Source organism: Haliotis rufescens, unplaced genomic scaffold, assembly GCF_023055435.1.
Source record: "Haliotis rufescens isolate VD_foot unplaced genomic scaffold, xgHalRufe1.0.p SCAF_15, whole genome shotgun sequence".
Taxonomy (NCBI): Eukaryota; Metazoa; Mollusca; class Gastropoda; order Lepetellida; family Haliotidae; genus Haliotis; species Haliotis rufescens.
The window spans coordinates 4405001-4541799 of NW_025963835.1; the positions used below are offsets into that span (position 1 = coordinate 4405001).

General features: G+C 40.5%; 8 protein-coding genes across 12 annotated transcripts in view; 5 read left to right on the forward strand and 3 right to left on the reverse strand.

The window, feature by feature from the left end:
• Positions 1 to 2411: 2411 nt before the first annotated feature.
• On the reverse strand, positions 2412 to 33528 carry LOC124134963 (inactive peptidyl-prolyl cis-trans isomerase FKBP6-like). The gene is made up of 12 exons (XM_046500080.2): positions 33237 to 33528; positions 32397 to 32615; positions 31715 to 31804; positions 30995 to 31126; positions 28849 to 28919; positions 28341 to 28400; positions 27179 to 27436; positions 25338 to 25447; positions 24622 to 24698; positions 9624 to 9711; positions 6585 to 6711; positions 2412 to 5490 (listed from the first exon to the last, which is right to left on the reverse strand). The coding sequence occupies exons 1-12, from the start codon at positions 33325 to 33327 to the stop codon at positions 5449 to 5451; spliced, it is 1365 nt and encodes a 454-aa protein (XP_046356036.2). The 5' UTR covers positions 33328 to 33528; the 3' UTR covers positions 2412 to 5448.
• Positions 13068 to 19583, forward strand: LOC124121066. Of its 2 annotated transcripts, XM_048396056.1 has the most exons (9): positions 13068 to 13648; positions 14156 to 14336; positions 14635 to 14736; positions 15159 to 15287; positions 15909 to 16111; positions 16450 to 17255; positions 17612 to 17804; positions 17961 to 18089; positions 18269 to 19583. In XM_048396056.1, the coding sequence occupies exons 1-9, from the start codon at positions 13189 to 13191 to the stop codon at positions 19081 to 19083; spliced, it is 3018 nt and encodes a 1005-aa protein (XP_048252013.1). In that variant the 5' UTR covers positions 13068 to 13188; the 3' UTR covers positions 19084 to 19583. The 2 variants fall into 2 exon arrangements, with proteins under 2 accessions (XP_048252013.1, XP_048252014.1); XM_048396057.1 differs by lacking the exons at positions 17961 to 18089; positions 18269 to 19583 and adding an exon at positions 17402 to 17432 and having other exon boundaries at positions 17612 to 17792.
• A 5880-nt stretch (positions 33529 to 39408) lies between the features above and the next one.
• On the reverse strand, positions 39409 to 67242 carry LOC124134962 (inactive peptidyl-prolyl cis-trans isomerase FKBP6-like). Of its 3 annotated transcripts, none has more exons than XM_048396058.1 (14): positions 67110 to 67242; positions 64032 to 64049; positions 61142 to 61241; positions 59259 to 59477; positions 58577 to 58666; positions 57857 to 57988; positions 55715 to 55785; positions 55207 to 55266; positions 54045 to 54302; positions 52203 to 52312; positions 51483 to 51559; positions 43961 to 44048; positions 42431 to 42557; positions 39409 to 41327 (listed from the first exon to the last, which is right to left on the reverse strand). In XM_048396058.1, the coding sequence occupies exons 3-14, from the start codon at positions 61230 to 61232 to the stop codon at positions 41286 to 41288; spliced, it is 1365 nt and encodes a 454-aa protein (XP_048252015.1). In that variant the 5' UTR covers positions 61233 to 61241; positions 64032 to 64049; positions 67110 to 67242; the 3' UTR covers positions 39409 to 41285. The 3 variants fall into 3 exon arrangements, with proteins under 3 accessions (XP_048252015.1, XP_046356035.1, XP_048252016.1); XM_046500079.2 differs by lacking the exon at positions 67110 to 67242 and adding an exon at positions 65607 to 65675; XM_048396059.1 differs by lacking the exon at positions 67110 to 67242 and adding an exon at positions 65473 to 65533.
• A 13394-nt stretch (positions 67243 to 80636) lies between these two features.
• On the forward strand, positions 80637 to 84522 carry LOC124135032. The gene is made up of 4 exons (XM_048395910.1): positions 80637 to 81192; positions 81494 to 81562; positions 83155 to 83244; positions 83855 to 84522. Exons 1-4 carry the CDS (start codon positions 80713 to 80715, stop codon positions 83960 to 83962), a joined length of 747 nt encoding a protein of 248 aa, XP_048251867.1. The 5' UTR covers positions 80637 to 80712; the 3' UTR covers positions 83963 to 84522.
• A 3095-nt stretch (positions 84523 to 87617) lies between these two features.
• Positions 87618 to 92468, forward strand: LOC124134964. Its single transcript, XM_046500081.2, has 4 exons — positions 87618 to 89080; positions 89388 to 89456; positions 91077 to 91166; positions 91782 to 92468. The coding sequence occupies exons 1-4, from the start codon at positions 88106 to 88108 to the stop codon at positions 91887 to 91889; spliced, it is 1242 nt and encodes a 413-aa protein (XP_046356037.2). The 5' UTR covers positions 87618 to 88105; the 3' UTR covers positions 91890 to 92468.
• Positions 92469 to 95696: 3228 nt separating this feature from the next.
• On the forward strand, positions 95697 to 100712 carry LOC124135033. Of its 2 annotated transcripts, XM_046500185.2 has the most exons (4): positions 95697 to 97162; positions 97498 to 97566; positions 99443 to 99532; positions 100111 to 100712. In XM_046500185.2, the coding sequence occupies exons 1-4, from the start codon at positions 96335 to 96337 to the stop codon at positions 100207 to 100209; spliced, it is 1086 nt and encodes a 361-aa protein (XP_046356141.2). In that variant the 5' UTR covers positions 95697 to 96334; the 3' UTR covers positions 100210 to 100712. The 2 variants fall into 2 exon arrangements, with proteins under 2 accessions (XP_046356141.2, XP_048251868.1); XM_048395911.1 differs by lacking the exon at positions 95697 to 97162 and having other exon boundaries at positions 97196 to 97566.
• Positions 100713 to 120076: 19364 nt separating this feature from the next.
• Positions 120077 to 127739, forward strand: LOC125379978. Its single transcript, XM_048395912.1, has 4 exons — positions 120077 to 121663; positions 121966 to 122034; positions 126324 to 126413; positions 126788 to 127739. Exons 1-4 carry the CDS (start codon positions 120689 to 120691, stop codon positions 126896 to 126898), a joined length of 1245 nt encoding a protein of 414 aa, XP_048251869.1. The 5' UTR covers positions 120077 to 120688; the 3' UTR covers positions 126899 to 127739.
• A 5660-nt stretch (positions 127740 to 133399) lies between these two features.
• Positions 133400 to 136799, reverse strand: part of LOC124134965 (cartilage matrix protein-like) — a 15836-nt gene continuing 12436 nt past the window's right edge. Inside the window, exons 9-13 of the mRNA XM_046500083.2 lie at positions 136660 to 136799; positions 136164 to 136298; positions 135764 to 135790; positions 134813 to 135346; positions 133400 to 133946 (exon numbers count right to left, since the gene is read on the reverse strand). The exon at positions 136660 to 136799 is cut by the window's right edge and continues 292 nt beyond it. Coding sequence (XP_046356039.2) covers positions 133930 to 133946; positions 134813 to 135346; positions 135764 to 135790; positions 136164 to 136298; positions 136660 to 136799 — 853 coding nt within the window. The 3' untranslated portion in view covers positions 133400 to 133929. The remainder of the gene's footprint in view (positions 133947 to 134812; positions 135347 to 135763; positions 135791 to 136163; positions 136299 to 136659) is intronic.

The following is a 136799-nucleotide window of genomic DNA, read 5'->3' on the forward strand; positions in this document are numbered from 1 at the left end:
CCAAAAATTACTTCAAAGGGTTCTTACAGGAAATATGAGGGTCCTGAAAAGTAATGTGGTGTACTGCACAGTAAGATTTGATCATTACTTTTATGACATGACCTTTATATTTCTTGTCAAGAATTTGGTACAAGGCATGTTTTTGTGTCTCCCTTAGCATGCCTTATATTCTTTGTCTGCGTCCATTCTACACATTTGTTCATACTGGACGCACATTTCTGTATGGTGTAGAAACGCGTTCAACATCTACACTTTGGCGTTGAGATTTTCCTTGTGATGCGGAGACACAGGTAGGGATGTAATGATGGCTACAAACATCTTACATAATTTCAACCTAACTGAGACGATAAACTGAAATCTGAAGAGGTCAACAGCTTACAAACTGACAGCCCACATATGGAGGGCAACATCTGGCTACATTATGTACACTGGCCATCTTAACTTGACAGGTGAGGTACTTTATCATCAGAGCTTTGAGAGGGAGGAGACTTGGGGGGCATCTCAAAAGCCCAAATTGTTTATGGTGCATAAAAAAAAAGTGGAATCAGGCTTTGTACTTCACCTGAATATTTGGGTAAGACTTCCGCCAGTATCTCCCCCTAAACAAATTATGTAATTAAATGGATTGAGTGTGAATGCATAGGACATACATCTTCTGGAGGTGGAATACGGGGGATATGGGCAGAAGTCATTACATTATTTGTTTCAGGCAAAATTTTAAATAATTTAATTATTATTGAAGACAAAAACAATCTATCATTGATCACCAATTTCGGTTTTAGCACAATGTTCGCAGTGGTAACATTGATAACGACTTCATTTGTTGATTCAGTGATAAACAAGTGCAAAAGTGAGCATGGCTCACTAATACCCCCGACCCGCCTAGTGTGTCAGTAGTTTCAAATTAAATAGCTAGGATAGGGTTAGGGTTTGAAAAATTCATTAAAAAATGGAAAATTAATAAAAACAATTTTTTTCTTTTGACTGCACCCCTCCATATGTACTAAGTTTGAGATGAATCCACTGAATAGTTTAAGAGAAATCGTGCGGACAAAGTTTTCGGACGGATGGACGGACGGATGGATGGGGTATAATAATAGGTTTAAATTCAAGGTTATGACATGGGTACAAAGTTCATGTTGTAATACAAGTACTGTGTATCTAAAGACTCCAACTTCAAACACAAAACAAAAATGTTCATATCAAAACCTGATTTATTTCTGCATGCAAGTGTACATAACCCCACTGCATGGATCTGTTGTCCATCTTCAGGCCAGCAGTGTCAGACATGATGTAGATAAAGGACAACCTAGCTGACATAAGTCAGGCTTATACTGGATGCTAACTATTGCATCCTATACACAATGTATATATACAAAGGAACAAAACTAATTACCCGAGTCCTGGGAACACAAAATCGTTGGCTGCTTGAATCATTAAAACTAATTAAAATTGTACTTTATGACTGATAGTGCTATTCTAGTAAAACAACAACTAAAAGTTCAGATTATCAATGGTTAATTTTCTTCAACCTAACATTGAAATTATCCATAAAAGGCTAAAGGCTTCTGAGCATGCGCAATGACATAACAGCAAAATTCTTGGAAACTGATTCCCCACTCTCAGACCTTCATGACTTGGACCCACAAAGATTATTACCGGAGTCAGAACCTGGTTCCATGTTGAAATGGTATACACTAGGGCTGGTACGGGTAACTCGGGTACTCCGGTCGGTACTGAGAAGGACCTGGGTACGCACAGGACTACCTGGACCCGTGGTTAGTCACGTGATATATTGTGATCTACAACTGTATATGGCTACACTACAAGTCACTGATGTTCGCATTTCTTTCTGACCATGCACCATTCCTTCTGACTTCTATATGTTTGAATAAAGATAAAGCTTCAGTCAGTATGCATGACCAGATTGTTTTATACGTGTATCTTAATACATTTTGTCCAGGGCTACGGTCAAACTATTCCCAACAAGAGTTTGCCACTAACATGGCTATATCCCCCGCCCCTGTTTATTTATGACATAATTAAATCTAAACAAACCCTAACCTTTTTTAACCAAGTTGGAACTTGTCATGGAAATTGTAAAAAAAAGAAGAGTTTGGAACATAAGTCCATCTTGTTGCCATGGAAACATAAAAAATAAAAATGTATAAAATAGCAAAAGGCACCAGTTCAGCATGTACCTGACAGACCTGCAAAGTATGATGAAAAAAAATTGAACGGTTTATGAGTTATGCTCCGGAAATGAACCCTACCCTCACAGAACCTAAGTCCATCTTGTTGCCATGGAAATGTAAAAAATAAAAATTTCTAAAGTTTCTAAGTAGCAAAAGGCACCAGTTCAGCATGATCTTGACAGACCTGCAAAGATTCATGAAAAAATATTGAATGGTTTCTGAGTTATGCCTCGGAAACGAAACATGACGGACGGACGTACAGACGGACGGACGGGGGATAATCAAACATTTTGTATCTATCTCTTGAGACCTGCAGCGGGTACCCGGGTAGGGTCAGGTATTAGGGAAGTGAGTACCCGGGTACTAAATTTGGACTCATCCCAGCCCTAGTATACAAGATCCTCACATCAGCAACACGTTCAGCCATATCTTCAACTCCTACATGTGAATTTGTCTTCAGCTCATACTGACTCTACAACAGGATCTGAATTTGTCTGCAGCTCATACTGAATCTACAACAGGATCTGAATTTGTCTGCAGCTCATACTGAATCTACAACAGGACCTGAATTTGTCTGCAGCTCATACTGAATCTACAACAGGACCTGAATTTGTCTGCAACTCATACTGAATCTACAACAGGACCTGAATTTGTCTGCAGCTCATACTGAATCAACAACAGGACCTGAATTTGTCTGCAACTCATACTGAATCTACAACAGGATCTGAATTTGTCTGCAGCTCATACTGAATCTACAACAGGATCTGAATTTGTCTGCAGCTCATACTGAATCTACAACAGGATCTGAATTTGTCTGCAGCTCATACTGAATCTACAACAGGGCCTGAATTTGTCTGCAGCTCATACTGAATCTACAACAGGACCTGAATTTGTCTGCAGCTCATACTGAATCTACAACAGGATCTGAATTTGTCTGCAACTCATACTGAATCTACAACAGGACCTGAATTTGTCTGCAGCTCATACTGAATCAACAACAGGACCTGAATTTGTCTGCAGCTCATACTGAATCTACAACAGGACCTGAATTTGTCTGCAGCTCATACTGAATCTACAACAGGACCTGAATTTGTCTGCAGCTCATACTGAATCTACAACAGGACCTGAATTTGTCTGCAGCTCATACTGAATCTACAACAGGATCTGAATTTGTCTGCAACTCATACTGAATCTACAACAGGATCTGAATTTGTCTGCAACTCATACTGAATCTACAACAGGACCTGAATTTGTCTGCAGCTCATACTGAATCTACAACAGGACCTGAATTTGTTGATGTCCCCAGCATCATCACCATTATCACAGTGAAACAAAACGCGGAAATATATTGAAGACAGAAAATCAACCAACTATTAGTTATTGTAAAATTCAACAAAAAGTTTATCCATTTGTGCTGCTTTATCCCCACCATAATGTCCCCCTCTCGTGTTTACATCGTTATAATAATAATAATGCTTTAATCGCCTGTCTCCAGAACATCATTAGTGTACTAAATGTCACAGGAGATGCTTCTATTTTCCTTAGGGTGTTTGAATTGCATGAGGTTCAAATTAGAAAACTGCCCATGCATGAAATTCACGTTCAAAAACTTAAATTTGAAAACCCAGATGTTATCTCGGTATTGATGCAGGAACGAATGGCTGTTTTTAATGTTTACAGACCTCATTTTTACAACGGACATGTAAGAATGTAAAAGGTTATGACATACAGATTAGTGACATTGATATAAGCTTACCTGAACCTATAATGTTTCAGATGACCTTAAATTAATAACAATGACAAACTAAAAGCAACCAAGGACACAATGTTATAATGACAACGGTGATATATAGATTCGTAAGAGCAACAATACAATCATGAACACAACCAAAATGAAAGACTTACAGATAACTTATGTTAGGTCCAGTAACCTGAAAGGTTTTAATAAAAAGAAAAGTAATACTGGCATTGAAATAGTGACCAGCCATGACATATAACAGAAAATAACGAGCTGAGGTTACTTTAAACAAACAGCTTTAGAAACTAAGATTTATAATCCAGTAATCCTTATGAAGATAATATATAGCAAAATACTTAAAAATGGCAAATTTCTACTAGTCCTTAAAATACCTTAACTAGTTTGGCTAGAGGGCCATAGTGCCAATGTCTATCGCTGACAAAATGAATCCATCTCTCTGTGAATAAAATGTTTTTCCAAAAATTAAAAATATTAAAAAACAAACAAACACATTCTCAAGTGATAAACACATGATCTAAGGTAGGAGTTTTACACAATGCCCTGTTTACGAGGCAGCTCTAGGCCAGGTGGTCCTTGGCATTCAAGGTTGAGAAAGCGAGCTGGTAGGTCTGGGGCACTGTATGATTTATGTGTATATCGTGTAATGGCATATATTAAAAAAAGTGACTCTGCGGAAGATTTTCATCCCTGGGCCCAGTTTCAGAAAGCAATCTTGGCACTATCGTAAGTTTGTGTTTATGCATGGGCGTTACAACGGCTTTGTGTCTTAGTGCTAAGACTGCTTCGTGGGACAGGGCCCAGGACCCACTTGCGAAGTGTAATCTGTTACAGAATAGGAGTGGCATTAGTCTCAGCAGTAAGATCACTCTGTGCAAGTGGGCGCACTCTAAAGTATACAGCAGGGTCCTGTTCCACAAAGCGATCGTAGCCGTAAGACGATCGTAACTCCCATACTTTAACATAGACTTACGAGTCTTAGCGCTAAGATCGCATTGTGGAACGGGGCCCAGGAATGTAATAGCAGAACTGTTCAGGGCCCTGTTGCACAAAGCTGTCTTAGCTATGACTACGTTAAAGTATGGGTGTTATGAAAGTCGTAGTGCCATGACAGCCATGTGGAACATGGCCCTGTGCGCCTGGGAAAAAAATGACTAGAAAACACTTTTTATTATTGCTTGAATGTTACTGAGGTCATCAGTGGTGAAACTGAATCTTCAGTGCTGAGATTCAACCAAATGAAACATGATTTGATCTTCAAAGTGAAATCAGTGGGCCTTCTGTAGTCCCCTGGCTTAACTGTTTTCAACAAGCCCAAAGAGATATCCTCCTCTGGTGGACCTGATGGTAAACAAGTGTCACTTCTCCAGTTTAACCAGCAGAACCTTGACCAAAGTCGGCAGCATCTCCCTGACACTACAAGTCAACACAGTATCTTCAAATCACAAGCTCAACTGGTGTAGAATTTCTCTGGCAGATGCACACTTCCTCTTGCAATTATGACTTCTTCTTTTTCACCACCATATGTGCACTTTGTCCCTGAAAAATAAGTTGTTTTACAAGTATTTAGAAGTAAAAGATCAAAATACTATTCATTCTGCTTCAGGATTCCATTAGGGTGAGTGAGTAAGGGAGTGAGTGAGTTTTGTTGAAATCTGCATTAAACAGTATTTCAATTATTTCACAGCATGTCAGTACTGTCACCTAATGTAGGAGGAAGCCCAGGGTGATGCAGGTCTTAGATGTTTACCACTCTGGTAAAACCCACGAGCAGACGAAACATAAATTGGGATGAACTACGATTCCAACTCACAGTCATAGGTTTTCTGACACAAGGGAAGCAGCTATGCACAGAGGACACCTAAGACAAATGGGCCATCCATGCCCCGATTTCACAAGAAAGATCAGTACTTGGTACCCAATGTGTCCCCAAACACCCAGTGAAAAGGCAAATATTTCATACTGGGGACTTATCCTTCCTCAGAAACACGTGGTATCCAGTCTACCCCAGGACACACCTACCACCACGACCAGACACGTACCAGAGCTCCAGATAAGCTTTTGGTGTTGTGGGTATTTTACCCATGCATTTTAAAATCATTGGGTATCAGTAATTCTATCTGGGTATTCAAAATTCTGTTACCAACTAGTTATTACACATGTGGGTATCTAAGTTAAATATTTAAAAACACTATTCATCTAGTCCCTGCAAACTGGTGTCGTGTGGGTTCGAGAGCTTTATAGGACTCAAAATTAAGACGATACTTCCACAAGAAAGTGTGATGGCAAATGATCATGATGTAACTGTCATCGTGGAGTTTGGCAAGGTTGACGGAATGCCCGTTTATAATTTCAAAATAAGTTGCTGAGTTTCTAATCGAATACGCAGGATTACTTCACAATATTTTGATTGATATATCAAAATATTTTTGTAGCGTATCTGTAATGTTTGTTGCGTATTTGATACGCTTGGATTTTATTTTACTGCATATTTCTGCATTTCTGATGAGTATTTTACACAGATACGCAGTTTATCTGGAGCTCTGCATACACAGTGACGAGGACCCCTGCCTTTCTATATAGTATTGATACTAGCACTTCATGGTATTACCAGTCTACTAATTGTTACTCACAGTTCCACGGACAACAGGATCTAGATCCAGCTCCTCTGCTATTTCCAAGATACAGCTTATTTCGGGTTGAGACAGCTGGCAAGTTGTCATGGGCAACTCATCTATACTGGTGTCTTCTTTCAACTCCCTGAAACAAACAACGGTTAACTGTGTCAATGAGTGATGAGGAGTTAACTGATGGATGGAGGGTTACGTGTGTGATGGAGGTTAAGTGTATGATGGGGGGTTGATGGTGTGATGGGGGTTAAGTGTGTGATGGAGGTTAAGTGTGTGATGGGGTTAACTGTGTGATGGAGGATTAAGTGTGTGATGGGGTTAACTGTGTGATAGAGGATTAAGTGTGTGATGGGGTTAACTGTTTGATGGAGAATGAGATGTGTGATGGGGGGTTCATGGTGTGATGGGGGTTAAGTGTGTGATGGGGTTAACTGTGTGATGGAGGATTAAGTGTGTAATGGGGTTAACTGTGTGATGGAGGATTAAGTGTGTGATGGGGGGTTGATGGTGTAATGGGGGTTAAGTGTGTGATGGGGTTATCTGTGTGATGGGGGGTTGATGGTGTGATGGGGGTTAAGTGTGTGATGGCCGGGTTAATGGTGTGATGGGGGTTAACTGCGTGATGGGGGGGGTGTTAAGTGTGTGATGAGATGTTAAGTGTGTGATGGGGTTTACTGTGTGATGGAGGATTAAGTGTGATGGGGTTAACTGTTTGATGGAGAATGAGGTGTGTGATGGGGGGTTCATGGTGTGATGGGGGTTAAGTGTGTGATGGGGTTAACTGTGTGATGGAGGATTAAGTGTGTGATGGGGTTAACTGTGTGATGGAGGATTAAGTGTGTGATGGGGGGTTGATGGTGTGATGGGGGTTAAGTGTGTGATGGGGTTAACTGTGTGATGGGGGGTTGATGGTGTGATGGGGGTTAAGTGTGTGATGGTGGGGTTAATGGTGGGATGGGGGTTAACTGCGTGATGGGGGGGGGGGGGGGGGGGGGGGGGGGGGTGTTAAGTGTGTGATGAGATGTTAAGTGTGTGATGGGGTGTTAACTGTGTGATGGGGTTAAGTGTGTGATGGGGGTTAAGTATGTGTGATGGGGGTTAAAAGTGGTGTGTTATGGGGGTAAAGTGTGTGATGGGGTTAAATGTGTGTGATTGGGGTTAAGTATGTGTGATGGGGGTTAAAAGTGTGTGATGGGTGTTAAGTGTGTTATTGGGGTAAAGTGTGTGATGGGGTTGAATGTGTGTGATGGGTGTTAAGTATGTGTGATGGGGGTTAAAATTGTGTTATTGGGGTTAAGTGTGTGATGGGGGTAAAGTGTGTGATGGGATTAAGTGTGTGTGATGGGGGTTAAGTATGTGTGATGGGGGTTAAGTATGTGTGATGGGGGTTAAAAGTGTGTTATGGGGGTAAAGTGTGTGATGGGGTTAAATGTGTGTGATTGGGGTAAAGTATGTGTTGGGGGTTAAAAGTGTGTGATGGGGGTAAAGTGTGTGATGGGGTTAAATGAGTGTGATGGGGGTTAAGTATGTGTGATGGGGGTTAAAATTGTGTTATTGGGGTTAAGTGTGTGATGGGGGTAAAGTGTGTGATGGGATTAAGTGTGTGTGATGGGGATTAATTATGTGTGATGGGGGTTAAAAGTGTGTTATGGGGGTTAAGTGTGTGATGGGGGTAAAGTGTGTGATGGGGTTAAATGTGTGTGAAGGGGTTAAGTATGTGTGATGGGGGGTTAAAAGTGTGTTATGGGGGTTAAGTGTGTGATAGGGGTAAAGTGTGTGATGGGGTTAAGTGTGTGATGGGGGTTTAGTGTGTGATGGGGTTTAAATGTGTGATGGGGTTAAGTGTGTGATGGGGGTTAGGTGTGTGATGGGGGTTAAGTGTGTGATGGGGGATTAAGTGTGTGATGGGGGTAAAGTGTGTGATGGGGGTTAAGTGTGTGATGGAGGGTTAAGTGTGTGATGGGGGTTAAGTATGTGTGATGGGGGGTTAAGTGTGTGATGGGGTTTAAATGTGTGATGGGGGTTAGGTGTGTGATGGGGGTTAAGTGTGTGATGGAGGGTTAAGAGTGTGATGGGGGTTAAGTGTGTGATGTGATCACCCACGGCGAAATTTGCTAATATATTGGCCAGTGAACAATCCCAATTAGCAACCCTTCCGATTGATCAATGTTCTCAAGACTTATTTATTTGCGTATAATACACACTCATGTGTTATATGCACACTTAATTATGGGCAATTAAATTCTGGAAAAATATATCTGTCGTATATAAACATTTTTGGCTGTCAGCATAAACCATGAAATTTATCTTTCAACTCAGTTTTTTTTCATTAAAATAATATTCCAATAAGAGCCCCCGATTACTAATTTTGAGAGGGCCCTGGGCGCTTATTACGTCAAATATGGTAATGTCTGAAAGCGCAAGTTAAATCTTCAATAGTTAGTAAGTAAATCATTCTGCCGTGCTTGACAACGGTTTAAGGATCTATGCCAAAACGTCACCTTTACAGTAATTAAAGAAGTTGTCATTCATAAATTGTGTCTACTTTGTCATCTGCAACTTCCAGAAAGTAATGCCTATCAAACAATTTATATGATGGGGGGTTCTGCAAATAATCGAGTCTGTTTGTTTGTTGTTTAACGCCATACTCAGCAATATTCCAGCTATATGATGGCGGTCTGTAAATAATCGAATCTGGACCAGACAATCCAGTGATTGACATCATGAGCATCGATCCACGCAATTGGGATACGATGACATGCATCAACCAAGTCAGCGAGCTTGACCACCCTATCCCATTAGTTGCCTCTTACGACAAGCATAGTCCCCTTTTACAGCAAGCGCGGGTTGCTGAAGACCTATTCGTCCTCGGATCTTCACGGGTCTAACGAAGTCTGGACCAGACATTCCAGTGATGAGCATCGATCCACGCAATTGGGATACAATGACATGCACACTGTGATAACAAGCCATAACTATTCAACCTTATCCTTAATGTGCTCCAGCAATGAGTGCACAGACAGCTAACTTGAGTCAGCCCACCTGAGTTTTCCGTACACTGATTTCCTGAAGTCTGGGCTACATTCCTCCTTTTTTCTTGCCTTCCTTTTGGCCTCTTCCACAGCAGGATCTACAAGTTATGAAATCTCCATGTCAGAACCATCAAGTTACCTCTCTGTCAAATATTCCCGGGGGTCCTCCTAATGTCATAGTGAAAGGAGTGAATGTTGTTTTATACCCCACCTTTATAACAGCAGCAGGTAATTATCAAGTTGCGGCCAAGCCAACCAGTGGCCGAGTTTATGAGCAATGCTCCATGCCACAGATTCATCTGGACCCGCTGAATGTCTGCAGCAAATGTCAGCAAAAAGTCCCAAATTGGGATTAATGTTTTGCCAATTCAGATTCAGTTTCAGTTTATTCAGAATTCCAGGCCATCTAACCCATAGCACATTACATAAATCTGACATTTAAAGGTGCATCTTAATATCTCCTTTGATGCAAGAACTCTGTACAAATTTGACAATTTAAACAATTTTTGTGAATTTAAAGATGTCTACATCCAATATAGAATTAGAATGATCTGCATGTTCTTGCAAGTACAAATTACATTCTACTGCACAACACGGGCAATAAAATAATACAAGACTTTCATCATCTATTACAGAACAGGTTTTACACACGACTTCTGAATCATTTAATTCACATTTTCCTTTACAGAAGTTTTGTATACCAAGAGAATTCATCGTGTTCATACATGATTCAAATATTAACAAAGTTTTTTTTATAACATACAGAGATAATATCTGTTAAATACAGTTCACATTCAAATATAGATTTACACAAAGAGTAGAATTCAAGAGATTTACGAATCGAGGCATGCCAATTTCGTTCAGCAGAATCTACAACACGTTGCCAAACGACTCCACAAACATTTTACAATTTCCTACTTTTTGCCCCAACCAAATATAACCAAAACAACATCTGTATAGAAGATTTCTAACATGAGTGGCCCAATTCGGACGGCTTCTATCACATGTATTTTTTAACATCATGTAACACTGGAAAGTATATCTATCATTTGGACATAGAGATTATTCAGACCCAGAAGTCATGTTAATATATTAATGTTATGTATTGTAGAGGTGACTTGTGTTTCACCAATCAGGATGAAAAAAACCAAAGAGGCTTTTTGGCTTAGTTTTACAACATTGCAGGGCATGCTATGTCACAATGGCTGTGAATTAGAGAAAATTTAAATTTATGAGAAAAAAACAAATCCCAGAAAATTAAACAACACAATGATCTCTTTCCAAATTTGCCTGCCCAGGGTACCTAGATTGGAATCCTAGACAACTTGAGGGCAGGATGTGTAGTGAACCAAGTCACTGAGACTGCCAGACAAACATCAATGATCTAATGACAAACATTGGTCACTTAATTCTGCAGCAGGGTCCCGAACACTTGCAATGGAGAGACAGAAACGACTGGGATGTTATAATTTGTTTGTTTGTTGTTTAACGCCGGACTCAGCAATATTCCAGCTACATGACAACGGTCTGTAAATAATCAAGTCTGGACCAGACAATCCAGTGATTGATATCATGAGCATCGATCCACAATTGGGATATGACATCCACCAAGTCAGCGAGTCTGACCACCCGATCCCATTAGACACCTCTTACGACAAGCATAGTTGCCTTTTACAACAAAGCATGGGTTTGCTTTACGACCTATTCTACCCCGGATCTTCATGGGTCTGGCAAATACCAGTGCATCTCAGTCATTGTGATACATGTTTAGTCGTTTGAGTTAAAAAACAAAGAAATTTGCACTTAAATATTTGTAGAATTTTCCTATTCGGAATATTCTATAAGTAATACGTTACCACTGTTATACCGAGGCTGTTGTCTCCCACAACTGCTGCTATAGCGAAATCTACCACAGAGATCTCAATTACCTCATGCAGCACGTGCGTAGCCACCTAGCTGCCATGTGACACCCTTCACTCTTGTCTCTTGCGAGAGCAAGTGCTCGGGGGACGGACGGGCGGGCAGCAGCCCAGTGGTAACGTATTACTTATAGAATATTCCGAATAGGAAAATTCTACAAATTACATTAAGTAATACGTTACCACTGTTATACCGAGGCTGACTACCACAGTAGGCGGTGGGGAGCACCTACAACCCGAATCCTGACTGCTAGCGTTTCTTCCGACCAGCGGAAGTAAACACCAAGGCGGAAGCACTCGATGCGCATGCACCTAGCTAGGCGTTACCCTATAGGAATACCAAAGCACTGTCAAGCGCATACCGTAAGGCTCAATCGTCATTGCCAAAACGATTGGTGACTCCAAACGTCCCCACTGGATAGGTATTTCATCGCCGCAGCGGATCAGAACACTGTATCCGCGTGAGCTTAATCTTAGATCAGGTTAAACAGTTGAAAAGAGGGAAATTAATTTCATTCAGACCGTATATCCCAGAGCAAGCCTACTTAAAGTATGCATTAGGCGCGTGACCTAATTCCAGTATTTGTAAGCATGCATCACAAGGTTGGGATACACGACAGACAATTAAATACATAATTGTCAAAATACAAATAAGGACAAAGCACACAAAAAGCCGCCCTCACCTGTGGTGTGAGTGCGCTGGTTTGCGGGACCCCAACTCCTGTACCCACGGCAGTGGGAACATTGGAGTCGACCCAGATTGACCACCGTGCAAGGTCTGACACCTGAGGAGTTCGGAATTGCGCTGGGCACACCCCTTAGGTGCCCGCTTGCGCCGCGATCCGCGGGCCAAGACGGTGCACACTCTCCACGACGGCATCAGCGACCTGTTTGAGGTAATGATTGGCAAAAACCGAGTCAGAATGCCAGTAACAACCTCGTAATATTCTGCGAACAGAGATATTCGAGTGTAGGGCAAATGTTGCCGCTAGCGCCCTGATCTCGTGCGGGTTTGACCCCGCTACCGGTAACCCCCCGAGACCGGTACGCCAGATTGATGACAGAACGAAGCCACAACGCAATCGAGTTGCGAGTTATGTCAACCGTGCGATTAGGGTTACACGATATGAACAGACGGTCACGCCCTTGTCTACGTTCATTCGAAGCCTTAAGATAATACTTAAGGGCCCTAACCGGACACAGCGCTCTGTCCTCAGTATCAGCAGGATGTAAGATTTCTTTGAGTGATCTTACAGTGAATTCTCTCTCCGTTTGCCCGACTCTCTGATTCTTGGCGACGAAGCCCATGAGCAGGCTCAGGCGGACCGCTCCTTCGTCACCCCTATCGAATCGTACCTTGGCGACATCGAGTGCATGAATTTCGGATACACGTGGCAAAGGAGAGGAGAAATGCTGTTTTCCAAGTCACATGCCGGAACGAAGCAGTATGCAAGGGTTCATACGGAGCTTCCGTAAGTGATTGCAACACTAGGGAAAGATCCCAGGCCGGTGCCCGAAGGCGGCCCTTCTTAAGGTATTCCCTGTATAATGGGACACTTCCGGTGAAAACTACGACTTTTGCCGATGTTTCCAACATCGGCAATGTTCGGGTGATGTAATACCGAGTAAGAGTTATGCCCCTTATTGTAAACAATCATGGCGACTGACAGAGATAGCTGTGGTCGATTCAAAAAGAAAAAGACCGGTAATCACACCAAAATATTAAAATCGAACGTGCTCATCGACCACAACTACCCAGCTTGTCATGTTTGCTACGGTGATCCTTGCAAGGACGACGACTGTCCACTTTTTCGAAACATCAAACTCGGCAAATACGCAAGCAGAGATGGATGGAAAGAAGGGCGAAGGATCGTCGAGCTCGGGGAACTTCTCTCAAATCTCGTCGCTTGCAAGTACTGCAAATTGGGCCCTATTCCATTAACGTATGGGAATATTGTCGGTGAGATGAGGAAAGGACTTAGCGGCTATTTGTACGTGAAATGTCAGAACGTGGAATGTGGGCAAATAAACATGGTTCCATACGGGAAGACACACAGGGAGAAGAAGGGGAAGTCAGGGATGCCATGTTTTGTTATCAACACAAAGCTTGGAACAGGTAAATTTTATTTTTGTTTTACATTTAATGACCAATAAAATGCTATCATAAAGTTTTGGCATTCCGAGGATGTATAGCACAAATATCGTCCTGTTTTCGATCAGATATTTCAGCGTCATGCCTTTCTTATTGTTCATGTCACGATGATATCATATGTTTTATTAATGTCTTATGTTTGCAATGTTGTCTTATTTTATCAACGAAAGGTAAGTAAGTATAGTAAACTTTTTTCCAGTATGCTTCAACATGGGAAAAGGGTCAGACATTGCACGCTTGTGACAGTTGTCCTTGTGTCTTGGGGGTGGGGGGATGAAATTTAAGGCAGTATTGCTCCCAGACCCGGCGGGTAGCCGGGTGCGCGGTAGCTATGCCCGATTTATAAAATGTATTGATTTAACTTTGAATTTTTACTGACAACTATATGAACAGGCACACATCCCTCCCTCATTCCTAAAACAATAATATATACATTGATATAATTACATTGTGGCTAATATTTATTTACAGCTATGATCGATAGCGTTGGGGGACCAGACAGGATGAATAATCTCCTTTCGACATTAAATATCAAACCCATCAACCAGAGAAGCTTAAAAAGCATGGAACGGAGGGCTGGAGGCTATGTTGAAGCTGTTGCCAAAAAGTCGACTCAACAGGCTGCAAATGATTCATTTAGAATGGAGATGGAGTAAGTTCTATACAATGTCATAGCAATGTTTGTTTATGAAACTAGTCATTTGTGTTCAAACCAATTGTTAATAACACAAGGATACAATAAACATGGTGGATACTCTGAATCAAATGAATTCATTGTTTAATGACAACTGAGTGTGTAGATATTGTGGAAATCGTCGAATATAAACAAAGAATATCATCTCATATTGGTGTCGGATATTAAAAAAAAAACAATTTGAATTTGGAATTCCTTTTTCACTTTGTTGCTCTTGGTCTGCCTTTAACCCATCAGGTTTATTTCTTTGGTACAGAGACATTGCAGAAGAGGAGAGTCGACAAGCTGCAAAGATCATGGGGGAGGTGATCGAAGATTTAGGAGTTTGTCCTCTACCAGACGCACCTCCTGAAATTAGGTCTATTCTTTTCTATATATTTTTAGTATGTACATGTATAGCTTGTGTTGAATAGTGGGATATATGTTCAGATGGAAATAAGATTATTTTGAAAATATTCCATTGTACAATGTATATGCAACTATTGTATATCATTTAGAAACAACAAGACACTTTTCCATAGGTTCAGTATTTCTGTGGGACATGGAAGATCAATCCATCAGATGGGACTGTAGAGTAAGTGGTTACATGAGTGAAATTGTTTTAGCACATAAAAGAACCAATATTAATTCGGGTTGGTTCTTTGCATTTGTAAAATGTGTTTGCAGCTAAAAAGTTATACAGTTAAATTCCTCCACCACAGAAGTTAAACAATAACTGATCTCAAACAAACATTTTGACAATACATGAAAACAATTTATAATTCATTTTTAATATTTCAGATTATTGATGTCATCCTACTCCTCTACTGTACCAGTAGTTGAGGCTAGTTCTGGTGATGAAAGTGGACATTCTTACCAGACTCCTCAAGCATCGAATATTGAAAGTCCACCAGTCTCATGTTCAAACAGGTGAGAATTTTGAAAAAAATTCAGCACAAACAATAGTTTTATTTGATCATGTAGCCAAGTGCATGATTGAGAGTTTAACCAACTAGGCACACAATCAAAATGTTGCCGGTTCGAATCCTAGCAAACCCACTTGATGATACTTGTTGTGTCCTTAGACAAGTCACTTTATCTGCATTGTCTCAGCCCACCCAGCTGTTTTTTGCCATCGACTTCGACTGCAGGTTAACCTGCAATGGTTCACTGGTGTAACATCCAGGTGGGGGGACCTTATCCTAAGAGCACCAAGGAAACTGGGTATAATCACAGACCTTATTAGGGGCGGTCGGGTAGCCTAGGGGTTAAAGCGTTCGCTCATCATGCCGAAGACCCGGGTTCGATTTCCGACATAGGTACAATGTGTGAAGCCCATTTCTGGTGTCCCCCGCCGTGATATTGCTGGAATATTGCTAAAAGCAGCGTAAAACCATACTCACTCACTCACAGACCTTATTAGCTTTAGCTATGAAAGGATTTAACTTTTAAAATGTACATGCTGTATTTGATTCATATTTTTGTATTGGTATGCCAGACATGATGAACATTTATTGATGTGTATCAAAGTTTTCTTTTTATGTGTTTCAGTGTAAACACTCCATCAAATCTAGCCAGCCTTGTTGCCAAAATAAAAGAAATTCCTCAGGCCCCACACAAACAACCCGGCAAGAAGATCTTAACATCTAAGAAGCGTGTGAGACTTGCATCAAGATTTCCATGCAAGACCAGAAGTGGAATGTCTTGTGCAGTTGATACAGCCTGGCATAAAAGGGGATTTGACAGTCTTACATGTAAGTATATTAAGAAATTTGAGGCATTTTTTTGTTATTATTACTTTACACAACACTTTGGAATATTTCACCTATATGACAGTGGCCAGTGATGAGTGATTGAGAAACGGTAGAACCCATGTGACTTTCAGTAGGTACTGTGGCGGACCTTCCCATAAAGGTAGAAAAATGAGGAGAAAGACTATATGTTCCATTGTAGCACCTTAGTCCACTGGGCCAACGAGGCCCACCCTCACCTTTATTATGATGATTCTGTTTGCCTAAAAATATACTGACATATATGTGCCTCAGCAATTATATTTTAAACATGCAACCAAACTTTTTAACTTTATTTTTAGCACACACGTTCTTCATGAGCAAGGCCAAATATGGAAAGAAGGTAGTTAAAGCACTAGTGGGTCACCGAACATGCGGCACATGCAAGTGGTGGATGAGGAATAGACCTGGACTACCAATCCGAAAGCACAGATGTGTCCTAAATCACTTCGGTAGTGCTCGGTTAATGGAGTGTAAAAGTGGGGTTCAAGGCATCAAGGAGCTTTCTGAGGGTGGGACTCCTGTTGATTACCTGGAAGGAGACGGTGATAATACTATGATTGCTCATATCAAATCAGACTTGAACATTACCATGAAAAAACGGTTTGATAGAAATCACGTCGTGAAAAACATAGGGAAAAGCTTATATGCCTTGCAAGGAAAAAAGCTCAGTAGGAGTGTGATTATGCACATTCAGAAATGTCTGAAATATGCATTCGCCAAAAACCAAGGGAACAAGGAAGGACTGGAGAAAAATCTCAAAGCGTTGATTCCTCATCAATTTGGAGATCACAGTTTATGTTTTCCCAGATTCTGTGGCTTCAGACGTACATCATCAAATGAGAAGTATACTCATAAAAGTTTACCCTACAAAGCAGCTCTCAAAGATGATGAACTACAGTCAAAGCTGAAAAAACTGTTCAAGCCAGTTATTGCTAATGCTGAACAATATGCTGATTTAGGCTCTAGTCAACAGTGCGAACATGCAAATCGCGAAGTCACATTGAGGGCACCAAAATCTTTGCATTATGGAAATTCAGAGTCCCTGGACTTTCGTGTTGCAGCAACAACAGCCTTTATTAATGAAGGACGAAGCTATGTGTCTGAGGTATATATTCAACATATTTTATTGTTGTTTGTTTTGCAAAAATGTGATTCAACTTTGCTTTTGTTTTCTTTTGATGCATGCTTTTTCATGTTTATTTTAAATGTTTTTGAATTTATGTTGGTTTTTCTTGTTTTTTGTATTTGTAGACTTTCAAAGCAGGGTTACAGTTCCAGTGTTGTAAGTTTGTTTTGTATTTTTCAATGAAATACATGTTACAAAAATATTTTTTTATAAAGTATTCATTTAAATTGTAAAAATAAATTAATAAAAGGCTCCTAAGTAAAAGATTGTCAGAAACAGAACAACAGCATACTATTTTGTTCAGGCTGTGTCAGCAACTCATCCTTCTATTTCAGGTCAACATGGCAGCAGGAATTTCTCCCGGGACATTTTCTGTAAAATATGCTGCTAAGCAAATGAAGCGCAGAAAACGTGTACAACGAAAATCCCAATTACCCTCAACAAAAAGAAGACGTGTTACCCTGAAGCAGGAACGTGTAATCGCACAGGGAGCCAATGAAGTGTTAGAAGGGACCACTTATGAGTCAGGTAAGTTTCATTTTCATTAAACAAAGAAAACTAACAAAACGCTTGTTTAAACTTTATTTTTGCCGACTTCCTCTGACTGCAAATAAATATAAATAAAAAATAAGTACCATATGGAAAAGTTTTACGTTTTATTACAGTACTTATTTCATTTCACAGGTATTGGGCATACCACTAATGTAGATGTTGAGCAGTTACCTGAAGCAGTACCCCGTGGGAAATTCGCGACTGTATCAGCTGGCAAAGAAGCTACGGTTATTACATTTGACTTGGAGACAACAGACCTAAGTAAGTTTGAATTGATTATTCATCTTTGAATGAACTTTTTGAATGATTACACATTTTTTATTTGTTGTGCCAATAGGTCTGTGATTAGTAAAGCATCACCTAAATAAGCATCAAGTGATACATGTACTTATATATCATATTGTATGTACTTGGATTTTAAAGCTTGAACTTTTTTTCAGTACGTGGAGGAAAAATGCCACATATCACACAGATTGCAGCTTCAGATATGGAAACAGGAAAGGGATTCTCAACCTATGTACTTCCAAAAGTACCAATCTCAACTACAGCTCAACAGGTTACTGGTATCATAGTTAATAATAGTGGTACAATGACGGTCAATGGGAAACAAGTTCAGCCTGAAACTGTTCAGTTTGCAGTTGACAAGTTTTGTAAATGGCTCAGTGGGTTTCCCAATGTATTCCTTCTAGCGCATAATGGAAGAAGATTTGATTTTCCCGTATTTTCATCTGCATTGATCAACATCCAGTGTGAAGCACAATTTTTCAACTGTGTATCAGGTCTTATTGATAGCCTACCTGTCTTCAAGAAGGCCTTTCCTGGACAATCGTCATACAAGCAAGAAGAATTAGCCAAGACCTTTTTGCACTCATCATATGAAGCACACAATGCCATAGAAGATGTAAAGGTCCTTGGTAAGCTTGTATCTCACACAAAGATGAAAATTCAGGAACTTGCTAGGTACAGTTTCCCACCATCAGCAGTCCACAATCTACTTCTCTTCAACAAAGAAAAGGCCAAACATATCAAAACACTCCATTCTCTCTTAGCCCAAGGTGTCATGAAAATGTCAATTGCCGAGAAAATTGCCGGATCAGGACTGAATCTGGGTCACCTGCGCAAAATTTTTCAGCGTGATGGAGAAGATGGTCTTCGCAATACTTTTACATGTAAAAACTCTGAGGGACAGCCACGTGTGACAGATGTAAAGAAAACCCTTGACGATGTCATTCCGAAATTAGTGCTCTTTTTCTGAACAAGGACTAAACCAAGCAACAGATGGTTTGTTCTTTCAAATTTGTCATCTTCTGATGGTTATGTTAGTCAGAAATCGTTTCTGTTCAGGTCTGACTGATAAACTTGATGTTGATGTATATGTGAAAATAGAAATGCTTGACGACATGATTTTGTTGTCTCTGGGTGCAGATGTTCATGACTAAGTTGATTATGATACTTGGAATACATGATACTGTCTCTTTGAATTTTAGAGAAACACCTGATGTATATGTATGTACTAGACACATACGCTCTTCTGCTCCCAATTTGTACATTGTAAATTGTGTATTCGTGAGTACTGTATCGCATGCTTTCATTGTATATGGTCACGTAATATAAATAATGTATTGTAAATAGTGTATTTGCCTATCTATCATCTTTGCTTTCAAATCTGTAAGAAATACAGAAATGTATTTATTCATTCATATCTTTATTAGAAATGACTCATTGACATGTACATGGGTTTGACATTTCAATTGTGTAATTTTCCAAAAAATCCCAATAACTTCACATTCTTGAGTAGTATTGTCATGTAAAGGACAATTTCGCAAGTTGAGAATACAGGGGAAAAATCCAAGTGCTTTATGAGAGAGAGATTTTCTTTATTTGAAGTAAATATATGTAATTCTCACATGTATTACTCATTTGTTCTTAAGGCTCATTCCCTGCTACAATATAATAACAGTTCCATGGTGAAATGACGCACGTTGCTTGGTTGTTTTTATGTGAACTGCTGCAGGCAAGGCTAATGTCAGAGGTCAAGGTCATTGTCAAGGTAAAAAAAAAACACAGGGAAATATTCATTGTTTACACATGTTACCATCACTCATTATACTAAGTCACTATATTTAGTATTTTCGAGTTGTTGAGGCTTGGTTCTTTGTGGCATTATATTTGGTCAAACAGAAAAATAGCGGTGGGGGGTGGGGGGTGTTATTAGGATTGGGGTTATAATACTAATAAATAATGGTAAATTGTTGTTTTTTTGTCTTGTTTTTATTTTATAGTCACTTCAGATGTTTTTACAGAAGTGTTTTCATATCTATGTGTCTTGTTTGTACTTCCAGAGCAATAAATACAATGTCTCAATTGAAAAAAGACATGGAAAAAACAAGCATTTCAGAAGCCTAATTACAAGTTCACATGTTGAATGCCTCAATACACTACTTCTGCATTGAATTTACTGCTTATATTTATAAACTTACATGATTTCCCTGCCGATATATATCTATTATGAAATATTTAAGAAATAAATGCCAAGTTCATGATCATTTGAACATGCATACCCCTGTTCCATGATTTCGAATTTTGTAGAAAGGGGGGTGGGCGTATAAAAGTTAATGAAACAGATTAACTGAACGGTGAATATTGATAAAACTTTAAAAATAAATCCAGGGAATGGTGTATATGATAATAAAAGAAAGTGTTTTATGATTTTCAAAACTGCCCATTATACAGGGAATACCTTAAGATCGTGCTGTTTGAAACCCTTGATAATACCCCGTATCACCGGCTCTTTGGAGAGACTGGTACCCATAGCAACGTCCCGTACCGTAGCAACGGACGAGACATAGTTGGCAATGGAACCCCCGGAGAGTTTCCGGGTCTCTCGCAAGTGAGACATGAAACGAGCAATATCCTGCACAGATACCTTATCTGGCGATTGAATGTGATGTTTACAACACCACTTCGTGAAAATAACCCAACGTGCATTATACACCTTCTGGGTAGAATCACGATGCATACTAACGTATGCCCGAGACGCCCGGCGAGAAAAAACTTTACTCCTCAGACGCTCGGTGACAACATCCACGCGTGCAGATTGAACTGCCCTGCGTTTGGATGAAGCTGACGGGTGTGAGGGTGGATCAAGAGATCCGGTCTCACAGGCAGTGGGAGTGGCAACTGCGTGACCTGGGTCAGCAAGTCGGGGTACCACGATCTGTTCGGCCACATGGGCGCGATCAGTAACATTCGACAGCGAACTCCTCGGAGCCGGCTTAGAATGTGTGGTATCAACGCTGTCGGCGGGTAAGCATAAGCGTCCAAGCCCGTCCAGTCTAACGCGAGAGCATCGTGATTGATGGCCCTCGGGTCCGGGACTGGTGATACAAACAATGGGAGTTGATTGTTGAACCGTGTTGCGAACAGGTCGACCATCGGACGACCCAAACGTTCGCACAGCCACTGAAACACTACTGGGTTCAGCATCCACTCTGTGGGGCTCGGATCCTGAGGCCTCGATAGAGCATCGGCCAGTACGTTCCGCACACCTGGGATGTGATGGGCGCGTATCTGGCACGGGACACTGTCCACCAGAGCGTAAAACTCGAACGTGAGATCGAGTAGCGAGTGAATGTGGGTTCCCCCCAGTTTGTTCACATAGGACACTACCGTCGTGTTGTCGGTCGCCAGCATGAGCCGGGCGTTGACGAGACGATGCTTCCAGTGATTGACTGCGTTGATCACTGCCTTGAACTCGAGACAATTGATGTGAAGACCTAGTTCGTCTACGCACCACAGCCCCGAGCTCACCTCCCCCTCTAGATGGGCGCCCCAGCCCACTAGAGAGGCGTCTGTATACAGGTTCAACGTGGCCCGGTAGGGCCGCATAGAGACTCCTGATAAGACATTGTAAGGGACCGTCCACCACTCCAGATGCGGTCGGAGCCGATCCGGGAGGGCGACGGTTGCACTGTTCACCTCCGTTGCTAACAACTGGATTAAAAACCGTTGCAGCGGGCGGAGTTGGAGACGACCCCGTTCGGTGCAGTCCTGGGCTGATACAAGTAGCCCTAACAGCTGTTCCCAAAAGTGAACAGTCTGTTGCACCGCTAAGACTTTGGCAATCATCGCCTGAATCTTGTGCCACCGGTCTGGGGGGACAAAGAGGCGATGGGACACCGTGTTGAACCGACCTCCGATGAACAGCAAGTTCTGAGAAGGGGTTAACTCGCTCTTGGGGAGATTGATAATCCACCCCAATTGCTCCAAGAGCCGACGTGCGAAAACGAGATGGCGTGACAGGGTGTCCGTCATTCGATTTGCTACTAGCGAGTCGTCCAGTTACGCGAAGTACCGGACACCCCTCCTGTGGAGGAACCCCACTATGGGGGTGGTTAACCGGGTGAACAGCCAGGGAGCGGACGTGTGAATCATTCTGAGTTCGGCACTGTCCTACTTGGGAACGAGAAATATCCTGGAGTAAAACCCCGGTGTTATTTCTGGTAGAGCTAACTCCCGTACTGCCCCTTCTCCACCAACCTGCCGATGGCATCGGCGAGGATGGGAAGATCGGTTTCGGAATCGAAACCTGCCAACGGGGCAACGGTGAGCGGCGGATTCGCTTTGAGATCAAGCCGATAGCCGTACCGAATCGTGTTGACCACCCACGGGTCATCGAACACTTGTTCCCAATTCTCCCAGTAAGTCTGGAGTCTGGCTCCCACTGGGGAAGGAGAGGGGGCCCTGACAGGCTGCGGCAGGCGCAACTGTCCAGGGCCAAGTGACTCGGGTTCGCCTAAGGGCCAACCAATGAGAGTCACCTGGAGGGGCCCTTGCCGTCCGTCGACGACTTGGGCTTCCCCCAGTTCCCCGTCTTCCCGCGAAAAGGCAGCTGATGCCCATACCGGAGCCCTCAGGGCGGGGCTACTTCCCAGAGGAAGAAGAACCCGACCCCTTAGACCTACCGGCAGCAGAAGCCTGGAGCGCGCTCCGGTTAGGAGCGGCACCCAGGCGCCTATGCAGGGACCCAACAAGAGCAAGTGTGTGCCGAGAGTCCTCGGCAGCGTACTCCAGGGAAGCATTTAAACTGAGCAGGCAGTTGTAAATGCGCTGGTCACGGTCCGTGGGAGAACCTTCGACCAGACGGGCCGCTGCAGCCAAGTAAGTGTCTCCGTGAGACATGGAGTGCCGAGCGAGGGCGTCCAGCTGGTGCAAGGTAGCTTGCGTTACCGTAGCAGCCGGTGGGGCACGGACACCCAACCGCTCAACATGGGCCTCCGCGGTAGGACCAGCCTCGGGAAAGGCAAGGTCATGTACCGGGAATAAACCCTTTCTCCACGACGTCGGGGGCAACGGGAGACCCCGACCGGAGGCCGCCGGGAAGGCGTTCTCCAAGGAAGGCTTGATACCGCGCAGCAAGGTTGATGCGGGGAAAGCCGTGTCGGAAGACTCATCGTATACCTCGGAGGAACCCACAGTCGTGGATTCCCCGCGGTACCGGCCGGGGCATGTCCTCAAAGAGGTCATAAACCATGGCCACGCGGTCCTTAACCGATAGCGGGAGCAACGGTTCGGGGGAAGGACCGGTGACCACGGGAGCCGCCGCCGTACCCGTGGACCCCGCGTCCGACCCCACGGCCACCGAAGTGGCCGGGGACGGAACAGCCAGTGGCCTATCAGGAGATAAGGCCGCCAGCTTGGAGTCCACAAGTTATGCAAGTAATGCAGCGACGGAAACCCCGGACAGCCCACAGGCCGCCAAGGGATCCGCCGCAGCCGTGGTGGTGGTACCCGCAAGGGGACCCCGACCGGACGAGCCGGCCACCACAGGGGTGGAAATGGACTGCACATACAGCCGGTAGCGCTCGCTTGCGGCACACCCCGCAGCTCCTGGTTGCGGGGGTAGAGGGGGTGGAGGACGGCGAAACATCCATGTCAGACATTTTGTTTGTACTATGAACAAAGAGCAAAACATGGTTACAACACACGCACCACAAATAGTCACAAACGAGTATTTTCACAAGAAAATAAACGAGCAATGGGAATATAGAACATACACATATAACATATGGAGGAATAAGTGATGCAAAAACCCCAAGATATACTAGAACAGGGGAACGTAAGACGCAACGTGCATACGAGACACCCCGCAAGTATATAGAAAAAAAAGGGCGGGAAAAATATTTCCTTATGGCGGGAAAAATATTTCCAAGCGTAGTTACAGCAAACGCCCCGTAAAAGCACAGTTTATTAGAGAGAATAAACAGTAATAAAGGAGAAACAGGAACGCTTGAGCAGTTTATTGTACGTCTTGCTAGAGCAAGCAAAGAGACAAGAGTGAAGGGTGTCACATGGCAGCTAGGTGGCTACGCACGTGCTGCATGAGGTAATTGAGATCTCTGTGGTAGATTTCGCTATAGCAGCAGTTGTGGGAGACAACAGCCTCGGTATAACAGTGGTAACGTATTACTTAATGTAATATACAAGTACTTTGGGGAGTTGACTGAAAACTTTGAACCACTTCGAAAATATTTGTCTTAGCTTAATTTTTAGAATAACAACTTTGCAAATATGACAGGTGATGGCCCCGGCCATCGCAGCGACCACATTTTCGGAACACAGATGTTGATTTTGTAAAACATTAGACTATCGATATGGGCGATAGTCCTGTCATATTTTAGGACAGGAAAGTAGGCTTGAAATAGCAAGACCTTGATATAGGCTAGTGTATACGGTTGCCTTGTGAACATGGGTTAACAGCTAAAACTCCCCACAGCAAAGGGAGGCAAGTTACCTTCAGTCACACCAGTAGGCTGAGAAAACATCCTTCTGCACGTCTCCTTCTCTATTTCATTACACTGCCTCTCATACCTGCAACAAGTGAACAGGTGATTTGTATAGGATAAACAAACAAACAAACAACTGAAACCTATATACTTTCTTCATATTTTGTTTGTTTTGTCTTGTTTTAAGCCACAGTCTGCCATATTTCAGCAAAATCCCAGTAAGTGTTTCATATTTTATTCTGCAAACCACATGTCCAAGCCATAGGCAAAATGACGTTTTCAATATGGCTGCCATATGGCAGTTTCAGAGATGTGGAAAACTGGACAAGCATTCAGGGAAAATAGACAATATGATTACATCGATTTTGGGAAGAACACAGATTCCCCATGGAGAGACAAGCATCGGTACTGGCAACTGACCGTCACCATGGAGCCACAAGCATTGGGTTCTGGCACCTGGCCATGTCCCATTAAAGAGACAAGCATCGGTACTGGCAACTGACCGTCACCATGGAGCCACAAGCATGGGGTACTGGCACCTGGCCATGTCCCAAATCCCATTAAGGAGACAAACATTGGATACTGGAAACCTATTCTGCTTGTAAACACTTTTGCAATGATACTGGAAACCTATTTTGCTTGTAAACACTTTTGCAATGATACTGGAAACCTATTCTGCTTGTAAACACTTTTGCAATGACCTAGTCTCCACAACAGTACCCACTTGTTTAGTTCTTGAATCTCTTGGTTGAGTTTAGAATCATTTGGCTGCAGCCTCTGTGCTCTCTCCAGATAACTTCGTGCCATATTGAAATTCATGTCCATTCTATAGGACTGAAAAAGAGAAACAAATCAGTATTGACAATGGGATGAAAAATGAACAGCAACAAAACAAAAAGATTTGTGCTACCGGTAAACTTGGTATGTGGCTTCTGACGACATTGATACTTAATTTAAGTGACTATCAAGCTTCAACTGTGATTTGATACCTCTACCACCAGGCATTCATATGCGACATTTAATTTGTGGACCAATTCCGCTTGTAATGGCATGCATAGAACCTGCCTTACTTTGAAAGTTCATCGGTGAAATCTGATGTAACAACATTGATACATGTTGAATTTCCCTTATGGCAACAAGTCTCAAGCCAGCCTCAGTCATTATCATGTGACCACTGACCCTTGTTTACAAGGAATATCTTATATCCGCTGTCATGGTTATCAATGAAGAAAACAAAGACCAGTATCTGACAAGTCATCGTCATGTGACCTTGCCATCAACCGAGTTTCCTGGTTACTGAGTGACCTGGCTCAGAATTTGCAGATGACAACTCGTTCTCTAGAACCTTAAATAGCAATAAAAAAACACTCCCGAATAAAAATGTGCCAAGAATGGAGCCCTGATTGGAAGCAGGATCAGTTTGATTTACTGGAAATACTTTAAAAACAAATGATGTAGAAAATATTAACATGATGTTATGTGGAAGGAAATCCTAAATTGTCCGGGTATGTGTTGTATAAGAAACTACACGTCAGGTGAAATTGATGATAGAACAACAATCAGACAAGTTGATTCTTTGGTGTGTGGCTGCTTGTACTACGGTACTCCGGACTAATGCCAATTTTTTTAATAGTGCTAGCCCTCTGACACAGTTAAACATGAATACCCCACTCACACATAGTATACTGACTCCGAGCCGACCAGTCCTTGTTTTTGCCCTTTAATGATGAGCACAAGGCATGGTAACAATAAGTAACATCTTTTAACGCCTGTTGGTATGACGCGGCCAGGGATCGAACCCAGGACCTTCCGCTCCCTGGGCGGACGCTCTACCTCTAGACCAGGGAGGCGGTCTCCTATTGGTATGAAGTGGATGGGGAATGAAACCTGGACCTTCCGCTCTCCGGATAAACGCTCTACCTCTAGACCAGGGAGGCGGTCTCCTATTGGTATGAAGTGGATGGGGAATGAAACCCGGACCTTCCGCTCTCCGGGTTAACGATCTACCTCTAGACCAGGGAGGCAGTCTCCTATTGGTATGAAGTGGATGGGGAATGAAACCCAGACCTTCCGCTCTCCGGGAAGGCCCTGGCCGTGCCGACCTTCCACTCCGGGAAGGCCCTGGGCATGCCGACCTTCCACTCCGGGAAGGCCCTGGGCGTGCCGACCTTCCACTTCGGGAAGGCCCTGGCCGTGAATAGTTTTGCTCTTTCGATCACAGGAATCAACTAACTTCTCAATTTCTTAATTTCATTCTAATTGTCACTTATGTAAATGCAATATTTCAAAACGTTTTATGATACATATTCATTAGAATTTCAAATCGTGACATACCAGTATAACTCTACTCAATGACATTGTTTATTGTGAGCTGTGTTATATGTCATTGTTTCAACCTGACATGACAGAATATTCCAATATGTCCACATAAAAAAAGCATCACTTTATCACTGCAAGCAATGGACGCTCCCATTTTTGCATTAACATAAAGCTTGGATTAATTTGATGATCTACAGTTTAACAATCACAGATCAGTCCAAGCCTTACTGGCCATCAACACCTTACCTTTCCATAGTGGTAAAGCACCTTGGCATTTTTGGGTTCAATCCTGTAGGCGTTGGCACAGTTGTAGAGGGCATGTTTGACCTCCCCCAGCTTCTCACAGCACAGGGCCAGGTTGAGGTACAGCTTCAGCAACAGCTTGCGCTGCTCCTGCTGTTCCTTGTAGTCCTTCAGGTGTGCATCCTCGATGATCCGCACTGCCATCCGGTACTTCCCCACGGCTCGCCGGAAGTTGTTCACGCGGTAGTACTCATTTCCTTCCTAAAATATTGAAGAACTGAATAAGAGTGTGTGCTGCAGTCTAATGAGTTGCAAATGCTATATGGATTCCACGTTTTTTTCACTGTGTATGAATACTTCTCTTGACATGTCTCTTTGCTCAATCTAAAATTTGAAAAAAACAAACAACCTTGCCATTGGATACTACATTTCGGTCTTATAATTTCAAAAACACACACCCATTGCAATACAATTTTGAAACAGAAAGTCCTATGCCTCTCACTATCTGAATAACAAAGTCACAAGCCCTTTTGGTTGCATGACCTTGACCTTCAATCAAAACTATGTTCTGCCTTGAGTTCATGAAAATAAAATTTGGTCATATTCCAATCATAAATGCTCTAGATATCCTGTACACAAGCTTTCTTGGAGGTCTACTACACACCAAGTAACCTTATAACATTCAATCACACATAAGAGAACATTATGTGTTGCAAATTAAGGAGGTGTCCAAACAATACTTTTCATGAGAAAACGACCTTTAAAATGACCTTGACATTTGACACATTCCGACATATGATAGCTATTGAGTTCATTTTAACATGACAAACCGATTGAACATTTGATTTCTTCATGAATCCAAAATTTCATGAAATCTGAACCATGTTTCAGGATTTATAGGTTATTCAAAAGAGGATGTGATCGAAACCCCACTTAGAGATCATGTATACAAAGTCTTATCATATTCCAGTCATAAATATTCAAGTAGAGGTGCAAACAAAGTTTTGCAACACCAAGTTCACACTTAGTGACCTTGACCTTCTATGTCATCCAATCCGATAGGGGCCTGCTTTATGATACTCCACTGAAACACACATACCTGCATTATGATACTCCACTGAAACACACATACCTGCTTTATGATACTCCACTGAAACACACATACCTGCTTTTCTGAATTAGCAACTTGACGTAACTTGGGAAATGTCAGCATTCTTCTTTCTTCCTGAAAGTAAAGTAATGAAACATCCCATGCAATGTCAGTCACAGTTCATACACAATTTGCTCAGTTCAATACAGGCATTTCATGCTTTTTCAAGGCCACAAAAGGTCACTTTTAAGGACATATTTCAATTAGAGGACTAACACACCATGTTTTTGTGAGCCACTTGTGGTTTTGCCTACAATCATAATATTTGGTTCATTCCCACCTGAACGTTCATGGCAACCAACGCACTTTGTCACATGCCTGGTTGCTATGCAACTTAAGATCACCCTTGGGTTGACTTGTTGAGAGTGGATGATGCTCAAAGAACAAAGGAGGACATTTGAAAATATGTTCATGTCAGAACTATTTAGTCAATATTGTTTGTTGATATACTGCCAGGGCATAGCATGGATACTCGGGGATTGTTGAGAAAGACAAGTCTGTAAAATCTTAAAGTTCCTCTTACGTCTGTCATACTGTAATAGTCATCGACTCCTTCCTTCTCCACGAAACTCAGCAGTTGGATCTCATACATCACTGAAACACATAGTCATCATCATCATCATCATCATCATCCATTAGCAGTCCATGACCTGAATACATGGTATTAATCATTGTCTTCATCCATTAGCAGAGTCACACAGATTAGTGATTTATTTCTAATCACTCGGACCTGCCAACCCTAAAAATTCAGGAAAGTGTTGAAAGAAATCCAGCTAAAGCTCTTTTTATTACCATGTGAGCCTGATAATCACACTTATGAATAAAAAATTCACATATGCCTGCCTGAGATGTTCAATGACCGACTTTTAAAACTAAAGTAAATTAATTCACAGCCTTCAGAAATTTGAGAATAATAAGAGAACCTCAGGATTGAATAAGTTGTCCCTGGAGGCTGAACATAATCAAATCTTCGGAATAACATGAGCACTCATCCAGCTGTCAGAGGTGAGGTGAAATGGGGTTTACTGTCGCATCCAAGATTGTTATTGCACTTATATAACGGCATGCATGCATGCGTCTGATGGTACTAGTCCAGACCAATGCAAATTTAATCCTACTAGCCCACTGAGATACCATGCTGCAGTTTAACATGAATACCCCACTCACATACAGTATACTGACTCTGAGCCGACCAGTCCTTGTTATAGCCCCTTAATCATGTTAATGCTGGGCTCCAGGCAGGGTAACAAGTACCATCTTTTAATGTCTTTCAGGGACTGAACTTCCGTCCTTCCACTGTCCAGGCAGATGCTCTACCACTATTCACCATCGAGGTGGACTCAATCTGTCAGAGTACGGTGACACTCCACCAAACAGGTCACACGTTGTACCACATTGTGCAATTGCAAGAATGAATATTATCCTACCCTATTTTTTATCCCCGGGATGAAATTCTCTAGTGTCAGGATGATTCTCCCTGGTGAATGTGAACCCATTCCAGAGTGGCACTAAGGTAGGATACTATACTCTAGAATAAAACTTCCCCCAGGATAATATTTAGGTAGGATATAATGCTTGCTCACACAATCACCCTGAATCTAGTCATCTATGACAAGCATGAACTCTAATGGTGACAATAAATATACAGTGAAGCAAAGAATGTTGTAAAATGCAACTGTCAGCAATATTCCAGCCATATCATGGCAGCCAGTAACTAATTGAGTCTGATCCAGACAAAACCAGTCACTATACAACAACCATTGTTTGGTTGGTTTGTTGTTTAATACCGCACTCAGCAATATTCCAGCTATATGATGGTGGTCTGTAAATTATCGAGTCTGGACCAGACAATCCAGTGATTAATATCATGAGCATTGATCCACACAATTGGGATCGATGACATGCATCAACCAAGTCAGCAAGCCTGACCACCCGATCCTGTTAGTGGCCTTTTACGACAAGTATAGTCGCCTTTTACGGCAAGCTTGGGTTGCTGAAGACCTATTCTACCCTGGATCTTCACAGGTCTATATACAACAACCAATACTCCAGACCTTAGATATATGAGGACATGCAATGGTCTGACAGTCTGACGACCTGGTCCTATTAGTCGCCTCACCAGAGACATGTTCCAAAGGCAAGAGAGTTGCTGAACTAGGCTGGAATTATGGAGCTGTGTTTTTTGGCAGGACTAACAAGTCTATGCATAGTCAAATCAAAATTGTGTAACGATATTGACATCTGGTTCATAAACCACAGTGTAGATTTCAGTCGATTGCAGGATTTGCAAAGTATGTGTATCGTCAAAAGGGCGTTGACAGATATTTTCCAAATCTTTTCATGTTTTTAATCAAGGTGCTCAAGTAATTTGATGCACTTTGCAAGGTGAGACACTTCTTATTACGATCTAAGTCTTGATTTTATTTGAAGCAAGTGCAAGTAATATGATAGGTGGAATCTGATTGGTCAATAGGATCGACGTAGGAGGGACATAACTTGTAATAGCCACTGATGGCACTACGATCAAACCCCGTAATTCCAGCCTCGTTCGGCAAGGAAGGAAACCAGACTTTCATAGTAAGTTAACTCCTTGCCACAGGAAGATGGACACAGTTGGGGACCTATTCTAACCCGAGTCCCACATGTCCCAGTAAGGGTGAGTATCTTACAAGTGGCATCAGCAGGGATGCGAGGGGGGCAGCCCATGGCGCCGAAGGCATACTCAGGTTTTATCAGGAACCTGGATAATTCTCCTTTCTTCATGGAATTCACAGCTACGTCAAACCCTGTGAAAACCTCTCCTGCAAAGATAATTCAATGGTACTTTGTTAATCAGGAAGTATGTGTTAATTTTTTAAAGTAGTTTCATATCAATAAATATCAAACATAAAACAAAGTCTGCACACATTTATCTTAAATTGCAGACAAAATCTCAGCATGTTCAGATGGTGGTAAAAGGAACACAGGCTAGAAGTGTTGGTCTTTTATTCAAGTGAGTGAGTGAGTGACTTGGGTTTAATGCCGCTTTTAACAGTGTTTCAGTTATATCACGTCGTGTCAGCTTGATGTGGGAAGAAAGCCTGAAGTGATGCAGTTCTAAAAAGTTTACCACCTTTGTAAAACCCACGGACATGGGTATGATGCTGACAAACCTGGAAACACAATCAGGGAGAGCCCATGATCACAGGTTGCTGGTGTGCCCAAGGGAGGCAACTCTGCACAGCAAAATGCGGTGTCTTAGATGACTGGGCCACCTGTGCCCCTGATGTAATGAGACGTGCAGACAGTGTATTCATAACATATGGATTAACTTCCATAAACATCGCAATGAAATAGAAACATGTAAACCATCACACATTTCTCGTTTTGACATCTACATATTTCGTTACCTTTGTTGAGTCGAAATTTCTTTACAGTTTTCCGCAGTCGACTGGAGTCAAAAGGCTCAATTGCATCTTCTAAATAGCCATTATAGTGTACTGAAAACAAAATATATTGCATGCGTTTAGTAATATGTTATGAGCCTGAAAAAAACCCCAACTTACCCACACATTTTTGAAAACTTTGTAGTCGTCTGTCATTCTGTTGGATGTTGCAACATCCCAGTGCATGTTTCGTAGATACATATCATACAGGAAACTGGTCCTGAATCATGTGAATAGTTCTGCTATTTCGATGAAAACAGTAGCTAATTTCATAATTTCAATTCGACTTCGCACTTAGGTAAACTTTGCCAGCAAGAAAATATGCATGATTTTGAAAAAACGCACTACACCAGTATTACCCAAATGTATTGTGATACGTATTCATTAGTATTTCATATCATGGTATACTGTTGAACGATTTCACATATTCAGCCAATCAGATGGCCTGTTACTTGCATGTTTGAAAAACACTTGCCCAATGCCGTCAATAACAAAAGGACTCTTTCTTTATCATGGTCATGCCTTCACTAAATTAACAAAATCAATTGCAATTCTGTATGTTCTTGTGTGAGGATGTCCGAAAACACAAAAATACTCCATGTTTCTGTACAAGACGATGATTCAATGCTGTAACAAAGCACCTTACCCCGGACAAGAGCATCAGGGGCCAAGTCGGAGCCAACTCCTTGGGTGAGGATCTTCTTCATCACACCCCCATCTCCGGTCACGTCGTGCATGTTTCTGCCCATCCGGACAAACAATGATTCAGACTCATCCGAATCAAATTCCCCTTCAGGAAAGACATTTTGTAACACATCCTCAGGATCAAAGTAATCATTGTCTAATTGGAGGTCTTGATTTCTTTCTGAAAGAAAATAAGAGTGTGTAAACAAATACGTGATACTTAAAACAACACTGACTTTCAAATACTTTCACCATATATTGTATGAAAGACATGTAACTGAAAGCAAAAGTTAACAAGGCAATTATTTACCTAAATAAATGGTACCGTATTCAACGTAATAAGCGCCACACTCTAATAAGCGCCCATGGCGATATTTGCTAAGATATTGGCTAGTGAACAATCCCAATTAGCAACCCTTCCGATTGATCAATGTACACAAGACTTATTTGTTCGTGTATAATACACACTCATGTGTAATATGCACCCTTAATTACAGGCAATTAAATTCTGTAAAATACATCTGTCGTATATTAACATTTCAGGCGTGAGTCCCAAAATAATTTGGTTCATATAGTAGTCTGAGCTAATCATAGTATACACAAGAACACTACAATCTACTGGTGTGAGATGGGTGTAGTGCTGACAAACCACACATTATAACCTGGGCGAGTCTGGGATGCTAGCAGGCCTAAGGGACGCAACTCTGCACAGCGTAGTGCCTTAGATGACAAATATCAACCATGCCCCCACATTAGCATGATTAGCTATGAACTGCTGATAAACAACAAAGACGGTTCATACCTTGTTCCTGGTCCTCAGCCAAGGAAAGGATTACTTCTTTACTTTGTCGGAGGTCATTCAGGTCGATACCTTCTTCCAGACGAACCGCCATGTCGTCAGCCTGAACAAAACAATGACAACAACTAAACAGACTGACGTGCCATGATCATAGCTTATTTCTCCCTTGCATCAGTCGTGATGCAGATCATTCAGTCTGTCAAGAACTTAATTAACTGTACAATCCTATTAATATTTGAAACGGACACATCCCTTGAAAATATCATATGACATATCAGCTTTGTCTAATGCTGGATAACCCAATATCCAAAAATAGAACAGCTTTACTGGAAAGCTCTCAGCGGCAGCCAATCAGAATGCTTTTCCATGACATAATGACCAAATTTACATTGACCATGTTGAGAAAATCTAGCTATGATTTTAAATTTTAAAAGGAAACATCATCATGATCATAGATTTCACTAAAAACGATTCATAATACACCAAAGTGAGAGTCAACAGGCCGACCACCTACCCTCTGAATACATGTACATCGACATTTGCAAATCAATTAATTTGTTTATTGTTGTTGATTATGTTTTGTGGCTAAAATTAAAGACACAAGAAAAGACATGGTGATACTTTACTGTGTACAGTATCTAGTGAGGCAAGTCACATGTTTTTGGTTTTGGTTTGTTGTTTTTAACGCCGCACTCAGCAATATTCCAGCTATATGACGGTGGTCTGTAAATAATCGAGTCTGGACCTGACAATCCAGTGATTTACGACATGAGCATCGATACACGCAATTGGGACCGATGCCCTTCATCAACCAAGTCACCGAGCCTGACCACCCGATCCCGTTAGTCGCCTTTTACGACAAGCATAGTCGCCTTTTATGGCAGGTATGGGTTGCTGAAGACCTATTCTACCTCGGATCTTCACGGGTCTGATGAACGCCTCCTGGGTATTTATCAGACCGCCTCCATGGTCTAGTGGTAGAGTCTGCCCGGAGAGAGGAATGGTTGCATCACTTGCAAGATGAAGTTAGTTGATAAATGAGGGTCCTGATGGGAGGGTCCCATAAGCAGTAAGCAGTAAAATTTAGGGTACTTTTTCATTAAGCAGTCATTTTTCTTCTTTTTCAATAAAATCGTCGCGAAAATGTTTTGGGGTCGCATATTTGTTTCACAAAAATGCCAAATGAATTTTTCAACAAATATTATGATATTATCACCAGGTAAGTATATAGCTTAGGGCACAAATAACTGTATATTATAACAGGTTAACATACGAAACACTGTAAATGTCTAATTAGCCTTAGGGATCACTGAATTATCTATTGTTTTAATCAGAGACCATATTATATGGTCTCTGTTTTAATTCAGCAGGCATCCTTCATCGGGGCCAGTATTACAAAGGGTGTAACTAGTGTCATTGATATAGTCTAGGAAATATGTCAAATTTCTCTTTGTGTCCCTATTGTACCGTAGAATTTTTAATCCAAACTTTTTTGGCCCGATACAATCGCACATTTCCTGCAATCCGGTGAAGGATTGTACATGTTTCTTAAACTTATCAAAGAGTGCGTGTGCCTCAGGATCAAGAGGAAGCCTAGATATTGTGATATGTGACAAAGACAGGCCTGGCCCGAACACTATAAAATGATACCCAAACATTAGGGAGGAGAGCGCGGTTTGGTAATTGGTATTTCGATGTTGATGTGAGTGAGTATGATTTTACGCTGCGTTTGGCAATATTCCAGCAATATCACGGCGGGAGACACCAGAAATGGACTTCACACATTGTACCCATATCGGGAATCGAACCCGGGTCTTCGGCATGACGTGCGAACGCTTTAACCACTAGGCTACCCGACCGCCCTCGATGGTGATGTATTTGATACGGGTATCATATAGTTGTGTTTTGGACCTTAAGTTTGCAGTGTTTTCAGCCTAGTAACGCTTTGATAACGTTTGTAATTTTGTGTCAAATCCAGTTTCAAGAGTATACTTTCTTTTGCCCGGCAGTTTACATAGTCTTTAGAGAAAGTTAGGTTTTGACGCCGAGATTAGAGAGCATACCAATCACTCTTCTGATTATACATAACGATTGCTCAACGTGCGTGCGTGCGTGCGTGTGCTTGTACTAGTCTGCACTGATACCGCTTTAAAGAGCCAGCCTACCGAGATACCATGCCGAAGTTGAACATGAATACACCACTCAGACACAGTATACTGACTCCGAGCCGACCAGCCTTTTTTTAGCCCCTAAATGCCGAGCGCCAGACTGAACAAGTACCATATTTTAACGTATTTTGGTATGACGCTGCCAGGGACCGAACCCCCGACCTTCCGCTCTTCGGGCTGAAAGACATGGAATTCCTTGGTATAACGGTACACCCCTACCCTTTTAGGTCGCGAGTATTATAAAGTTAACAATTAGGGTTTTGCCATGACCTACAAAATTAGACGCCCCCCTGGATCCCAAAAATTACTTCAAAGGGTTCTTACAGGAAATATGAGGGTCCTGAAAAGTAATGAAATTATGTGGTGCTCTTTACAGTAAGATCTGATCATTACTTTTATGACATGACCTTTATATTTCTTGTCAAGAATTTGGTACAAGGCATGTTTTTGTGTATCCCTTAGCATGCCTTATATTCTTTGTCTGGTCCATTCTATACATTTGGGCATACTGGACACACATTTCTGTATGGTGTAGAAACGTGTTCAACATCTACTCTTTGGCGTTGAGATTTTCCTTGTGATGCTGAGACACAGGTAGGGATGTAATGATGGCTACAAACATCTTACATAATTTCAACCTAACTGAGACGATAAACTGAAATCCCAAGAGGTCAACAGCTTACAAACTGACAGCCCACATATGGAGGGCAACATCTGGCTACATTATGTAAACTGGCCTTCTTAACTTGACAGGTGAGGTACTTTATCATCAGAGCTTTGAGAGGGAGATTTGGGGGGCATCTCAAAAGCCCAAATTGTTCATGGTGCATAAAAAAATTTAGAGCAATCAGGCTTTGTACTTCACCTGAATATTTGGGTAAGACTTCCGCCAGTATCTCCCTCTAAACAAATTATGTAATTAAATGAACTGAGTGTGAATGCATAGGACATACATCTGCTGGAGGTGGAATACGGGGGATATGGGCATTACATTATTTGTTTCAGGCAAAATTTTAAATAATTTAATTATTATTGAAGACAAAAACAATCTATCATTGATAACCAATTTCGGTTTTAGCACAATGTTCGCAGTGGTAACATTGATAACGACTTCATTTGTTGATTCAGTGATAAACAAGTGCAAAAGTGAGAGTGGCCCACTAATACCCCCCACCCGCCTAGTGTGTCAGTAGTTTCAAATTAAATAGCTAGGATAGGGTTAGGGTTTGAAAAATTCATAAAAAAATGGAAAATTACTAAAAACAATTTTTTTCTTTTGACTGCACCCCTCCATATGACACAGATTATATGTACTAAGTTTGAGATGAATCCACTGAATAGTTTAAGAGAAATCGTGAGGACAAAGTTTTCGGATGGATGGACGGCGGGCAGGCGGACGGACGGAACCTTGGTATAACTATATTACCCCCGACCTTAAAGGTCGGGGGTATAATAATAGGTTTAAATTCAAGGTTATGACATGGGGACAAAGTTCATGTTGTAATACAAGTACTGTGTACCTAAAGACTCCAACTTCAAACACAAAACAAAAATGTTCATATCAAAACCTGATTTATTTCTGCATCCAAGTGTACATAACCCCACTGCATGGATCTGTTGTCTATCTTCAGGCCAGCAGTGTCAGACACGATGTAGATAAAGGACAACCTAGCTGACATAAGTCAGGCTTATACTGGATGCTAACTATTGCATCCTATACATATACAAAGGAACAAAACTAATTACCCGAGTCCTGGGAACACAAAATCATTGGCTGCTTGAATCATTAAAACTGATCAAAATTGTACTTTATGACTGATAGTGCTTTTCTAGTAATATAAAAACTAAAAGTTCAGATTATCAATGGTTAATTTTCTTCCACCTAACATTGAAGTTATCCATAAAAGGCTAAAGGCTTCTGAGCATGTGCAATGACATGACAGTAAAATTCTTGGAAACTGCGTCGCCACCCTCAGACCTTCATGACTTGGACCCACCAAGATTATTACCGGAGTAGGAACCTGGTTCCATGCTGTAATGGTATACACTAGGGCTGGTACGGGTAACTCGGGTACTCGGGTACTCGGGTCGGTCCTGAGAAGGACCTGGGTACCCACAGGACTACCTGGACCCGTGGTTAGTCACGTGATATATTGTGATCTACAACTGTATATGGCTACACTACAAGTCACTGATGTTCGCATTTCTTTCTGACCATGCACCCATTCCTTCTGAATTCTATATGTTTGAATAAAGATAAAGCTATAGTCAACTGCCGTGTATGCATGACCAGATTGTTTTAAACGTGTATCTTAATACATTTTGTCCAGGGCTACGGTCAAACTATTCCCAACAAGAGTTTGCCACTAACGTGGCTATATCCCCCGCCCCTGTTGCAGAATTTATGACATAATTAAATCTAAACAAACCCTACTTTTATTAACCGAAGTGGAACTTGTCATGGAAATTGTAAAAAAAAGAAGAGTTTGGAACCTAAGTCCATCTTGTTGCCATGGAAACGTAAAAAATAGATTTTTCTAAAATTTCTAAATAGGAAAAGGCACCAGTTCAGCATGTGTCTGACAGACCTGCAAAGTTGGATGAAAAAATATTGAACGGTTTATGAGTTATGCTCCGGAAACGAACCCTACCCTCACAGAACCTAAGTCCATCTTGTTGCCATGGAAACATAAAAAATAAAATTTCTAAAATTTCTAAATAGCAAGGTTCAGCATGATCTTAACAGACCTGCAAAGTTTCATGACAAAAATATTGAACAGTTTCTGAGTTATGCGCCGGAAACGAAACATGACAGATGGACGTACGGACGGACGGACGGGGGATGATCAAACATTTTGTATCTATCTCTTGAGACCTGCAGCGGGTACCCGGGTAGGGTCAGGTAATAGGGGGCTGAGTATCCAGGTAGTAAATTTGGACTCATCCCAGCCCTAGTATACACGATCCTCACATCAGCAACACGTTCAGCCATGATATCTTCAACTCCTACATGTGAATTTGTCTTCAGCTCATACTGACTCTACAACAGGATCTGAATTTGTCTGCAACTCATACTGAATCTACAACAGGATCTGAATTTGTCTGCAACTCATACTGAATCTACAACAGGATCTGAATTTGTCTGCAACTCATACTGAATCTACAACAGGATCTGAATTTGTCTTCAGCTCATACTGAATCTACAACAGGATCTGAATTTGTCTGCCGCTCATACTGAATCTACAACAGGATCTGAATTTGTCTTCAGCTCATACTGAATCTACAACAGGACCTGAATTTGTCTTCAGCTCATACTGAATCTACAACAGGATCTGAATTTGTCTGCAGCTCATACTGAATCTACAACAGGATCTGAATTTGTCTTCAGCTCATACTGACTCTACAACAGGACCTGAATTTGTCTGCAGCTCACACTGACTCTACAACAGGACCTGAATTTGTCTTCAGCTCATACTGACTCTACAACAGGACCTGAATTTGTCTTCAGCTCATACTGACTCTACAACAGGATCTGAATTTGTCTTCAGCTCATACTGACTCTACAACAGGATCTGAATTTGTCTTCAGCTCATACTGACTCTACAACAGGATCTGAATTTGTCTTCAGCTCATACTGACTCTACAACAGGACCTGAATTTGTTGATGTCCCCAGCATTATCACCATTATCACAGTGAAACAAAATATACACATTTGGAAGCTTTTCTACCCAAACCAGAACGGGCAATATCAAGTTTACTTACAAATTGTCATGAGTGAGTGAGTGAGTTGGGTTTAATGCCGCTTTAAACAGTATTCCAGTTATACCGCGGCGTGTCAGCTTAATGTGGGAGGAAAGCCCGAAGTGATGCAGGTCTCAGACGTTTACCACTTTGGTGAAACCCACGAGCATGGGTATGGTGCTGACAAACATAATCGGGGCGAACGGGGATTCGAACCCACAACCATAGGTTTCTGGTGTGCCCAAGGGACGCAACTCTGCACAGCGAATCGCGGCGCCTTAGACGACTGGGCCACCCTTGCCCCCCAAATTGTCATGAAATACTAGATGAAAGAAACTAGAAATATATTGAAGACAGAAAATCAACCAACTATTAGTTATTGTAAAATTCAACAAAAAGTTTATCCATTTGTGCTGCTTTATCCCCACCATAATGTCCCCCTCTCGTGTTTACATCGTTATAATAATAATGCTTTAACCGCCTGTCTCCAGAACATCATTCAACAAATGACTGTTTTTAATGTTTACAGACCTCAATTTTACAACGGACGTGTAAGAATGTAAAAGGTTATGACATACAGATTAGTGACATTGATATAAGCTCACCTGAACCTATAATGTTTCAGATGACCTTAAATTAATAACAATGACAAACTAAAAGCAACCAAGGGCACAATGTTATAATGACAACGGTGATATATAGATTCGTAAGAGCAACAATATAATCATGAACACAACCAAAATCAAAGATTTACAGATAACTTATGTTAGGTCCAGTAACCTGAAAGGTTTTAATAAAAAGAAAAGTAATACTGGCATTGAAATAGTGATCAGCCATGACATATAACAGAAAATAACAAGCTGAGGTTACTTTAAACAAACAGCGTTAGAAACTAAGATTTATAATCCAGCAATCCTTATGAAGATAATATATAGCAAAATTCTTAAAAATGGCAAATTTCTACTAGTCCTTAAAATACCTTAACTAGTTTGGCTAGAGGGCCATAGTGCCAATGTCTATCGCTGACAAAATGAATCCATCTCTCTGTGAATAAAATGTATTTCCAAAAATTAAAAATATTAAAAAACAAACAAACACATTCTCAAATGATAAACACATGATCTAAGGTAGGAGTTTTACACAATGCCCTGTTTACGAGGCAGCTCTAGGCCAGGTGGTCCTTGGCATTCATGGTTGAGAAAGCCAGCTGGTAGGTCTGGGGCACTGTATGATTTATGTGTATATCGTGTAATGGCATATATTAAAAAAAGTGACTCTGCGGAAGATTTTCATCCCTGGGCCCAGTTTCAGAAAAGCAATCTTGGCACTATCGTAAGTTTGTGTTTTATGCATGGGCGTTACAACGGCTTTGTGTCTTAGTGCTAAGACTGCTTCGTGGGAGAGGGCCTAGGACCCACTTGCGAAGTGTAATCTGAACCCTACTATTGTAACTCTATGTTACAGAATAGGAGTGGCATCAGTCTCAGCAGTAAGATCACTCTGTGCAAGTGGGCCCACTCTAAAGTATACAGCAGGGTCCTGTTCCACAAAGCGATCGTAGCCGTAAGACGATCGTAACTCCCATACTTTAACATAGACTTACGACAGTCTTAGCACTAAGATCGCATTGTGGAACGGGGCCCAGGAATGTAATAGCAGAACTGTTCAGGGCCCTGTTGCACAAAGAAGTCTTAGCGCTATGACTACGTTTAAGTATGGGAGTTATGAAAGTCGTAGTGCCATGACAGCCATGTGGAACATGGCCTTGTGCGTCTGGTAAAAGAATGACTAGAAAACACTTTTGATTATTGCTTGAATGTTACTTGAATGTTACTGAGGTCATCAGTGGTGAAACTGAATCTTCAGTGCTGAGATTCAACCAAATGAAACATGATTTGATCTTCAAAGTGAAATCAGTGGGCCTTCTGTAGTCCCCTGGCTTAACTGTTTTCAACAAGCCCAAAGAGATATCCTCCTCTGGTGGACCTGATGGTAAACAAGTGTCACGTCTCCAGTTTAACCAGCAGAACCTTGACCAAAGTCGGCAGCATCTCCCTGACACTACAAGTCAACACAGTATCTTCAAATCACAAGCTCAACTGGTGTAGAATTTCTCTGGCAGATGCACACTTCCTCTTGCAATTATGACTTCTTCTTTTTCACCACCATATGTGTACTTTGTCCCTGAAAAATAAGTTGTTTTACAAGTATTTAGAAGTAAAAGATCAAAATACTATTCATTCTGCTTCAGGATTCCATAAGGGTGAGTGAGTAAGGGAGTGAGTGAGTTTTGTTTAAATCTGCATTAAACAGTATTTCAATTATTTCACAGCGTGTCAGTACTGTCACCTTAATGTGGGAGGAAGCCCAGGATGATGCAGGTCTTAAATGTTTACAACTCTGTTAAAACCCACGAGCATGGCTATCGTGAAGACGAAACATAAATTGGGGTGAACTGCCATTCCAACTCACAGTCATAGGTTTTCTGGGAAGGGAAGCAGCTATGCACAGAGAACACCTAAGACAAATGGGCCATCCATGCCCCGATTTCACAAGAAAGATCAGTACTTGGTACCCAATGGGTCTCCAAACACCCAGTGAAAAGGCAAATATTTCATACTGGGGACTCCTTCTTCAGAAACAGGTCTTATCCAGTCTACCCCAGGACACACCTACCACCACGACCAGACACGTACCAGAGCTCCAGATGAGCTTTTGGTGTTGTGGGTTTTTTACCCATGCATTTTAAAATCATTGGGTATCAGTAATTCTATCTGTTTATTCAAATTTCTGTTACCCACTAGTTATTACACATGTGGGTATCTAAGTTAAATATTTAAAAACACTATTTATCTAGTCCCTGCAAACTGGTGTCGTGTGGGTTTCGAGAGCTTTATAGGACTCAAAAATAAGACGATACTTCCACAGGAAAGTGTGATGGCAAATAATCATGATGTAACTGTCATCGTGGAGTTTGGCAAGGTTGACGGAATGCCCGTTTATCATTTCAAAATAAGTTGCTGAGTTTCTAATCGAATACGAAGGGTTACTTCACAATATTTTGATTAATATATCAAAATATTTTTGTAGCGTATCTGTAATGTTCGTTGTGTATTTGATATGCTTGAATTTTATTTTACTGCATATTTCAGCATTTCTGATGAGTATTTTACGCAGATACGCAGTTTATCTGGAGCTCTGCATACACAGTGACAAGGACCCCTGCCTTTCTATATAGTATTGATACTAGCACTTCATGATATACCAGTCTACTAATTATTACTCACAGTTCCACGGACAACAGGATCTAGATCCAGCTCCTCTGCTATTTCCAAGATACAGCTTATTTCGGGTTGAGAGAGCTGGCAAGTTGTCATGGGCAACTCATCTATACTGGTGTCTTCTTTCAACTCCCTGAAACAAACAACGGTTAACTGTGTCAATGAGTGATGAGGAGTTAACTGATGGATGGAGAGTTAAGTGTGTGATGGGGTTAACTGTGTGATGGAGGATTAAGTGTGTGATGGGGGGTTGATGGTGTGATGGGGGGTTGATGGTGTGATGGGGGTTAAGTGTGTGATGGGGGTTAAGTGTGTGATGGAGTTAAGTGTGCAATTGGGGTTAAGTGTGTGATGAGGTTAACTGTGTGATGGGGTTAACTGTGTGATGGAGGATTAAGTGTGTGATGGGGGGTTGATGGTGTGATGGGGTTAACTGTGTGATGGAGGATTAACTGTGTGATGGGGGGTTGATGGTGTGATGGGGGTTAAGTGTGTGATGGAGTTAAGTGTGCAATTGGGGTTAAGTGTGTTTTTGGTTAAGTGTGTGATGGGGGTTAAGAGTGTGATGGGGGTTAAGTGTGTGATGTGATCGCCCACGGCGATATTTGCTAATATATTGGCCAGTGAACAATCCCAATTAGCAACCCTTCCGATTGATCAATGTACACAAGACTTATTTATTCGCGTATAATACACACTCATGTGTTATATGCACACTTAATTATGGGCAATTAAATTCTGGAAAAATATATCTGTCATACATAAACATTTTAGGCTGTCTTCATAAACCATGAAATTTATCTTTCAACTCAGTTTTTTTCCATTAAAATAATATTCCAATAAGAGCCCCCAATTTCTAATTTTGAGAGCGCCCTGGGCGCTTATTACGTCGAATATGTTAATGTTTGAAAGCGCAAGTTAAATCTTAAATAGTTAGTAAGTAAATCATTCTGCCGTGCTTGACAACGGTTTAAGGAGCTATGCCAAGACGTCGCCTTTACAGTAATTAAAGAAGTTGTCATTCATAAATTGTGTCTTCTTTGTCATCTGCAACTTCCAGAAAGTAATGCCTATCAAACAATTTATATGATGGGGGGGGCTGTAAATAATCGAATCTATTTGTTTGTTGTTTAACACTGTACTCAGCAATATTCCAGCTATATGATGGCGGTCTGTAAATAATCGAATCTGGACCAGACAATCCAGTGATTGACATCATGAGCATCGATCCACGCAATTGGGATACGATGACATGCATCAACCAAGTCAGCGAGCTTGACCACCCGATCCCATTAGTTGCCTCCTACGACAAGCATAGTCCCCTTTTAGGGCAAGCGCGGGTTGCTGAAGACCTATTCATACTCGGATCTTCACGGGTCTAACGAAGTCTGGACCAGACATTCCAGTGATGAGCATCGATCCACGCAATTGGGATACAATGACATGCACACTGTGATAACAAGCCATAACTATTCAACCTTATCCTTAATGTGCTCCAGCAATGAGTGCACAGACAGCTAACTTGAGTCAGCCCACCTGAGTTTTCCGTACACTGATTTCCTGAAGTCTGGGCTACATTCCTCCTTTTTTCTTGCCTTCCTTTTGGCCTCTTCCACAGCAGGATCTACAAGTTATGAAATCTCCATGTCAGAACCATCAAGTTACCTCTCTGTCAAATATTCCCGGGGGTCCTCCTAATGTCATAGTGAAAGGAGTGAATGTTGTTTTATACCCCACCTTTATAACAGCAGCAGGTAATTATCAAGTTGCGGCCAAGCCAACCAGTGGCCGAGTTTATGAGCAATGCTCCATGCCACAGATTCATCTGGACCCGCTGAATGTCTGCAGCAAATGTCAGCAAAAAGTCCCAAATTGGGATTAATGTTTTGCCAATTCAGATTCAGTTTCAGTTTATTCAGAATTCCAGGCCATCTAACCCATAGCACATTACATAAATCTGACATTTAAAGGTGCATCTTAATATCTCCTTTGATGCAAGAACTCTGTACAAATTTGACAATTTAAACAATTTTTGTGAATTTAAAGATGTCTACATCCAATATAGAATTAGAATGATCTGCATGTTCTTGCAAGTACAAATTACATTCTACTGCACAACACGGGCAATAAAATAATACAAGACTTTCATCATCTATTACAGAACAGGTTTTACACACGACTTCTGAATCATTTAATTCACATTTTCCTTTACAGAAGTTTTGTATACCAAGAGAATTCATCGTGTTCATACATGATTCAAATATTAACAAAGTTTTTTTTATAACATACAGAGATAATATCTGTTAAATACAGTTCACATTCAAATATAGATTTACACAAAGAGTAGAATTCAAGAGATTTACGAATCGAGGCATGCCAATTTCGTTCAGCAGAATCTACAACACGTTGCCAAACGACTCCACAAACATTTTACAATTTCCTACTTTTTGCCCCAACCAAATATAACCAAAACAACATCTGTATAGAAGATTTCTAACATGAGTGGCCCAATTCGGACGGCTTCTATCACATGTATTTTTTAACATCATGTAACACTGGAAAGTATATCTATCATTTGGACATAGAGATTATTCAGACCCAGAAGTCATGTTAATATATTAATGTTATGTATTGTAGAGGTGACTTGTGTTTCACCAATCAGGATGAAAAAAACCAAAGAGGCTTTTTGGCTTAGTTTTACAACATTGCAGGGCATGCTATGTCACAATGGCTGTGAATTAGAGAAAATTTAAATTTATGAGAAAAAAACAAATCCCAGAAAATTAAACAACACAATGATCTCTTTCCAAATTTGCCTGCCCAGGGTACCTAGATTGGAATCCTAGACAACTTGAGGGCAGGATGTGTAGTGAACCAAGTCACTGAGACTGCCAGACAAACATCAATGATCTAATGACAAACATTGGTCACTTAATTCTGCAGCAGGGTCCCGAACACTTGCAATGGAGAGACAGAAACGACTGGGATGTTATAATTTGTTTGTTTGTTGTTTAACGCCGGACTCAGCAATATTCCAGCTACATGACAACGGTCTGTAAATAATCAAGTCTGGACCAGACAATCCAGTGATTGATATCATGAGCATCGATCCACAATTGGGATATGACATCCACCAAGTCAGCGAGTCTGACCACCCGATCCCATTAGACACCTCTTACGACAAGCATAGTTGCCTTTTACAACAAAGCATGGGTTTGCTTTACGACCTATTCTACCCCGGATCTTCATGGGTCTGGCAAATACCAGTGCATCTCAGTCATTGTGATACATGTTTAGTCGTTTGAGTTAAAAAACAAAGAAATTTGCACTTAAATATTTGTAGAATTTTCCTATTCGGAATATTCTATAAGTAATACGTTACCACTGTTATACCGAGGCTGTTGTCTCCCACAACTGCTGCTATAGCGAAATCTACCACAGAGATCTCAATTACCTCATGCAGCACGTGCGTAGCCACCTAGCTGCCATGTGACACCCTTCACTCTTGTCTCTTGCGAGAGCAAGTGCTCGGGGGACGGACGGGCGGGCAGCAGCCCAGTGGTAACGTATTACTTATAGAATATTCCGAATAGGAAAATTCTACAAATTACATTAAGTAATACGTTACCACTGTTATACCGAGGCTGACTACCACAGTAGGCGGTGGGGAGCACCTACAACCCGAATCCTGACTGCTAGCGTTTCTTCCGACCAGCGGAAGTAAACACCAAGGCGGAAGCACTCGATGCGCATGCACCTAGCTAGGCGTTACCCTATAGGAATACCAAAGCACTGTCAAGCGCATACCGTAAGGCTCAATCGTCATTGCCAAAACGATTGGTGACTCCAAACGTCCCCACTGGATAGGTATTTCATCGCCGCAGCGGATCAGAACACTGTATCCGCGTGAGCTTAATCTTAGATCAGGTTAAACAGTTGAAAAGAGGGAAATTAATTTCATTCAGACCGTATATCCCAGAGCAAGCCTACTTAAAGTATGCATTAGGCGCGTGACCTAATTCCAGTATTTGTAAGCATGCATCACAAGGTTGGGATACACGACAGACAATTAAATACATAATTGTCAAAATACAAATAAGGACAAAGCACACAAAAAGCCGCCCTCACCTGTGGTGTGAGTGCGCTGGTTTGCGGGACCCCAACTCCTGTACCCACGGCAGTGGGAACATTGGAGTCGACCCAGATTGACCACCGTGCAAGGTCTGACACCTGAGGAGTTCGGAATTGCGCTGGGCACACCCCTTAGGTGCCCGCTTGCGCCGCGATCCGCGGGCCAAGACGGTGCACACTCTCCACGACGGCATCAGCGACCTGTTTGAGGTAATGATTGGCAAAAACCGAGTCAGAACGCCAGTAACAACCTCGTAATATTCTGCGAACAGAGATATTCGAGTGTAGGGCAAATGTTGCCGCTAGCGCCCTGATCTCGTGCGGGTTTGACCCCGCTACCGGTAACCCCCGAGACCGGTACGCCAGATTGATGACAGAACGAAGCCACAACGCAATCGAGTTGCGAGTTATGTCAACCGTGCGATTAGGGTTACACGATATGAACAGACGGTCACGCCCTTGTCTACGTTCATTCGAAGCCTTAAGATAATACTTAAGGGCCCTAACCGGACACAGCGCTCTGTCCTCAGTATCAGCAGGATGTAAGATTTCTTTGAGTGATCTTACAGTGAATTCTCTCTCCGTTTGCCCGACTCTCTGATTCTTGGCGACGAAGCCCATGAGCAGGCCCAGGCGGACCGCTCCTTCGTCACCCCTATCGAATCGTACCTTGGCGACATCGAGTGCATGAATTTCGGATACACGTGCCGCCGTGGCAAAGGAGAGGAGAAATGCTGTTTTCCAAGTCACATGCCGGAACGAAGCACTATGCAAGGGTTCATACGGAGCTTCCGTAAGTGATTGCAACACTAGGGAAAGATCACAGGCCGGTGCCCGAAGGCGGCCCTTCTTAAGATCGTGCTGTTTGAAACCCTTGATAATACCCCGTATCACCGGCTCTTTGGAGAGACTGGTACCCATAGCAACGTCCGGTACCGTAGCAACGGACGAGACATAGTTGGCAATGGAACCCCCGGAGAGTTTCCGGGTCTCTCGCAAGTGAGACATGAAACGAGCAATATCCTGCACAGATACCTTATCTGACGAATGAATGTGATGTTTACAACACCACTTCGTGAAAATAACCCAACGTGCATTATACACCTTCTGGGTAGAATCACGATGCATACTAACGTATGCCCGAGACGCCCGGCGAGAAAAAACTTTACTCCTCAGACGCTCGGTGACAACATCCACGCGTGCAGATTGAACTGCCCTGCGTTTGGATGAAGCTGACGGGTGTGAGGGTGGATCAAGAGATCCGGTCTCACAGGCAGTGGGAGTGGCGACTGCGTGACCTGGGTCAGCAAGTCGGGGTACCACGATCTGTTCGGCCACATGGGCGCGATCAGTAACATTCGACAGCGAACTCCTCGGAGCCGGCTTAGAATGTGTGGTATCAACGCTGTCGGCGGGTAAGCATAAGCGTCCAAGCCCGTCCAGTCTAACGCGAGAGCATCGTGATCGATGGCCCTCGGGTCCGGGACTGGTGATACAAACAATGGGAGTTGATTGTTAAACCGTGTTGCGAACAGGTCGACCATCGGACGACCCAAACGTTCGCACAGCCACTGAAACACTACTGGGTTCAGCATCCACTCTGTGGGGCTCGGATCCTGAGGCCTCGATAGAGCATCGGCCAGTACGTTCCGCACACCTGGGATGTGATGGGCGCGTATCTGGCACGGGACACTGTCCACCAGAGCGTAAAACTCGAACGTGTGATCGAGTAGCGAGTGAATGTGGGTTCCCCCCAGTTTGTTCACATAGGACACTACCGTCGTGTTGTCGGTCGCCAGCATGAGCCGGGCGTCGACGAGACGATGCTTCCAGTGATTGACTGCGTTGATCACTGCCTTGAACTCGAGACAATTGATGTGAAGACCTAGTTCGTCTACGCACCACAGCCCCAAGCTCACCTCCCCCTCTAGATGGGCGCCCCAGCCCACTAGAGAGGCGTCTGTATACAGGTTCAACGTGGCCCGGTAGGGCCGCATAGAGACTCCTGATAAGACATTGTAAGGGACCGTCCACCACTCCAGATGCGGTCGGAGCCGATCCGGGAGGGCGACGGTCGCACTGTTCACCTCCGTTGCTAACAACTGGATTAAAAACCGTTGCAGCGGGCGGAGTTGGAGACGACCCCGTTCGGTGCAGTCCTGGGCTGATACAAGTAGCCCTAACAGCTGTTCCCAAAAGTGAACAGTCTGTTGCACCGCTAAGACTTTGGCAATCATCGCCTGAATCTTGTGCCACCGGTCTGGGGGGACAAAGAGGCGATGGGACACCGTGTTGAACCGACCTCCGATGAACAGCAAGTTCTGAGAAGGGGTTAACTCGCTCTTGGGGAGATTGATAATCCACCCCAATTGCTCCAAGAGCCGACGTGCGAAAACGAGATGGCGTGACAGGGTGTCCGTCATTCGATTTGCTACTAGCGAGTCGTCCAGTTACGCGAAGTACCGGACACCCCTCCTGTGGAGGAACCCCACTATGGGGGTGGTTAACCGGGTGAACAGCCAGGGAGCGGACGTGTGAATCATTCTGAGTTCGGCACTGTCCTACTTGGGAATGAGAAATATCCTGGAGTAAAACCCCGGTGTTATTTCTGGTAGAGCTAACTCCTGTACTGCCCCTTCTCCACCAACCTGCCGATGGCATCGGCGAGGATGGGAAGATCGGTTTCGGAATCGAAACCTGCCAACGGGGCAACGGTGAGCGGCGGATTCGCTTTGAGAACAAGCCGATAGCCGTACCGAATCGTGTTGACCACCCACGGGTCATCGAACACTTGTTCCCAATTCTCCCAGTAAGTCTGGAGTCTGGCTCCCACTGGGGAAGGAGAGGGGGCCCTGACAGGCTGCGGCAGGCGCAACTGTCCAGGGCCAAGTGACTCGGGTTCGTCTAAGGGCCAACCGAAGTTGGCGCTGTCGGCATACGAACCCCTCCAATGAGAGTCACCTGGAGGGGCCCTTGCCGTCCGTCGACGACTTGGGCTTCCCCCAGTTCCCTGTCTTCCCGCGAAAAGGCAGCTGATGCCCATACCGGAGCCCTCAGGGCGGGGCTACTTCCCAGAGGAAGAAGAACCCGACCCCTTAGGCCTACCGGCCGCAGCAGCCTGGGGCGCGCTCCGGTTAGGAGCGGCACCCAGGCGCCTATGCAGGGACCCAACAAGAGCAAGTGTGTGCCGAGAGTCCTCGGCAGCGTACTCCAGGGAAGCATTTAAACTGAGCAGGCAGTTGTAAATGCGCTGGTCACGGTCCGTGGGAGAACCTTCGACCAGACGGGCCGCTGCAGCCAAGTAAGTGTCTCCGTGAGACATGGAGTGTCGAGCGAGGGCGTCCAGCTGGTGCAAGGTAGCTTGCGTTACCGTAGCAGCCGGTGGGGCACGGACACCCAACCGCTCAACATGGGCCTCCGCGGTAGGACCAGCCTCGGGAAAGGCAAGGTCATGTACCGGGAATAAACCCTTTCTCCACGACGTCGGAGGCAACGGGAGACCCCGACCGGAGGCCGCCGGGAAGGCGTTCTCCAAGGAAGGCTTGATACCGCGCAGCAAGGTTGATGCGGGGAAAGCCGTGTCGGAAGACTCATCGTATACCTCGGAGGAACCCACAGTCGTGGATTCCCCGTGGTACCGGCCGGGGCATGTCCTCAAAGAGGTCATAAACCATGGCCACGCGGTCCTTAACCGATAGCGGGAGCAACGGTTCGGGGGAAGGACCGGTGACCACGGGAGCCGCCGCCGTACCCGTGGACCCCGCGTCCGACCCCACGGCCACCGAAGTGGCCGGGGACGGAACAGCCAGCGGCCTATCAGGAGATAAGGCCGCCAGCTTGGAGTCCACAAGTTATGCAAGTAATGCAGCGACGGAAACCCCGGACAGCCCACGGGCCGCCAAGGGATCCGCCGCAGCCGTGGTGGTGGTACCCGCAAGGGGACCCCGACCGGACGAGCCGGCCACCACAGGGGTGGAAATGGACTGCACATACAGCCGGTAGCGCTCGCTTGCGGCACACCCCGCAGCTCCTGGTTGCGGGGGTAGAGGGGGTGGAGGACGGCGAAACATCCATGTCAGACATTTTGTTTGTACTATGAACAAAGAGCAAAACATGGTTACAACACACGCACCACAAATAGTCACAAGCGAGTATTTTCACAAGAAAATAAACGAGCAATGGGAATATAGAACATACACATATAACATATAGAGGAATAAGTGATGTAAAAACCCCAAGATATACTAGAACAGGGGAACGTAAGACGCAACGTGCATACGAGACACCCCGCAAGTATATAGAAAAAAAAGGGCGGGAAAAATATTTCCAAGCGTAGTTACAGCAAACGCCCCGTAAAAGCACAGTTTATTAGAGAGAATAAACAGTAATAAATATCACCGAATGGTCGGAGAAACAGGAACGCTTGAGCAGTTTATTGTACGTCTTGCTAGAGCAAGCAAAGAGACAAGAGTGAAGGGTGTCACATGGCAGCTAGGTGGCTACGCACGTGCTGCATGAGGTAATTGAGATCTCTGTGGTAGATTTCGCTATAGCAGCAGTTGTGGGAGACAACAGCCTCGGTATAACAGTGGTAACGTATTACTTAATGTAATATACAAGTACTTTGGGGAGTTGACTGAAAACTTTGAACCACTTCGAAAATATTTGTCTTAGCTTAATTTTTGGAATAACAACTTTGCAAATATGACAGGTGATGGCCCCGGCCATCGCAGCGACCACATTTTCGGAACACAGATGTTGATTTTGTAAAACATTAGACTATCGATATGGGCGATAGTCCTGTCATATTTTAGGACAGGAAAGTAGGCTTGAAATAGCAAGACCTTGATATAGGCTAGTGTATACGGTTGCCTTGTGAACATGGGTTAACAGCTAAAACTCCCCACAGCAAAGGGAGGCAAGTTACCTTCAGTCACACCAGTAGGCTGAGAAAACATCCTTCTGCACGTCTCCTTCTCTATTTCATTACACTGCCTCTCATACCTGCAACAAGTGAACAGGTGATTTGTATAGGATAAACAAACAAACAAACAAACAACTGAAACCTATATACTTTCTTCATATTTTGTTTGTTTTGTCTTGTTTTAAGCCACAGTCTGCCATATTTCAGCAAAATCCCAGTAAGTGTTTCATATTTTATTCGGCAAACCACATGTCCAAGCCATAGGCAAAATGACATTTTCAATATGGCTGCCATATGGCAGTTTCAGAGATGTGGAAAACTGGACAAGCATTCAGGGAAAATAGACAATATGATTACATCGATTTTGGGAAGAACACAGATTCCCCATGGAGAGACAAGCATCGGTACTGGCAACTGACCGTCACCATGGAGCCACAAGCATTGGGTTCTGGCACCTGGCCATGTCCCATTAAAGAGACAAGCATCGGTACTGGCAACTGACCGTCACCATGGAGCCACAAGCATGGGGTACTGGCACCTGGCCATGTCCCAAATCCCATTAAGGAGACAAACATTGGATACTGGAAACCTATTCTGCTTGTAAACACTTTTGCAATGATACTGGAAACCTATTTTGCTTGTAAACACTTTTGCAATGATACTGGAAACCTATTCTGCTTGTAAACACTTTTGCAATGACCTAGTCTCCACAACAGTACCCACTTGTTTAGTTCTTGAATCTCTTGGTTGAGTTTAGAATCATTTGGCTGCAGCCTCTGTGCTCTCTCCAGATAACTTCGTGCCATATTGAAATTCATGTCCATTCTATAGGACTGAAAAAGAGAAACAAATCAGTATTGACAATGGGATGAAATATGAACAGCAACAAAACAAAAAGATTTGTGCTACCGGTAAACTTGGTATGTGGCTTCTGACGACATTGATACTTAATTTAAGTGACTATCAAGCTTCAACTGTGATTTGATACGTCTACCACCAGGCATTCATATGCGACATTTAATTTGTGGACCAATTCCGCTTGTAATGGCATGCATAGAACCTGCCTTACTTTGAAAGTTCATCGGTGAAATCTGATGTAACAACATTGATACATGTTGAATTTCCCTTATGGCAACAAGTCTCAAGCCAGCCTCAGTCATTATCATGTGACCACTGACCCTTGTTTACAAGGAATATCTTATATCCGCTGTCATGGTTATCAATGAAGAAAACAAAGACCAGTATCTGACAAGTCATCGTCATGTGACCTTGCCATCAACCGAGTTTCCTGGTTACTGAGTGACCTGGCTCAGAATTTGCAGATGACAACTCGTTCTCTAGAACCTTAAATAGCAATAAAAAAACACTCCCGAATAAAAATGTGCCAAGAATGGAGCCCTGATTGGAAGCAGGATCAGTTTGATTTACTGGAAATACTTTAAAAACAAATGATGTAGAAAATATTAACATGATGTTATGTGGAAGGAAATCCTAAATTGTCCGGGTATGTGTTGTATAAGAAACTACACGTCAGGTGAAATTGATGATAGAACAACAATCAGACAAGTTGATTCTTTGGTGTGTGGCTGCTTGTACTACGGTACTCCGGACTAATGCCAATTTTTTTAATAGTGCTAGCCCTCTGACACAGTTAAACATGAATACCCCACTCACACATAGTATACTGACTCCGAGCCGACCAGTCCTTGTTTTTGCCCTTTAATGATGAGCACAAGGCATGGTAACAATAGGTAACATCTTTTAACGCCTGTTGGTATGACGCGGCCAGGGATCGAACCCAGGACCTTCCGCTCCCTGGGCGGACGCTCTACCTCTAGACCAGGGAGGCGGTCTCCTATTGGTATGAAGTGGATGGGGAATGAAACCTGGACCTTCCGCTCTCCGGATAAACGCTCTACCTCTAGACCAGGGAGGCGGTCTCCTATTGGTATGAAGTGGATGGGGAATGAAACCCGGACCTTCCTCTCTCCGGGTTAACGCTCTACCTCTAGACCAGGGAGGCAGTCTCCTATTGGTATGAAGTGGATGGGGAATGAAACCCAGACCTTCCGCTCTCTGGGAAGGCCCTGGCCGTGCCGACCTTCCACTCCGGGAAGGCCCTGGGCATGCCGACCTTCCACTCCGGGAAGGCCCTGGGCGTGCCGACCTTCCACTTCGGGAAGGCCCTGGCCGTGAATAGTTTTGCTCTTTCGATCACAGGAATCAACTAACTTCTCAATTTCTTAATTTCATTCTAATTGTCACTTATGTAAATGCAATATTTCAAAACGTTTTATGATACATATTCATTAGAATTTCAAATCGTGACATACCAGTATAACTCTACTCAATGACATTGTTTATTGTGAGCTGTGTTATATGTCATTGTTTCAACCTGACATGACAGAATATTCCAATATGTCCACATAAAAAAAGCATCACTTTATCACTGCAAGCAATGGACGCTCCCATTTTTTGCATTAACATAAAGCTTGGATTAATTTGATGATCTACAGTTTAACAATCACAGATCAGTCCAAGCCTTACTGGCCATCAACACCTTACCTTTCCATAGTGGTAAAGCACCTTGGCATTTTTGGGTTCAATCCTGTAGGCGTTGGCACAGTTGTAGAGGGCATGTTTGACCTCCCCCAGCTTCTCACAGCACAGGGCCAGGTTGAGGTACAGCTTCAGCAACAGCTTGCGCTGCTCCTGCTGTTCCTTGTAGTCCTTCAGGTGTGCATCCTCGATGATCCGCACTGCCATCCGGTACTTCCCCACGGCTCGCCGGAAGTTGTTCACGCGGTAGTACTCATTTCCTTCCTAAAATATTGAAGAACTGAATAAGAGTGTGTGCTGCAGTCTAATGAGTTGCAAATGCTATATGGATTCCACGTTTTTTTCACTGTGTATGAATACTTCTCTTGACATGTCTCTTTGCTCAATCTAAAATTTGAAAAAAACAAACAACCTTGCCATTGGATACTACATTTCGGTCTTATAATTTCAAAAACACACACCCATTGCAATACAATTTTGAAACAGAAAGTCCTATGCCTCTCACTATCTGAATAACAAAGTCACAAGCCCTTTTGGTTGCATGACCTTGACCTTCAATCAAAACTATGTTCTGCCTTGAGTTCATGAAAATAAAATTTGGTCATATTCCAATCATAAATGCTCTAGATATCCTGTACACAAGCTTTCTTGGAGGTCTACTACACACCAAGTAACCTTATAACATTCAATCACACATAAGAGAACATTATGTGTTGCAAATTAAGGAGGTGTCCAAACAATACTTTTCATGAGAAAACGACCTTTAAAATGACCTTGACATTTGACACATTCCGACATATGATAGCTATTGAGTTCATTTTAACATGACAAACCGATTGAACATTTGATTTCTTCATGAATCCAAAATTTCATGAAATCTGAACCATGTTTCAGGATTTATAGGTTATTCAAAAGAGGATGTGATCGAAACCCCACTTAGAGATCATGTATACAAAGTTTTATCATATTCCAGTCATAAATATTCAAGTAGAGGTGCAAACAAAGTTTTGCAACACCAAGTTCACACTTAGTGACCTTGACCTTCTATGTCATCCAATCCGATAGGGGCCTGCTTTATGATACTCCACTGAAACACACATACCTGCTTTATGATACTCCACTGAAACACACATACCTGCTTTATGATACTCCACTGAAACACACATACCTGCTTTTCTGAATTAGCAACTTGACGTAACTTGGGAAATGTCAGCATTCTTCTTTCTTCCTGAAAGTAAAGTAATGAAACATCCCATGCAATATCAGTCACAGTTCATACACAATTTGCTCAGTTCAATACAGGCATTTCATGCTTTTTCAAGGCCACAAAAGGTCACTTTTAAGGACATATTTCAATTAGAGGACTAACACACCATGTTTTTGTGAGCCACTTGTGGTTTTGCCTACAATCATAATATTTGGTTCATTCCCACCTGAACGTTCATGGCAACCAACGCACTTTGTCACATGCCTGGTTGCTATGCAACTTAAGATCACCCTTGGGTTGACTTGTTGAGAGGGGATGATGCTCAAAGAACAAAGGAGGACATTTGTAAATATGTTCATGTCAGAGCTATTTAGACAATTTTGTTTGTTGATATACTGCCAGGGCATAGCATGGATACTTGGGGATTGTTGAGAATGACAAGTCTGTAAAATCTTAAAGTTCCTCTTACGTCTGTCATACTGTAATAGTCATCGACTCCTTCCTTCTCCACGAAACTCAGCAGTTGGATCTCATACATCACTGAAACACATAGTCATCATCATCATCATCATCATCATCATCATACATTAGCAGTCCATGACCTGAATACATGGCATTAATCATTGTCTTCATCCATTAGCAGAGTCACACAGATTAGTGATTTATTTCTAATCACTCGGACCTGCCAACCCTAAAAATTCAGGAAAGTGTTGAAAGAAATCCAGCTTAAGCTCTTTTTATTACCATGTGAGCCTGATAATCACACTTATGAATAAAAAATTCACATATGCCTGCCTGAGATGTTCAATGACCGACTTTTAAAACTAAAGTAAATTAATTCACAGCCTTCAGAAATGTGAGAATAATAAGAGACCTCAGGATTGAATAAGTTGTCCCTGGAGGCTGAACATAATCAAATCTTCGGAATAACATGAGCACTCATCCAGCTGTCAGAGGTGAGGTGAAATGGGGTTTACTGTCGCATCCAAGATTGTTATTGCACTTATATAACGGCATGCATGCATGCGTCTGATGGTACTAGTCCAGACCAATGCAAATTTAATCCTACTAGCCCACTGAGATACCATGCTGCAGTTTAACATGAATACCCCACTCACATACAGTATACTGACTCTGAGCCGACCAGTCCTTGTTATAGCCCCTTAATGCTGGGCTCCAGGCAGGGTAACAAGTACCATCTTTTAATGTCTTTCAGGGACTGAACTTCCGTCCTTCCACTGTCCAGGCAGATGCTCTACCACTATTCACCATCGAGGTGGACTCAATCTGTCAGAGTACGGTGACACTCCACCAAACAGGTCACACGTTGTACCACATTGTGCAATTGCAAGAATGAATATTATCCTACCCTATTTTTTATCCCCGGGATGAAATTCTCTAGTGTCAGGATGATTCTCCCTGGTGAATGTGAACCCATTCCAGAGTGGCACTAAGGTAGGATACTATACTCTAGAATAAAACTTCCCCCAGGATAATATTTAGGTAGGATATAATCCTTGCTCACACAATCACCCTGAATCTAGTCATCTATGACAAGCATGAACTCTAATGGTGACAATAAATATACAGTGAAGCAAAGAATGTTGTAAAATGCAACTGTCAGCAATATTCCAGCCATATCATGGCAGCCAGTAACTAATTGAGTCTGATCCAGACAAAACCAGTCACTATACAACAACCATTGTTTGGTTGGTTTGTTGTTTAATACCGCACTCAGCAATATTCCAGCTATATGATGGTGGTCTGTAAATTATCGAGTCTGGACCAGACAATCCAGTGATTAATATCATGAGCATTGATCCACACAACTGGGATCGATGACATGCATCAACCAAGTCAGCAAGCCTGACCACCCGATCCTGTTAGTGGCCTTTTACGACAAGTATAGTCGCCTTTTACGGCAAGCTTGGGTTGCTGAAGACCTATTCTACCCTGGATCTTCACGGGTCTATATACAACAACCAATAATCCAGACCTTAGATATATGAGGACATGCAATGGTCTGACAGTCTGACGACCTGGTCCTATTAGTCGCCTCACCAGAGACATGTTCCAAAGGCAAGAGAGTTGCTGAACTAGGCTGGAATTATGGAGCTGTGTTTTTTGGCAGGACTAACAAGTCTATGCATAGTCAAATCAAAATTGTGTAACGATATTGACATCTGGTTCATAAACCACAGTGTAGATTTCAGTCGATTGCAGGATTTGCAAAGTATGTGTATCGTCAAAAGGGCGTTGACAGATATTTTCCAAATCTTTTCATGTTTTTAATCAAGGTGCTCAAGTAATTTGATGCACTTTGCAAGGTGAGACACTTCTTATTACGATCTAAGACTTGATTTTATTTGAAGCAAATGCAAGTAATATGATAGGTGGAATCTGATTGGTCAATAGGATCGACGTAGGAGGGACATAACTTGTAATAGCCACTGATGGCACTACGATCAAACCCCGTAATTCCAGCCTCATTCGGCAAGGAAGGAAACCAGACTTTCATAGTAAGTTAACTCCTTGCCACAGGAAGATGGGCACAGTTGGGGACCTATTCTAACCCGAGTCCCACATGTCCCAGTAAGGGTGAGTATCTTACATGTGGCATCAGCAGGGATGCGAGGGGGGCAGCCCATGGCGCCGAAGGCATACTCAGGTTTTATCAGGAACCTGGATAATTCTCCTTTCTTCATGGAATTCACAGCTACGTCAAACCCTGTGAAAACCTCTCCTGCAAAGATAATTCAATGGTACTTTGTTAATCAGGAAGTATGTGTTAATTTTTTAAAGTAGTTTCATATCAATAAATATCAAACATAAAACAAAGTCTGCACACATTTATCTTAAATTGCAGACAAAATCTCAGCATGTTCAGATGGTGGTAAAAGGAACACAGGCTAGAAGTGTTGGTCTTTTATTCAAGTGAGTGAGTGAGTGACTTGGGTTTAATGCCGCTTTTAACAGTGTTTCAGTTATATCACGTCGTGTCAGCTTGATGTGGGAAGAAAGCCTGAAGTGATGCAGTTCTAAAAAGTTTACCACCTTTGTAAAACCCACGGACATGGGTATGATGCTGACAAACCTGGAAACACAATCAGGGAGAGCCCATGATCATAGGTTGCTGGTGTGCCCAAGGGAGGCAACTCTGCACAGCAAAATGCGGTGTCTTAGATGACTGGGCCACCTGTGCCCCTGATGTAATGAGACGTGCAGACAGTGTATTCATAACATATGGATTAACTTCCATAAACATCGCAATGAAATAGAAACATGTAAACCATCACACATTTCTCGTTTTGACATCTACATATTTCGTTACCTTTGTTGAGTCGAAATTTCTTTACAGTTTTCCGCAGTCGACTGGAGTCGAAAGGCTCAATTGCATCTTCTAAATAGCCATTATAGTGTACTGAAAACAAAATATATTGCATGCGTTTAGTAATATGTTATGAGCCTGAAAAAAACCCCAACTTACCCACACATTTTTGAAAACTTTGTAGTCGTCTGTCATTCTGTTGGATGTTGCAACATCCCAGTGCATGTTTCGTAGATACATATCATACAGGAAACTGGTCCTGAATCATGTGAATAGTTCTGCTATTTCGATGAAAACAGTAGCTAATTTCATAATTTCAATTCGACTTCGCACTTAGGTAAACTTTCCCAGCAAGAAAATATGCATGATTTTGAAAAAACGCACTACACCAGTATTACCCAAATGTATTGTGATACGTATTCATTAGTATTTCATATCATGGTATACTGTTGAAAGATTTCACATATTCAGCCAATCAGATGGCCTGTTACTTGCATGTTTGAAAAACACTTGCCCAATGCCGTCAATAACAAAAGGACTCTTTCTTTATCATGCTCATGCCTTCACTAAATTAAAAAAATTAATTGCAATTCTGTATGTTCTTGTGTGAGGATGTCCGAAAACACAAAAATACTCCATGTTTCTGTACAAGACGATGATTCAATGCTGTAACAAAGCACCTTACCCCGGACAAGAGCATCAGGGGCCAAGTCGGAGCCAACTCCTTGGGTGAGGATCTTCTTCATCACACCCCCATCTCCGGTCACGTCGTGCATGTTTCTGCCCATCCGGACAAACAATGATTCAGACTCATCCGAATCAAATTCCCCTTCAGGAAAGACATTTTGTAACACATCCTCAGGATCAAAGTAATCATTGTCTAATAGGAGGTCTTGATTTCTTTCTGAAAGAAAATAAGAGTGTGTAAACAAATACGTGATACTTAAAACAACACTGACTTTCAAATACTTTCACCATATATTGTATGAAAGACATGCAACTGAAAGCAAAAGTTAACAAGGCAATTATTTACCTAAATAAATGGTACCGTATTCAACGTAATAAGTGCACTCTAATAAGCGCCCATGGCGATATTTGCTAAGATATTGGCTAGTGAACAATCCCAATTAGCAACCCTTCCGATTGATCAATGTACACAAGACTTATTTATTCGTGTATAATACACACCCATGTGTTATATGCACCCTTAATTACAGGCAATTAAATTCTGTAAAATACATCTGTCATATATAAACATTTCAGGCTGTCAGCATAAACCACAACATTCACAATCTGTCAACTCTGTTTTTTTTCCACCAAAATAATATTCTAATAGTACCAACAGCCCCCTATTCATAATTTTTGAGAGCGCCCTAGGCACTTATTACGTGGAATATGGTATATCACGAACTGTTCCGTCTGAAGTAATGACAGTCCTTCCACATGTAAATAAGTAGCTATCGCCTTCTGTCACAGCAATCGACTGTTCTACCACAAACCATGGCAATCAAGACTCTGCATACATACATGTACAGGTCAGTCTCAGTGAATGAGGTTAAAGGGTTAAAATTTAACGTCGCATGGGCATTGCATCAGCAATAAAGTAACTCGTGTGATTGAGTGCACTGAAACAAAATGGTGTCACATAATCATGGCAATATATCTCTCAATTTCCATTCCAAGACACTTAGGCCATCCTTGGCAGAAGCTCCTATCTGTACCATAACTCCAGAAATAAAGATATCTTAAACCCCCCCCCCCCCCCCCAAAAAAAAACAACAACAAAAATACAAACAACATGATGCATAATTTATCTTAAACATGTTGACTGACTGACTGAGTTCGGTTTAACGCCGCTTTTAACATTATTCCAGTTATATCACGGCGTGACAGCTAAATGTGGGAGGAAAGCCCGAAGTCATGCAGGTCTAAGAGGTTTACCACTTCGGTGAAACCCACGAGCACAAACCTAGAAACATAATTGGGGCGAACCGGGATTCGAACCCACAATCATAGGTTTCTGGAGTGCCCAAGCACAGCAAGCACAGCAAATCGCGGCGCCTTAGACGACTGGGCCACCCGTGCCCCCTTAAACATGTTGAAGTTAGTGAGTCAGTTGGTTAACTCCACTTTGAACAGTATTTCGGTTCTCACCAGCTCATGGCATGTCAGCTTCATGTTTCAGGAAAGCCAAAGTGATGCTTTGTTTGTCTGTCATTTAATAGTGCAATCAGCAATATCCCAGCTATATGAAGGCAGTCTGTAAATACACATGTCTGGACAAGACAATCCAGTGATTGATGACTTAAGCGTGAGTCCCAAAATAATTTGGTTCATTTAGTAGTCTGAGCTTATCATAGTATACACAAGAACACTACAATCTACTGGTGTGAGATGGGTGTAGTGCTGACAAACCACACATTATAACCTGGGCCAGTCTGGGATGCTAGCATGCCTAAGGGACGCAACTCTGCACAGCGTATTGCCTTAGATGACAAATATCAACCATGCCCCCACATTAGCATGATTAGCTATGAACTGCTGATAAACAACAAGGATGGTTCATACCTTGTTCCTGGTCCTCAGCCAAGGAAAGGATTACTTCTTTACTTTGTCGGAGGTCATTCAGGTCGATACCTTCTTCCAGACGAACCGCCATGTCGTCAGCCTGAACAAAACAATGACAACAACTAAACAGACTGACGTGCCATGATCATAGCTTATGACTCAGAAAGTTGTATCTGACGCGATCAAAGTAGAAATATAGCAACATAATTTCTCCCTTGCATCAGTCGTGATGAGGATCATTCAGTCTGTCAAGAACTTAATTAACTGTACAATCCTATTAATATTTGAAATGGACACATCCCTTGAAAATATATGACATATCAGCTTTGTCTAATGCTGGATAACCCAGTGTCCAAAAATAGAACAGCTTTACTGGAAAGCTCTCAGCGGCAGCCAATCAGAATGTTTTTCCATGACATAATGACCAAATTTACATTGACCGTGTTGAGAAAATCTAGCTATGATTTTAAATTTTAAAAGGAAACATCATCATGATCATAGATTTCACTAAAAACGATTCATAATACACCAAAGTGAGAGTCAACAGGCCGACCGCCTACCACCTAAATACATGTACATCGACATTTGCAAATCAATTAATTTGTTTATTGTTGTTGATTATGTTTTGTGGATAAAATTAAAGACACATGTAAACATGGTAAAGACATGGTGATACTTTACTGTGTACAGTATCTAGTGAGCAAGTCACATGTGAAAGAGTTATAATATTATATAGGGCAATTGCTTTCATAGTCTACATCAACCCACTAACATGACTAATAAAATAATAAATATTCGACAATACGATATAATTAGATAAAAACTGCATAGATAGTAGATAAAAACCTAAAACATGATTTAAAAGCAGGATTAACATGATTAATAGAAGAAGATAATATTGTTTGACACAGGATCAGGAGAGGGTTGCATCTGTTGCGAGATGAAGTTATTTGATAAATGTTTGTTTGTTGTTTAACTCAGCAATATTCCAGCTATTAGACGGCGGTCTGTAAATAATTGAGTCTGGACCAGACTATCCAGTGATTGACATCATGAGCATCGATCCACATGATTGGGATACGATGACATGCATCAACCAAGTCAGCGAGCCTGACCACCCGATCCTGTTAATCGCCTCTTACAACAAGGATAATCGCCTTTTATTGCAGGTATGGGTTGCTGAAGACCTATTCTACCCCGGATCTTCACGGGTCTGATAAACACCTCTTGGGTATTTATCGGACCACCTCCATGGTCTAGTGGTAGAGTCTGCCTGGAGAGAGGAATGGTTGCATCACTTGCAAGATGAAGTTAGTTGATAAACGCCTCCTGGGTATTTATCAGACTGCCTCCATGGTCTAGTGGTAGAGTCTGCCCTGAGAGTGGAATGGTTGCATCACTTGCAAGATGAAGTTAGTTGATAAATGAGGGTCCTGATGGGGGGGGTCCCATAAGCAGTAAAATTTAGGGTACTTTTTCATTAAGCATTAATTTTGCTTCTTTTTCAATAAAATCGTCGCGAAAATGTTTTGGGGTCGCATATTTGTTTCACAAAAATGCCAAATGAATTTTTCAACAAATATCATGATATTATCACCAGGTTATTTTACCTACATTTTTCTACAAAATTCACCAATACCTTTGGGCAATATTTGATATTCCTACACAAGCACATTTCATAAATAACTTTCATTTCAGGATGTTCTATTTCAGGGTGAAATTACAATATTTAGTTTATTAGATAAGGTATAATTTAACTTGCATTGTCTATTGTAACTAGTATATAGCTTAGGGCACAAATAACTGTACATTATAACAGGTTAACATACTATACACTGTAAATGTCTAATTAGCCTTAGGGATCACTGAATTATCTATTGTTTTAATTCAGCAGGTATCCCTCATTGGGGCCATTATTACAAAGGGTGGAACTAGTGTCATTGATATAGTCTAGGAAATATGTCAAATTTCTCTTTGTGTCCCTATTGTACCGTAGAATTTTTAATCCAAACTTTATTGGCCCGATACAATCGCACATTTCCTGCAATCCAGTGAAGGATTGTACATGTTTCTTAAACTTATCAAAGAGTGTGTGTGCCTCGGGATCAAGAGGAAGCCTAGCCGTGCACTGTTCCAGCTTTTCACCGTCTTTGACAAAGCTCAACACACAGTTGATTATTTCCAAATTCACCTCCATTGCTGTCAATCTGTAATCCTTCAACCGCGGGAAAAGCGGTCAAGTTGAATCTTAATTTGGAATTTTGATGCGAAACGATTCCTAAATCGACAATGGCGGGATATGGGACTTTTAATTCTGCTTTCGTTGCATCCTGACAATTCATATTTTTAATGCCGGGTAAAATCTCAAATCGCTAAACATTCTAGACTGGTCCCCTGCGTCAGTGGCGCAGCCTGCTTTCTGTGGCGAAGCATTTGGGTCTTGAAGACAGACTGTTTTTGACCATTTTAATCATTTTACGATAAGCAGTAAATTATTTATTTACGTTAAACAGTTATTTTTTGGTATTTAACGTTAAGCATTTACGATAAAAAAATAAATGAATTTTACGTTTACGATAGTGTTTGAAGGGTGTTTTACGTTAAGCATTAAAACCCATCAGGGCCCTCATAAATGCCTCCTAGGAATGTACAGAATGAGTGTTTTCCCTTCACAAAGGCGCCCACATGGGTACAATGTGTGAAGCCCTTTGCTGGTGTCCCCTGCCATGATACAGCTGGAATATTGCTAAAAGTGAATGTAAAACCCAACTCACTCACAAAAGAGCCTGGCCACTCTAGTAGGGACTGCATGTTACACTGAGACCCAATATTTGAAGTCACAACTTAGCCATGTTAGCATGCTTAGAATGTTGGTAAATAGAAGACGTACCTCCAATTGCAGATCAGCCTGAAAAGAGAGAGAATATACGATGGCAGATGTGGTATGGAAGAGTTTCATATGCTGAATATCATAATGAAATACATTACACAGGAGTATAAAACAGTAAGTGCAGAGTTTTACCCATACTTACAAAAGTGGGGGTCCCGGTGACCCCCAATAATTAACTTTAACATGTTTAAGGGTCCTTGTAGGAAATATGAGGGCCCTGTTAAGTAAAGAAATGATGTAGTTTTCTGCATGTTTTGATAATTACTTTAGAGCCTGGAATGAATCACTGCTCATGTGGACAGTGGCCATGATTGTTGGATGAAATGAGACGCCCATAATTCCTCAATTGGCTGTGGAGACGCAGCATAATATTTTTCTGTATCAATTCTCTACATTTGCATGCACTGGATGCACACTTGTGCATCGCAAAAAACCCTTTAAGCATGTTAAATGTAAGTACCTCATAAAGTTAATACATGGTAAATTACTGGGGATGACAAGTAGCAAGGCTTATCCACAATAAGTCTAAAGACAATGCGGCTTTGGAATTTCTGTGAGTTTGAGTACAAATTTGTAGTCACATGGCTTATTTTATCACTGTTTATATTTATCCTGTTAAATCACTGTACAAGATATACTAAAACATATGCATACACACAAGAAGAACTTAGGCATGTCAAGTCCATATATCATTTGTGATTGACATTTGTCTCTAAATTTTCTTTTGAAGAGGATTTTTGTATCCTGCTGACTTAACAAACTATTACTAAAGACCTGGCAAGACAAAAACTACACAATGAATTAATTAATTCTAAACAACCACCTAAACCAAGTTTGACACTTCAGTCTTTACCGTTCATGACAACACTTAAAGGGACAGTACGTCAACAGTTCTGTGTGATCATAAATCATGTATGAAATAATTTCAGAGTGTGAGGTCACATGCCCAATTCTGTACTCAAACCAAAACGATTGTATCATTGAGCTATGCACCATGTGCACAGTGAAGCTGACAAAGCAAGCACCGTCCAGAGTAAACTGGCTTCTGTCTTGTTTATTGAATAGAAGCAAATAGAGGAGAAAGCTTGTGTGTTTTTCTTACTGCTGAGTTACAATATACTAATTGCCAGCCTGCTTAGACTAGAACGTAAGCCAGTGTTTATAAAAAGCCTAGATTACATGACTGATCTGAAGACAGAACTCTGATTCGTCTGAAGCCGCTCAGATCTGTGCCAAAACAGGCAGGTCTTTAAACTTATTACAAAGCATAACGACGTTAGTGAGTCAGAAATAGTGAATTATCACTTTAATACTTATGCTTTCTCCATCTTACTATTGAAATTCCCTCTTTTAAGGTATTGCATTCTACCATGCACAGCTCATAACAAGTGCATCATAAGCAGCTAGTGTTATCAACACCAGCTGTGATGCACATGCTCACCTAATCCTGGTGTAAATCTGACTGCTTCAAATACTTATATAATGGCTTACAGGTAATGTCAGTTTTACTGCTACGATAGAGATAACTAGTAAATACAAGATATGACCGAAACATTAATTAAATATGAAACTAACACTCATTTTGTACGACGAAATATCCAACTTTCTCTTCTCTTGAAGCAGCCGCCTTGAATAACCGGAAGCTTGGATTATTAACAAAAAGATGGATTCCACTAGATACATCTACAACGAACCACGATTCTTTGTATGTTTTGTTGTCTCTTTTAATGGATTTGACCTACATATTCTTCAATGAGATCAAACACAAAATTTAAAGGAGTTTACTAATAGCTTCACCCTGGTCTGCGGAGAAGGATTTTATTTTTTATCAGAGGAAAGGCATCGATTGGCATTCTCGTTTTTAAAGCATGGTCACACACATACACAACCTATATAAACAAGGTGGAAATCTGCCGCTACACATTCCATAATAATTCTTCACATAATTTCAAGTAACATTATGTCATGTACATGCTTTACTTCATATCCTAGTCATCACATATATAAAATGTATTTTCATGGAGCTGTGGGCTTTTTGTTAAAACAGTTCTTACGAAAAACCAGCTTCAATTATAAATGGTATCACCCAAAACAGATATATTCATGGGCTATATATGATTAAATGATGCCAGTACGACTAGAAGGCGTTTTGTTTGTTGTTCAAACTTGAAAAATAACTGGTGATAGTGATTCATAAACACGTGCTGAAGATTTAGTCGAAATCGGAATTTCTTATGAATATGGAAAAAGGGGTTTGTCGCTTTTATTAATAATAAGTATTACCTTACAAGGGCTAATTTTAACATTAATTACGTTACAGTTATGAAGAAACTACCGACATAGATGGGGTGTGAAAGTTTCCAGACAAGTTTTTAAATGGCATTTAGAATTAAGTGATATACATAAGAGAGAGATCTTACGAATGTCAACTTCTTATTATGAGGAACGAAACGTTATATGCTTACTGCTTCATCAGGTGAATGAATGCTTGGATGATGACAGCATATATTTGTACATGTGAGAACAACAAAAGTAATAAGATAACAAAAGTGAAAACTTAACAAGGGAAGATAACAGTTAATTAGCACTGATTGGTGATTAGCGATAGCCAGGAGTTTAATAACCAATGGATTTGGAGGATTTTGATTCTAAAAATATATTATTTTTCTTTCTTTACTTTGTCTTAATTTCTCCTAACCATCAACAACGCTTTGCCAGTTGTTTGATCGTTCTTAGTTCGATTTCCCCCCATTCCTAGCTACTTTCCCTCACGCGGGTAAAGTATGAGGGTAAAGTATTCCTTTCTAATATAGACGGGTGCATTCCTCGCTCTTTCTTTCCCTTCCAGTTTTTTTTTAACCTATCCACGTTTTCAATGCGGGCGACGGTTGTTGCGCTATGTTTAAAAAAATTAAAGGGGCAGACTTTGGCTATACGTTTTGCTAATTGTACTGATACAACACACTGTCGGTTCATTCCCTACACTCTGTCTTTTAGTTTCTTATTTCCTATTCAACCTAAATGTACACTATAACTATAGCCAGCAAAACACAATTTTCTAATTCGGGTAGAACTTACCTTGAGATGGTTACCCGTTTGAGACAGTTGTCAGTTCCTGGGGTGCTCCAGGCTGAACTTTTCGGCTTTCCAAATTCGGGCCTCGGTTCCAGAAAACAGTGTTATGATCACCTCCGGTTGTGACCGGATTCTTTGTTTGAACTTAACCTCCACGAGAAGAGCCAGAAGGAACAAATGTCTTGGAATTCATTACGATGACTATTTATTCAAACGGCTTCCTTGATGCAGCGAACAGATACTTCACAAACGTACTGGAAGAAATCTGGGATCACAGCGACTTTTCCGACCTTAGCTTGTAGTGACACGAAAACAGTTCTCCCCGACTTTTGTCCCCCGCTTTAGATCTCCAATATATCCCACACCTGTGCATTTCCGTGATTCATCAACTAAACTACTATCTAGTGACTTCTGCATGGCTCGGTTCTAGTTTCCCGCCTGGATATAATTTATCAAATCCGTGATTCATCAACTGAATTACTGTCTAGTGACGGCTATGTGGTTCGGACCTTGACCCCTTCTCTAACGCTATTTATTAAACGACATCTTTATAATCCCTCGTCAGTCAGACCAGTTGTGTTGTGTCAGGTGTGACCTTCTATACACAGCCCCGAGATCTACCTACACACTTGCAAGTCCACTGTTTCTTGTCTCTAATTCCAGAAAACCAATTAATCCAGGGTGATTGGCTGCTATCTGCGCCCACACTAACACACATTTGACACAGTTGTTTACATTCATTTAAATAGGACTGCCTCCGTGGTTTAGTGGATAGAGCGTCAGTCCGGAGTGCGGACGATCATGGGTTCGATCCCCGGTGGCGTCATACGTTAAAGATGGTACTTGTTTATACTCTGCCTGGTGCTCGGCATTAAGGGGCTAAAACAAGGACTGGTCGGCTCGGAGTTAGTATATTGTTTCTGAGTTGGGTATTCATGTTTAAACTGCAGCTTGGTATCTGAGTGGGCTAGCACTGTAAAATTGGCATTAGTCCGGCCTAGTACAAGCAGCCACACACACACACACACACACACACACACACACACACACACACACACACACACACACACACGTATCGCAGTGCAATAACTTTACACCTCACCTCATCTCATCATATTTAAGGGGCGGTCGGGTAGCCTAGTGGTTAAAGCGTTCGCCCGTCACGCCGAAGACCCGGGTTCGATTCCCGACATGGGTACAATGTGTGAAGCCAATTTAAGGCGTCCCCCGCCGGAATATTGCTAAAAGCGGCGTAAAACCATACTCACTCACTCATCGTATTTAACAATAGTTTAAACATACTAATATATTTCATATAGAATCAGGTCACTTTTAATTCCACTTAATTAGTACGTCCTAATTATTTACATCTAACCCGGAGTGCAACTTACACTTATTACAAAACTGGAAAGGTTGGGAGGATATGTTGTTGTAGAAATGACAAATCAATAAAAATGCGACCAGGTAGCAACTTGGAATTAATATCTTATATGAGTCATGAGAATGGAGCAAATGTCGTGTCTTCATATGGTTAAAATCAAACCTGTTTATCGAACAGTTATACAATTTGACTATTTGATGGTAAATACTTTATTCAAACAAACAACCCAGATGTGAGTATTGAACCTTACTTATTTCTTGCATTATATTGCCACACGACCCCGAACATTTGGTGAACATTTTGTCAACTGTACCTAAAGTGAGTGATTTGGGTTTAACGCCGCTTTTAACAGTATACGAGTTTTATCACGGCGTGTCAGCTTAATGTGGGAGCAAAGCCCGAAGTGATGCAGGTGTCAGACGTTTACCACTTCGGTGAAACCCACGAGCACGGGTATGGTGCTGACACACCTAGAAACATAATCGGGGCGAACCGTGATTCGAACCCACAATCCTAGGTTTCTGGCGTGCCCAAGGGACGCAACTCTGCACAGCGAATCGCGGCGCTTAAGACAACTGGGCCACCCGTGCCCCCACCTTAAGAAAGTCATCGAGTTGTCTTGTGACAGAGAGGACAATAGACGTGATGGAGGAGACATTGAGTAATTGTATGCATTATATTGCATGACTAAATAGAGCTAGAAATAAACAAAATGATACTCGAGATATTTACACAAATGTATTATTGCTTACTTACATGATCAAAATAAAAGTGACAAAACATTTCTATTATCATAAGACATCTCGGCAAAAAGCAGGGTCTATTGTACAATTCCGTTTTAATCACTACCAAATAGTGCTGATATCTAGTGTACCCATCTTCCCGCGGCAAGGGAGGTAACTGACTATAAAAGTCTACTTTCTGTTAACTCCCTTGCCTCGGGAAGGTTGGTGTCCGTGAAGCACTGTATTTCAAGCCTATTTCTAGCTGCAGGATTAGGTAATGGCGAGACTGGTATTGGAAATCAATGGGTACATTATATTCTTTCATTTTAGAAACTGAACCAACAAAATTCGATTGCGTTTGATCATGTTGATGTCGGCATGAAAATCATTAGTGCTTGGTATCGGTTAATCAGGATAATGGACTAAACACATATGATGGCACCAATGCTGTTAACAGTGATGCGTGATAACAATTCCTTTCCTGTCAGGGTATGACATTGACAGCATTAGTGATCACATCTGAGCACTGTTTGCATTACTCTCATCAAGTTAGACTGATAAAATGTTAACATTTACTTGCTGTTATTTAGCGCTTTGGTTTTAGACGTAGTTTAATGATTTAACCGAGCCTCACTGGTCGCTATTGGACTCCGGATCCCGTTAATGCGTCACTCAGTCAAAAAGTAAATTTCAATTACACATAAAATACAAATGCTTAATCATTGACATCAATGTTCGTTTGTCCAACTTCACATTTGGGTATTTACCATTGCTATGTAAGGTCTGTCTCAACAACCATCACCCAAGATATCGTAATGCTAATTTCCTGAGCAAAATCCCCGCAGTTGAAACAGGAAATGTTGTAATAATGTATTGATAATTCTAAAACATTTTGGTTCCACGTTAAGAGGCCTTAAACCAAACCAAGATTTTAAAAGTGATTTTGATATTCAAGATTAGGATGAGCATTTCCAAAATTATTTCAGTTTTCAGTTCCATTCAGCAAAAAAAGATATTTGTGACTTAGGGATTGGGGCTTATTCTTTTTTACTTCGTCTGTCTGTTTGTTGTTTAACGCCGCACTCAGCAATATTCCAGCTATATGACGGCCCATGTTTTCTGTTTGAGAGAGCCATTAGTATGTTTTTGTCGACAACCGGTGTGTGTGTGTGTGTGTGCGTGCGTGCGTGCGTGCGTGCGTGCGTGCGTGCGTGCGTGCGTGTGTATGTGTCCGGTGAAAATATAATTCAGTTATTGTATTATCTTATGGACCAAATCGTCTCATTTCGGTAGATTCTAAATACGTATGGACAGCCACTTTGCAAAAATAATTTAGACATTCTAAGTAAAACACAAACACATATCTTAGACAATGTTTGAAGTATGTTCATGACATCATTATACACAAACTTTGCAGCCAAGCCTAGACCGCCCGCTTTCACCTTGGATTCATCGCATTCGCCTTGGATTAATTGTAAATAATCGAGTCTGGACCAGACAACCCAGTGATTGTCATCATGAGCATCGATCCACGCAATTAGGATACGATGACATGCATCAACCACGTCAGCGAGCCTGACCACCCGATCTCGTTAGTCGCCACTTACGACAAGCATAGTCACCATAAAGGAAAGTATTGACTTAGGTGTGTTCAAGCTGTTTAATACTGATACACCTTTCTTTTAAATGTAAAACAATTAGAGACGTCTCTTAGGTGGTTTTATAGCTGAAATCTAACAAAATATTTTCTTCCATATTCACATGCCTTGCTTCATCGCATTGTGGGTTAGGTAGGACCGATCCTATACATAGCCACCAAAGAAGGTACCGTGTCTCGGGTTTGCATGTGCAAGTGCCTTGGTATTGTCCATGAGGTATATGTCATCAGTGTCCTCCTTGTGAATGTGCAAGAGCATGATGTTGTTAAAACGTTGCTTGGTCATGGTACTTCTTAGGTGCTTATTTTATGGATGAGCTGGAGACCGCGTCTTTGTGGAATAAAATCCAGGTGATCAAAATGTTCCCCCGTGATACAACTGTTCAGGATTCGAAAACACGTGCAAATCGTGAGAGAACAGTTTACACATTCAATTTTATTTCAATTTATAATGTAACTTTGTTTAAAGGGCCAGTAAACACAACATGGGAACTCAGCAGATTTAAAACTTTATGGCATGCTTAATCACAAACGCCTGACCAAAATCAAATTGGAAAAATGGTAGCAGATGATTAAAAAAACGTCGCCCAAACGAAACTATCCGTCGCAGGGGTTAAAACAGGTTCCCGGGGTTTGTCGCGCTGCGCAATTTCAACGATCGGCCGGCGCCTAGTCTGCCCGCATTCCCCTTGGATTCATGGCATTCCCCTTGGATTCATGGCATTCGCCTTGGATTAATCGCATTCGCCTTGGATTCATGGCATTCGCCTTGGATTCATGGCATTCCCCTTGGATTCATGGCATTCGCCTTGGATTCATGGCATTCGCCTTGGATTCATGGTATTCGCCTTGGATAAATGGTATTCACCTTGGATTCATGGCATTCACCTTGGATTCATGGCATTCGCATTGGATTCATGTTATTCGCCTTGGATTAATGGTATTCACCTTGGATTCATGGCATTCACCTTGGATTCATGGCATTCGACTTGGATTAATCGCATTCACCTTGGATTCATGGCATTCGCCTTGGATTCATGGCATTCACCTTGGATTCATGGCATTCGCCTTGGATTCATGGTATTAGCCTTGGATTCATGGTATTCGCCTTGGATTCATGGCATTCACCTTGGATTCATGGCATTCGCCTTGGATAAATGGTATTCACCTTGGATTCATGGCATTCACCTTGGGTTCATGGCATTCGACTTGGATTAATCGCATTCGCCTTGGATTCATGGCATTCGCCTTGGATAAATGGTATTCACCTTGGATTCATGGCATTCATCTTGGATTCATGGCATTCGACTTGGATTAATCGCATTCGCCTTGGATTCATGGCATTCGCCTTGGATTCATGGTATTCGCCTTGGATTCATGGCATTCGCCTTGGACTAACGGTATTCATCTTGGATTCATGGCATTCACCTTGGATTCATGGCATTGGCCTTGGATTAATCGCAATCGCCTTGGATTCATGGCATTTGCCTTGGATTCATGGCATTCGCCTTGGATTCATGTTATTCGCCTTGGATTAATGGTATTCACCTTGGATTCATGGCATTCACCTTGGATTCATGGCATTCGACTTGGATTAATCGCATTCGTCTTGGATTCATGGCATTCGCCTTGGATTAATCGCATTCGCCTTGGATTAACCTCATTCGCCTTGGATTAATCGCATTCACTTTGGATTCATGGCATTTGCCTTGGATTATTCGCATTCGACTTTTCTCACCCGTTTGATTACCCTGTCCACAACTTATGCTATGAATAAGTAACAATATAGATGATGCCCGCAGATGCCTCTCAATTCTCTATTCTTTATTAACCCCTTAAATGTTAAAGTTTATCAGTGGTTTACAATAATCGTAGGGAGTAATTCCATCTCAATGAAGCAAGGGATAAACTGACTGCAAACAGGATTTTGTCCGTAGATTAGATATATTTTCAGATACAGCTGCAAAACCAGATATTTTTAAAATTAAAACTATAAGCCTGAATATTTTTTAAAGACAAACACATTGCAGCAATGTACTTTAGTCAACTCCCTCGGGGATATGAGTATATACTAATTCTTGACATAGTAGACATCGTCCTCATGATAGTGATATAAATATAAGGAGAATGAACCGCACAATCTTATACTACACTTTTTCTTAACATGTCAGCTCTGTAGAGAATTTAACCAAGGTGACATAGATGCTTCACATTTTGAATACTAAATAATTTTACAAGCTTAAAGAAAGAAGGGTTGTTCCAAAAATATTGTTTGAATTTTTCCTACATCGGGGTAAAGTGGACACCTAAGTACAAAGTGAAATTCCACTTCAGTGTCACTGGGGACCCGTGAAGATCCGGGGTAGAATAGGTCTTCAGCAACCTATGCTTGCCGTAAAAGGCGAATGTGCTTGTCGTAAGAGGCGACTAACGGGATCGGGTGGTCAGGCTCAGTCAATCTTTATTTCAAGTATTTCAAGTACTGAAAACACTATAGGCCTATAGTACATATACACATACAGTAGAAATGGGTGCAATATAAATTACATATATCGTAACTAAATATCACATCTATAATACAGAGGATCTGATATATATACATTGCAAGATATTTTGTGACTGTTTCATTTTGAGATGACATGAGGATATAAATGTTTTCTATTCTAGGATTCAGATAATATTATGTATGTATGTATTCTTTTCTGATATTTGCATACAATGGACAGACTATCAAAAATGGTATTCACCTTCTATCTCTTGGCAAGTACAATATTTACACAATCTGTTTTCCCTTGATATCGCTGATATGTCTACCTTTTTCTATAAGAAGGTCATGAGAACTACATCTGAAACGGGATAGTGCTGTTCGGAATTTCTTAACATTTATATCCAAAAGATATTTTTCAGTAAGAATGAATGATTTAAAACAGTTGTAATGCTTTAACTTATTGTGTAAACATAGTGAAGAGTACAACTTTTGAAAATACATATCTTTTAGCCTTTGTCTTAAATTATATATATAAGAAACGATCTGGTACTGGTACATGTTGCTCTCTCCAAATGTTATCATACCCGCAAAACTGGAGTATCTTTTTGACACCCGAGGCCCTGTTATTTTTACCTCTGCTATCGCAAAGAATCATCGTGTTATAGCAATCTGGTACTTGGCTTTTAAGGAATTCTATCCAATATTTTATAACTTTTATGTAACTAAATTATATACATTGGGTATATCCCACATTCCCCGCAAACTATAACATTTGGAGTGTTGGAATTTACTCCTAAAATTCTTTTACACGCAAATAGATGTACCTTCTCTATTGTATCATAGTTTTCTAGACCCCATACTTCAGCACCATAGAGTAGAATAGGACTGATCTTAGTGTCGAAGATCTCAAAAAATGTTTCATAACTACTATTTCCAAGGGGTTTTAGGTTTTGTAAAATGCAAATAAAAATCTTTTTGGCTTGCAGTGCGGCTTTGTTGCAATGCAGTGACCAAGTTAGTCGATTTGTAAAATGCACCCACAAATATTTTTAACTTCTTACAACCTCAAGTTTTTCACCTTTATAAAACCATTTTTCTCGTTTTGATAATTTCCCTCCATTTTGGAAAACTATAACCTTTGTCTTAGCGATATTGGCCTTCAATTTCCATTTGTTACAATAGTACTCAAGTTCATTTATTAACTTTTGAAGTCCAGGTACTGTGCTCGAGAATATAACTATATCATCAGCAAAAAGGAGTAGAAAAAGTTTAACAGTTTCTGGAGGAAGTTCGATGCCCTCGTTACAATTTTCAGATATTTGTATCGAAAGTTCATTTATGAAAAACGAAAACAGAAATGGCTTTAGAATACATCCTTGTCTAACCCCAATATTACAATAGAAGGAATCAGATAAGTTGTTATTGTTTCGAACACAAACCTTCACATTTATATATGCAATATAGTCATTTACCAGTTTTAGTACTGATACCTTGAGATTTGCAAAGGGACCACGACATATTTCTGTTAATTGAGTCAAACGCTTTAGCAAAATCAACAAACATAGCATATACTTTTTCTCCTTTTCGTGCTAAATATCTCTGTACAAGTGTCTGCAATACAAATACATTATCAATTGTAGAGTATCCATGCCTGAAACCTGTTTGTGCTTCATCTATCTTATTAAAGGAACCGGTCCAAAATACTAAACGTTTGTGTATAATACTGGTAAAAATCTTACTGACAACACTCAAAAGAGTTATACCCCTATAGTTGTTGGTGACATTAGTTGATCCCTGATCCCTGTTGTTCAAAGGAATTACAATCCCCAAAGTCCACTGTTCTGGAAAATTAGTCTTTTCAAGCATAACGTTAAAAGGATTTCAAGGTAGGGGAGGAGAATTTCGGACGAATATTTAAAAAATTCGGGAATCAAATTATCTTCACCAGCTGCTTTATTACTTTTTAAGTTTGCAATGCTTTCTGAATTTTCATTTCTTGTTATAGGTGAATCAAGAATATCTGAAGTGAACTGACAAAAAGAGTTATCAAATGAATTCAATTCGTCGAAATCTTTCCTCGTTCTCTGTAGAAGTTGAAAACAGATCCCTGAAATAGTTAAACCAATCATCAATTGGAATATTGTTTTGTGTATAACGATTTGTATTTAGCCCTTTAAGAGTGGTCCAAAATTGTTTAGAATCGCGTATACAATGTTCACGTTTTTCCTGCTTCCCTTTAAAAAAAAAATCTCTTTCTTTTGTCTGCATACACTATTATATTTCAATATAATTATACTCATATAATGAATTATTATCCTTTTTCTCTCCTAAAATTGTTTAAATATTTACATCTTTCTTTTTTAAGTAGCTCACATTCACGGTCAAACCACTGTTGACTAGATGTCACTGTACGTTGTACTGAGTCGGATTTTGTTGAAGATGATATTCTTGAACATTTAGAAAATGATAATTCTTCAGTGTATAGTTTTCTTTTAACATGGTACGAGCGTCAGCAGATAATGTGTTAAACAACTTTGGAAAAAGTTTGATAAATTTATGCAGTATCTTAAATATACATATCATGAATGTTGGTTGGTTGGTTGGTTGGTTTGTTGTTTAACGCCGCACTCAGCAATATTCTAGCTATATGACGGCGGTCTGTAAATAATCGAGTCTGGAGCAGACAATCCAGTGATTGACAGCATGAGCATCGATCCACGCTATTGGGATCGATGACATGTATCAACCAAGTCAGCGAGCCTGACCACCCGATCCCGTTAGTCGCCTTTTACAACAAGCATAGTCGCCTTTTACGGCAAGTATGGGTTGCTGAAGACCAATTCTACCCCGGAATCTTCACGGGTCCATATCATGAATGGAAGATGTGGGTCAGACTCAGAAGTTGGAAACTTTACGTTTATTGGCAATCAAGGTGCTAGCGTCATCGATTACATAATCTGTTCATCTGGGTTGTTTGACGTATGCTGTAATTTCAACCTTGTATCACGCACGGAATCCTGTCACCTTCCTGTCATGGCTAGCATACATACTTCTGTGTAGATTTCACCCGTGCAAGCTCATGGTGATAAGAAGGTTTCCAAATTCGTTTGGGTCAATGATAAAGCTGACCAATTTATGTACAACTTGTTGAGCAGTGAATGCTACTCTTTATTAGAAAAGGCTGTTGACGAAGTGCTATACAATATAGACGAAAGTGTTAGATACATGTATATGTCAGAGGCCTTGTGCACGGCAGCAAATGACAGGAAAAGAGCGTACTTTTAACACATCTAGTCAACAGTTGTTTGACTAGATGTGTTGATGCATGTCATCGATCCCAATAGCGTGGATTGATGCTCATGATATCAATCACTGGAATGTCTGGTCCAGACTCGATTATTCACAGACCGCCGTCATATAGCTGGGATATTGCTGAGTCCGGCGTTAAACAACAAACCAACCAACCAATGTCACTGGGACAAGTTATGCATATTACCCTAGAACATTAATACGCTGGTAGTTTCCAGTTTCAAGGCCATATTGCTTGAAGAAAATGCTTTTTGTATACTGAAGGGATAGATGTCTGATATAATATTGAAAACTATAAATATCAACCACTACTTCATATAACCTTATACATTTTGAAGGACTTGTCAATTGACTTCGAATAAACTGAAGGCATGATGTATAATTCTTTGTTTAATTAAGGTTTCCGTGAATGCCTTAAACATATCATATACAGTTAAACCTATTTAATACAATCAGTATTGACATTGTTGAAGAGTAATGTCCTTTGTATATATCTTAGAACGGCAAAACTACAGGATTTGTTTCAACAGGGTTTCACTGTATTTTCGATTTAAAGCATTAGACATTAAAAACCCACCTTTTCTAAACATGATTCAATGATCCACACGGCTCTGCTTAAACTACGTAAGGCTGAAGTGTGTTTAGCAAGGCTGTAAACGATACAAGGGGTCAGATACTAATTGCTAGGCAATCAACAAGCTATTTAGATTTGAAAAAAACCCTCCGATTTGTAATACTGACTTATTTAACATGTCATGACTTTGCCACAGTTGATGCATATGTTGTACATGTGTAACCGCAGTTTGAAAACACACCTTCACTATGTACATGTGTAAACATATTCGGCTTTCTTAATAAAGGGGGCGGTGGGGTAGCCTAGTGGTTAAAGCGTTTGCTCGTCACGCTGAAGACCCGGGTTTGAATCCGGTAATTGGCAATGGTGTCCCCCGCCGCGATATTGCTGGAATATTGCTAAAAGCGGCGTAACACCATACTCACTCACCCACTCACTTAATACAGCCGATAATAAAATCTTCTAAAAACAATAATGAGAAAAGCGTATGCACTTCCGGTTTAGTGATATCGCCTCCGATTTGGAAAACACATGTCTAATGGAAGACAACTTTAAAACAGAAGTTTAGGCCTCAGTCTACCTTAAAAAGGTAGTTATATGAACTTCCGGTTGATTAATATAACTTCAATTTGGGAGAACATTGATTTAACACAGAAAGTCACATGCCTCTACGTGCATTAACAAGAAAGTTGAATATCAGATGCGTGATTATTTCCAGCTGAAACATTGGTGCTGGCTCTGACAAAATTCCCATTCAAACACAAACATACCGTACACAAACAAGCAGATTAACCTTAGAAATTACCATTCCAGTGACCTTGACCTTTCATGGAGATCACTCAAAAAATTACCAATTCAATGCACCACGCGGGGGAACGGGTGGCCCAGTCGTCGAGGTCGCCGCGAATCGCTGTGCAGAGTTGCGTCCCTTGGGTACGCCAGAAACCTAAGATTGTGGGTTCGAATCTCGGTTCGCCCCGATTATATTTCTAGGTTTGTCAGCACCATACCCGTGCTCGTGGGTTTCACCGAAGTGGTAAACGTCTGACACCTGCATCACTTCGGGCTTTCCTCCCACATTAAGCTGACACGCCGCGATCTACCTGGAATACTGTTAAAAGCAGCGTTAAACTAAACTCACTCACTCACTCAATGCACCACGCTGACGACTATATGCACCATCCTGCTACAGTGAACACTTCTTGTGTTTTAATGAAGATAATAATGTTTTAGTGTGTGAACCTGAGCGTAAACCAAATTGGATGTCTCTGGGAAGATTTCACAATGAAACTATAGCATATGTCTCATTGAAAGTAGGTAAGTTTGAGCTGATACCATAAGATTGTCATCTCTTGTATCTCAAGTATGCAAACTATGTAGCCACTAGAATCTATACTGCTTAGCACTTGACAGAATATGTAGAAAAAGGCATTTTAGTGAAAATGGCAAACATACCTTAAAATGACCTTCATTTGACCGTGATCTTACACATAGGTCAACTCACGACTGAATCTGAGCCCCACTCCCTCTAAGGATGACAGGTACTTTTCTGTAATTGACCTACTCTAAATGCTTCTTGAGATATACTTTTTCTACAGGATAAAACCTGAAGGATGACCTTGATTTTCTACAGGAATGGTCAATGTGTCAAACGTATTCCCCAGGGATATAAAGGACTTACACATGATACGATATCACATGACCACGCGCCACATGGTGTCAAAAACATATTAAGACAAAACCTCAAAGCCTCCCCATTAAAATGGAGCTACATTTGATTAAGTGGCAAAATCATATAACTTTGCGTTTTGACAAAACGTTAAAGTATACCATTAACATGGTTCTGGTTAACTGGCAGTTACTGAATACAACGACATGTAACTTTCAGATATTGAAAGATTTAAGTTATGATATTATTTAATTGTCATATTCAAAAGTGAGTGAGTGAGTGAGTATGGTTTTACGCCGCTTTTAGCAATTTTCCAGCAATATCACGGCGGGGGACACCAGAAATGGGCTTCACACATTGTACCCATGTCGGGAATCGAACCCGGGTCTTTGGCGTGACGAGCGAACGCTTTAACCACTAGGCTACCCGACCGCCCCCATATTCAAAAGAGGGGTCGCTCGACAACATAAAGGTTGCATGACATGTAAAACCAAACTCTCGCACAAAATAATTTGCAGAACTAACAAGATACACGTTCGGGAAGGTCATCAAATCCATAATCCCTTAACTCAACTTAAAACCAACACGGATCAAACAAGACAGTATTGATTAAAGGTGGGCGTGGACGATGATAACCCGTAATGAATATGATAAGCCATAATGCGTCATTTAATTATCTATTTAGTTTGTTTGTTAATTAACACTGACAATGTTTGAAAGTGGTCTCAAGAGTCATTACAAGTTATCAAAGTATTTAGTCTTATGTTGACATTGCTTTTATGGCATACAATTATACAGGCTGACCAAGTTCCCACTACGCACCTGCAAAACCCTTATTGTGACACACATTAACAGGGAATGAGTTTAGTAGTGCAGTGTTAGCTTCTTTGAGTGGCATTTAGAGTGGAACCGTGCAGTGTTAGCGTAAGGGAATGGAAGGGATAAGCTTGGGTGATGGAGCATATCAGCGACTGTGATCGGCAAGACAAGAAGAGTGGTTGCCATTTTGGAAATACGACAGGAGACGTTTATTCTGTGCTCAGAGAGATGAACAAAAAAGTAATTTGGACTGATGTTGTTTTCACCAAACTGTCTGAAAAACAGAAAGGGAACATACTGTACTTGATGAATCTGATGTCAAAGCATTCTCAAAGGTACAATTTGTAAAGCATAGTCTCAAGGTCTCCTCCGAGTTAAAGTACTGGAATATTACAATACGTAGTCTCAAATCAGTCAAATATTTGGAAGCAATAGTATTTTAAACCAGTCAAATAATTGTCAGCCAAAATGTTTGCAAAAGTAAAGCCGTTTACCGATGAGATACCAACTCAACGTGAAGATAAGCTTTCCACCGTGTCGGCTTCAATCTTTAAATATTTGCGTATCATTTCTTGTCTCGGAGGAATCTATCGTCGTGTGAGCCCTGGAGAGAAAATGGCAAAGTGGGACAGACTAAAACTTGTGTATGTCATATTTGTTCAAATACTTTTAATGACAAGCGTTGTCTTCTTCTTCATTGCTACCTACAACTTTGCAACTGACTCTAAACCTGTTGCACGTCTACTGGCGTTCTGTACTGTCATGTTAATAGATTTGTACTTGTCATTTATCTACAGTATCTTTCTGTCAAAAGCATTCCAACTGTTGCATGTTCGTTTTTGCAAGTATGAGGAACGGTACGGATTCAGCGATGAATTCAAGAAGTTGGTGAAGAAGTTGAGAGCAATCCTTATTATCGGCCTTTTATTCACGACAGTATTTGGTCCGCTAGAATACTTCATCGTGCAAAGTTATGCTGTAGTTATGGAAGACTATCCTGTAGTTATGGACGATATATACCCTACCATTTCTTTAATGGAACCTTGGAAATCAGTTGGCCTAGTTATTACGTCCATTGGATACATATTGGTAACAATTCAGTGGCTAACTAGTTTTGTTGCTATACCATTTCTTTCGCTGTTTTTGTGGCAAGAATTTAACCGTGTTGAAACACAATTCCAGGAACTTGCAAACAGTCAGTGTGAAGACACTGAAGCCAGGTTCAACACCTTGGTAATTCATCATGGCCATGTAACTGAAGTACTTGAGGATATCAACAACTATGTGCAACACTTTATTTTCACTTGTGTATTCATGACTTTGCCGTTGGCTTGTGCCATAATATATTCCATTTTATACAAGTCAGTCAATTCTGGAGAAGTGATAGTTTACAGCACAGGTTGTGTGTGGGTCCTTCTTTGTGTAGGCTTGAGACTGCTCGTTGATGCACTGGTCAGTTCAAAGGTAAGAATTTTACTTTTTATGTCTAAAGATATAGAAGATGATTAGGATAACTTGGATAATTGTTTCATTACGTACCAGCTTAATGTGAGAGAAAAACTTAAGCATGAAGTAACATTTTTGACGAAATCCATGAGTATTGGTATGGTTTGGTATGGTACAGTAAAAGTCAATATTACTATGAAATCCTGGACTGGAACCCTCAATCTGAGGATCCTGGTAGGTGTAATGGGTGCAACTCAATAATATACTTGCAATTGGAAGGTGGTAGATGTACAGAATATCGTTACGGTTCTTGTTGCAGGCTCACGGGACTCTACAGTACGTATGGAGGCTTGATAAAGAACGTTTCTCTGGCATAGGGCTACAGAAGGTATCTGTAAAACTACTTTTACACTCATTCATTAAATGAGTTAAATGTTCATCTCCCCTGATGAATGTTTAATTCCAAGTGGCTTATGTGATGACCAATGTGTATCCGTCGTCCATCCGTCGTGTACATGTCAATATGTGTTTTTTCTTATGCCCTTATCATGGTTAAGAAAAACAAAAAGTAAGAAAAACTAAAAGTGATGCATGTTCCGACTAATGTTGGCTCCAATATTTGGAAAATTTGTTTCCCCTACTCAGTAAAGGACAATATGATAATGAATCATCAGTTTTGAAGATTGTGAAAGGTCAATGTAATCATAAAAATAATTGTGAAAAAACAGTTTGAATGTATTCCACATGGTCTATAACCAAGAGATGTACTAACATAAACCTTTAACTTTGGGTCAAAGTCTCAGCGTGGTTTCTTTGGCATATGAGGAAAGATACAACAAACACATAATTAGGTTCCCCCAATTTTTTTAAACGTAAACATGGACAATGTGTCACTGAAGATCAGATTGTTACATTGTGTGAACTGACAGTTTGTTGCCAATGCTATCAAAATATAAAGTGACCATTATATAATATCTTGTTGGAAATTCTCCTTACCTGCTTACCATAATAGGAGACCCGTGAAGATTCCGGGGTAGAATAGGTCTTCACCAACCCATGCTTGCCCATGCTTGCCGTACAAGGTGACTATGCTTGTCGTGAAAGGCGACTAACGGGATCGGGTGGTCAGGCTCGCTGACTTGGTTGATACATGTCATCGATCCCAATTGTATGGTGATATCAATCACTGGATTGTCTGGTCCAGACTCGATTATTTACAGACCGCCGTCATATAGCTGGAATATTGCTGAGTGTGGCGTTAACCAACAAACCAACCAACCAACCAACCAAAATAGGAAGTGACATAATCAGATAGGGAGTACATATTACTTTCTTGGCAGATATAAGCGTGAGGCATACAGGTGTTAAGTTCTCATTGGCATGTGCTTCCAAAGCTTGAGTAATGACAGTAGTTACTTGAAGTGTTTGTATTTCATGTACAATATTTGTTAATGCGACTCAAGGTAGTTCATCTCCATCTGTATAATTAGGCACATGGAAATTTCGAGTAAGAATAAACCTATTTGGTAAGATATTTTACATGTATCAATGTGTTCTTATCTGTTTTCCTATGGAAATTTGATTACATGAAACTAGTGCAAACATATCTTTATAACAGACAGAAAATAATTGCCAATTAACAGGTCGCGTCATTGCTGGATATGACGTCGACACGAAAATAAGACAATCTGGACCACACAATCTAGTGATCGATATTGTGAGCAACAAGTCACCGAGCCCGATCACATGCTCCTTCTGGTCGCCTCTTACGACCAGCATAGGTTGCTGCGGACCCATTGTAACCCGAAGATACAGAGCATATTAAATGGTGATGAACAAATACAATGTTTTTGATAGTTTAACTCTCGCGCTCGGTTTATCGTCACTCGGCAGACATAGGGTATTTATCTCACTTATAGATGAGGCTGTCTCGTGGCAATCTGATCATTAGAATGCATTTAATGTTGTTCTGTTATTTAGATGAACCTGTTTGTGTCAAGATTGACGGGAGACACTATCGGCTTCAACATTCACGGTCTCTTTACCATCACCATGCCAACACTCCTTGGGGTGAGTCATACTATCTATTGCATAAATAGCGAGGTTCAGTAAAGACTGAAGTAAGAAATGACCACATGACAACCACATGACCCGTACCATGTTTGAAACATTGTAAATGTGTGCCTCAAAAACGAGTGGATTTATTTTCAAAGATATGAAACCGAAGTTACCTATCATCAGTATACAAGGCGAATTATTTTTAATTTTTTTTTTTGTTTGTATCGAAATACACCCAACAGAATAATAATATGTAGAAGTATTTCTAGAGTGCCTACTTAGGCCCAGCACAGTTCAAGTTTTGGGATATAATATCGCTGACTTGAGCTATTTTCAACTGGAAATCAAACATACGATAACATCAACCGAGAGGTGTAGGTTCTTTTACCCTTCAGATTAGTAACGATTTTTCATATGTCAGTTATTGTATGCTCTAGTACTATTAGTACAAGTATTAACTAGTATTGGCCTGTTCTTACCCTTCACTTAACGCACCATAATCCAGAAAACTCTGTAGTTTAACACTTGCCTGTGTTCATAGACTCTTAAAACTTAGATTGCATATTTACAATTCAATATTGGATACACAATACTTAAAAACACTAATATCATCCATTTTCAGATTGTCGGAACACTGGTCACCTACATAATTGTGGTTGTACAGTTCAAGCCAACAGAGCCAACGTGTCAGTGTGGCGTGTTTAGGAATGTCACACAGAGTGATATGTGATTTTGAACACGATGTGTAACAAAATGTGTAGATGTGTAAGCTTCTATAATCACTACCTTCAGTGTGTCATCCTTACTTTCTTGTCATACCTAGCCTCTTACCTTCTTGAGAGGGAATGCTAAGGAGGTGCATCAATAGCATTGTAGGGATGTCACCACCCAGTGAATTACGTGACGAAAGACACTCGTCTCGGCATATGATGAATACATACTTGTATCTCGTTATAAAGCTGGCAGCCAACTTTGACAAGAAATGTAAAGAATAAACATGTGATTCATGTTTGATTTTCATAATACTAGTATTCTCAATATTCTATGAGTAAACTAAGGTAATATCTTAATATGTTTCCCATTGCATGACTGATTTTGAATTTGTGATTGACAGTGAGATAAGTGGAATAAATTGGTAAAATGCTTGGAACTAAGGTATTGATTCTATTCCGACTCTTCTTGTTCCAGAATGAAAACTCTTGAGCTGTGTATTCGCCAACCATTCTGATCACTTACATAAAATTTGATTTCATGTGCACATTGCATTCGTTTCAACAACTGCATCATGAATAAATGAACCGCTTAAAGAGTTGTTGATTGTGTCGTGCTTGCATCATCATAGTTGACTAAAGTGGTGGCCAAGTCGTCGAAGTCGCCGAAATTCACTGTGCAGACTTGGATGACGAGATCCTTTGATCGTGGGTTCGGGTCTCGATCTTCCCCCGATTATGTTTCTTGGTTTGTCAGCACCATTCCTGTGCTCGTGGCTTTCACCAAAGTAATAATCGTCTGAAACCTGCATCACTTCGGGCTTTACTCCCATTATTAGCGGATATGATATAACTGGAATACTGTTCAAAGCGGTATTAAACTCAACTAGCTCACTCACTTCACTTCAATTGAAGTGGTTTTATGTGTAATGTCCATCTAGCAGCGTGTAAAATCACGGAAATATGAGTGCCATTTTTAAATCATCTATTGTGTATATTTCTTTTATTATTTGGCTCGTTTTTTGACGGTGTATAATGTAAACTATAATTCCTCATTTGCTGACAAAACTGCGTATTACAATTTCCAATCGTAATAGTAACTCTGCACTAGTCGGGAATGAGGTCATAATAGATGTATCGCAATGACGTCAGTATCAAGGGATTCGTGTAGAAGGTTGTCACAATGTCTGCAAACATTTTTAATTAATTCGATGTTGAATGTATTTGCTACCAATCATCATCTAATCCTACAATTTGCTTCTGATAAAACATCAGTGACTCTCTATGGGGTAAACAGGTCTTAGCACCTAAATATACTACCGACAGAAATAAGGGAACTGATGAAATGGCAGTGAATGTGTAATGACGATACTTGTGTGTCAAAGTAATTTCGGGTGTGTGTAGATCAATATCTGTCCTGTCCACCATGTTTGGCGATACATGCACGACACCTTGATGGCATACTGTTGATTAATTAGCGTATGGTTGCCCTTGGTATTGCCTGCAATTCCGCCTGAAGAGTTACTCCAAGCTGGGTCACGTTGGCGGGTGCTCGGTCTGTGATTCTCTGCTTGGTCTCAGGGCGCCTTTTTCAAGTCTGCTGCATAATTTCAGGCGGGCTGCATAGAGCAGGTTGTTTGCGGTAGATGTTGAAATTAGCCTTCCTGTTATTGTCGGGAATGCTCTATTGGTAACAGGAGCAGATGTGAATCTATTGCGTAGTGCAATTAATGATGTGAGACGGTCTTCTCCGGTTTACGTTTGGCCTGCCACATCCAGGTCTGATTGCAACCGCATCCATTTTGACGGTACTTGTCCCATAGTCGAGAAATTACACTATTTGATTTGGCAAACATTCGGGCAATTTGGGATATTGACGCCCCTACTCCATCATATCCACAATTCGCCATTTGGTCTCTTCATCGAGATACTGTTAGTTCCCTTGTTTTGTCGGTAGTATATGTATATTTTTTGTTCGTTTTTGATTCACTTTTCCAGTTGAAAACATGGATGTTTGCTCTGACAAACACCGACGATTGGTTCCGTACACAAAGGAGCTTAGAAATGACAATTCAAGTGACCTTGTCAGTTTACTCAATTACCAAATGGCATCTCTCTACTACAGTAAACACTTCCTGAGTTATCTCAAACATAACACATTTGTGTATTTGACCTTGAGAATGAATCTGACCGTCAATATTTGAGACCAGCATTTCAAGCACATTCTTCAGGCCTATCCAGCATGTAAACTAAATATGTCCCTTTGTGGAGTTCACAATAGCAACGACAATGAAGCATGATTCTCATTGCAAATAGGTAACAGTTACCTACCATTGTTGCCACTGATAAGTTGTCCCACATAAGTATGCAATCAATATAACCTCCATACTGCATTAAATTTATAAAATCAAAATATCTTCAGACGATGTTATGAAAAATCGCAAACTATATGTCTGACGTTCCCTGTTATCTTGACCTTACACATTGCTTGACCCATGACCTGGTCTGGGGGACACGGTCGGCCCAGTCGTCTAAGGCTCCGCGATTCGCTGTGCAGAGTTGCGTCCCTTGGGCACGCCAGAAACCTATGATTGTGGGTTCGAATCCCGGTTCGCCCAGATTATGTTTCTAGGTTTGTCAGCACCATACCCGTGCTCGTTGGTTTCACCGAAGTGGTAAACGTCTAAGACCTTCGGGCTTTCCTCCCACATTAAGCTGACACGCCGTGATATAACTGGAATACTGTTAAAAGCGGCGTTAAACCCAACTCACTCACTCACTCACGACCTGGTCTGGGCCCGAACCCAACGATTGCCATATACTAAATACTTTATCCACGGAGATGGCCTTCTTTTAAAGAATGTGTCAATGTGTCAAAATATATAAAAAACGTCAACGCCAGAGCATAATCAGGCTCGATTATCTATCTAAAAGATTGCATTGGGCGTAAAGGGCAAAATAGTGCTGAAAATTGCATAAATGGATCTCTGAAAATCAGCGATAACACCATGTGTACATGAAGAGGGTAAGCATGTCCTTCCCTACTCGTAGAATCCGCCACTTACAACAATTTCCCTGCAGGGTCATAGAGGAGACGAACATGACATGAAATTACAGGGGTGTCCAAGTGCCGCAGCACTGGCGGAAGAGAAATGTAGGCAAAACGTTAAAGCATCCTGTTACTGAATACCAACATAATACAAAAACATCTAACTTGGCAAATGATGAAAGTTTGAGTTGATGATAGAACGACTTAATTAGCATATTAAATAGAGGAGTCGCTCGACAACGTGTATGCTGAATTAAATGTAAAACCAAACTCTCGCACGAAGTACTTCGCAGAACTAACAAGATACACGTTTGGGAATGTCCTCAATTCCATGATCGACAGAACCAGCACGGGCTAAACAATACAGTAGTGATTAAAAGTGGACGTGGACGTGGACGACAATATCCCGTAATGCATCAGATGATTGAACGTGGCACAACGTTTCTATTATGGATGAGTGTATTGGTGTCACTGCGTCACATTTATTGTGCGATCGAATACCAATAAGACACACAGGGGGATCCTTCCGCCAATATTAGGAGAAACATTAACAGGAAAATGGTTTGGAGTTTTGTTACCAGAGGAAAATCCCCTCAAACACTGGACAGAAAAGAGTAGTGCACTGTTAGTGTCAGCACATATTTTAGAGAGAAGCAGTTTGCACTGGAATATACATTTGGTTTGTGCGCCTTGTGGAATGAAACAGATCAACGACTGTGATCAGCAAGACAGGAAGCATTGTGGTTGCCATTTTTGAAATACTACAGGAATCGTTTATTCTATGTCCGGAGATATGAACAATGAAAAAGTAATTTGAACTGATTATGTTTTCACCAACTGGAAGTGTCTGAAAAACGAAATTTCTTCTACATTCTACACAGCCGGGAATTATTGAACAAATTTATATCCTTCTAATTGGGAGAATTGAGCACTGGAACACATTACAAACGTGAAGTGGTTCCCTGCATTGGTAATCATCATCGCTTATGCTATGATTTGACATGATATGATTGGTGTGAAGCTCATTCTTGAGGTCTCCTCGCAGTGATAGTGACGTTGCTGGAATATTGCTTCAAACAGTGTATTTATTATTTATAACTAACTGTCAGCCAAAATGTTTAGAAAGGTAAAGCCATCTACAGGTGAGATTTCATCTCAACGTCCAGACGAGCTGTCCACAGTTTCAGCCTCATTCTTTAAATATTTACGTATCATTTCTTGTCTCGGAGGAATCTATCGTCGTGTGAGCCCTGGGGAGAAAATGACATGGTGCGACAGACTTAAACTTGTGTACGTCATATTTGTTCAAATAGTTTTTATGACAAACGTTATCTTCTTCCTCATTGTTACTTACAACTATACTATAGACTCTAAACCAGTTGCACGTCTTCTGTCGTTCTGTGCTGTAATGTTAATAGATTTGTACTTGTCTTTCGTCTACAGTATCTTTCTGTCAAAAACATTCCAACTGTTGCATGTTCGTTTTTGTAAGTATGAGGAACGGTACGGATTCAGTGTTGGATTCAAGAAGTGGGTGAAGAAGTTGAGGGCAATCCTTATTGTCGACGTTTTATTCACGACAGTATTTGGTCAACTAAAATACTCCATGGTGCAAAACTATCCTGTAGTTATGAACGATATATACCCTACCATTTCTTTTATGGAACCTTGGAAATCTGTTGGCTTAGTTATAACGTCCATTGGATACATATTAGTAGAAATTCTGTGGCTAACCAATTATGTTGCTATACCATTCCTTTCGCTGTTTTTGTGGCAAGAGTTTAACCGTGTTGAAACACAATTCCAGGAACTTGCAAACAGTCAGTGTGAAGACACTGAAGCGTGGTTCAATACCTTGGTAATTCATCATGGCCATGTAACTGAAGTGCTTGAGGATATCAACAACTATGTGCAACACTTTATTTTCACTACTGTATTCATGACTTTGCCTGTGACTTGTGCCATAATACATTCCATTTTATCCAAGTCAGTCAATTCTGAAGAAGTGATAGTTTATAGCACAGGGTGTGTTTGGGCCCTTCTGTGTGTAGGCTTGAGACTGCTCGTTGATGCACTGGTCAGTTCAAAGGTAAGAATGTTACTTTTTATGTCTAAAGATATAGAAGATGATTAGGATAACTTTGATAATTGTTTCATTACGTACCAGCTTAATGTGAGCGAAAAAACTTAAGCAATGAAGTAACATTTTTGACGAAATCCATGAGTATTGGTATGGTTTGGTATGGTACAGTAAAAGTCAATATTACTATGAAATCCTGATTGGAACCCTCAATCAGAGAATCCTGGTAGGTCTAATTGGTGCAACTCTATACTATACTATACTTGCAATTGGAAGGTGGTAGATGTACAGAATATCGTTACGGTTCTTGTTGCAGGCTCACGGGACTCTACAGTACGTATGGAGGCTTGATAAAGAACGTTTCTCTGGCATAGGGCTACAGAAGGTATATGTGAAACTACTTTTACACTCAAACATTAAATGAGTTATATGTTCATCTCCCCTGATAAATGTTTAAATCCAAGTGGCTTATGTGATGACCAATGTGTATCCGTCGTCCATCATCGTGTACATGTCCATATGTGTTCTTCCCGTTTCCAATCATTTACAAAAAACAAAGGTGTTCCCATCCTTGTTATCAAATTGAAGAAATAATACGCCATTAACACGGTTAAGAACAAATTTCTTTTAACAACAAGGTGATGCATGTGGTAAATTTGTTTCCATTTCTCAGAAAAGGAAAAAAATGATCATATTCTTTTTTATCACATCCAAAAATCTAAAGATTGTAGATCATCATGAATCATCAGTTTTGAAGATTGTGAAAGGTCAATGTAATCATCAAAATAATTGTGAAAAACCAATTTGAATGTATTCCACATGGTCCATAAGCAAGAGATGTACTAACATAAACCTTTAACTTTGGGTCAGAGCTTCAGCGTGGTTTCTTTGGCATATGAGGACAGAAACAACAAACACATAATTAGGTTCCTTCTTTTCCCTTGGGGCAACTTCCCCAAATTTGTTGAAACGTAAACGTGGACAATGTGTCATTGAAGATCAGATTGTTACATTGTGTGAACTGACAGTTTGTTGCCAATGCTATCGAAATATAAAGTGACCATTAGAACTTGACATAAGAGCATTATAAATTGATCTTTGCCAAATTTGGAGGAAGGGTAATATCTTGTTGGAAATCCTGCTTACCTCCTTACCATGCCTCTTCCAAAATAGGAAGTGACATAATCAGATAGGGAGTGCACATTACTTTCTAGGCAGATATAAGCATGAGGCATACAGGTGTTGAGGTCTCATGCAGCGGGCATGTGCTTCCAAGTTTGAGTAATCTGGTGTGATGCACGTTTTTGAAAATTCAGTGATGGAGCTGCTTCTGTGATTAGTCCATGACGTAACCATAGTTGGAACTTGATAAGTTGGCAACAGGTTTATCTTTTAATCATGACAGTAGTTACTTGGAGTGTTTGTTTTTCATGTACAATATTTGTTAATGCGACTCAAGGTAATTGATTTCCATGTATATAATTAGGTACATGGCACATTTCGAGTAAGAATAAACCTATTTGATATTTTACATGTATAAATTTGTTCTTTTCTGTTTTCCTATGGAAATTTGATTACAAGAAACTAGTGCAAACACATATCCTTATAACAGAGGGAAAAGAATTGCCAATTAACAGGTCGCGTCATTGCTGGATATGACCCCGCACTCGGCAATATTCCAGCTATATGACGTCGACACGCAAATAAGACAATCTAGACCACACAATCTAGTGATCGATATTGTAAGCAACAAGTCACCGAGCCCGATCACATGCTCCTTCTGGTCGCCTCTTACGACCAGCATAGATTGCTGCGGACCCATTGTAACCCGAAGATACAGAGCATATTAAATGGTGATGAACAAATACAATGTTTTTGATAGTTTAACTCTCGCGCTCGGTTTATCGTCACTCGGCAGACATAGGGTATTTATCTCACTTATAGATGAGGCTGTCTCGTGACAATCTGATCATTAGAATGCATTTAATGTTGTTCTGTTATTTAGATGAACCTGTTTGTGTCAAGATTGACGGGAGACACTATCGGCTACAACATTCACGGCCTCTTTACCATCACCATGCCAACACTCCTTGGGGTGAGTCATACTATCTATTGCATGACGTGAAAATAATGAGGTTCAATAAAGACTGAAGTAAGAAATGACCACATGACAACCTCATGACCCGTACCATGTTTGAAACATTGTAAATGTGTGCCTCAAAAACGAGTGGATTTATTTTCAAAGATATGAGACCGAAGTTACCTATCATCAGTATATAAGGCGAATTATTTTTATTTTATTTTTGTTTTTATCGAAATACACCCAACAAAATAAAAAGACGTAGAAGTATTTTAAGGGTGCCTACTAAGGCCCAGCACAGTTCAAGTTTTGGGATATAATATCGCTGACTTGAGCTATTTTCAACTGGAAATCAAACATACGATAACATCAACCGAGAGGCGTAAGTTCTTTTACCCCTCAGATTAGTAACGATTTTTAATATGTCATTTATTGTATGCTCTAGTACTATTAGTACAAGTATTAACTAGTATTGGCCTGTTCTTACCCTTCACTTAACGCACCACAATCCAGAAAACTCTGTAGTTTAACACTTGTCTGTGTTCATAGACTCTTAAAACTTAGATTGCATATTTACAATTCAATATTGGATACACAATACTTAAAAACACTAATATCATCCATTTTCAGATTGTCGGAACACTGGTCACCTACATAATTGTGGTTGTACAGTTCAAGCCAACAGAGCCAACGTGTCAGTGTGGCGTGTTTAGGAATGTCACACATAGTGATATGTGATTTTGAACACGATGTGTAACAAAATGTGTAGATGTGTAAGCTTCTATAATCACTACCTTCAGTGTGTCATCCTTACTTTCTTGTCATACCTAGCCTCTTACCTTCTTGAGAGGGAATGCTAAGGAGGTGCATCAATAGCATTGTAGGGATGTCACCACCCAGTGAATTACGTGACGAAAGACACTCGTCTCGGCATATGATGAATACATACTTGTATCTCGTTATAAAGCTGGCAGCCAACTTTGACAAGAAATGTAAAGAATAAACATGTGATTCATGTTTGATTTTCATAATACTAGTATTCTCAATATTCTATGAGTAAACAAAGGTATTATCTAAATTTGTTTCCTATTGCATGACTGATTTTGAATTTGTGATTGACAGTGAGATAAGTGGAATAAATTGGTAAAATGCTTGGAACTAAGGTATTGATTCTATTCCGACTCTTCTTGTTCCAGAATGAAAACTCTTGAGCTGTGTATTCGCCAACCATTCTGATCACTTACATAAAATTTGATTTCATGTGCACATATGGCATTCGTTTCAACAACTGCATCATGAATAAATGAACCGCTTAAAGTGTTGTTGATTGTTTTGTGCTTGAATCATTATAGTTGACTAAAGTGGTGGCCCAGTCCTCGAAGTCACCGAAATTCACTGTGCAGTCTTGGATGACGAGATCCTTTGATCGTGGGTTCGGGTCTCGATCTTCCCCCGATTATGTTTCTTGGTTTGTCAGCACCATTCCCGTGCTCGTGGCTTTCACCAAAGTAATAATCGTCTGAAACCTGCATCACTTCGGGCTTTACTCCTAACTTAGCGGCCAGATATAACTGGAATACTGTTCAAAGCGGTATTAAACTCAACTAGCTCACTCACTTCACATCAATTGAAGTGGTTTTATGTGTAATGTCCATCTAGCACCGTGCAAAATCCAGGAAATATAAGTACCATTTTTAAATCATCTATTGTGTATATTTCTTTTATTATTTGGCTCGTTTTTTGACGGTGTATAATGTAAGCTATAATTCCTCATTTGCTGACAAAACTGCGTATTTCAATTTCCAATCGTAATAGTAACTCTGCACTAGTCGGAAATGAGGTCATCATAGATGTATCGCAATGACGTCAGTATCAAGGGATTCGTGTAGAAGGTTGTCACAATGTCTGCAAACATTTTTAATTAATTCGATGTTGAATGTATTTGCTATCAATCATCATCTAATCCTACAATTTGCTTCTGATAAAACACCAGTGACACTCTGCTATGGTAAACAGACCTTAGCACCTAAATATACTACCGACAGAAATAAGGGAACTGATGAAATGGCAGTGAATGTGTAATGACGATACTTGTGTGTCAAAGTAATTTCGGGTGTGTGTAGATCAATATCTGTCCTTTCCACCATGTTTGGCGATACATGCACCACTCCTTGATGGCATACTATTGATTAATTTGCGTGTGGTTGCCCTTGGTATTGCCTGCCATTCCGCCTGAAGAGTTACTCCAAGCTGGGTCACGTTGGCGGGTGCTCGGTCTGTGATTCTCTGCTGGGTCTCAGGGCGCTTTTTAAAGTCTGCTGCATAATTTCAGGCGGGCTGCATAGAGCAGGTTGTTTGCGGCAGATGTTGAAATTAGCCTTCCTGTTATTGTCGGGAATGCTCTATTGATAACAGGAGCAGATGTGAATCTAATGCGTGGTGCAATTAATGATGTGAGACGGTCTTCTCCGGTTTACGTTTGGCCTGCCACATCCAGGTCTGATTGCAACCGCATCCATTTTGACGGTACTTGTCCCACAGTCGAGAAATTACACTATTTGATTTGGCAAACATTCGGGCAATTTGGGATATTGACGCCCCTACTCCATCATATCCACAATTCGCCATTTGGTCTCTTCATCGAGATACTGTTAGTTCCCTTTTTTTGTCGGTAGTATATGTATTTTTGTTGAAAGCGGTGATATTGTTGAATTCGTGACATCTTTCTCCGTCAACGTTTGCCTGTTCCAAACTCAGTTATTTACAGCCTGCTGTCATATAGCTTGACTATTGCTAAATGAGGGAAAACACAAACACACATCCTTTTTTGATTCACAAGGTTGAATTTTTCCAGTTGAAAACATGGATGTTTGCTCTTGCAAACACAGACGATTGGTTCCGTACACAAAGGAGCTTAGAAGTGACCTTGTCAGTTTACTCAATTACCAAATGGAATCTCTCTACTACAGTAAACACTCCCTGAGTTATCACAAACATAACACATTTGTGTATTTGACCTTGAAATTGAATCTGACCTTCAATATTTGAGACCAGCATTTCAAGCACATTCCTCAGGCCTATCAAGCATGTAAACTAAATATGTCCCTTTGTGGAGTTCACCATAACAACGACAATGAAGCATGTTTCTCATTGCAAGAAGGTAACAGTTACCTACCATTGTTGCCACCAATATGTTGTCCTACATAAGTATGCAAACAATATAACCTCCATACTGCATTAAATTTACAAAATCAAAATATCTTCAGAAGATGTTAAGAAGAATCGCAAACTGTATGTCTGACGTTCCCTGTTATCTTGACCTTACACATTGCTTGACCCATGACCTGGTCTGGGGGGCACGGGTGGCCCAGTCGTCTAAGGCGCCGCGATTCGCTGTGTAGAGTTGCGTCCCTTGTGCACGCCAGAAACCTATGATTGTGGGTTCGAATCCCGGTTCGCCCAGATTATGTTTCTAGGTTTGTCAGCACCATACCCGTGCTGGTGGGTTTCACCGAAGTGGTAAACGTCTGAAACCTGCATCACTTCGGGCTTTCCTCCCACATTAAGCTGACACACCGTGATATAACTGGAATACTGTTAAAAGCGGCGTTAAACCCAACTCACTCACTCACTCACGACCTGGTCTGGGCCCGAACCCAACGATTGCCATATACTAAATACTTTATCCACGGAGTCGGCCTTCTTTTAAAGAACTGGTCAATGTGTCAAAATATATATAAAACGCCAACGCCAGAGCATAATCAGGCTCGATTATCTTTCTAAAAGATTGCATTGGGCGTAAAGGGCAAAATAGTGCTGAAAATTGCATAAATGGATCTCTGAAAATCAGCGATAACACCATGTGTACATGAAGAGGGTAAGCCTGTCCTTCCCTACTCGTAGAATCCGCCACTCACAACAATTTCCCTGCAGGTCCAGAGAGGAGACGAACATGACATGAAATTACAGGGGTGTCCAAGTGCCGCAGCACTGGCGGAGGAGAAATGTAGGCAAAACGTTAAAGTATCCTGTTACTGAATACCAACATAATACAAAAACATCTAACATGGCAAATGATGAAAGTTTGAGTTGATGATAGAACGACTTAATTAGCATATTAAATAAAGGAGTCGCTCGACAACGTGTATGCTGAATTAAATGTAAAACCAAACTCTCGCACGAAGTACTTCGCAGAACTAACAAGATACACGTTTGGAAATGTCCTCAATTCCATGATCGACAGAACCAACACGGGCTAAACAATACAGTATTGATTAAAAGTGGACGTGGACGTGGACGTGGACGTGGACGACAAAACCCGTAATGCATCAGATGATTGAACGTGGCACAACGTTTCTATTGTTGTCTGATCTAGATCTATTGTGTAACATTTATTGTGCGATCGAATACCAATAAAAGACACAGGGGGATCCTTCCGCCAATATTAGGAGAAACATTAACAGGAAAATGGTTTGGAGTTTTGTTACCAGAGGAAAATCCCCTCAAACACTGGACAGAAAAGAGTAGGGCACTGTTGGTGTCAGCACATATTTTAGAGAGAAGCAGTTTGCACTGGAATATACATTTGGTTTGTGCGCCTTGTGGAATGAAACAGATCAACGACTGTGATCAGCAAGACAGGAAGCATTGTGGTTGCCATTTTGGAAATACTACAGGAATCGTTTATTCTATGTTCGGAGATATGAACAACGAAAAAGTAATTTGAACTGATGTTGTCTTCACCACCTGGTTTTGTCTGAAAAACGAAATTGTATCTGTTGTTTTCTTGTACATTCCACACAGCCGGGAATTACTGAACAAATTTATATCCTTCTAATTGGGAGAATTGAGCACCAGAACACATTACAAACGTGAAGTGCTTCCCTGCATTGGTAATCGTCATCGCTTATGCTATGATATGACATCATATGATTTGTGTGAAGCTCATTCTTGAGGTCTCCTCGCAGTGAAAGTGACGTTGCTGGAATATTGCTTAAACAGTGTATTTGTTATTGATAACTAACTGTCAGCCAAAATATTTAGAAAGGTAAAGCCATCTTCAGGTGAGATTTCATCTCAACGTACAGACGAGCTGTCCACAGTTTCAGCCTCATTCTTTAAATATTTACGTATCATTTCTTGTCTCGGAGGAATCTATCGTCGTGTGAGCCCTACGGGAGAAAATGACATGGTGCGACACACTTAAACTTGTGTACGTCATATTTGTTCAAATAGTTTTTGTGACAAACGTTGTCTTCTTCCTCATTGTTACTTACAACTATACAATTGACTCTAGACCAGTTGAACGTCTTCTGTCGTTCTGTGCTGTAATGTTGATAGATTTGTACGTGTCTTTCGTCTACAGTATCTTTCTGTCAAAAACATTACAACTGTTGCATGTTCGTTTTTGTAAGTATGAGGAACGGTACGGATTCAGTGTTGGATTCAAAAAGTGGGTCAAGAAGTTGAGACCAATCCTTATTGTCGGCCTTTTATTCACGACAGTATTTGGTCCACTCAAATACTCAATGGTGCAAAACTATCCTGTAGTTATGAACGGTATCTACCCTACCTTTTCTTTTACGGAACCTTGGAAATCAGTTGGCTTAGTTATTACGTCCATTGGATACATATTAGTAGAAATTCAGTGGCTAACCAGTTTTGTTGCTATACCATTTCTTTCGCTGTTTTTGTGGCAAGAATTTAAACGTGTTGAAACACAATTCCAGGAACTTGCAAACAGTCAGTGTGAAGACCCTGAAGCCAGGTTCAACACCTTGGTAATTCATCATGGCCATGTAACCGAAGTGCTTGAGGATATCAACAACTATGTGCAACACTTTATTTTCACTAGTGTATTCATGACTTTGCCTGTGACTTGTACCATAATATATTCCATTTTCTCAAAGTCAGTCAATTCTGAAGAAGTGATATTTTATAGCACAGGGTGTGTTTGGGGCCTTCTGTGTGTAGGCTTGAGACTGCTTGTTGACGCACTGGTCAGTTCAAAGGTGAGAATTTTACTTTTTATGTCTAAAGATATAGAAGATGATTAGGATATTAGAAATTGTGAGTGAGTGAGAAAGTGGGTGTGTTTTTGTATCTTTGATAATTATTTCATTACGTACCAGCTTAATGTGAGAGAAAAAAACTTAAGCAATAAAGGACCATTTTTTGACGAAATCCATGAGTATTGGTATGGTACAGTAAAAGTCAATATTACTATGAAATCCTTGATTGGAACCCTCAGTCAGAGAATCCTGGTAGGTCTAATTGGTGCAACTCTATACTACTTGCAGTTGGAAGGTGGTAGATGTACAGAATATCGTTACGGTTCTCGTTGCAGGCTCACGGGACTCTACAGTACGTATGGATGCTTGATAAAGAACGTTTCTCTGGCATAGGGCTACAGAAAGTATCTGTAAAACTACTTTTACACATTAAATGAGTTAAATGTTCATCTCCCCTGATGAATGTTTAATTCCAAGTGGCTTATGTGATGACCCATGTGTCCATCGTAACAAGTTTCTTTCATCCAAAATCGATGCATGTTCCAACTAATGTTGGCGCCAACATTTGGGAAAACATATTTAATTACTCATTAAAGGATATATGATTATATTTAATGTAAGCATTCATTTTTGTCACACCCAAATATTTTAAGATTGTGGATGACTATTAAGGCATAGAAGGTACGAACATAAACCATTACCTTAAGGCCAAAGCCCTAGTGTGGATTCTGGGGCATATTCCGTAGGATACAACAAACACAAAATTAGGTTCCTTCCTTTCTTGAAGGTACTTCCCCCAAATTGTTAAAACTGATGCTAGGACACTGTATCAATGCCTATCGGATGGTTATACGGTGCTATCTGACAGACCGCTACTAATGTTAATAAAATAAATAAAAAGTGACCATTATTCACCATTAGAACATGAACCAAAACAAATATAAATATTCCTTATAATTAAATTTGGCAACGAAAACGTGTTAGCTGCCATAGTTACATGAAAAAATATATAAATCAAAGCGGACAAAAAATTGACAAGATTGAAAAACAACCCATTCGTTGGAATATATACGGTGAATCAGGTGATTGGTTGATGCACATATCTTGACACGCCCTCAAAATCAGTAGCCAATTAACGAAGAGTAGCATCAAACAACGTTCTTTGGACCTGTCAACCAAGGCAAGGGGCGAAAAGAACTGCAACAGTTACACTGTAACTAACCGGAACAAATATGTCAGGGAGAAGGCGGCCGTTTCAACAACCGCCAGATTCAAACATGTTCCCCGTGAACCGGGAGACACAGTGGAAATGAAACCCGAATACATGAAATTTGTGGAACCCAGGCGAGCGAAAAAGAAACCCAGGCGAACCTCAGGCAAGCAGACCTGCACGTTTGCTTTGTCATTCCTTCTCGGACTTCGGCCTCGAAGGCTGGTTCGGAGAATGGCTATGCATTAATTGCGCTAACAGATCATGTTAATGATGTCGGTATTTCCTGACATTCCGTAGTGGCGAAAGTAGTCCGCTTCGGTGGGCCGAGGTTACATTCGTTGGGAAATAAATGAATTAACACGTGACCAATTCAGTTAATCGGAATGCCGTAATTACAATGAACACACAACGAAAATGTAAATATTTTCTATTTAACGTAACCATAGTTCTAGCTTAGGTAACAACGAGTTTATCTCTGTTAATACTGACAGCAGTTTCTTAAAGAGTTGATTTTCATGTAAAATATTTGTTAATGAGGTTCAAGGTAGTTGATCTTTCTGTTTATAATTAGGCACATGGCAATTCAAATGACAGTTAACCTATTTTACAAGATATTGTCTATGTATTAATGGGTTCTTATTGTTTTTCCTGCGACAATTTGATTGCATGAAACAAGTACAAATACATACCTTTACAACAGGTCGCGTCATTGCAGGATATGACGCCGCACTCAGCAATATTCCAGCAATATGACGTCGATATGCAAATATGAAAATCTGGATCATACCATCTAGTGATCGATATTGTGAACAACAAGTCCCCGAGCCCCATCACCTATTCCTTCTGGTCGCCTCTTTCTACAAGCATAGGTTGCTGCGCACCTATTGCAACCCGAACATACAGAGCGTATTAAGTGGTGATGAACAAATACAATGTTTTAATAGTTTAAGTCCCGCGCTCGGTTTATCGTCACTCAGCAGACATAGGGTATTTATCTTACTGATAGATTAGGCTATCGCTTCATGATATGAACATGGAATGCATTTAATGATTGTTCTGTTTTTTAGATGAACCTGTTTGTGTCAAGATTGACGGGAGACACTATCGGCTACAACATTCACGGCCTCTTTACAATCACCATGCCAACACTCCTTGGGGTGAGTCATACTATCTATTGCATAAATAGCGAGGTTCAGTAAAGACTGAAGTAAGAAATGACCACATGACAACCACATGACCCGTACCATGTTTGAATAGTTGTAAATGTGTGCCGAAAAAGCAAATGGATTTATTTTCAAAGATATGAAACCGAAGTTACCTATCATCAGAATTTGATATTTTTATATCGAATTATATCTAACAAAATAAAATTATGTAGAAGTATTTTTTGAGTGCTAACTAAGGCCCAGCACAGTTCAAGTCTTGGGATATAATATCGCTGACTTGAGCTATTTTCAATTGGAAATCAAACGTACGATTACATACGAGAGGTATAATTTATTTTACCCCTCAGTTTAGATACGATTTTTAATATGTCATTTATTGTATGCTCTAATACTAATATTACCAGTATTAATTAGTATTGACATATTCTTACCCTTCACTTAACGCGCCATAATCCAGACACCTCTGAACAGCTGTCTATGGTCCTAGACTCTTACAAATTAAACTTCATATTTACAATTCAACATTGGAGACACAATACTTAAAAAACACCAATGTCATCCATTTTCAGATAGTGGGAACACTGGTCACCTACATAATTGTGGTTGTACAGTTCAAGCCAACAGAGCCAACGTGTCAGTGCGGCGAGTTTAGGAACGTCACACAGTGATATGTGATTTGGAACACGATGTGTAGCAAAATGTGAAGATGTGTAGGCTTCTATCATCATTAACTTTAGTGTGTCATGCCGAGCCTCTTACTATCTTGAGGGGGAATACTGAGGAGGTGCATCAATAGCTTTGTAGGGATGCAACCACCCATTGAGTTAAGTGATGAATGACACTCGTCTCGGCATATGATGAAGACGGCATGTATCTCGTTATGAAGCTGGCAGCCAACTTTGATAAGAAATGAAAAGAATATAACAGAAACAAATTCGCTTGAACATGTGAAATTCTGGTTTGATTTTCATGATACTAATTTTACAATATTCAAAGAGTAAATTAAGGTAATATCTTATTATATAATTAATTTGCTTCTCATTGCATGAACGATTTTGAAGTTCTGATTCACAGTGAGATAAGTGGAATAAGTATAATGCTTGGAACTAGGGCATTGATTCTATTTCTTGTTCAAGAATCAAAACTCTGGAGCTGCGTATTCGCCAACCATTCTGATCATTGCATATAATTTGATTTCAATTTCATTTGATTAACACATATGGTAATCATGAAAACAACGACATCATGAATAAATGAACCGCTTAAGGTGTTGTTGCTTGTGTCGTGCTTGCATCATTATATTTGACATGACTTCAATTCGGGGGACGCAGGTGGCCAAGACGCCGCAGTTCGCTGTGTAGAGTTGCGTCCCTTGGCCACTCTAAAAACCTATGGTCCTGGGTTCGGATTCCAGTTCGACCCGATTATGTTTTTAGGTTTGTCAGCACCAGGACCGTGCTCGTGGGTTTCACCAACATGGTTAACAACTGAGACCTGCATCACTTCGGGCTTTCTTCCCACAATAAGTCACACCTGTGACATAACTGGAATTCTGTTCAAAGCGGTTTTAAACCCTCCCCAACTGACTTCAGTTCAAGTTGCTTTATATCTAATGTCTATCCAATATATAGTCTTATAAAAAGTTGGGGATCATGAAATATTAATGTTTGTACAAAGTATTGGAACCAGGAACAGTATAAGTATTAATACCAAAACGTATCCTATATTTTGCACGTACCACACGCAGTAGCACACACGATCTATATGGACCAATCATACAATGTGCTTCTGATAATACATTAGTGACCCTCTGCTGTGGTAAATTTATATTACGCCTCATTAATGTAGTCTCACCTATCAGCATGTGAAGAGTCCGTTGGGAACCCTGTTTGGAAACACATATGTTTGTTGAATGATGTGACTTTATTGAATTTGTGCCATCTTTCTCCACCGGCGTTTGTCGGATCCAGACTCGATTATTTACAGCCCGCTTTCAAGTCGCAGGACTATTGCTCAATGTTGGAAAAAAAGAAACAGACATTTAAATGACATAACGGTGACAATGGTATGATAAAACACAGCATGAACAATCAAGGTCTCTTCTCCAAAAGCCACACCTTAAACATAACCTCGAAAAGTGTTAACTTGGAATTACATGCAAAAACAGAACTCTCCACAACTCCACAATTTCCTAAATGCCTGAAGACCTTCCCCACCTGGAGCGTGTCTCATGAAACGTTTTCAATAAATCATATCAGGTGACAGCTTACCTCACCATAATTCAGTGAAAGTTAGCTTGTCTAATGCACTAGAAAAAATCACATGCCCAATGCAGTACATCTACAGAAAGATCCAAGCATTTTGCTCCGTTATAAGCACCTCTGTTTACAGACACAAGACACGGTTTGGGAAAACATCTGCCCCAGTTTGTACAATTTTCAAACAACAAGTCTAATGCCTCAGGCCACCTTCATAAAAAAGTACTTTATATGTGCACTTACGTTTGAATGACTTTGACCCCAATCATATCCTTGACTATTTCCAGTTGAAAATATGGCTGAAAAGTTCTAAGCCTAGCTATGACGGACTGCGTTGAAGGTGAGTCGGTTGCAATTTCTTTTCAACATAATCCCCTCCGATGCCAACACATCTCTCCCAACAATGTTGGAGCGCCTTAATTCACTGGTGTAGAAGGTTTCCTCCAAGTGGTGTAAAAGGTTTTCAACAACAGAACTGACGTCATCGTCATTTGACGTTGCCAACAAAGCTGAACACGAAGGATTATCAATGAGTTCAGAGCCACATAGATGCATTGCAGCCATGGCAACAACATATTTGTTGCAAGGTGTACTGCCCCGGTGGAAAAACACACGTTCATCTGTGGTATGTTAATGCAGGTGGCCTTAGCAGGAAAGCAAAAGAATTGGCCATTTATGGTGTGACCGTTTAGGATGTACTCTACACTATATATCTGGCAACACTGGTTTTAGAAAACTAGAAATTCCAAGCTTTCCAACCATACCAAATACATATTGCAATACCTCCGGTAGACCTATCTCCTTTATTTTGCTAGCTGTTTTGGCTGTTAGTACACGCAAACTGTGCTATACGCCCGCCGTAGTTAGGATCAGAACGTTTCCGCCACCTTCCGCCAGTCTTACAAACATACTCAGTGCTCAAAGAAGCAGAACAACCTAACGAAGAGCCATTCCCGTTAAACCTTCTGTGAAACCAGTAGTGCCCTACTATAAGGATGATATGTACCGAATGTCATCCTGCCAAGGTAAACTATCGAGTTAGTGTGAACATAATACATTTCTAAATATAAACTTCAGCATCAGTAACACGCATTACATGAACACCCCAAAAGGGATGTGTGGCAAGTTATATGGGTTGGTTAAGTATTGAAATGAAACAAACGTATGTTCATCAACAATTGCTGTCTCTTTCTTAAAATATCCTCTTTTTGTATTTTAAGGTTAGTTACTTTGAACATCAAGACAATATGTTTTTGTTAATGTGAGCCCATGTACGGATATCGCATAATCTGGCCAAAAGGGAAAATGACAAACATCTCTAAATAAGTTTAAACTTAGCCCTCACACGAAGCAATTATATGTTGATTCATTTTGTTAATTAGAATAAATAATGTATATTTTGAAACAACAGGTAGTCTGTTACACAAGGTCACGTTTACTATTGAAGTTAGAGAAAGAGTGGTTATCTTTCTCAAAGAATCTACTACTGAACAGCAACTTGGGAAGGCAATTAAAGGTAAGAATAATTGACGTTGTGGCAGTTATATACAGGTATTTATCTATAAAGCAGTACTTGAAAGACTGTGGGAGTGTGAAATTTTTTCGTTGCAACTGCTTTTTATTTGGCAATGTGAGTGACCTCATCCTGAGAGCCAACAACCAAACAAGGATCTTCCGCAGCTGTCTACATCAAAATATGTCTGCACCATCTTCTGCAGGTCAGGGTTGGAAAATGTCAGAAGCAGGGCTGAACATTAAACAGAATGCTATGCCAATAACACCTGTCAATATCCCCCAGAGCAAAAACTGAAGATGCAGCAAGAACTTTTATAACTCTACACAATGCTCATGTGAGAAGGCAGGCATTAGATCAACAGATGCTCTGAATGCGAGTATCCCATATCGTGGTCAGTGATTGGAGTGATAGCGGGCGTGGATTGTTGCCTTGGACAAAGGATTGGGTATTTACTTCTCTTATTCAGTTATTCAAGAAATCTTCACCCCTTCATGTGCTAAGTATAAACTGATACAAAATATTGCTGAGAATGTGACATGTTCATGATACTTTTCTTAAAATAAAATATTGACCATATGTGACCATATTATGACCATAAACATTACTGTTGATACTAAATTTCATCATTTTGTTAAATTAATATTTGAAAATGTTGTGTTTTATCTATATAGAGGGAAAATGAGGTTAATGATTACATGCAGCTTCATCACGAGCATATGACAACTGAAAGGATGTCTGTCATGACATCAGTCCAAAGATCGGACCCTACATCTAAAGTCATGTTTTTCGCTAATGAGGACATATTTATAGTAGAACATTGATGTTTCCCAACAAGGGTACACTAGTGAATATTTTGATATAGTGTTCTTTTATTCACAAGTTCGTTGAGACACTTTTACATTTTAAGAGCATTTAGGGATCTGGGCCCACGGTCTAAACGTCTTATATTAATTTCCAGCCAAGAATGAATGAATTATAATCAGAGTTTCACTAAATCACTGGATTGATGTTTATTTAACTTAAATGTAGTTACATGTACGTATATTCATTCCCTGAGAAAATTACGTTATAGACATATTCAGCTTCAAATAAGAAGCTTAAGTTCTAAGTATAAAAGGTAATTTCAAAAGAAAAAAAGTATTTCATGTTGCAGTTAGGTAATTTAAATAGTCAATTTAATCGCAATTATTAGTACTATTACTATAGTTTGTTTGTTTGTTGTTCAACGCGGGGATACGATGACATGCATCATTCAAATTAGCGAGCCTTACCACCCGATCCCGTTAGTCTATTACTGTTATCTAGAACGAATATATTTACTACATTTAATCATATACTGTTTGTAGAAAGAATGTATCTCCAGTTAACATAATAGTGTATAAAAATTGGTCTTTGGGTCTGCAATTAATATAATATAATTGAAACTGACTATTTCTTGGCATTAGAAAGTATTTGCGATCTGTAACTTTGCAACTGTTACATTAATTCATTGCCGTTAACTTACAACTACTTTCACTCTACTTGAAAAACAAGCATGAAATACTCATATCCCCCGCAATATGACATGACCGGTTGTGTGCAATGCATTAGTCATGTGAACTATGTTCACTGGACCTTTTTTGTAAATGGCGTAATTGCAGCACTAAAAAAGTTATCACTGGTGTTGTTGGCATATGCAGTTTATGATATAATACGTAACTGTATTTGTAATGAGTTATGTGTTTGTGTTATTACTTAAACAATAATCAGAGAAGTTAGGGAGTTCTTACTTTACTTAGAGATTCATGACAGCAGGGGTCACCATGAGGCGTACTGAGAAGTACAGCACCAATCATCTGATGATCTGAGTAGTAGACTGGAGTCTGGAATGCTACAGCACTGGCATGATCAGCAAACAACAGGTCCAGTGTAACTCCAAGACATTGAGTTGGAGATTGAATGAGTTGAGTCATTTCCGCACGTTCAAGAATTTCTCAAGTTTCAGCTTTTCACTCAGATCACATTCGAAATTCCCAGTAACTAGGACATGTTCACATTCATGCTGCTTTGAGAGATCTTGAAGTTTCTGCATGATATGAGTATGTGAATGTGACAACCGTGTCCATGACACTTTTGGAGGAGCATGCACACAAGCAATGAAGAACTTGCCAAAAAGAAAGGAAATGTATTCAATAATGCGAGATGACATTACATCACATAGCTGGAAAATGTTCTTGAAACTTGTTGAAACATACACAGCAATGCCATATGTAGTGTCTCCTGGATAGACTTGATATCCTGGCAGGTCTCTTTCACTGTAATCATTGATTTTTGTTTCTGTGAAACACAAAACATCAAGCACACCAACAAACATACACTGCGAGGAAGTAGGCTGGTTCGGGTGCCCCTGTTCATGATACCGGCATGCACTGCGAGGAAGTAGGCTGGTTCGGGCGACACGATTCATGTTACTGGTACCCTGGTTCAGGGTGCCCCTGTTCATGTTACCACTACCCACTGCGAGGAAGTAGGCTGGTTCGGGTGCCCCCGGTAATGTTACCGGTACCCACTGCGAGAAGGTAGGCTGGTTCGAGTGCCACTGTTCATGTTACCACCATGCACTGCGATGAAGTAGGCTAGTTCGGGTGCCACTTGTAAATTGTGTTTTCACAAAAATTCACCATATACCGTGACCAAGTTCCTTTGTCAAGTGGTATACATCTCAATTAGGTAATTATGGTAACGGTTCTCAGACAACTCTACGTAGATGTTTTTGTAGAATAAATAAACGGTTTCCGAGTTGTGCTCTTGCTAAGGAAACATTCGTAAAAATTCCCAAACTATCAAAAGGCACGAGTTTAGCACTAGGCCTTTTTATATGCCAAATATGGAAGATATATTGTACGGTTTTCAAGATCTGTGCCAAGTTTGGTTATTTTCAGTGTAAGTCAAAGTCGTTGCCATGGAAACTCGAAAAATATATATATTTTTTTTCTCCAAACTATCAATAGGCACCAGTTCACCACCAGACCTATCTATGTGCCAGGTTTGGTTAAGTTCACTCTGATGGTTTTTGTGTTCTGCTCCGGAAACGAAATGTGACGGACGGACGGATGGACGGATGGACGGAAAGACGGACGGACGGCACCCATTCCTATATCCCCCTTCCACTTCGTGGCGGGGGATAATAACCGGAAGAAAATAACACACACGAAGGAAACAGCGAGAGGACGAAACAGAGTTAACTCCCTCGCGAGAAAAGGGTCATCCGTTCACAAACTGTTCAACCTATCCATGCGTAAATATGTTTAAACAGTTAACTGAAAATATGTTTAACACATAGCAGAGATCTATTAATAAAAGGTCAAGCATATATCGCAGTTTCAAGTTCCAAGATCCTGCTTATGGGTTTCGTATCATTGTTACCTTTTACCGCACTGTTATTACAATTCACCACAGTTTATTACATTTTACGGCGTTATTACAAGTTACGTTGTATCACATCAATTTTGTCATATAGCCTTGTGGATATTTTTTGTTGTTTTATGCATAGATCTAAATATGAAGAACAATTGGCGGTTTCGCTGGTCTCTGCTATTTGTAGCTTTAGTGAGTAAATAAGTGGAAAGGAATGGATTATTTGATCATTTTTGAACGATATCAGATCACTGATGTACCTGAAACTTAAGTTAAACTTATTGGCCAAATTCCCTTGTTTTGATTTTGCCAATCCGAGCAGAAATTCTGACTCGTATGTATACACAAAGAAAAATGTTAGGCACTATTTCTGAACCATGACACATGGCAAAAATCATAGCATGGGATGACTGACCACAGGAGCTGGGCGATACCAATTTCATCGGATAGAACAAACATTTGACAACAAATAAAGTAGATATTGGTGAGTTGTGATTGAAATTTACATCATGGTAACCCAGGTACTGTTTTTGACCTTATATACCTAAAAAAGGTAATGAGCTGCAGGATTGAGTAAACGAGTTACGTTTCATGTTTCATGTGAAAATGTTCCTTAAAGTCTCTACTTGACATGACACGTGAAACAGATCAGTAGCGGGTATAACCGCCACGTGCCCGGATGACACATTCCACCCTACGTCTCATGCCTCCAGTCAGACGTTGGATCTGTTGATGGGTCAACAGCAACCACTCCTGATGCAATGCTGCTTCTAGTTGGCGTAAATTTTGTACAGGAGGATCTCGTGCCCATATGCGCCGCCCGCGAATATTCCAGACATGTTCAAGGGGATTCAAATCTGGGCTCATTGCTGGCCAGGGTAGTCGTTATTGCATTGGCCCTCATGTAATCCACGACTGCATGTGAACGATGAGGCCTGGCATTGTCATCCATGTACAGAGGTCGAGTAACAAGAGGGTGGTTGTCAAAATGAGGAACGACGACCGGCCTCAAAACGTCCCGGTTGTACTGAGCCCCTGTTAAGTTGCCCCTTATGGTGACCAAGTCCAACCTGCAATCATGAGAGATACAACCCCAAACCATTACCGAGTCCCCGCCGTATGCAACAGTCGGTTTAATGTTCCTGGGGGTGTAAACCGTGTTCCGGTGCCTCTAAAATCTCGTTCTTCCATTAGTGACGTGGAGCAGAAAGCGACTTGAGTCTGACCAATGGATCCGTTCTCAGATTCAAGTTCTGTCGCGCAATACACCATGCTAAACGAGCAGCTTTGTGGCGATCTCTCAACAAGGGACGCCTTCTGACTCGACTAGCCCTCAGTCCTGCTGCTTTCAGCCGGTTTCTGGTGGTTCTGGTGCTGATGCGACGATTGGGCAACCACAGCTGTTTCAGACGAGTACTTGTTAAAAAGGGTCCTCGGCGTTTGAGACGAAGGAGGTCCCTGTCTTCGCGATGTGTTGTCACAGGAGGTCTTCCGGATCTGGGAAGGTCCTGTACATCACCGGTCTGAGCACGTTTCTCGAATAAATGGCTTACGACAGTGTGATTATACCCAAAATTCCGACCAATGGCATTACAAGACATTCCTGGGTTATGCATGCCGATCATTTGCCATCTTGTGGCGTTTGACAATCGCCTTCGTGCCATCATCACACAAATGTCATGCAATAACTGTTTAAAACCGAGCTGATATGGTCTGTTGATATCATGACAGTTACATGACAAAAAAGTTTTTCAATGTTTTCTAATCCTTCAATTTATGGTCTTCGGTAAAATTCCTTTCTGCTCATATTCTTTTGGAACACAAGATAAACTTGCTTTGGGACAACTTTTGCATCACATGAGGTTTACATATACGGCTTATAACAATCGTACATCGCGTTATAATAGTCATCATTAAGTGCCAAAAGTAACAGCTCACAAATATGGTGGGTGGCGCTTAACTTTTGTGCATGTGTATATATACTCCGAAACGTTGTGTTCCTCATAATAAAAAAGTTGACATCCATAAATTCTCTTCCTTATGTTTTCAATTGTTCAAATATTACAGCGATCGACCTGGCATTGTGTGAAGATCATACAGATTGATTGTTTGTAATATATATGTATGTAATATGTAATATTCCAGCTATGTGACGGCGGTCGTATGGCATAAGATTTGCTTAGTGTGTGGAACTGTGAAACCGTCTTTGACATATTTCAACATTATGAGGCCTTGATGTTGTACAAGTTGGATGTATTATTAGCTATAGGTGAGGTAAAATGGGGTTTAATTAATGTTGCGTTCATGATTATATTTATTAAAGCGACGTCCATATACGCGCGCCCGCGCGTGCGTGCGTGCGTGTGAGGCTGCTTGTAGTGGTCCGGACGTATACTCCTTGTACTATGCCGGTGTTATAACGCTTGCTTACTAGGATACTATGTCCCAGATGACTATCTCGAAAAGTTAAACAGATATCTGTGAACGCATCTAGCGATGGCGTGCACACGCAATCTCTTCAGAACGCAATCTGACCAAGTATTGCTCCTGGCCCAACTTGTTGTACATGGGTGAAGGTGGCAGGACAAAAGCAAGGCTTGTTTTCCTAACGTCATACGACAAAAGGATAGTTTTTAGTGATACATCAACCAATACCCAACAATTTCCACTTGACATTTAACATGTTCTCATATATACTGAACAGCACTGAAAACGCACCAGCAATAAATCTTGAAATATTACAAAAACAGTAAATACAATTACGTCATCAGTGTAATGAAGACATATAGGGTTAAAATGAAAAGTCAATATCTGGTATGTCCGCCATTGACAGCAACACTGGCCATGCAGCGTCTTCTCATTGACGTAGTGTATCTTCAAGTTCTCTCAGGTTCTGTACTTGCGGACGACGTGAGAGGCGTTGACCCAGGTAATCCTATAGATGTTCAATTGGCGATAGATCGGGTGATAGGGCTGGCCATGGAAGCAGAGGCAGATTATTGTTCGCTAGGTACTGTGTTGAAACCCGTGATGTGTGCGCTCTTGCATTATCTTGCTGGAAGGTGTGCATATCCTGGTGCTGATGAAAGAATGGGATGACGTGATTTGCCAATATGTTATTCCTGTAGTAAAGGGCATTAACTCTTCCACGACAAACATGGAACTCTGTTCGATGGTTATGACTGATGCCGCCCCACACCATGACACTCCCTCCCCCCCCCCCCCCCCCCCCCCCCCCCCCAACGATCTGTCTGTACAACGCAGTCATTTTGTGGTAACGTTCTCCACGTCGACGCCACACTCGCAGTCGACGTAAATGAAAACGGGACTCATCAGAGAACAGCACACCATGCCACTGCCGCAATCTCAAATGACGATGCCTTTTGGCCCAACGCAGACGTTCATTTCGATGTCGATCAGTGAATATGGGTCCAACATATGGACGTCGAGCACGTAGCCCTGCTGAGCGGAGACGTCGACGTACGGTGTCAGCACTGATCAATTCCGTCGGCCTTGTACGGTTGCTGCAGTCCTGGTAGCCGGAAGTGTACGATTACGAAGATGCTCGTGAAACAAAACACGTTTTCCATGATGTGCACGCAATTTGTTGCGTTTTGGCGATTTCGCTCACACAAAATTTAGGAATGTGTTTTGACGAGCTGGTCTTCTTCAAATCTTCGTCCAGAACGTCGTATATTACTCATTCACTTATATATTTTCATATGACTTAAGCCCGGATAAAAATCCATCCATTTTCATGGTGGTGCGTTTTCAATGCTGTTCAGTATATGTTGCATACGAAATGCATGTGTATGGTTAAAAAAGACACAGTATTCGGAAAACAAACACGGAGGCTGTCAATAGGTTCTTCGCTTCGCTCAGGTCTGGAGTTAAAAAAACAGTACGTCTGAAACATGCAAAATGACTTTATAGCTTGGTAATATGACCTATAGTAATCAGTAGTAACATCCTCTTCGGAATGCTGCTGTAAAGGGGTTGTAGGTCGTCTATATTCGAAAGATAATATAAAAAGTCAGTACCAGAGAATATACAGTCTCGATTATCCCCCGAAACAGATAAAACTGTAAGCATTGATGTTGCTTTCTACAACTGTCATTGAAGCAACACCTTTTGCACACCTTGATCACCTGTAGCTATCAGTCTGAATTGAACAGGTCTCGCGATTTTCATCATTACCAAGTGAATGCAATCTCTCTGGGAACTTTACACTGAAGTTGATGGTAGTCCATCATAAATCTTAGTATGTCGGATCTTTTGATACCTTCATAGAATATTAATGCGATCCGAAATTTGACAACCGATAATAATTCCCTAGAATCCCGTGCTATTTTGAGATCCACACAGCAGACGACACAACTACGTCACTGTGGCTCTCATGTGGTCAACTAAATGTTATCCTAATTTCAGGGCAATTCTTAAAGGATATTTTATGAATCCTATGAACTTGCTGTCATCCATAATGCTGTGGAGGTCTTCCGATAACCTTTGGTGGAAGACAACAAAATGTGACATAGCCTGTTTCTATGTCACCCGCAAAACTTCGTTTGGTCAGGGGTTTAACAAGATACACGCGCGGCAATGTCCTTAATTCCAGGATCATTTATCTCTACCAACACGAAGCAAACAAAACAGTATTGATTAAACGTAGAAGATAAACGCTATTACATTAGTTAACCTTGACAATGTTGGGGAGTGGTAACAAGAATCATTTCCAGTTGTCAAACCAATAAGTATTGTGTTTAATTTTGGATGAAATACATCAGACGATGGAACATGGCGTTAGGTTTCCTTTACGGATGCGTGTGTTGGTGACTCGGTGTCAATTTATCGGCATGTGTGATTGAAGAGAACTAACACACGCCATGGAGAGCGTACTTTTCACCTGAAGCACCGTTATCAGGACAAGCATTACCAGAAAATTGTTTGGATTCAGAGGAAAGCGCCCTAATACACTGTTCAGGAACAATGTCTTTGGCAGTGTTCTTTCAGCGTAAGCGAACGAAAGAAAGGATAACGACTTGCAGATGACCGTTTACAGAGAAAAAAAATCCACTGGAATATTATTTGTTCTTGTACACGTAATGGAACATAGCAGAACATCGACTGTAGTCCACAAGACTTAAAGGAGAGCGCTCGACAATTTGGAAATGTAGTAGTTTGAAGCGTTCTTGTTTTCACCAACTCACCAGCTATATGAAACAAAAACAGGAATCTGCTGCCATCTTCAATATTCACACAGCGCCTGTATTGACATTACTGAACGAACGTTGATCCACCTATATACATTACGTTAGCAAGTTTGCTTGGAACTGTTTGTGATTGTCATTGTTTATTATATCAATGTATTTATACATACTAGTATTTGAGGACATTGTTTGGTCTCGGAATGTAGGACAAACCCATTGGGTTGTTTCTGTGTTCCGTTCTTTAATTGTGATCGTTAGGATAGGTACAAATTAGTGACGTCCATTCTTGATATCTCATCATGATATGATAGTGATGGAATATTGCTACAAGTGGTGTAAAATCGTTTTGTGAAAACCGGCGCGTCAGCATTTGGAAACAACTTATTCTTACTTATTAAATAAGATGTTTACGAAAGTAAAACACTTTACGGGTGAGATACCAACCAAAAATCAAGTCGTGTTGTCCCCCGTTTCAGCTTCATTCTTTAAATATTTGCGTGTCATTTCTTGTCTCGGAGGAATCCTTCGTCGCGTGAGCCCTGGAGAGAAAATGGCAAAGTGGGACAGACTAAAACTTGTGTACGTCATATTTATTCAACTAGTTTTAATGACAAGCGTTGTCTTCTTCTTCATTGCTACCTACAACTTTGCGATTGACTCTAAACATGTTGCACGTCTACTGGCGTTCTGTACTGTCATGTTAATAGGTGTGTACTTGTCATTTATCTACAGTATCTTTCTGTCAAAAGCATTCCAACTGTTGCATGTTCATTTTTGCAAGTATGAGGAACGGTACGGATTCAGCGATGGATTCAAGAAGTGGATGAGGAAGTTGAGAGCAACTGTGATTGTCGTTCCTTTATTCGCGGTAGTACTAAGTCCACTAAAATACTTTATGACGATGGGCTATCCTGAAGTTAGGGACGATATCTATCCTACCAATACCTTTATGGAACCTTGGAAATCAGTTGGATTAGTTATCACGTCCATTGGATACACATGTTTAGAGATTCAGTGGCAAAGCAGTTTTATTGTTGTACATTTTCTTTCGCTGTTTTTGTGGCAAGAATTTAACCGTGTTGACACACAATTCCAGGAACTTGCAAACAGTCAGCGTGGAGACACTGAAGCCAGGTTCAATACCTTGGTAATTCATCATGTTTGGATAACTGAAGTGCTTGAGGATATCAACAACTATGTGCAACACTTTATATTCACATGTGTATTTTTTACTTTGCCTATTATTTGTACAATGGTGTATTCCATTCTATCCAATCCAGTTAATTCTGTAGAAGTGATTGCTTACAGTACAGGGTGTACGTGGACTGTCCTGAGTTTTGGTCTCGTACTGCTCGGTAATGCACTGGTCAGTTCAAAGGTAAGGATTTTGTCTTTATTTTATACTGTTTTATCTTAGGATATACATGTGTGTAATGATTATCATATCAGAAATCGTGAGTGGGTGAATCAATGTGTTTTTGCCGCTTTGAGCATTCTTTCATTGCGTGTCAGCTCAATGTGAGAATGATGCAGGTCTTAGACGTTTTTGTTGAAATTTATGAGTATTGGTATGGTTTGTTATGGTACGGTGAAGACGCATAAGAACCAACTTGAATTTCGAACGCACAATCAGTGGATGGTAGCAGGACTAAGGAATACAACAAGGAGTACATGTAAGTGTACAATACAATGTTATGGTTTTCATTGCAGGCTCACGGGACTCTACAGTACGTGTGGAGGCTTGACAAAGAACGTTTCTCTGGCAAAGGGCTACAGAAGGTATCTGTGAAACTACCTTTACACTTTATTACGCCTAGACAAAATCATGTAAAATGATACCCCGGCCTTAACACCCACACTGCATAGCTGACACCGCTATATCGTTAATCGCCTCTTACGACAAGCATAGTCGCCTTTTACGACAAGCATGGGTTGCTGAATACCTATTCTACCCCGGATCTTCACGGGTCGACCTCAGTTGGAGCAAGTGGGGAGGATAGGTGACTTGGTTGATTGCATGCCATTGTACCCTGCCTGAGTATAATAAAAATCACTGGGTTGTTTGGTTCAGACTCGAGACAGTTTTTCAGTCAGTTTCACAGTGGTCTGATTTAGATCAAAACATATTTGTGCCAGTACTAAATTAAATTTAGAATCAAACGTGCAAGGTGAGGTTTTAATGTTTAATGGTAGCATAGCCCTACATTGAAAATAAGTGCGATTGTATTCTACATGTAATTCTTCCATGACGAAATTTAACACAGATCTGTTGGTGAATTAAATACTAAAATCTGTCTGATATTTTTAGCAGTTTCAATTAATAGACATCGTTATGTATAGGTGGGGGCACGAGTGGCCCAGTCGTCTAAGGCGCCGCGATTCGCTGTGCAGAGTTGCGTCCCTTAGGCACGCCAGAAACCTATGATTGTGGCTTCGAATCACGGTTAATCGCCCAGATTATGTTTCTAGGTTTGTCAGCACCCTACCCGTGCTCGTGGGTTTCACCGAAGTGGTAAACGTCTGAGACCCGCATCACTTCGGGCTTTTCTCCCACACTTCGGGCTTTTCTCCCACATTGAGCTGACACGCTGTGATATAACTGGAATAATGTCGAAAGCGGCGTTAAAACCAACTCCCTCTCTTTGTATAGGTTATGAGAAGCATCAAAAGTGTAGGTTATTAAGTGGCACCATAAAGAAAATGAAGTGAACCTTTCCATGTGTAGTTCTACATCACATCATTATTATGACGTGTTTGCATTCTCACGCAATAAATAGTATGTCACACTTCACAGAAGAAGCGCCAATTTTATGATCTTTCGACGATAGTGTTTTATACACAAGCAAATATATATTGGTGTAATTCACAATTTTGTACCGTTTAGAGACCTACTTCGCAACAGTTTGCATGTCATACTTGGTTGGTGAAGCAGTGAGGAATACCATGTTTGTTGAAAGTAACATGCCACATTAAGATCGGACAGGAATTTCCAGAGGGTGAGAGACGCCATACCAATGACTGGGTGATACATTTTTTGCTTCTGTTAGTTCCTAAAGGAAAGGCACATTTCTTGCATTTTGCCAAAGCCTATTTAACGTTAAATTAGTTAAATGTTATGTTCCTCCCTCAGACCCAAATATTTAAAAGTTGTAAATTACATTTCGAGAGTTTCAAATATCAGCCAATTTGAAGATTGTAAAAGGTCATGGTGATCATCAAAGTAAATGTCATGACGTGCAACCGACCAAGTCACTGAGTCTTGCCACAGACCATTTGATCACCTCTTTGCATACTTTAGGTTACTGGGAACCTATTTTAAATTGGCACATAAAGAGCATGTTTAGTGGTGATTGAAAACCGCGATATCGTTATCGTTATCGTCACTCAGCATTTATTTCACGGACAGATAAGGCTGCCTTGTTGCCCACCATATACTGTCATGCATGTCATGGTGTGCATGGTCATAGGCTCATTTGAAGTCTTAACCTGCTTTTGTACTTTAGATGAACCTGTTTGTGTCAAGACTGACGGGAGACAGTATCGGCTACAACATTCATGGCCTCTTCACCATCACCATGCCAACACTCCTTGGGGTGAGTCATATTATTATTGCACGTCGTGGAAATAGCGAGGAGTCACTCAGTCATATAATTCAGTAATATGTAGAATCCAAATGAAAATTACATAATTTGTTTACATATTTACTTATATTGATATCTATTATAACATTTTCTATGTAATTATATTATTATTACTATTATTATTATTATTATTATTATTATTATTGCTATTGTTTTCCATTACTGTCCTTTTATCGTTTACATACTTCTCTTATTCCGGTCATAACGAACCATAAACCAGATACTGTGTATGAACAGTTCACTATGTTCCGTATTAGGGAGAAGGAAGACACGATACTTATTACAGCCATGTCATCCACTTTCAGATTGTAGGAACACTGGTCACCTACATAATTGTGGTTGTACAGTTCAAGCCACCGGACACTTCTTGTCAATGCAACATGTTAAGGAATCTCACGGAAGGTGATATGCATTGAGGAAGACATCATGTAACATCACGTGTTGGCTCTTGTCATCACTTACTTCAGTGTGTCGTCCTAGGCTTCTCATTGTCTTGAGCGGGAATGCTGAGGAGGTGCATTGATATGACCATAGGGACGCCTATGACATGCATGACGACTGACACTCGCGTCGTCATGTGAAAATCTCTAAGAAAATGTCACCAAAATATTAGCTAGGACATGGTTTTGGTTTGAGTTACTTATTATTCACAACAATCTAAATAACTTAATATTTTCATTTGTTTCATATTGCATTGACGAATTTAATTCAGCTTGTGTAAATAAACCCAACAATCTTTATTTAACTCAGTGGGGTCATTAGAATCAGTTTGTTTATCTGAAAGACAATAATTCCGCCGCTAAGTGATTGTAACCGGGGTATTTCTTGTTTTCCATTTTTGGTAAGCTATATGTATTCGCCAAACATTTTGATCGCTTACTTATGTCTTGATTTTCCTGTTAATCGTTTAAACAACTGCACCATTAGTAGAATTTGAAGTGTGGTTACATGTGTCGTGATTGCGTCATTACACCTGGCGTGACTTATGTTATACTTCAATTAAAGTTGCTTTATATGTTGTTCTTTCCAACACATTTCACAAACCGAACATTTTCACAAGAAACCACTGAAAGATAAAAATCCATTATATGATCATCTACTGTCTCTTGATCTCTTTTACTGTTGGCTTTTGTGTGATAACTACCAGGAAAGCAAAAAAACTTGCATAATTACTGCGTAATATACAATCAGTTCTAATGTGAATCTGAAGAAAATAGAATGATTATTATTTCATATTTATATCATTAAAATTGACAAATTCTCTACAATCTGTCTATTCGTCTTGTTGTGTGTTTCAACTACCTGGTTGAGAGGTACAATCATGATCACCAGACCTTGAACACACAACCAGTAGACCCCGACTTGTAGTTGTAAGGCTGTTCGCAAAATGGGATGTTGACGAACAGGGAACAAGCCGTCTTTAGACGATAAACACATTCCAACTGTAATGACATAACCTTCGTTTATCCTAGTTTTTTTGTGTTTATTCAGATGGTGGTGTCCGGTATATGTAGTATTCAATGGATCGTTCTACATTTGTCTCTTGTTTGAGCCAAAGATAATTAGTTTTAAGGTTGTGCAAAAAATCAGGGCTTGATGTGGTCAATGTATCATATGTTACGTTATATACACATTGTAGCAGATGGGGGAACACATTCAAGCACGCACAATCATGCAATAATCTTCAACGTGGCGTTAAAACCCCATTTCACCTCCCCTGACCTCACCATTTCAACACTTGCATGTTTTGGACTCTTCGTCTCTTTATCGATGTATATGCCGGACTAAAATGTGACAAAAAGGCTGATTTTAGATGTCTTTGACCGAAGCTGATTTTCCTGGATAAAGACAGTACAACAATATGGTTAAATAAAAGTCAGTTGGTGAATTTGGGTGAACGCCGCTTTGCAAAGAGTTGTGCAATTGTTTCAGGTTGAATGTTGGAGGTATAGCACTGCTATCAGGGGCGGTAGGCATTCTCAGAAATGTCTTGAGAATACTCTTAACTTGCTAAAAGTTGTAATACCTCGAAGAGTAACGTTTAGGTTAGCTCAAAGTGAAACTCTGAGAGCAGCGCTTAGTTCGGACATTGGTCATAACCAGGGGGAAACTACTACTACTACTACAACTACAACTACAACTACAACTACTACGACTACTACTACTACTACTACTAAAGAAAATCTGGAGCTCAGAGCGCTCGCTCAAAGCCACAAATACTTATGCTGTGCCCGTCTTTTCGTATTCTTTTGGTGTTGTTGATTGGACGAAACAAGAAATTCAGGGTGACTCTTGCACACATTTATTTGTCTGATGATCCTCTTGTGAAGCATGTCAAGACTCATGGTGAAAGAAAGGCATTCCACAGTTTTCTAAAACGAGCCAAGGATGTGGGACATAATCTCAATGTCGGTGTTGATTTTGTTAATGTTTCTGTACTAATGAACGACCACTGCATCGAGTTTACGTGCAGAATGTTGAGATGATCAGCAACTCCGCAGAGTCCTTTGCTTAGATGAAGTCGTCTGGCCTGAAAAGTGAAACAGAGGGCTTTCTGTTTGCCGCTCAGGACCAGTCACTTCCAACTCGAAACCGCCAATGTGTGATTTTGCATTAAATGTGAATATGAAATGTAGATTATGTAATGAATTTAATGAGACTGTCCAACACATTGTCAGTGGATGCCAAGCCTTGGCACAAACACATAATCTTAAGGATATGATGGCATGGCTCGATCATTTTATTACCGTCTTCGTTTTGACACAGAGGACCATATCCGGTTTTGCTGCCAGGAATCCAACCTTTCTGACAATTAATCTGCATAATGCAGAAGGTTGCGGTGTTCACATTCACAGAAAAAAGTTCTTGTCGGGTTGACTAGGCAGCGCTTCCAGTGAGAAGTCACATTCGCTGTCTAATTTAATTGACAGCCTAATTTAATTGAGCTCTCATTTATATTGCGTACATTGTGCATGGGCACAGTTGAAAGAGATACATACAATCGCAGGCAACAGATAAAGCTGTTCGAGACACGTCGCAACTCACGTTGCAATTGGCAACACTATTAATGGATGATGAACATTTTGCTGCAACTTGTTGTTTCAAGCATACAGGCCTTGTAAGATAGTTTGTCACGGCGAAATTCTTTTACCACGTGAACCCGATGCACAGGTGCGTTATCGTCCTGGAATATGTAGTCATCATCGGGGTAATGACGAACAACATCAGGCCAAACTTTGTCATTCTGAATATCAATATACTTGATGATGATAGCAAAAATGGAGCCTTCTACAACTGTCAGTGTAGCAACACTGTGATACGTGTTGGATCCCAAATCATAAGGCCACAATTTTGACGATTTCTTTACACACCTTTAACTTTAACTGGTCTGTTGATTTTCATCATTGCCAAGTGAATATAATGTCTCTGGCATCCTCACGCTGAATTTCATGGTGGTCCAACAAAGATCTGATGATGTCAGAACATCTTATTCCTGCATTGAACAATAATGCGATCTGTACTTTGCCAGCAGATAATTATTCTCTAGATTCCCGTGCTATTTTTGTTTATGCTCATGCGATCCACACAGCAGACGACACACGTCCACGTGACGCTCACGTGATCAACTACTTCTTATCTTACTTTTCAGGGCAATACTTAAACAAATATTACCGCACGCTGAAAATTTAACTGCAAACATTATGCTGTGCGGTTTTCCGAATATTTATAGTTGAACAAAATGTGACATTGTACCAACTTTGTGATGCATCCCCAAATTATGAGGCCACAACTTCACAGTTTGTTCAGAGAAAGTTCCTTTCCTGCCTTCACAGAAAATATTAGTGGCGTCGACGATTTTGCGCACATCTTGCTCACCCGTTGCTGACAGGTTTCGGGAATTTTCATCATTACCAAGTGGGTACTTTACACTGGACTTCATGACGACACATGGTGTCACAACTACGCCCATTTGACTCTCACGTGATCAACTACATGTTATCTTAATTTCTTAAAGAATATATTACAGCCCGCTGAAACTTTAATCGCATGAGCGTGCAGTCATACATTATGTTGTGCGGTTTTCCGAATACTTATGGCGGAAGGCAACAAGATGTAACATAGCCTGTTTCTCTATCGCCCGCAAAACTTCGTTTGCGTAGGGGTTAACAAGATTCACGCTCGGTAATGTCATCAATTACATGATCATTTGTCTCTGACACCAGAACTGTTGAACCAACACGAAGCAAACAAAACAGTATTGATTGAACGTAGATAATAATCCCAATTACATTAGTTAACATGGACAATGTTGGGGAGTGGTCACAAGACCCATTTCCAGTTGCTAAACCAATTAGTGTTGTGTTTAAATTGCTTTTAAACAGTCATAATGCATTCCATTCGGATGAAATGCATCCCATGATGGAACAGGCATGTATTGGTGTATCATGTCACTGCGATTGCAGAAAACTAACACACGCCACGAAGTGCATATTTTCACCTGCTGCGCCGTTATCAGGACAGACATAAACAGACAATGGTTTGGATTCAGATGAAAGTGTGCAGGAACAATGTTTTTGATAGTGTTCTGTTCGCGTAAGCGCACGTAAAGGAAGATGACGACTAACTGATTATCTTGTTCAGAGACTGGACAATTATTGGAACTGGAATATTATTTGTTCTTGTACACGTTATGAAATAAAGCAGATCATAGACTGTGATCCGCAAAACTTGAAGGAGAGTGCTTGATAATTTGGACATAATATAGGAAACCTTCACTGGATACTCAGCTATATGTACAGACGGAAGTAACTTGAAGCGTTGGTGTTTTCACTGACACAAGCTGTCAGAAATTGGAACAGGAATCTGCTCATCTTCTTCAATATTCACATAGCGCGGGTAACGACATCACTGAACAAAGGTATATCCTCGATTGTGAGAGACTTTAGAACAGACAATTGGAAACGTGTACATTACAAACTTTAAGAGGCCTATTCTTGATGTCTGCTCATGATGTGATAGTCATGGAATATTGATACAAGTGGTGTAAAATCATTTTTACTCGCACATTGATTTTGTGATAATTGGCGCGTAAGTATTTGGAATCAACTTATTCTTACTTATCAAATAAAATGTTCGCAAAAGTAAAACACTTTACGGGTGAGATACCAACCCAAAATCAAGTCGAGCTGTCCCCCGTTTCAGCTTCATTCTTTAAATATTTGCGTGTCATTTCTTGTCTCGGAGGAATCTTTCGTCGCGTGAACCCTGGAGAGAAAATGACAAAGTGGGACAGACTTAAACTTGTGTACGTCATATTTGTTAAAATAGTTTTAATGACAAGCGTTGTCTTCTTCTTCATTGCTACCTACAACTTTGCAATTGACTCTAAACCTGTTGCACGTCTACTGGCGTTCTGTACTGTCATGTTACTAGGTGTGTACTTGTCATTCGTCTACAGTATCTTTCTGTCAAAAGCATTCCAACTGTTGCATGTTCGTATTTGCAAGTATGAGGAACGGTACGGATTCAGCGATGGATTCAAGAAGTGGATGAGGAAGTTGAGAGCAATGGTGATTGTCGTTCCTTTATTCGCGGTAGTACTAATTCCACTAAAATACTTTATGACGATGGGCTATCCTGAAGTTAGGGACGATATCTATCCTACCAATACCTTTATGGAACCTTGGAAATCAGTTGGATTAGTTATAACGTCCATTGGATACACATGTTTAGAGATTCAGTGGCAAAGCAGTTTTATTGTTGTACATTTTCTTTCGCTGTTTTTGTGGCAAGAATTTAACCGTGTTGACACACAATTCCAGGAACTTGCAAACAGTCAGCGTGGAGACACTGAAGCCAGGTTCAATACCTTGGTAATTCATCATGTTTGGATAACTGAAGTGCTTGAGGATATCAACAACTATGTGCAACACTTTATTTTCACATGTGTATTCATGACTTTGCCTGTGATCTGTACCATGGTATATTCCATTCTATCCAATCCAGTTAATTCTGTAGAAGTGATTGCTTACAGTACAGCGTGCGTGTGCACCCTTCTGGGTTTTGGTCTGATACTACGCGTTGGTGCACTGGTCAGTTCAAAGGTAAGGATTTCGTTTACTTTTTAATATATTTTAAGGATGTGCCTGTAGGTAATGATTATCATATCAGAAATTGTGAGTGAGTGAGTGTCGTTTGCCAGCTTAATGTGAGAATGATGCAGATCTCAGACGTTTTTGTTTCATTGGTACTGTTTGGTATGATACGGTAAAATCTTTATTAGCACCAATCCGCGATTCGAACGCACAGTCAATGGATGGTTGTAGGGCTATGGAATACAACTCTATAATAGACTTGAAAGGTGTACATATTGGTGTACAGTACATCGTTACGGTTCTCGTTGCAGGCTCACGGGACTCTACAGTACGTATGGAGGCTTGACAAAGAACGTTTCTCTGGCACAGGACTACAGAAGGTATATGTGAAACTACGCTTATACCTTATTACGCCAAGACAAAATCATGTAAAATGATACCGCGGCCTTATCACCCACACTGCATAGCTGAACCGCGCAGAGCACCAGTGCCGGTCATCGTCCAATAAACCATATCATAAGCACAGTTGAACACTTAGCTAAGATTGTCCTCCACTTTTGAAAACAAAGTGAGGAACAGACTTCTTTTACACTTATGAGGATCTGTATCATAGGAACAATCCCTTATTCCAACCCTTGAAATAAGAATAGAGCTTGACATTTTTGCTTAAAATCAATAACATATCTCCCAGCAACTGGTAAGCCCATAGTTATTCCGATTTGTCTTTCATTAGCAAAACTAAAGAACTCAGGCACTAATCAATTAATGTATCCGCAGGAATATCATCAATTAAGAAGTGTCTACAATATTTACAAAGTCATATTGACCGATGGATCTAAAGATGGTGACGCAGTTGCTAGCACCTCTGTCAATAGATCCAGAACCATATCATCTAGATTACCAAATGACAGTTTCACGGTTTATACAGCAGAATCAATGGCACTATTAACAGCTCTCAAATATATAAATATTGTAAACATAATCTGGCCATAACAAATATACGCATCAATATTTATTGACACGTGAGGATCCTCCGTTTTGTAATCCCTTGTGATTGAATAATCACGGTCAATGATCATGTCCTGTCTGACTGTGTCTTAGTCATCACAAGGGATAACTATTTCACGGTTTCATACATAAAGGATCTTTTAATCAGATTTCTCATATAGTCATTGGTGTTTTTAAAAGACATATAAATAATTGTTAAATTTTGATGTACATAGTTATTTTTTTTACAAAATGGGATTGTCTAGTTCTTAACTGAGATTGTTTGTGGCTGCGCCTTGAAAGGGGGTTGGAGTAGCATAAAATTATTTAGAGGGTATCGTAAGATCATTTCATTGAGAGTTTGTTATTCATACCATAGCTTTTAATCGCAGAATATTTGTGAATTTTAATCAATGGCTCAAATTGACTACAATCGCCCAAAGGCCTTACATTGGTTGCTGGCGATCTATAGCCCTTATTTATATTGTGCTATCAATTGATAGTTTAATCTTTTACATACTCATAAACTAGTTTAAAATACAACCTGTGATACTTTAGTTACTGTACTGTGATTCGATGCATGATTTTATACACTCTAAATATATATATATGGTCAATGTGTAATTTTGTCTCGTTACGATATGGCTGGAATATTGCCGATGTGACGTACACTTTTAACTCACTCACTACATTTAATACGCCTCGGCAAAATGTAGAAATTCTGGCAAAATATGATACCCAGACCATATTACCCACTCCGCATAGCTGGATCGTGTAGAGCACCAGTGCCTGTCACACTCCAATCAGACGCATTAGCGCTGCTTTACACTGATCTTGGATTGTCATCCTCTTTGAGTGAAGAACAAAACAATGGTGGCTGTAGGATATTTTCTCAGAACGGAAAGATGCATGCGGGAATTGAAAATATTACGAGCAGTACAATCAGAATAATAATGTGTTGCTTGCTGCATTAATTTGTTGAAATACATCATTTCAAAAAACTATCAATATAGTAAACAGGTGTTTTTTTTACTTGCAGTGAAGCAGACATTGTTCATTTTTTATTATCTTCTTAAACATATTGTGCGTTATGAGTTTGTTTGGCAATTGTCAAAAACCGTCTGCATATATTTACTACAGAGATGAAGGTTAAGGCACTTTGTTTAATTCCATGCTTATCCAAGACACAAGAGAGTTCATTTTTTTATCACTTTAAAACTTCCTTTAGAGCATGTTTAGAACAATACTGGTTGATTATGCCATCATGGTTATATACCAGGAAAGTTTCACATTTCTATTTATGACTGAAGAATAGTGAAAAGTAAATGGAGTACAGACTGTCACCTGCAACCTAGGCTGGTCGTAAGATGGATCAGTTGGTGTGAATGGTGAGGATAGGTGAATTGGTTGATAGCATCGTACCCTGCGTTGATCGTTGCTTTTCATATCAATTACTGAGTTGTTTGCTTCAGTACTCGAGTATTTACAGGCCGTCGTCCTTATGCTTGAGTATCGATGGGTGTGCGTTAAACAAAACAAAACACAAAACAAACAAAAACAACAACAAAACTTCAAGGACAAAAGTAACTGTGATGAAAGGATTTTCAGTTAGTTGAATGTAACAGCGGTCTAATGTTGATCTAAACGTAGAAACATGCTACATTCTGTGGCTAGTTCCAGATCGGTCGGGAATTTCTAGAGGGTTAGGGACGTCATACCAATGACTGGATGACACATTTTCCTGTTCCTGTGAGATCCTAAAAGATACACATTTCCTGCATTCTGCTTGAGACTGTTAAATGCTGCATGAGCTACATGTTAAGTTCACCTGATTTATGTTCAGTCCCGAGTGGGTTATGTGATGACCCATGTCCATCATTGTCTACGTGTGTACGTAATCGCTTTAGAAACTGCTGGATCCATGAAACGTCCATTGATAAAAAAACAAGTGTCTTTACGTTGTTCCCGTCCATTTATATTTTTTTGTACATTGGTCAATTGAAATTATTTATGACTGTGAAAATGTTTTTTCTCCCTTTTTTGACTAAATGACATGAAACATATTATTTTTCATCTGACACACGTTTCTTTTAATATTGGGACGGTCGGGTAGCCTAGTGGTTAAAGCGTTCGCTCGAGCTCGTCACGCCGAAGACCCGGGTTCGATTCCCGACATGGGTACAATGTGTGAAACCCATTTCTGGTGTCCCCCGCCGTGATATTGCTGGAATATTGCTAAAAGCGGCGTTAAACCATACTCACTCACTCTTTTAATATTGGCACCAAAACTTTGTTCAAATCTAGTTCAAACTTTCGTTAAAGTTAATATGATTAATATTCAAGTCATCATTATTTTATCCTTCAGACCTATTAATCTAAAAGTTGCAAATTACATTTCGAGACCTTCAAATATCACCCGATTTTACAACTGCATAATGGTCAAGGTCATAATAAAACCAATTGTGAATAAAAATACTTCCAACTATCCCATATGACTTATGAACTTCACATTTCCTGACCTAAACCATTGTTTTAGCGCAAAGCTTGTGTGGATTCTGAAGTTTCTTCCCAACAATCTCTACAAGGAAGTCCTCATGGGCACTGGGCCAGGATATGAATTTCCCTGATGAAATACATGGTATCTTATGCTCTGTTATCAAACACGCATATTAAAACAGACATCATAGGAACATGAGGCCATAAGTCCACACTACATTCCTCTTTAGACAAAGTAGAGGAAGGAGAATTTCTTGTTTCAAATCCTACAAAATTTAACATTTTCGTTCCAAACCAGGAAGTGACAACCAGACCGTAAAACATAACGTTCATGTTGAGACAGATAAAAGATTGATACATTGCGTAGTGAAGTAAGCAAGTGCGTCCAAGCAAGTTAAGGAATGGTTGTGAATGTTACACGTTTTGGGGGGCATCATGGAAATTCTGTGATGGGTCTGCTTCTGTATTTTTCATATAATGTAACAATCGTACTTGATGATGTTTTACCGTTGTACATTTATACCATGACAACAATTTCTTCGAGTGATTTTCGGCTTAATAGTGTGAGACTAATGTGAACCAACAGAGTTAGGCTCTTTGCTCGTCACATGATGGTTTCAAAGAAGAGTAAACATAATATATTTTATGTGTTTAGGTAAAAGTTGTATTCGTATATCTAGGATACTTTGATTGTAGGAAGCTAATCAAAACATATATGTTTACAACAGAGAGTAACCTTTAGCAACTTAATACGTTACACGTTTACTGGCCATGGCTTTCTGATATGTTTTCTTTGATAGCTGTCTGGCTATACACTCCAATCTTCTAATTATAAAGTGCCGGCCTCTTATCCGATGGTCTGGACCAGTGATTTTGTGAGTAACAATCAGCACCGTTGGGGTAATGACGTGCAATCAACCAGGTCACTGAGACTTGCAACAGTCCATCTGATCACCTCTTTTCATACTTTAGGTGATTTGGAACTTATTTTAAACCGGAAGAGATATGGCATGTTAAGTGGCGATTGATAATTACGATGTTTGGTATTTGGACCCATGATATCGTTATCGTCACTGGGCATCTATTTCACGGACAGATTATGCTGCCTTGTTGCCAACCATATACTAATCATGCCTGTCATGGTGTGCATGGTTGTAGGCTCATTAGAACTGCTTTTGTACTTTAGATGAACCTGTTTGTGTCAAGACTGACGGGAGACAGTATCGGCTACAACATTCATGGCCTCTTCACCATCACCATGCCAACACTCCTTGGGGTGAGTCATAATATCTATTGCATGACATGGAAATAGCGAGGAATCACTCAGTCATATAAATATACAGAGTAACATGTAGAATCCCAATGCGAGCGAGTCAGTGAGTGAGTATGGTTTTACGCCGCTTTTAGCAATATTCCAGCAATATCACGGCGGGTGACACCAGAAAGGGGCTTCACACATTGTACCCATGTCGGGAATCGAACATGGGTCTTCGGCGTGACGAGCGAACGCTTTAACCACTAGGCTACATGCAAATTACATAATTACATTATTTGTGATTGTTTACAAATTGATAGCATGCATGTGTACCTTAATATATTTAGGAAGAAGGAAGACAAGATACTCATTACAGCCATTTCATCCACTTTCAGATTGTAGGAACACTGGTCACCTACATAATTGTGGTTGTACAGTTCAAGCCACCAGACACTTCGTGTCAATGCAACATGTTCAGGAATCTCACGGAGGATGATATGCGTTGAGGAAGACCATATGTAACATCACGTGTAGGCTCTTGTCATCACTAACTTCAGTGTGTCACCCATTGCTTTTCGTTGTCTTGAGCGGGAATGCTGAGGAGGTGCATTGATATCACCATAGGGACGCCCCCATCCATTGACGTTCGTGACGACTGAAACTCTCGTCGTCATGTGAAAATCGTGAAGAAAATGTAACAATAATATTCGCATGAACTTGTGATTTTAGTTTGAATTTCCTGATTCTCACATCTATTTAAGAGTACAATAAGGTAACTTTTTCATTAATTTCATTTTGCATTGACGATTTTAAGTCAGCTTGTATATATCAACCCATAATCTTCAATTAACACAGTGGGGTCATTAGAATCAGTTGGTTTTTTCGAAAGACAATAATGACCACTGTTAAGTGATCATAACCGGGGTATTTCTTGTTTTCCATGTATGGTAGTTATTACCCGGAGGTGTGTATTCGCCAAACATTTTGATCGCTTACTTATGTCTTGATTTCCTGTTAATCGTTTCAACAACTGCACCATTTTTTCCAGAGTTTGAAGTGCTGTCAGGGGTGTTTTTTGTTGTTGACATGAACACATCTAATATCTTATAGTCAAGTACCGAGGCTAACCACTTTTCCAAAACTGACTGGAAAATGTATGGTTAAGGTCATGAAAAAACTCTCAGCCCCAAAAGAAGAATAAGCCTAGAATCATCTCAAATCCTGAATTTCACCTTCATGTTGAACAATTAACCATATAACGTACATTCCTCAATTACATGTACTTCTATTATTGCTCTTATTCAAATCCCATGCAAACAGACAAATGTTTCAATCAAGGTTTCACCTTCAAATGCATGGGCAAGTCAAAACAGAAATATTCTGGTAGACAGTCAGAGAAACATTATGAATATAACTGTCGCTTATCAGAATAAAGCGCAATGCTATCCCACGCTCTTTTACTTAGAGTTTAAATACTTCTTTACTCGCTGTACCTTACATTTTTTAGGACACTTGTGTGAGTGGCGGGTGCGACAGGTAGCGCCGCAGAACATGCATAGCCTTTCCGCTGACACCGCGTATCAACAGTAATTTGAAGTGATCTATTCATATGAGTTTCCTTTCACGCACGATGGAATCTGGTGTTGGCGTGACTGCAGAGCTGTATGTATGCTAATATTCTGTATGCAGTATGTATGAAAAGCTCACTTGTCAGTGTCTTTTGGACAGGCACATGGCTCACAGCATTTTATATCACAGCATATGATGATATAGATTTAAAAAGCAGTAAAATGGGATGCAATACAGGACAACCAACACACAGAAACATTAACATATGAACCAACGCTATATTTTAATTAAGATTGAACGTGATTGTCAGCAAATATCAAGGCGATTCCTTGTTATACTTAACCTTGGTTTTAATGCGTTATGTAAAAAGTTTGATCAGATAGGTGCCACTATCTCCTGATTTTCTTATCGTGGGTTCGAATCACAGAATCGACCAGATCGTGACGATGGGTTTCACGAAAATATTAAACATATATGGCCTTCCATGAGTTTCTTAAAAAATAGGGTGGCATGATGACATGAGAAAACCACATGAGCTCTATCACTTGCCTGACCCGTGCAGATCTGGGTTAGAATTGGTCTTCGAAGAGCAACCCATGCTTGTCGGAAGAGGCTACTAACAGAATCGGGTGGTCATGCTCTGTGACTTCATTGATGCATGTCATCGTATCCAAATTGCATGGATCGATACTCATGATATCTTTCAATGCATAGCCTGGTCCAGACTCGTTTTTTACAGACCACCATCATATAGCTGGAATATTGCTGAGTGCGGCGTTCAACAACAAACAAACAAAAAATCAATCGCCTACATATAGTGTTACAACTCACATTCATATGACAGACAAATAGTCGTTTGCAATGTAGTTGATGTCTTTTGAAATATAGTTATCAGTAGGTTAGTTCTCTAAAACGAAGATTATTTGATCACACTAATGGAAACTATACATTCCCTTTCTATCAACGATTATTTGATCACACTAATGGAAAAATATACATTCCCTTTCTATCAACGATTATTTGAACACACTAATGGAAAAATATACATTCCCTTTCTATCAACGAGTCCCACCTCGAACTTGCTCTTAATATATTAATTTGATTTCTATAGTGTCCATAGGTTTTCACAGAGCTGGAACTCGTCATGTCTAATGGCATGTGCTTCCATGGTAGGACAGACAATACCACCATTATGTATTGCCATAGCAAACACACACTTTGATGTCGGACACTTTCATCACGATTTCTGATATTTTGACAAACAGTGTCATATGTAAAGGTTGGTCAATCTCTTGTTCTAAATTGGACAAGTCATTACAACGAATTAATTTGGTCGCTTATATACACAATTCAAATTTGTACATGTAAATTCCCAGCGATGTGCCGATAAGTGTTTAGATGATCTGTTCATCATAGGTATCCAAGTTGATTTGACTGTGAAGCATGTAGTAAGATTGTTCAAAATATTACCAAACTGCACACTTTGTGTCGCTTAAGTATAACAGTGTTTGTGACATTCTAGCAATAACACAAAAACAATTGTTCATTACTCATGTGTTTTGACAGTTTTATCTAACAACGATCTGGTAGAGAAAGATGCCGTGATCAATCAGATAAATATTTGAAAGATTTAATCTGCGACTTGGATAGATAAGGCATAAACACTAGTCACAATGACATATATGGTTTTAGAGAATTTAAAAGTTTGGAAGGATATTTGTTTTTAGAAATGACATTACTATCAAAATGTAATGCAATAGCCACAAGGGCTGACTGTATCACCTGATATACATCTCAACAATAATTAGAATACTAGCTTTTGAAGTTTCAGAGGTTGGAAGATAACCGAGTTATCAAATGTAAAAAGATAATTGATAGTGTTGTACTACCAAACGATGGTTTCTTATACTTTGAACATCGACAAAAACTACAACAGTGATTGATCAATATCACACCTACATGATGCGAATGTAGTCCATATAATGGTGATCTACCTTTGGTTGCTAGCGATCTATAGCCCGGTTTTATATTGTACATTCTCATAATAATTATGACATTTTAATGCTCTAATACTAGTTTTAAATAAAATCTGTGATAATCTAGTAATTGTACTGTCTATTATCGACACTTTTTTTATATGTTTATACATTATAACCTGTTTGGGTTACAATACTGCCGATATGTTTTTGAATTATAGCTCACTCACTCACACATGCCAATATATATCACAATATAACACCTTACTTGTGATAAGATAAAGAATAAGATTACTATTTATAAGATTCTATCTTGAGACAGAAAGATACGTAACAAGATTGTTCTGAACTGATAACTCCTAAGATTTCAATTTGATTCACAAGCAGATTCCTGGGGGATGACCGAGGCAGTATAGTTCCTCGAGTATTCCACACTTGTCTTAACAGCTAGGTAGTGACATTTCCTATGGTTATGGAAAAGGGTTTTGTCGCTTTAAGATGTGCTGCAATGTGTGACCTTGTCACGTGTCATGGTGCCCCGACGTCATGGTTAGTTACTTATGCAGTCACCCACAGGTGAGCCTGGAGCCAAATCTACAGACTGGGGTGATGCATCCTCACCCTCACGTCACTGTAAACATAAAACCAACCTCCTCATTTGTGATTACATTTACTCTCATGTTTAGGACCACTTGTGAGCGGAGTACTTTCAACAAGACTTCCAAACACTCCAAGCAACTGTTATTCATCTCTCCCTCGAGAAATTAATAATAATATTTTGGTATCATTCATACACGTCTTATTTCACTAAGCTGAGCCCCAGTGTAGTCCCAGTTAGGCGCAGATCGGTGTTCTCGAGTTGATCAGTTTTTATCATCCAAAACTGGCTCCCACAGGAGATATCGCTTGGGTGAGATCAAGCGATATCTACACTGTAGATATCGCTGCAATGAAATTGCATCACAATGCTTTGCAGACTATTGTGACTTCATTGGTTACCATGACGTCACAATCAAATGACATCACTAATGGCTCTGCTACTGAAGCTGATAGCAGTACTTTTTACGCTTAAGACACTGCTTATTACTGTGTACAAACTGAAATAGTTGGAATAATGATGTTGGATGATAAATAAAATCTCACCCTCGGGTCCTTTGATATCAAATATATCAACACTCGTTGATAACAGTGGGAAAAATCCGACTTTTATCAACTCGTGTTGATATATTTGATATCAAAAGACACCTGGGTGAGATTCCCTAGGCGCAGATGGGTGTTCTCAAGTTGATCAGTTTATAGTCATGTAGGTTAAAGTAGCCTCACATCTCGGTTTGTTGGAGTACAGATCTGCCTTGGAGGAAGTTACCCAGGTAGCACCAGATTCAAATACGTTTGGAACTCCTCAACAATCATCACTGGGTATTTCGCGAATGTGTTCAAGTATTGCTACAGCATGTACACACGAATTCTGTGATTCTAAAACAAAAGTACCCTTGGCAATATGGGTTGCTTTTTAAAAATGAAAACAAATCTTTGATCGTCCCTTTGGAAATTATTCCCATCTGTTTACATTTTGAGGTGCGGTGAAGTGTAATGGCGTCTCGTTCAAGATTATTGCACTTATATAGCGACGTACATGCACGTGTGGGTGCATTTACTAGTCCTGACTAATGTCGAGTTTATAGTGCTAGCCCACTGAAATACCATGCCGCAGTTCAACATGAAACCCCACTCAGAAACAGTATATTAACTCCGACCCGACCAGTCCTTGTTTTAGCCCCTCAATGCCGAACGCCAGGCAGGTAACAACAAGCACCATTGGTGGTATGGCGCGGCCGGGCATCGAACCTACGACCTTCCACACTCCAGACAGACGCTCTGTCCACTAGACCACGGAGGCGGTTTTTATATTGTGTGTGTCAAACAAACTTTGAAAATCTTGAAGAATCATCCTGACCGCATGTACAATGCCAGGAAATCTGCAGCTTTGCGAGTAGATTATGCGAAGGACCATATTATTACCTGGAAGTGTTCACTGCAGGGTATAGGTTTAGAAACATATTCCAAAAAGCCAAAGGACCAAGCGAGATGATAATAGTGTTAGGTTTAACCATGTCCCCATTTTAAATCACATATCACATAGAAACATATATTGAGATGTTAGACGGTCATGATTTTAAGGTTCTTAACCGACGTCAATTACACTCAATCTTAGCCTTTGTTGATGGTGTCAGAATAGAAATATTAGGGATATGAGTAAGTGAGTGAGTGAGTATGGTTTTACGCCGCTTTTAGCAATATTCCAGCAATATCACGGCGGGGGGCACCAGAAATGGGCTTCACACATTGTACCCATGTCGGGAATCGAACCCGCGTCTTCGGCGTGACGAGCGAACGCTTTAACCATTACGCTACCCGACCGTCCCATTGCTGTGATAGGAATGTCTTAAAAGGTTATAGAATGTTACATTGAGGTCCTACTGTCCCCCTGAAATCAAACATACAGAGACAATTACAGGTACACATTCCTAAATTGAGTGCTAAAAATTCACAACGTATAACATTCGACGCTTTGAATGTATCTGGCGAACACCAGTAGCAGTTCGCATTTTGTTCATAAAACCAGTCAACTCTGCATATAACCTCAGCTGTCACTATTGTATGTCCAAAATTCGCTTGAACATATTTTTATGAGTTGTGGCTTTTCGGTTTCTTATTCATCGTAATAACTCATATCTCATTTATAATATGTTTCTTTTGTGTGTATATGTTTCATGCGGTCCGGTTTCTCCGTCAAAACCATGAATACTAAGAATATTGCCTGGCCTAGACACGAACATGTGTCTATCTTTGTTACGACTGCGGTTTACAACATCCACTCACTGACTAGGAAACGCATGGGTGTATTGCTGCACCAAAAGAGGATTATTAGCATTTAATCAGACAATCAGGTGGGTAACTGAAATGTTCATTGTTCCCGACAAATACTTTTATCATAAATATGATAATGTGTCGGATGCGTGAATTTGTTATTAAGAAATCCTCCTTTGTAATGTTACCCCTTGTCAATGTCTATTTGACACCGAAATATTGTAAAATTTAGACACAAATCATAATTCAGCTGTAGAGAAGAGAATATGTGTGCACGAACTATGATATGTGTATGTTTAATCGAAACGACTTATTCTACAAACTAACTATTCCCATTGTTTAAGAAATGCTAACAATGTGTTGCTGACGATCCTTGTTCCGCGTCACATCTGTTATCGTAAGTTCCACAAAACATCACTTCCGGCGGACAAGCTGACATTACTGAACTAAGGTTTAAAACGGCGTAAAACCCGAAACGATCACCGTTTTAATGATCTTTCAGAGCCCATATGATGTGCGGATAACAGAAACAGTTAGTTTTCATACTTATGCTTATAGGCCAAGGCAATGAATAAACAAATAAGAAATATCTGGATTAATATATAATTTTATTCATTTTTTGTCTGTAAAAATAGGTGACGAACAACTGTAATCATACGCTTTTAGACACGTAACTGTGAATCGTTTTTCTTAAATACTAGTACTTACGAGGACCAACGTGAATCGTCATCTTGATGTTTCAGTCGATAACATGGCTACATAGTGAAAACATAAATACATAAATATAATAGTGATGATATATACATGCTATTCGGAAAATGTCTTTCTAAACTGAAGATTACCATTTCATGACGTCATTTTATCTTTTCACATGACCGTACATCAGTACAGAATTTAAATGTACGACCACAGAGCTAAGTTACAACTAGCCTTTTTCCGAATCGTTAGCATTTTTAATACACAATGTTTGCAGGGAACTTGGGGAAATCCTCAAAAACATGGTTATTTTTGTTCTAATAAAGGAGTTGCGTAGTATCGGGACGATTTCTTGATGGCAGTGTTAATATATACAAGATGATGGCTGTCGATAATGGTTTTCCTCGTCTTCTTCTTGAGATGGTTTACGACATGCTGACAACTGTAACATAAACATTTATAATGACAAGTGACGTATAGAGCAGGTGTATCCGATAAGCTATTTATTGCCAGGGTGATTGTGGTCTGATATGTGGAACGATAATATGTGGATATGAGATTTATCAATTCATTTATGAATCTTGGCATTCGATTCCAGAATGGGATATACATATATAAACTGTCAATCGATGTATATTATCACCACTTAACTGTTACGATACAGGTACGAATAAGGAATCCCAATTTAGTTAATTAATAATATCTAATTTCTTTTTTTTTGTTTATACTAATTGGCTGTTTTAAACGGTATTTTAGAGGGCAGAAGGACGTCCCTGTTATCAGCCAAATAACTCATGGGTCTCTGAGGAAAAATAACTTCACAAAAGAACATCGCAGGGTGTTTTAAAAATACTCCTACTTCTACATAAATTTGTTATGCCATTAGCCAAATTACAAATCTTAGGGACATAAGAATATTTAATTTCTTATTATAAGCCAAATTCCTGTTCAATGTCCCCGACATGATATAGCTGGAATGTTGCTGAAAGTGGTGTGAACTCACAAAATTACTCTCTTTACTTTGAGATCACTCCGAAAGTCACTACACTATAATTACTCCCTTAGTTACTGTCGAAGTCTCACATTAATAATGTAATGTCAATAGCCAAATAACACTTATTAATTATCGATCAAATATGCTACTTTGAAATTCCAACTATAGAATGTACATATGTGGTCATGGACCAGGTTACCATTGAATATAAGCTTATTAACTTCTCGCACGCTTTTTACTGAAGATCATCTCATAAAAAGAAATCACAATGTGTATTTTCTTAACCTCTTTTTCAATGTATGATTATAACCTACCTTCACAGAGTCTGTCTGTCAGGTCATTTTTAAAGTCTACACTCTCGGCATCAAGAACTGGGAACCTCGACAGCTGCTGGAGTTGCTTCAGACTGGCTCCACTTCCGGACTTGACAAAGACAAACTTAACTTTCTTATATTCCGCTCTTTGTACCTCCCTCGCCACGGATTTTAGGTCTTTGATAGGACCATTCACCAACACAACGGCGACTTTCTTGGCACTTCTACGGGACCCATTGCGAGACACGGTCAGCGTCCGGCGAGTTTGGACGAGGAGCTTGGTTAGTGATTGGGAGTTAGTTTTCTGTACAGCATCCATAAATGCATCATAGTAGTAATACCTATTCAGGGGTATGTTTTTAACATCCGGACAGTCATTTGATACGAGTCCAACACGTATCTTGTCCTCACCAACGTTGAGGGAGTCAGCTGATCTTTTCACAATATCAATGCTTGTTGTTACGTCCTTGCCCCCAGCTCCGGTAAAGTCAGTGACGAACAGTACGTCAGTTGGCCTTGTGCTGGCACATTGGTCTGAATTGAAATGTTTACGATATGTACAATGTTTTCTTCAAAAGGGAGACAATACATTAACGTCAATTATATTACTCAAACAAGTTAAAGTTCATATGACGATCGTTAACTACAGTCAATATAAAAAAGGGTTCTTGAACCTCTTTTAAGTAGAATATAATACATGGGTATACAATCAAAACTATATGAAGGATTGCTGGTATAATGTAGACACCATTGTCAAAATAATGCACATGCCATAATTATTATTGTTTTCGTCTTACATTCACCACTGATGACGCACTCTATCACTGTTGACGTGATATATGTATCACTGTTACTACCATGTTATATATCTAAGTGTATTATTCGCGTCAAGTTTACACAGTTAACTTCTCGACATTGTTTTCAAAGAAGACAGTGGTAAATTAGACTTACTGGGCTGGTCTCCTTGCATGAACTCGACTGAAAGAAAATTGTCGTGGTATAAGTTTATGACAAATTACCTCCGTCGGAAATAGGGTTACATTCTGCCAATTATAACATTTGATAATAAAAGAAATTCATCAGTCTTTCTATATAATTGTTCATGCGACAGAGTATCAATACCAAGAGCTTCTTTCGTTTTCCCCCTTTTTTTGAATCAGCGGATCATAATTCACAAGTTTCATTCCCAATAAAATCCATATGTGATAATTGACGTCCTCTGAGAATTCTGTATGAGACAGGGCTACCTCAACACGATCTTAACGCAACGACAATCGTAAGTGTGTTAAAGTATGTGAGTACGATCACTTTCTGAAACGGGCAATGGTTGAAAAGAAACGACTGTGCTTACCTTCGCAAGTCTTCATGGCAAGGATGTTCTTGAGTTTCCTCAGAGCATTGTAGCCATTGACCTGATAGACGTACTGATCAGTAGGAGAGGAGCCTATAGCCTTCAGCTCCGGCATGTCCGTTCGGTTACTGACTCCTGACAGAATAAGAACACATTACACATTATGTTATGGTTTTGACAACTGTAATGTGAATAAAATGGTATCCTCGTTAAACAGTCTCCATCAACAGGCAATATCATTTAGGCGTTTACCTTTGTGGTCCCAGTAGAATAGTTTGGTACCATATTTTAAACAACTTTTAACAATGTATTAAAACTAAAGACTAGTAAAACGGTTTCAAAATATTAATTTAGTTACAAATTAAATAATTTCAGCCTAAATCAGTACAATAGCTAATGTATATTTGTTATAGACAGACTATTGAAAGACACGAGTGGTTACTATTTCCGTGAGTTTGGAATTTCTTATTTTTTTGCACACACAATATTTTCTTACCTATTGCAAAAACATACATCCCATCCTTTTTCAGTTTAGCGGCGACGCTTTTCGTCTTCTCTGGTTCTGCGGACATGCCATCAGTGATAACGATGGTAACGTGTGCCACGGACTTCCGGAACCCGTTCCTGGCAGACATC

Excerpts from the sequence above, each read along its gene's own strand:
- LOC124121066 (XM_048396056.1), top strand. The coding sequence starts at position 13,189 with ATGGCGACTGACAGAGATAGCTGTGGTCGATTCAAAAAGAAAAAGACC. Across the intron at positions 14,337-14,634 it reads TCATTTAGAATGGAGATGGA|AGACATTGCAGAAGAGGAGA; the intron begins GTAAGTTCTATA and ends TCTTTGGTACAG. Across the intron at positions 15,288-15,908 it reads CCAGTCTCATGTTCAAACAG|TGTAAACACTCCATCAAATC; the intron begins GTGAGAATTTTG and ends TATGTGTTTCAG.
- LOC124134963 (XM_046500080.2), bottom strand. The coding sequence starts at position 33,327 with ATGGCGGTTCGTCTGGAAGAAGGTATCGACCTGAATGACCTCCGACAA. Across the intron at positions 31,127-31,714 it reads GAAATTTCGACTCAACAAAG|GAGAGGTTTTCACAGGGTTT; the intron begins GTAACGAAATAT and ends TTATCTTTGCAG. Across the intron at positions 27,437-28,340 it reads TTGCTAATTCAGAAAAGCAG|GAAGGAAATGAGTACTACCG; the intron begins GTATGTGTGTTT and ends TCAATATTTTAG.
- LOC124134962 (XM_046500079.2), bottom strand. Across the intron at positions 55,786-57,856 it reads CATCCCTGCTGATGCCACAT|TGATGTATGAGATCCAACTG; the intron begins GTAAGATACTCA and ends TATGTGTTTCAG. Across the intron at positions 41,328-42,430 it reads ATCCTGTTGTCCGTGGAACT|GGACAAAGTACACATATGGT; the intron begins GTGAGTAATAAT and ends CTTATTTTTCAG.
- LOC124135032 (XM_048395910.1), top strand. The coding sequence starts at position 80,713 with ATGGAAGACTATCCTGTAGTTATGGACGATATATACCCTACCATTTCT. Across the intron at positions 81,193-81,493 it reads ATGCACTGGTCAGTTCAAAG|GCTCACGGGACTCTACAGTA; the intron begins GTAAGAATTTTA and ends TTCTTGTTGCAG. Across the intron at positions 83,245-83,854 it reads CCATGCCAACACTCCTTGGG|ATTGTCGGAACACTGGTCAC; the intron begins GTGAGTCATACT and ends ATCCATTTTCAG.
- LOC124134964 (XM_046500081.2), top strand. The coding sequence starts at position 88,106 with ATGTTTAGAAAGGTAAAGCCATCTACAGGTGAGATTTCATCTCAACGT. Across the intron at positions 89,457-91,076 it reads CTGGCATAGGGCTACAGAAG|ATGAACCTGTTTGTGTCAAG; the intron begins GTATATGTGAAA and ends TCTGTTATTTAG. Across the intron at positions 91,167-91,781 it reads CCATGCCAACACTCCTTGGG|ATTGTCGGAACACTGGTCAC; the intron begins GTGAGTCATACT and ends ATCCATTTTCAG.
- LOC124135033 (XM_046500185.2), top strand. The coding sequence starts at position 96,335 with ATGACATGGTGCGACACACTTAAACTTGTGTACGTCATATTTGTTCAA. Across the intron at positions 97,163-97,497 it reads ACGCACTGGTCAGTTCAAAG|GCTCACGGGACTCTACAGTA; the intron begins GTGAGAATTTTA and ends TTCTCGTTGCAG. Across the intron at positions 97,567-99,442 it reads CTGGCATAGGGCTACAGAAA|ATGAACCTGTTTGTGTCAAG; the intron begins GTATCTGTAAAA and ends TCTGTTTTTTAG.
- LOC125379978 (XM_048395912.1), top strand. The coding sequence starts at position 120,689 with ATGTTCGCAAAAGTAAAACACTTTACGGGTGAGATACCAACCCAAAAT. Across the intron at positions 122,035-126,323 it reads CTGGCACAGGACTACAGAAG|ATGAACCTGTTTGTGTCAAG; the intron begins GTATATGTGAAA and ends TTTGTACTTTAG. Across the intron at positions 126,414-126,787 it reads CCATGCCAACACTCCTTGGG|ATTGTAGGAACACTGGTCAC; the intron begins GTGAGTCATAAT and ends ATCCACTTTCAG.